The following is a 144,179-nucleotide window of genomic DNA, read 5'->3' as shown; positions in this document are numbered from 1 at the left end:
ACTGAATTTTTATCAAATTTTAGACTTGTTTGCAGTTATGAGTATTTCTTTGGTGAATTTTTATGTCTGTCATCTTGATATCAATTATGCAAAGGAAAGTTGTTTGATGTGTTGCAGGGGGAGGAGGAAGAGGAGAAAGAGGAGGTTAAGTTAATTAGCAGCATAATTAATCGAGCGAATGACTTTGAAGATGATATTCTACCAGAATTTGAAGATCTTCTGTCTGGGGAGATTGAGTTTCCGATACCACCTGATAAGGATGAGAAAGACAAAGTTTATGAAATTGAGATGGCACACAATGCAACTGAACTAGAAAGATTGCGACAGCTAGTGAAGGAATTGGAGGAGAGGGAAGTGAAACTTGAAGGAGAATTGCTTGAGTACTATGGTTTGAAGGAGCAGGAATCAGACATTGTGGAGTTACAAAGGCAACTGAAAATCAAGACTGTGGAAATAGATATGCTTAATATTACAATCAATTCCTTGCAGGCAGAAAGGAAGAAGCTTCAAGAAGAGCTCACACAAGGAGCTTCAGCCAAGAGAGAACTTGAGGTGGCTAGAAACAAGATCAAGGAGCTACAAAGACAGATACAGCTTGAGGCTAACCAAACAAAAGGCCAGTTGTTGTTGCTTAAACAACAAGTTTCTACTCTACTAGTGAAAGAAGAAGAGGCTGCCAGAAAAGATGCTGAAGTTCAAAAGAAATTGAAAGCTGTGAATGACTTAGAGGTTACAGTAGTGGAGCTTAAGAGAAAAAACAAAGAACTTCAACATGAGAAACGAGAGTTAATGGTTAAACTCAATGCTGCTGAATCTAGAGCAGCCGAGCTCTCCAATATGACAGAGGTTAGAATCCTTGACTAGGCTTCTTTTCTTGATCATTGAGTTGAAAAGATTCGTGAAACCAATTTTGAGTAACTTTTTATAAGCGAAACAACATACTTTTGAAGTTTTAAACCACCTAGGAGCATATATTTTGAAATCAATGATTTGGCATCACATTTTTGTCATCCTTGTTTATCAATCAACTGAATATTTAAGTACTCAATGACTAAAAATGATAGTTGAAAGCACTGAAAAACTAAAGTAAATGTCAGATGTAAACTGCCAAACTAAAAATTAATCTATGAAGTACTAATTCAAGTACTCATGTAATGTTTATTGTTTAATGTGCATATAACTTTCTTTTGTGAAGCTACATAAATTAGATGGAATTCTGTTTGACAAAAAGTTGTGAAGTATTTATACTTCTCTCATGGTAGTGATGGATTGATGTTTTACAAGGGAATTTGTACATGCAATGAGTGTGATTCATTTAAAGAAACTTTTTCTTCAACTGCAGAGTGAAATGGTTGCCAAGGCAAAAGAGGAGGTCAGTAACCTGAGGCATGCAAATGAAGACCTGTTAAAGCAAGTTGAAGGACTACAGATGAATAGGTTCAGTGAAGTTGAAGAGCTTGTATACCTTCGTTGGGTTAATGCATGCTTGAGGTATGAGCTAAGGAATAACCAAACACCCCAAGGAAAAGTATCGGCCCGGGATCTCAGCAAGAGTCTTAGCCCGAAATCGCAAGAGAAGGCTAAGCAACTGATGTTAGAATATGCTGGATCAGAACGAGGACAAGGAGACACGGATCTTGAAAGCAACTTCTCTCATCCTTCTTCACCAGGAAGTGAAGATTTTGACAATGCTTCAATTGATAGCTCTACTAGCAAATATAGTAGTCTTAGCAAGAAAACTAGCCTAATCCAAAAGTTTAAGAAATGGGGTAAAAGCAAAGATGATTCTAGTGCTCTTTCATCACCAGCTAGATCCTTTTCAGGAGGTTCTCCAAGGAGGATGAGTGTGAGTGTTAAACAAAGGGGTCCACTAGAATCCTTAATGCTAAGGAATGCTGGAGATAGTGTGTCCATCACCAGCTTTGGTCTGAGGGATCAGGAACCTATTGATTCTCCTGAAACTCCAACTGACATGAGAAGAGTTCCATCCAGTGATTCCTTAAATTCTGTTGCTTCTTCATTCCAATTGATGTCTAAGTCAGTTGATGGAGCTCTGGATGAGAAGTATCCTGTGTACAAAGATCGCCACAAGTTGGCCCTGGCAAGGGAAAAACAACTTAAAGAAAAGGCTGAGAAAGCAAGAGTGCTGAGGTTTGGTGACAATTCAGGTTTGAATATGACCAAGCCTGAAAGAGGAAGTACTATATCTTTGCCACCGAAGCTTACTCAAATAAAGGAGAAACCAGTTGTTTCTGGCACTCCGAATGAGCAATCTGATGATGGAAAGAATGTTGATAATCAAAGTATTAGCAAGATGAAGCTTGCTCACATTGAGAAAAGGCCTACTAGGGTGCCTAGACCTCCTCCTAAGCCATCTGGTGGTGGTGCTGCTGCTGCTGTTACCACAAATGCAAATCCTTCCAACGAAGTACCATCTGCTCCACCACCACCTCCTCCTCCTCCAGGTGCTCCACCGCCACCACCGCCACCAGGTGGACCACCTCCCCCACCTCCTCCCCCTGGAAGCCTATCAAGAGGCGGAATGGATGGTGACAAAGTTCATCGAGCTCCACAGCTAGTTGAATTTTATCAAACATTGATGAAAAGGGAGGCTAAGAAGGATACTTCATCATCACTATTAGTTACTTCAGCAAGTAATGCATCTGATGCTAGGAGCAACATGATTGGTGAAATTGAGAATAGATCATCATTCCTCCTAGCTGTATGTTGAAGCCTCCATCTATTTTTGTTATTTTTTCTCATTTTAAGACTCAAGTCTAGACACATTTTTGAAAAATATTTCTCCTCTGTCTAACAATCAGGTGAAAGCTGATGTAGAAACACAAGGTGATTTTGTCATGTCCTTGGCAGCTGAAGTTCGAGCAGCCTCCTTCTCAGATATTAATGACTTGGTGGCCTTTGTGAACTGGCTAGATGAGGAACTTTCCTTCTTGGTATGCCTTTAGGTGTCATTACATATTAATCAGTGAAGATTTTTGTGAGCAAGCACAGAAGTCAGCACCTTTGTGCTCTCTAAAAAATTCAAACCATTCCTTTTTGGGAAAATATATCTATTTTCCTTTCCTTAAAAAATGCATTCTAATTTTTGTCTTAAATATGTTTGAGATCCTTGATATATATTCAATTTTTGTTTTGAGTCCCTGATAATTTTTTTCATTATTATGAGTCTTGCGAATATTAAAAGTTTTGTTATAGGTTTCTGCCGTTAGTTAAATGATCACCTAATACCATCACAATGACTCTTCTAATATATATCAGGGTTAAGATGGTACCATGTTATCATTTAACTAACGACAAATATTTGGAACAAAACTTTCAATATAGAAAGACACAAAACAACAACAAAATTTATCAGAAATTCAAAACAAAAATTGGATATCAGGGACCTAAAGTTATTTAAGTCCCAATTTTTTTATGATTTTATGGTTCACTTTTAATCTCATTAGAAATCTCATTTTCCATTTCATTTTATTCCTTATGCAAGGTTGATGAACGAGCCGTCCTCAAACACTTTGACTGGCCTGAAGGGAAAGCAGATGCACTAAGGGAGGCAGCTTTTGAATATCAGGATTTGATGAAATTGGAGAACCGAGTCTCCACCTTCGTTGATGATCCAAATCTCCCATGTGAAGCTGCTCTGAAGAAAATGTATTCATTGCTTGAAAAGTATGCATCCTTTTCTTTTTACAGATTTATTTGTCTTGAATACCACTGGGACAGGATTTTTGTTTTCTGTGATGTTCATGCTGGAGGGATTGCAAAATGATACTATGTTGCATGTATATATGTTGCTTCCAGCTCCTCCGGTGCTTTAATGAAATTTTTATTGCTGATAAAAAAAAAATCATTGGTGGATATCTTGTTGAGAGCTTAATAACACAATCCTTACAGATAAAGCTGTTTAAATAATTTTCTTATACATACTTTAAGGCTGTAGATTCATAATTTCAAGACACAAAAATGTTGAACATGGCACATACACGTTTTTGTATGTCATGTTTCTTACAGTTCTCTATAGCTACACACCATATCCTATTTTTATCAACTCATATCTTCATTTTGTTTTATGTTTTTCTTTCCAGAGTGGAGCAAAGCGTATATGCTCTCTTGCGGACAAGAGATATGGCTATTTCACGGTACAAGGAATTTGGTATCCCAGTAAACTGGCTAATGGATTCAGGGGTTGTAGGCAAGGTATGCTTCTAAACTTACACAACTGGTTTGTGTTGTGGTTAACACAAGGGTTGGTTCATCCAAGTGTTGGTTTCTTTCATTAACTGTTGAGCATACAAAATTTTAAATTTCGGGGTAATATTACCAGTATGCTATACCCATTTGAGGAAAAAGGAAAAAAGAAAAAAGAGAAGTTTTGACAAATAGTTAGTACATATATGGTCCATTAGAGATTTACAATTTAGCTATGAAGCCCTCATACTTCAAAAATAGAAACACGGCTCCAATAATGTGCTATTTCCTATTATAAGAAATTCAATTGAACAGTATTCAATACTCTCATCAATTGGTGTACCGTACCCGTGTCATTAATGTGTGCCTTGGAGTAGCTGTTATTATAATGTTGCATGAATGATGTAGCTAACATGGTCATTTTGTTATAACCCCTCCATTTGCAGATCAAGCTTTCGTCTGTACAACTGGCAAAGAAGTATATGAAACGTGTTGCATCTGAACTTGATGAATTATCTGGTCCTGAAAAAGAACCAGCTAGAGAGTTTTTGGTTCTGCAAGGCGTGCGTTTCGCTTTCCGTGTCCATCAGGTAATGCTAGGACACTTGTTTCATATGCTTCTGCATCCCTTTGAGGTCATTAGGCACTGATTTTGCTTAGGTAAACTCAGTGACGGATAGAAAAACCTTACAAAGGGAAGGTTGAATTTTTTTTCCATTATAATTGTTTAAATGTCTAACTTTTAATAAATAATATGTCTGTATATACATGAAAAGTTCTAAAAAAGGGGCTCCAGCCTATATCTACCCCCCTCTAAATCCATCTCCGGGTAAACTTAGCCAGCTGAAGTAGAAAAAAACTTACAGCAAAGAGTGAAGTTTCCAACTCATTTTTAATGGTTGAAAAATATATTACGCCTATAAGGCAATCATAAGATATTTTTAAAATACGTCATTTGTATTGCTTTGATCTAAATCTTGGTTTATACAAATTAATTTCCAAAGATGAATTTATTAACAAATTATTAACTTTAGGAATGAAATTACAAACAGAACATTTAGAATACCAAAGCAACTCAAGTAACATTTTTTCATATATTAAATTGCATACTTCTAATAAAGCTATTTAATATGGATGTTTGTCAAAGGCGTAATGTGAAAATTTGTTTAACACCCGGAATAATATGGTGTGGTACTCTCTTCAGTTTGCAGGAGGCTTTGATGCAGAGAGCATGAAGGCTTTTGAAGACCTAAGGAACCGCATCCAAGCCTCTCAGGCTGGTGAAGATAACAAAACAGAAACATAGGATATCCATCAGAAGTTTTTCTCTTGTTTTTTTTCCTTTGTAGCTGTATATATATATATATATATATATATATATATATATATATCCCCCCCCCCCCTCTCTCTCTCTCATATATATATATATATATATATATATATATATATATATATATATATATATATATATATATATATATATATGTTGCCTTTTCAGCTGTATATTTCATTTTGCTTCAATTTGCATAGCCTATACATATTGGATGCTACACAATGATGATACGAGAATCATATTGTAATTGTAACTTTGAACCCTAACATGATTCCTAACTCTGCCTACTTTCATGTTTTTCCCTATAATAAGAAATTCAATTGAACAGTATTCAATACTCTCATCAAATGCTTAGGTCTAACAGCAACTCAACAAACTCTACATGAGATTAATTTGTTCCGACAGTCGGAGGCCTATAATTACAAGATGTAAAATTCAAAGCAGAGGGAATAAAAAAAAAGAGACTTATTTCCTGCACCAGCATAAAACAGAACAGGCATAAAACAGAATAGCAATAATGTGCTATTCTTGTTCCATTGCATAGTCACTGATGAAAGCAAGTGACACAAAAAATCAGGTGTAAGAAAAATTGCCTCTGCTGTAATGGGGTACCTCCCCATTCTACTTTTTTTACATTGAAAAAAAAATTGCCTCTGCCGAAACATTGATAATTATCAGCAAGCATAAAGGAAGAAAATAAAAAAAGAATAACAGGGTCACAGCAACGTAATAACAAGACTTCTGTCCCCAAATTTGGCTCCGCCAACCTTTCCTTGAATTTCTGGAGGCAAAGGAATGACACGTCTTTGGTCTCCTGCTTCTACCAACAGCTCAGATCCTCCCCTATACTGCATTTGGTTTTTTGAAGACAGACAGACAGAAAAAGCAATCAGCGCTCGATTAAGTTATGCAAATATAAAATGCAGAAACTTGCACTGTGTAGTAAGGGCAGAATTTGTTATAGAAAGAGAAGTACAATATAACACCGTATGACAAGTGTCAAACATAAATATCTGATACAACCAATAGGATTCAAACCATCGAATTCAACCAAAACATGAAAAGAAAAAAAAACGTTATATGATATTTAATGAAATGTGCAAAGTCCAAGAAGTAATTCCATCATCTATTGTGCAAGTTTCATAATTTATATACCAGGAAGTTGACCAAGACTTTTATGAATAACAAGATAGTGAAGACACTCTTCTCATCTACAAGGTCAAAGTTTTAAAAGACAAACTGGGTGCATAATGATGACTTGGGACTTTGCTTTATTCGATTTAAAGCCTATTTGGTTTACAACAATAATCAATTTCCCATACTGTCACACACATTACAATGTAAAATCTGTAGCCAAAATTAATTTGGACATACATCTCAATCACATTTAACAATTCAAAATCAATTTTGCTAAAATCTAAAACAAATGGACACCTAATTTTTTTCTCTTAAATTCTTTCAAAAGGAGTGGCATCAATATCATGGTTAAAAGAAATTCATAAAAACAGAAGGATGTTACATACTTGGTAAAGCTTGATCTCTGATTTGTCAAAACCTGGCATGAAGAGAGTAACCAATTTTCCTTTTTTATCAAATCTAACTGGTGATGGCATATCACCACCTTGACTTGATAGCGAATTAAGAAGATGCCTAGCATCTTCATTTCCGGTATCCAGTAGAACTCTGCTCCAATCTATAGAATTATTCATTGACAATCTTGAAATGGAAGCAGACGGCAAAGGAGAAAATTCTTTCTTTGCTCTTTCCAATGATTCTAAATTTTCTAGCTGAGAGGTGATTCCAAAAGCACCAGAAACCCGAGCACCAGTCTGAATTGTACACCCCCAATATCGTAAGGCAGAATTTATCGAAGTTGGATTGTTCGGATCCATCACAAGAAAGCAACCAAATTTCTTTGGGTTTGAGAAGGCAGAAGATCCTCTCTGGGCACAACACAATCAACAAACAAAATTACAGTTGTGTTAAAGGTATTATTTGATTATGTTAAAATGTTGTATACTCTTACCTCCAGCATTTGATCCAAAGTGTCCCATATTTCTGAACTCATTTTCCCATTGAAATAAGATCTGCTGCTACTTATTAACATGGCCTCATCCACAAGTCTCAGTAGTGAAGGAGCAGCCAATCTCCCAAGTTCAGTTTTCTCAGCCAAGGTGCGGAGATATTTCAAGTACAATCTACAAAATCACGATATCAAACCAAAGGCAATGATAAGGGTATGCATGTGAGTGTAAGTGGTAAGTGCAATTCCAATAACCTTGCTTTACTGCTTGCACCTATGATCCGCAGGGTTTCCTCACTGCTAATACCATCATATATTATTAGGTCAAATTTATCCTGTTGACTCTTTGATGCTGCAATCCGCAAAAATCCTACAAGCCTCTCAAGCGCAAGTACCAAAAAGATAGAGTCCATCCCAGGCAAAATGCCAAGTTCTTCTCCAACAATCTATTATATGACAAAGAAAAGAGGACAGATCCCTATTATAAAAACTATATCAAGGGAATATATGTCCATCATAAATATAGATAAAATAAGATATTGAAAGCATATTACATACCCACCCCTCCAAGTGTGCCCTGAGTCATATTGAGTTGGGCATCTGCTTGCTTCAGAAGTTTTAAAGGTTCAAGAAGCATCTGCACTTGTAGATCAATACAGAAATTCTTTAGACACCAAGTGAAATAACAGAATGTGTTTATAGATAGGAAGGAAAAGGAAAAAGGAATACACACTTTGGTTGTTTCCAACCTAACAGCAGAAAGGTTCTTGCCACATGTGACATGGGAAGTTCCAATCTTACAATTGAGAAGATAGTCAGCAGTCGTGTCTTGGCCATGTATTACCAAACATGTATTCAAACCAGCCATTGCATAATGCTGAAATTAAAGAAAAAAAAGTGAGATTAATTACTTTTTTTTATCAACAAAGGAATCGAACCTGGGTAGCAAGGGGTTTACAATAACTCACGGACACTACTCAACCAACTAAATTAGACACCCTTGAGTTAATCAATCAATGTTCTCAGAACCAGACCAGTCATCAAACCGGTGAAGACACTGGTTCAAGGGTTAATGGTTCAACCGGAATTGAACCAATTTTAATAAAATATATATTTTTTAATATTTTAATATAATATCCTAGTAATATTGAACAAAAATAACATAATGCGCATAAATTGATAATAATAAAAAGTAAACTTCACTTAAAAGTGTCATAAGTAATAATATTTCTTTCTTTTTAACCAAGACGATGTTGTTTTGAAAGTAAAAAAAAAAAAGGTTTTAAGCAAAACCAGTTAAACCATCGGGTCTACCAGTTCTCGATTGGTTCAACGGTTTTTAGCCGGTTTTATGATGCACTGGTTTTCATGAAGCATTGGACCCAACGCGTGACCGGTTCTTGAACCTGCTGAAATGGCCGGTCCGGTTTTCAAAACAGTGAGATTAATTACTTTTCTACTGTTGAACTTGATAATTATAAAAAAAAAAAGCCCTTATTTTGATATGCTTCAAAAGAAACTTATAGCAAAAACGAGCTTATAAAAGTTATTTTTATAGCTTTAAATAAGCTTATTAGTAGACAATGTTCCAAGTTCAAAGCACACCCTATTCATCTTTGTTTTTCTTTTTCGGTTCCTTTTTCTTTTCAATTTTCAGCTCAGAAAGAAACTTTCATAAATAAAATGCACATAAGCACATTCACATAGCAATCAATCCAATTGCAATCTTCAATCTCAAAGATGCCAACTTTTTAGATAAACACTTCTTTCTCTCTTGCTCGGCAATAAACACTTCACTCTTGCACATGTACAAAAGACCTATTTTTTTCTTTTTCTAAGTACATTGAGATAATAGAAAAAAAAAAACATATTTCACAGTTGGAAATGTGACACGAATTTGCATTCGTAATTGTAATTGAAGGTGAAAAAGGTACCTGAGCCGCGAGAATAGCGGCAGTGGTTTTGCCAGAGCCACCTTTGCCGAGAAAAGTGAGCAATTTGGTTGCTGAAGAAGAAGTGGCGCCGCCCTCGGAAGAAGCCGCCGCCGCCACGACCAGACGCGGTTTTGAGGAACGAGAAATGGGGGTTCCGATAAGAAGCGGAAACGAGAAAGATGAAGTCGTGCCCATCGATTACGATTTTCTCAGTTATTTCTCAAGAATAGTGCAGAGGCTAACCACACACATGACACATGTATTTTTATTTATTTTTATCTATAAAAATTAAACAGGATAACAATTCTTACATAACACTCATATATCAAGTAACTCAGCTTATCTTTGGTGACATATGTATCCTTCTCCCAGTCAAGCAAGGACTTTTTTTACAAAATTAGGTAGAAATAAAAATCTATTTAGTAATATGTGTAGTATGGAAATTAATTATATGGTATGAATAATTTTATTTTATTACATTAGTTATATATTTAATTGATGCAAAAAAGTTATTTTTCACACTGTTCATATTAATAACCGGTGTAAAAAGTTATTTTTTACATAAGTTATAAATACCATTCATATAAAAACCCAATTGTTCATAGCACATAAATAGTTTTCATACTACATCTAACTTTTATGTAAATAGTTTTTTATTTTCATCTATTTTGTAAAAATAAATAAATCCCAAGCAAGTGTGAATGCATAGGATATGAGATAGGTCTCGGAGGTTACAGTGATAATAACATGATAAATAACCATTTTGGTGGGGGAGATAAGTTAGTAACAATTTAGTCTTTGAAAGAAAGAATAAAAATTGTAAAAAGTTTGACCTTGTGTTCTATTATTAAGATTTTTGAAATCATTTTATCATTAATTTATAATGTTAAGAATTTAATTGACATTAAGTTATATTTTTTGAGAATTAATAGGTTACGTTAAGTTATGTGACATAACATAATTATTGTATTTTTTTACATATTTAGAAATCAAAATGCTCATTTATCTAATAATAATAATATCAAATTACATTAACATCCTTTTTTTCAAATTAGATATGAATTTTGTAACATTTGACTTTGTAGCACTGAAAGATTGGACTAAATATTTAAAAAAATAGTCCAAAAATGAAATGAATGTTGGGATAATTGATTTATATTTTCTCTTTGTTTAAATGTTTAGAGTACATAACACATAATCCCCTAATGTTTCCATTTATTACACACGAAAACTTCCATTTTGTAACCTACAAAAAAAATTCTATTTATTGCCTTGTACAACTTCAAGTCCCCTCCCCTCCACCCACACCCCATTGGTATTATGTGTATGATATCCTTTGTTATTTTTTGTTTGTTTATTTGTTTATTTTAGTCTATATAACTGTTACTGATAATTGTTATGCATTAGTCATTTGAATATTTAAATCACATAATAATTATCTAATTTTTCTCTTTTTTTATTGTTCTTTCGTGTTAAAACATTAAGAATTTAGCTTCTTCTGAGTTTTTATCCAGTAGATGTTAAAATTAGTTAATTTATAGTGTTTTTTGTTGTATTTTTTTTGTAAAATTATACAACAGGAGGCTTGGAAGAGGGTTGAAGAACTGCGCTCTGAGCGTCAACAATCGCTTAGTGCAAGAAGCCAACTTGGAGGCCAAGCTTAGCGCGTCTTTGGAGGCTCAGCGCGGATCTGGAGCTTAACGCACATTTGGCGGCTTAGCACACGATCACTTATGGCAGCAAAACTTTGCATGTCGCTTAGCGCGCAGTGTAGGCTTAGCGTACAATCAATATCGAAAAACATAACTGTGCTGTGGAGAAAAAAGGGAGAAACCAAAAGAAAGCTTTTTTGGAACCAAATAAGGAGATAGGGCACGAGAGAAGATGGAGAACCCACTCAATTGGGGACCATTTCCTCCATTTTCTTCCACACCTCTTGTTTCCTTTTTGTATTATTAATTTTCTCATGACAATGAGAGGTTAAACCATTCACTGTTGGAAGCTCAACAACCAAACACTCTTGATATAATGATTTTAACTATCTATTTAATGATATTTTGATATTATTGTGTCTTTTCTATGCTTAATATCATGTTTATGGTTTGACCACCCATGCTCATATAGTGTTATCGGATTTATGCATTGGAAAATGTTTATCTCCTAAGAACTTGAAAAGAACATCTAGGTAATTCATGTCTAAGGATAAAATGGTATTATTTAGCCTTATTTATGCATCTTTATTATTAAAGCAAATTATTTGATATAGCTCTTAAGGGATTAGGAGTGAAATTAGGTAATTTATGTTTTTTTACACAAGGGATCATGGTTAGGGTAGATTAGCGGATGAAGGTAATAATCGAAATAATGTTAAATAGTGAAAAATTCTTAATGTTGCATCAAGAGTAATTTCGGTAGGCTGAGTCCCAATAGGTTTCGTAATTCTACTTCAACCAACAACTCACCCCTCGAGTGTTTGTGTTCTATCTCTTTAATGTGCTATGCTTAATTATCTTTATTTATGTTGAATTTTACATTATGTATCATTATTTGACCAATATTTAATTTAATTCATTAATTGTTTAAAATTGGATATATACAAACTCTAAGTACAGTCAAAGTCCCTGTGGACTTGATACTCGATCTTATCATTTTAAAATACTACTTGGACGAATTGATACATTTGCTAAAGAGTTAACAGTTAGGTGATAACTTAATTGATGATGTAATAACAAATTAATAATTAAATCATTTGTTATGTCATCAAGGAGTCCAATGAAATAGTCATGCATATTTTTTTGTTAACTATGCTTGTAATTGCTTATCAATTTACTTGACGTCATCAACAATTCCTAATAGATGAGAAATTAAAAATATAATTTATCCAAAAAATAAAATGCCCTGATGATGTGGCAAGTTACTAGGCTACCATTTTCATTGTTACAACATCTATTACTATTGTTACTTGACAATAAAGACTAAAACTAAATATAAAAAATTAACACAGGGATATTAAGTGTAATTTGCAACCAAAAAAACATAAGGGGAGGAGTGTCCGATATTATACAAGATAATGAATTAGGGAATTTTTTGTAGGGTTACAGAACAGAGGGATATTGGATGTAATAAGAGAAACCTTAGAGGGTAGTGTAATATATAAAGGGTGTTCATGTAACATTAAGGGGTAGTGTTATATATAAAGGATGCTCATGTAACATTCTGGGTGCTAACTAGGACAGAGAGTGGTCATTGGTGCAAAAGTGATAAAACATGAACAAGAAGCGACTCCTAGAAAGCTTCCAACAAGAGGGATACATGAATGAAATGAATACACATTAGAATGAGAAGGATCAAAAGCTATGTAAGTATGAGATTATACAATAGATGATGACTTAAAAGAATAAACTAGTATACCTATACCAATAAGATGCATTTACTTTTCAATTAAATGTGCTTAACTTGAAGCAATTTCAAAATGAGTGACCTTCTAGGAAGTTTTTCAAAAAGTGTGTCTGGAGACAAAGAAAGCTAAAAAGTTGTGTTAGTTTTCATAAAAGCGGTCAATTGTCACAATAGTGTGTCAAACTTTGCATGCATTAAATGAAGACCGAGAATAGAAAGATTTTAAGGGCTTGGAAAATCTAGGAGTGACTTAAAGTTAAAGAACACTTGAGTTTGACAATCTTGAGATGAGATTGTTGTTGGTTGTACTCAAAAGTGACATTGAGAATACTTGAGAAATCATTTTGGTTAGTGAAATTTTTCCAAGGTTGAAGGAGAATTAAACGCACCTTAGATTAAACATATCAATGTAAAGATTTTATATTTTTATTTGTTTTATCCTTGATGTTTTCCTTGCATGAAATCATTTTAGATTTATTTTAAAAAATGTGTTGTGAGAATATACCAAAAATTGACAAGCAAACAATACTTTAAATTCCCATTCTTTACCTAAGTTTTCAGAAATTATTATGAAATTGAAATATGAAATGAAATATGAAAAAAAAATTAAGTGTAAAAGTAAAAAATAGATTAAAGTTTATGGTGTAAGATTAACCTCTGAAGAAAAAATTACTTAAAATAAAATTGAATATTTTGATTGGTAAGTTTTATATAGGAGTTTAAAACAATTAAATGCAATTTACGAATATTTTAAATAAAAAATAAGAATATAAAACTTTTAAATAAATAAACTAATATAATAATCAGATTTACTTAATTTTCAAACTAAAAAGACTTCATTAATTAAAAAATCACACATAAATATAAACTAAAAGGATAAAAAAAATACTTAAGTTACTTTTTAAATCCAATCACATATATAACTATTTAAGGCTTAAGCTCGCCCATCAGCTTTATTTTTATTCCACCAGCAATCCAACATCATAGCATGTTTCTTCACTTTGTTTAAAAATGCTAACTGTCACGGCCATAAGCCTCGATTTCTAATGTAACATACAAGGAATGAAACACTCGACCGTGGTGGCCATCAAAATTTGGACGCCATATTACAATTCTAGCTAAAACAAATTACCAATATATATTAAGGTGAAGAGGAAACAAGCTTTCTTAGTCTGTGTGTAACTGCTTCCATTAACATACATGGTTAACAACCGAAAACATAATATAAAATTACCATAAAAAATATAATTACTTCCATTAACAAATTCATGCATGGTTCACAACCGAAAACATAATACAAAGTTATCACACAAAAGCAACTTTTTATGTACAAAATTCCAATGCCAATTGCCACCAAGGTTGTCAATGACCAGTGCTAACCAATGTCAGAGACATGTTTCAGCTTTCTAACGTCTCATAGTTCCCTTTTGCTTGGTTGAAGACTGTGACCATGATGATGGCTTTACCCTACCAGCTAGAAGGTTGGATGCTGAAGTGGCACAAATTTTTCTTCGTTTTGACTCTAGCTCTTGTTTTCTCTTGTCAGATATCGAATAGCTAGAGACTCCAGAGAAGATAGATTCAGAATTGATCAATGCCCTCTTGTCCTTCCTATTTCTCTCAAACTTAGCTGGAAATTTCACTGATTTTGCCGTGGCAGAATCTTGTTCAGTAGCTGGAAGAAGTCTTATGCCAAGGCCTCTTTTCTTGGAAGCATTTTCTTCTTGAGCAACTCTTTTCTTTTGACCCTGAGAAAATGGAAAAGCATTAACAAATATTTCTTTTCTTTAGAGCTGGATGAAAATATTATGTACAAAAAGAAACAATATACTCAAGGATGAAAATGGAAAAGCCAAAGAAAAACAAAAATAAACAAGGACAAATATCATTAGCAAAGGAGCATACTCTAAGTTGGGCACGGAGAGTCTTATTAAGAGAATAGTCATCTGAATGCCTTGCATCAGACTGCCTCTGGAGACGTACGATCACTGGTTCAGCTTCCTTCTTTTTCTTCAAGTCTTCTTCCTGGTGTTCAAGGCGGTAAAATGGATCTGCAAGCTTACCCTTCTCTAAAATGAAATAAATTAAAAATTGAAGAAGATAGTTAGCCAACAATAACCACAACATTTCAGTTAGCTGCACATGGTCAGACGCAAAAGGAAAACACTAGTATAGCACTAGATATAACAGGAAATAAATTCAATCCATGGAAACAGCTGTTGGCCCCTAGAGTCTGATAGCATGGTTGGCAACTGCATGTAATAATATATTAATAGCTAGGGGAAGAAAACACAAACTGCAAAAAAAAATTCCCTAATACACACCTTCATCAGCAGGCAATTCAAAAGTTTCGGCATCCTCAATATCAAAATCTTCTGTTTTTTTCTGGGCACCACTAATAATGACATACTCGCAATTCTTAGGATCAGTCTGAATGACAATCTCTTGTTTACAGCAGGCAGATTTCATAGTGAAGCTCCATATCTGAAGGACCAATAAACATTTGTTAGAAAATAGTGAACCAAACAAGTTAGGTTGAACACTATTGGAGGATGTACCAAGATAAAGTTATGTATAAGAAAACAAGGTATAAGGCATCCTACTCCCACGTAATAGTGGCAAACTGAACCGATATAGTTATTTGTATGCATTTGCCTAGGCTTCTAAGACTTAAATGAGGTTCCCCCATTAAATACCAAAATAATACAATTAATCCCTTCCACTGAAAAAATAATTTAAATTCAGATGCATTTGCAGTAAACCTCATCATACCTTTGTTGAGTAATAATTCCCGACTTGTTTTTTCTCTGCATTGAACCGGACACCCTTTGCAATCATTGAATTGCATCCTCCACACCATATATTAAAAGGCATCTCAAACCTGAAAGTAGTTTAGTTAAGTAATATGAAATTAAACTTTAAAAGAGAAATAATTTTAGCATGGCATTCTAGGAAAACCAATTTAAATTCAGTTGGAAGAATGAGACATCTCAACTCAAGAGTCAAGAAAATTTTTCCTAGCTTCCATATACATCAGTTTAGGCATCTTAGAGCTGTCATACAAACTTATGATTACATGGGTCTTCCCCATCCCCTTTCTGATCTAAGAGGGATCTCAATTTTTACAACCTTAATTGTTGTATAAATAATCTATTCTGAAACCAAGCACTTATTATAAACATGAAAAAATAAATCTGCAAGAACAGGTTCAAGCATGAAAAAATTTATATAGATTCAGTTCAATCATAAGCGGTCATTAGAATATACTCAGAATTCATAACATCTATCAAAATACTTTCAATTTTGATCTTTATACACCTGATAATCTGTAGTTTGTCATGTACTTGATACACAATAAACATCAATTACTAAACAGGCTCATCATTCACATTCATTAATCATTCCATCTTCCAGACAATAGAATTTCACATAACATGATAACATTGGGATCCCTTATTAGAAAAAGGTAAACAGTTAACATGATTTAATGGTTACTGTAGCTACTGCTGATTACCTTATAATCAGGATACCCTGATCTAATTTTCTCGCCCTCTCTCGCAAGGCATGTTGACCATGAAACTTGTTCAGCGAACCCTGAAAAGGAAGACAAAGTATAAGTCTCTTGATACTAAACAATTTTTGGGCTATAGCAGAGCTTAACGATGCCTTTATGCAAACATACCTGATTCGGTTCCCATTCTGGGGGATAGTAAAAGTTGTCTGCTCTAGCAGCCGCAAGTGAAGACTGCAAAAATACAGTCAGACCAAGCTCAGTATATCAGGAAATTAACAAGTAGACACCAAATAAGCAAATACAACACAGGCACCAAGAATCCCTCTTAAGCCAAAAGAAAGATTTAATACAGAAATCATTAAGCCAGAACCAACCAAACAAACCAATTGCCTTACAAAAACAGAATCCCATAGTTTCTTCTCAAGGAAAACAGTTCTATCAGAATTCAATACATATACATAGCAAAATACACATATTAGACACAAACATGTTCTATCAAATCTTCATACATAGCTTACCATTATGAATATACCTATTCTTTTCCCCTTTTACGAAATTCCACCACAACAAAGAAGGATTTTCAACATACGATTTGAATTTACTGCTAATAACATCGTCCAACAATTCGAAACGACAGGAATAAATACAAACACTAAAACCTAATCAAAACAGAAAACACAGAATTGAATCTGCAAATTAAGAAGCATAGGATAGAAAAAAACCCTAATCGTGATCGTTCAATCATCAAACGTAGAAAGAAAAAATAAAAAAAATTCGTACCATTGTTGTTTATCTTCGTCAAAGATTGAGAAGCTTTTCCCACAGAATCTAAGATTCTTCACTGATTCAGAAATTTTGGATCTAAATGAAATTTGAAGCGAAAAGATACTATTGTTTAGAAAGAGGGTTTCGCGCAATCTTCGGGTCTGCTAATGTCCTTGACCCCATTATATAACATATTTCATAAAATCAAATGGATTTTGAAAAAAATAATAAATTAAGTATTTAATATATTTTTAATATAAATTTATATAAATGTATATTTTTCTATATATAAAAGACATAATTTTTTAAGTTTTACTTTTCAAATGTTATAATGGAAATAATATTTTAAGGTGATATTTCATTTCCAAAAATCCTAAAAATAAAATAAAGTCAAATGGACTTTGCAAAAAAATTAATAAAGGCTTTAATGTATTTTTTAAAATAGAATCATATAAATGTGTAAATATGAAAAATAATTTATATAAAATCCATAATTTTGTTAACTTTTACTTCAAATTTTCTAATGGAAATAATATTTTAAGCTTTTTTCACTTTCCAAAAATCTTAAAATTTAATGTATTTTTAAAATAGAATCATATAAATGTGTAAATATGAAAAATAATTTATATAAAATCCATAATTTTGTTAACTTTTACTTCAAATGTTCTAATGGAAATAATATTTTAAGCTTTTTTCACTTTCCAAAAATCTTAAAATAAAATTTTCATTAAATAATTGATAACAAAATTTATTTATGTATTTTTACTTGAATAAGAAAAATTATTCTAAAAAACAATAAAATTTAAAAAGAAATTTTTTTTTAAGAAAATTAAAGTTCTTATAGTATTATAAATTAAATATTTGGCTTTTATAAATAATTTTATTTATTTTCCTTAAATTTTTTAAGTAGAAACAAAAGTTATAGAATACAAAGAAAGAGAAATAAAAATTATAATAATCAATATTTCAAAATATATGAAGTAGAAAAATAAGATTTCAATCGACGAATGCCTACAAATATAAACAATGTATTACTTTAATAAATAAAAAAATCATAAAATTATTAAACATTTAATTTTTTAATAAAATAATAATTATTTATTTGAATTAGTTAATATTTTATATTTATAATATATATATTAAAAAAATTACCTAAAAATATTAATTAAACTCAATACTTTACTTTTTTTCTAAAGAAAATCCTTTACTTCTAAAAATTAAAAAATGTTTAATATAATCAATAAAAAAATTTACTATCAACAAGTTTTTTAAATATTAATGCATAATTTTATGTATTTATTTAATATAAACCTATCTCTATCTATCTTTCTATTTCTCCCTCTCTCTATATATATAGACACACACACACACACACATATATATATATATATATATATATATATATATATATATAAATTTCCATATTTTTTTACTTTCCAAAAAATCTTAAAGATAAATTCTCACTGAAATTTTATTTATTCCGTTACACTTAAAGAAAATATTACAATCAAAAACTTGTTGAAATTAAAATTCTTATTATATAATAAATTTAATTGTATTGAAGAATTCAATATTTAATTTTTTTAGTCAAAACTATTAAAAATATTAGTTATTCTTAATAAATATTATTTTTTATAGGTTTTTTCCTAATAATTTTTAAAAAATAATTAATTCAATTAGTTAATATTTTATATTTTATAATATACAAAATAAGTCATTAGTGTTATTTAAATAAAATATACAAATTAAAATTAACCATTTTTCGGAGTTAATGTTTTATTGCATATAAAATAAAACAAAAGAGTTTAATTCCTGAAATTGGAGAATATAACAAGTAAAGTCAATATTTGATTTTTATAAGTAAAAAAGAGCAAATTACGTAATTACTCCCTCAACTTTTATCAAATTACACATTATGTCATGCCTTTTTATTTTCCCATAATCACTAATCCATTTAAGTTTGAAAATATTACACTAATATCCTCTTATATGTTTGAAATAATTATATTAACACCCCTCAAATCTTACATTTAATGACATCATGTCAATGAGATAAAATTATTGAGTTTTATATGCTACTTTTGTTCCTTGTTATCTTCTCATTACATTTTCTTGTTGATAAGGTGCTGTATCATTGTTAGATATTTTGAAAGGTTATATTAGTGCTTACATGAACAATGAATTTGTTTTTGTCATTTTTGACCTAGTATCACCTTATCCTGAACATATTTAAGGTATTATTTACTAGGGGTGTGCAGGTGGCCCAACTCGGCCCAAAATTGCACAAATAGAAAAAAGCTTAATTGTAAATTTTATTATTCAATTTTTATTATTTTACAAATTTTAACACTTAAGTTTTTGTTGCAAATTTTACTATCTAAATTTTTTATTTTTCTGTATTTTACCATCGCTAATTAAAGATGAACGATTTTGACATTTGATATTGGTTGTAACTATAATTGTTGTAGAAAAGTGACTTTTTAAATTGATTATAACTATAATTGATATAGAAAATCACTTTTTATGTCAATCATAATTACAAAAATTTAGAAAAATAACTTTTTACATAAGATAATGATAAAATACACAAAAATTAAAAAAATGAATGATAAAATTTGCGAAAAATAAAAAATTAAATGATAAAATTCGTAGAAAAAAAACTTGAATGATAAAATCTGCGAAATTATGAAAATTAAATAGTTAAATTCATAAAAATAAAATTTGAGTAAAATTCACAAAATGATGGAAATTTAGTGGTAAAATTTGTAATTAATCAAAAATAAATAAAAAAACCATTTCGGGTGACATAGAAATAACTAGCCTATTAGTCTGTGCACATAGGAAACCCAATCATACACCCTCCGCGTCTTGACTGTCCTGGTGACATAGAAATGACTAGCTATAGATTGATTAGTGAGTTTGACTTTGAGCACCTATATTACTAGAATCTTATTGCATTAACTAGCATGTTGATCGAATAAATGATCAAAATAGTCTCATGTCAATATATTTAAAAACATGTCTATTAGTCAACCAACCAAAGCCCAAATCATACTCACTCCTACTTCACTTCCTGTCTTGACTATTTAGAGACATAGAAATTAATAGCTATTTTGACTTTGACCACTTATATGGAACTAATCGATCTCCTTGTTTTAACTAGCCTGTCAACCAAGTAAACGGTCAAAATTGTCCCATACCACTTATATATTACATGTCCATTAGTCAATCAACCAAAAACCAAACAATTCACTTCTTGTCCTTTACAACGTTAGGTTTAGTTTCTCTTTCAGTGTGGTATTAGACCCTAAGAAACGTCACAAAAACTTCTCTCACGGTTAATAAGTTCAAAACCCAGAAAAGGCACTGCAATTGATTTTCTATGTTGCCATTTGAAATTAATAGATAATGTGCTGTTACGTGCAGGGACAAGCTAGCTGACTTCGAGGGTTAGTACCTCCAGAGAATAAGGGAGAAGAAGAACAATTCAAGGTAAAGGCAATATTCTTTTTTTTTCCATAATCTGGATTACACCCATCACCATATATATAGAACTTGGCTGACATACTAGAATGTTCTTACAACAGAAATCCTAACAAATTATTAGTGCTAGGAGTGGTGGCAGACAACATATTTGATACACCCACTATCCTCATGCCAGCTGGACACCCCGGCTTCTTCCTTGTGTACATCCTTCTTGCTTCTTCCTCATGTACGCCCTTCTCCCTATCACTCCCAGCCCCATCAAAAACACCTTGTCCTCAAGGTGTTGGGGCTTCAACCATGGCTTCAAAATTTGAACCTGGATCCCAAATTAAAATGGGTGAAGAAATGAGCAGATGGAGGTTAGTGTTGAGCCATTTTGCGGTGTACAAGGTGAGGGGGAAGGAGTGGTCGAGCTCCTTTCCGCGACTGAAGTGCTTCTTGCGGACTCCGGGAATGGTGATTCCGCGGTGGTCGGAGGACATGTGAGGGTTGCTGTTGGCGATGAGGGAAACAATCACAATGTGAAGCGGACCCGGCAAGGTTGTGGGGAGCGGCTGTATGAGTGCGACCAATGGAGGTGACGGCAGAGGTGGTGACGGAGGTGGCGGCGGCGGCGGTGGCGGAGTCGGCGATGGAGGTGGTGGCGGAGACGGAGTCTGCGAACGACATTCCAAAAGCTTCTCTTCCTGAAGGTGTAGTGCTATGTCGTCGGTCCGTGGTCCTTCTAAGTTGATCTTGTGATTATTTGCAGGAGCATCGTGGTGGGGGTGCGGAACTGGTATTGGGTTTGCATTTGAGATCGGAGTGGCAGGGGGAAAACGGTTCAGGAGTTCATCTATCTTTAGATTCATGGAGTGCATGCTCTCGTCGAGACGAGTGAGGACAGCCTCGAGGTGAGTCAAGGATCCTTCGTGCTTGCTTGTGTCAAACATGGAAGGGAATGGGTGCTGCGAACATGGTTGCTGGTGGTTGGCTGTGTGGAAAGAATGACTAGGAAAGGGATGGTGGTAGTGGAAGGTGGAAGCTCCGTACGGAAAGTGGCAGCCATGGACGACCGCCATGGAAGCTTCGTATGGTGGTTGTTGAAATGAAGGAGGGGTCCTCTCAGAATCGAACAAACTCAGCAACCGTTGGCGGGTACTTTCAAAATCAATCCCAAGGAATTGAGTTGGATGTGCAAAGGGAGGAGGGGTGTGCAGCAACAAAGGTGTGTGGAAATGGCTATGGCAGCCATGGAAGGTGGCCATGGGCTCTCAACGAGAGCACCAAATTGTTACGTGCAGGGACAAGCTAGCTGACTTCGAGGGTCAGTACCTCCAGAGAATAAGGGAGAAGAAGAACAATTCAAGGTAAAGGCAATATTCTTTTTTTTCCATAATCTGGATTACACCCATCACCATATATATAGAACTTGGCTGACATACTAGAATGTTCTTACTACAGAAATCCTAACAAATTATTAGTGCTAGGAGTGGTGGCAGACAACATATTTGATACACCCACTATCCTCATGCCAGCTGGACACCCCTGCTTCTTTCTCTTGTACATCCTTTTTGCTTCTTCCTCATGTACGCCCTTCTCCCTATCATGTGCCTTTGTCTCGTTGTTCAAACACGTCATCGCCTTACACAAGTTTCAACCCTCACCCCATCGCCTGAGAAAATAGAATGTTTGGTTCCCCTCTTAATCCAACACAGCCAGAGAAGCCAACACATTCCCGCCAAGTATGATCTTGGTAAAGTTCTTTTGATATCTACATCTTGAAGCAAGCATATTAACGTTGTTTTGTGTGCAATCATTGCACAGTGGGAACAGTTGAAGGGACGAGATGAATTTCTTCCTTGTCTCTTTTGTGTGTTATGAATCTTCATCAACCATGCATGATTTCCTTGATTAATCCTACAAAGAGATGCAAACAGAAAGTGAGCTTATATGTCTGCAGAGAGGCAGTCTGTGATACCAGACATTATGAAATGACTATGCTCACAATACGACTCTTCGAGCCCAACTTAGACTCGCAATAATGACAATCAACACAAGTTGTAATTGATGCAAAGAGTAACTTTGATGCTCCTCAAACTTAACTATCACTTTCCCACGTTCAAAGAGATCTAGTTCCCCATTTAGCTACAAAATTTATCTATCTTTTTCCCATTTGTGGCAGAAGATAGGAACTTTATCCCTCTCCATAACATAGAAGATAAACCCTAGCTCTAGAGGGTAACTGTTATAGTACTCATCCATTCTCGTGTGCAGTTTCAGAAAAATCTCATGCTGCATGTAAGTTGTATTCATTAGCAACATATAAATTGTCAAACCAGGAATACTATCAAAATTTGAACTCTCAGAAATATCTATAAAACCATTTGTGATTTCTCTCAACATGGTTAATCGCATATAAATATTTCAACAACCGTGATTTCATTGATTAATCTACAGATCAGTAAAAACAAAGAGTTGCTGATGAAGATAATGCTTCCAGGAAAAGAGGCCTTTGGCATATGACTACTTCCAGCTATTGAACAAGATTTTGGCACGGCAAAAACAGTGAAGTTTTCTGTTAGATTTTATCTTAAAACCAATTGGCATTATTGGGCTTGGTGCGTGAACTACAAATGGTGGGTGCTCGTCGCACCAGAAGCGAAGGCGAGATCCTAGGATCAGAGTCTGCTTTGATACTATTTTAGAGTGTATAATGTGAGAGGCCTAACTCAACCCCAAAAGTTAGCTCAAGGGGTGAGGGTTGCCCCTCACTTATAAAGTCTAATATGACTTTATTATTAACTGATATGGGACTTGGATCATTTTCAACATACCCCCTTACGTTAAGCACTTCTTGGGCTTGATGCGTGAACAACAAATGGTGGGTGCTTGTCACCACAAGCGAAAACTTAATGGCAATTGATTTTAAGATGAAATCTAACATGGTATCAAAGCAGGTTCTAATCTTGGGACCTCGCCTTCGCTTCCGCTGCGACGAGCATCTACCATCTGTGGTTCACGCACCAAGTCCAATAAGTGCTGGGCGTGAAGGGGGTGTATTGGGAAATACTCAAGTCCCAAATCGGCTGCCTCAATCCTTCGAGTGTAGCTTATATATCTGTTGGACAACTTTAGTTAATGTCAATTGATTTTAAGATGAAATTTAATATTTTCAACTAAGTTTGAAAAGAATAGGAAGGACAAGAAGGCATTGATCAATGTTGAATTTTTCTTGATCTCTGGAGTGTCTACCTAGATATTCGAGGTCTAACCAGAGAAGACAAAAGCTAGACTCAACGAAAAAAAAAATTGTGCAACATCAAAGACAATAGAAAGCTGAAAACATGTCACTTGTGGAACTTTGTACATAAAAGATGCTTTTGTGTTAATTTTATACAATGTTTTGGGTCGTAAAGAGGGAAAGATTCACATAGGAAGCTATGTGGCATTAGGAATTGAGGCTCCTGTCCGTGACAGTTAGCATTGTTAATCAAATTAAAGAAACATGCTATGATGTTACTACACGAGTATAAACAAAAGGAAACTTGTTGACCTTACCTTAAACCTTTAATAGTTAGATATGTGACTGGGTAAAAAATAAAATAAAATCAGTTTTTATTGTTTTAGTTCAAATTAATTATGTGTGATTTTAATTATTTAAGTCTTTATTTTAAAAATTAAGTAAATTTGATTCTTATATCAGATTATTTATTTATAATTTTTAAATTCTTATTTTTTCTTTTAATAAATATATTCATAAGTTGTAGAAACTAAATTTTTCTAAACTCTTTTATATAAAAATTACCAATCAAACTGGTAACTTTTATTTGAATTAATTTTTTTTCTGCAAACGTTAATTCCACACTCTAAACTGTCTTTAATTTTTACCTATTTTTAAAATAAATTTTCTACTTTTAAACTATTTTTTTCATATTTCAAATTCATCCTAAATTCTTAAAACTTTGGTAGGGAATGAGAATTTAAATAGTTGTTTGTTTGTCTATTTTCTGTTAAATTTTCAAATAAAAAATGAAAATACTAGTAAAAATAAATTTAATTCTATAAATATTTTCTTTGAAAACATTTTGAAAATAGAAATAAAAAAAATTTCAGTATTCTATTGTAAACAAACCGAATTAAAAATTCTGACATAGTGGTGATAAATTAATAAGTTTATTCTTTTTTCTTTTCCCGTTTTAGATCTTGTAACAACCCCTTTTTCTTTTAATTGAATTCTATTTGGGAATAACAATTAGTAGGCCTTTTCAAAAAATAGTTTTTTGATAAAGTTTTTTAAATTAAAGTTTTTAAATAATTAATAGTCTTAATTAATTTATAATTAACTTAATACCTCAATTAATCAGAATTATTTGTTAATAATATATTAAGAGGACCAAAATCACTAATTTATAAGATTAGGGGACCAAATATTACAATTAAAATTTAGGAGCACCAAAATCATAGATTTAAAAAATTAGGGTACCAAAATTATAATTTAACCAAATAATAATAATTAGTAGGCCTGTTATTGTATATGCTATTTTGGAATAACAATTAGTAGGCCTGTTAAATTAAAAAACTGTAAACTGTGAACTTAGCCATAACTGAATTACATTAAATCATTAATAATTTAACCATTTATAAGTAACACACTAGACTGAACTGTTTACAATAAAAGCAATTCACTAATTGATAAAGAAACTATTTGCTTCTCTTATGAGCTAAAAAATTAATGATAAGAGGTAAAGGATTTCAATTAACAGATAATTAGCATTGGATTCTGTTCTTGTAACTTGATTAGGAGGCCCAACCCAGAAGCATTTAGGTGAGAAAATGTAATTTGCCACCTTTGGTCAGTTTATGGGGTTCTTATGTACGTGCCCCCCCTCTCGCATTACCTAACGGTAATTCAGACTTTTAACTGATATATTAATTGCCAATAGAGAATCTGACATTGGAGCATAAGGAAATTTTAGTTTATGTTATACTGAACCTGTTCATAATCAACCTTAACCCTTTCTTGTGAGGACTCAAGTTTTATTTAACCTTAACCTGAATCTGATAGGAACAAGGAGTTTTATTCTTCTTTAAGTGAGGATTCAAGTTTTAAATTTAAATATATTATTGTAAATAAAAAATCATGTCTGCTACGTATTTGTGCAGGGTTGCGATAGTTCTGTGTTACTAGCATCTGCAATAGTTGTTTAATTCTGAGCCGACCAATTCAATTATAAAGCCTATACTACATAGGATACATATCATGTTCGGTCCGTGCCCAAGCCTTTTAGTTTTTTGTTCATTTAATTTATTGGTAAAAAGTTTTGGGTGCCTTTCCTTTAAATTATGGTGGATTCGTTTAAAATTTCCAGTTCCAGCTTCTTGATTTGGTTGAATATCATTCTATTCAATTGACTCGTACATTGAGTTGGTGAAAAGAAGAAAGAAAAATAATTTTCTAATAGATTTATATTATTGTAACAAAAATTGTTATTTTGACACTGCTTATCTTCGAGTAAGAAGAGAGAAATTAAGTAATAACAGTGATATAAGTAATGTGATGAGAAGTAAAGAGAAAATAACGAATCATGGTGCGTATAAAATTTGAGGTGAAAGCATGTTTATCGTAAAAGTATATTGTATTATATATTAAACACTTATGTCTTGCTATATACATGTACACGTGCTGATGTCTTGGATACAATTAATTTGACACTCATCCTTAATTAATAGTGAATAACATATATACAACAATATTCTCTCCCTTGCCCCCTCCTTGAGTATGTGCCAATTGTGCTGATTCATAATCAAAGACTTGAGTAATATTTTCCTTGCTACTACTACTAATAGCCACAACCCCGATTCTGAGGAATATATTGGGAATTGACTCCACACCCTTTTATCCTCTCTTGGTAGTGTAAAACCTTGTTGCCCTTGACTCAAGTTTTAGTAGTGATTCAATTTGTTCACAATGTTCCTCAATTCCAACCAGTCCTTTGCGCTGATTTCGGTAGGACCATTATTATCCTGAACAAAGAAATAAATGATGTGTTATAAATCTAAAAATTCAAAAGAAAGGAAAACAGAATATAGTAATGATTATACATAATCTATGATCAATATGGTAGTTTAGTTGAGATAAAAAAAAACTATAATTGAAAAATAAAAATCCAATGACTTAGAAAAGATAATTAATGCCTCTGTTTTTTCTATGTTACATATCTTACTACATAAGTATGCTACAGTTGAAGAAATATATACATTTTGGTTTCAGTGTGGTGTTGACACTTGGGCTCACAATTATTCATTGAAATTTATAAATATGTCTAACATGAGATCAAACCATTCAAAGTTCATGCTCTTTCTCACCAAGGGAAGAATAAATAATACACAATGTTTACCGATTTTCAAGTGTGATTTTGAGGTGATTTGTGATTCTTGGAAATTTCTTCTACCTAGATTGGTGGCCTGCTTTCTATCAAAGCCTGGAAATAAACCTGAAATGTGTGTTATGACCAATGTATGCTTGCTTTCTATCAAACTCAAAGAAGGTTGAAGTCCAAGACACATAGTTCAACTTCTATTATTAACAGAGTTGCTGCTAGAACATTAACTTAGCTTAGCTTTAAACAACTTAGACTCCAAGAAAGCATTGACACCAAATGGAAAATAACTTCAATCTGAAACTATATGGTGATAACAACATATATAGACAGTCATGCATATGGAAGCAAACAATAAATCAAGGCATTTGCATATTTTCTAATTTGAGTACTTTCTAACCATTTAAAGAATGCTTAACAAATCAAAATCTATAGTTAACAATTTAAAATATTTGAGATGGCGACAATCCTAGTTTGAGTGGGAAAAAAGAAACTTTGGAGAATTTTTTACAGGTCATAAATTTATTAACACCAAAGAAAGATGTGAAAGATCAGTGGTGCTGGAAAGGAATCAAATCAGCTGAATATTCTGTCAAGGAAGTGTATGAAATGCTACATTTCCAGAACGCATAATTCGAATCGGATATCTTTAATTAAGTGGATTTGGAAAGTTCTGGTACCATCAAAGGTTGCTGCTTGACAGAGTTCAAATAAAATAGAATCTCTTTAAAAGGAATATTGTTTGTGTGTAACAGAGAATCAAATTTAGATCAAAATGGAGATAAGAGAAGAATACAGAGATTCTCGTGATCACAACAGAGAATAACTGGGTAACAGTTACTAGTATAATGGAGATAAATATAGTAGATCAAAATGTTTGAATTTCTTTCTGCAATTTCAATCAAGCAACGCTTCTTTGGACTTCACATGGAACCCTCTTACAGGAAATGCAGACAAGCTAGAGGCTTATATATTTCTTTTGTCTTAAATGAATTTAGATAGTATGGGATGAAGATGGAGAAGATAAGTTCGAAAGGGAGAAGCTTCTACCAGATTTGGAGCAAAAAGATTGCCTTGAAGCTTACAAAATATAAGTTCACAAAGCAAATATATCTAGAGAACTAATTATGTTACATTTTTTATGGTCTTAAATAATTTTGATGATATGGGATGAAGTTGGAGAAGATAAGTTCAAAAATAAGGCCACCTCTGAGCTTGTAGGGTTGTTAGCAAAGGATCTCCATGGTGAAATACAACAATTAATCACTGCGGGAGTTGAGGTTTTATATGACTTGATATGTTGGGAAGAGAGAGAATACATTGAAGACTCTAATGATGTCAATCCTAAGGTATATATCCAAAAGGTCTCTCTAGCTTGCAGATTAAAGACACTTTCTAGAGTTGATGTCTTTCTCTTTTTTGAATCAACACTAAGAGTGTGTGTATCCATTAGGTGTTAGGTAGAAATCGGAGGCAATGAGACAGATTTTGTTTTTGACTTCTCCACCCTCAATGTAGCCTTATTGTGTATCTTTTTCAAATTTATAAGTTTGACATTTGTTACCTTTTGACAACCTCTAACTCTCTTTTCAGTAATTTTCAACAAGTGTGTCCTCACTCTAGTATAAGACCCATTAAAGGTAACATCATAAATATTACATTTTATTTCATAATTTCCACCATCACTTACACTTTTTATCTTTGTAGCATAGATCCATAAAGGTTTGGTATCATCATCTTGTTCTTTAGCTTGACTAGGACTAGAAGCACTCATTTCTACAACAATTTTAAAAAAATAAAAATCAATGTAAACAATTTCTAAGTGAAAAACAAACAAAAAGCAATATACCAAAAGAAACTAGAAAGGGCACCGCATACGAAAAACAAACAAAAAGCAATAACACTTTTAATTTTTATCTCCATTCTACATAGAAGAAAAAAAGAGAAACAGGGAGCAACTGAGCAAATTAGAAAAGAGAAACAAGGGCTTACCTGCGCGGGGAAATGGAGGCGATGACGTGCAGCAAGGGAGGCGTTTGGTTCGCTTGCGGGAAACGACAAGGAGAAGATGAAGAAGAAGGTGCATGAGAATGAGAACGGTTCATATTTGGTAAGCATTTTTTTAATTTTTTAATAAATAATAAAAATAGTTGAGGTGTCCGCGTCCACTTGTTGGGTCACGTCCAATCGCGCATGTCCGGCTGTCCAACCGTGTCCAGTGACGGTGGAAGCACCTGACACCGCGTCACATCGGAGTCGGATCCGCATTCGTGTCCAGTGCGAGTCCGACGTGGGACACGTACGCCGCTGAAGTGCCGCGTCCGTGCTTCTTAGGTTAGTACTATTATTATAGTTGTTGTGGCTAGACTATGGTATTGTATATATATGTTTATCTATATTTTGATAAACTATGATGTAAATATTACTATGTATGATTTTTGTCTGTGCTTATTTCAAATTTCATGTGTCCTCTGTTGCAATTGTTTTTGTTATTAGGACAGAATACTTGGCTACCCAACATAGTCTAAAAGCTCAAACATGGAAAACAACAAGCAAACTTGGGAGATTTTAGAATACTAATAAAAAAATCAACTAATTATAGACAACTTAGTCACATGGAAGTAGTACTACCCTTAATTGCATGTCTAGATAATGAACTAATGTTAATTAAAGGAATGAAGATAGTGAAAATACAACACCAAGAAACCAACCTAGCAGCTTTAGTGGCTTAATTGCTTGGAATTTACTTTTGAGTTTTCTTACTATTCATAGAAATTGGTACTAGTCTTTTTGTCTTTGTTCAATGATAAAACTTGCATCCTTTGAGGCCAATCTGAATTTAATCTTCGTGCAAAATCTTCCACTTCCTTACCAGAAAAGAAACAAAGTCAATAAATGCAAGATAAAAGATAATACAATAAAATAAAATAGTCAATAATTAGTTGAGAAAGCTAGCGTCTTTCATAGGTTATCAAGTCAATAATAATCGACCGTTCTTTTAATAATCATGTCAACAATTTGGATTTAATTTAAAAAATGTCACCACATTAATTGTGATGACGATTTTTGTTGAACCCATGTTGATGGAATGCTGTTGAAAGACTTTTTTTTTAGTAGTGAGTAGTGATTTTGATCACCTATATGGCAAGAATTTCATTGCTTTAAATGTTTTGACTTGATAAATGGTCAAAATGGTCTCATGCCAATAATATATTTAAGAACATGCCTATTAGTCGATTTATCAAAAATCAAATCATATGCACTCATAATTTGCTTCTTGTCCTGACTTCCTAGATAATATATATGGAAATAACTAGTTTGACTTAGACCACTTATATGGCAAGAATCTTGTTACTTTAACCATCATGTTAACTAGGTAAATGTCTAAAATAGTCTAATAACAACAATATATTCAAGAACATGAATATTAATTTTGTTTTTTTGTGTGTGTGTGGAAAACATGCTTATTAGTCAATCAATTGGAAATCAAATCATACACATTCCTAATTAGATTCTCATCTTGACCGCGCCTTGGTGAAATAGAAATAACTAGTTTGATTAGCAAATTTGATTTTGACCACCTTTATTACTAGAATCTTGATGCATTATCTAGGGTGTTGAACCAATAAATGGTAAAAAAAAGTCTCATGTGAATAATATATTTAAGAAGTTGCTTATTGGTCAACCAACCAAAAATCAAATCATATACACTTAATTCGCTTCTTATCTTTGGCTACTTAATTAGAAAGAATCTTATTACTTTAACTGACGTGTTAACCAAGTAAATGGTCAAAATAATCTCTTAGCACTTATATATTACATGTACATTACTCAATCAATCAAAAACCAAACAATTCACTCTTTTAATTCTCTCTTGGTGATACTCAACCCTAAGAAACATAGCATATATAAAGTACTTCTTAAGTTCAAAACCGTAAAAGGCACTAGTACACTTGATTTTATATGTTGCCATTTGAACTTAATGGATAATGTGCCTTTGGCTCTTTGTTCAAACTTCAAACCCATCACTTTTCTTCTCTTTTTATTTCAAGTTAGTCTGAATTGACTCACTTGACACAAGTTTCAACCCTCACTCCATCGCCGTATATACGTAGAAAATAGAATGGTTCCCCTCTCAATCCAACCCAGCCAGAGAAGCCAACACATTCCCAATAAGTTTGATCTTGGTATAAGTTCTTTAATTTGATCTCCTATCAAGCTTGTTGTACTGTCTCCTCCATCTAAATCTTGAAGCAAACATATTAACATTGTTTTGTGTGCAATCATTGCTCAGTGAGTTGAAGGGACGAGATGGATTTCTTCCTTGTCTCTTTTGTGTGTTATGAATCTTTCAACAACCGTGATTTCCTTGATTAATCCTACAAACAGATGCGAACCGAAAGTGAGCTACAGCCTGCTTTGTCTTCGATAGATTCCACTCTGAGTCCAAAAATATAACTCTAGAAGCTGCTGTCAAACTAATATCTTCAGCACAAGCTGTAATTGAAGCAAGAAGTACCTTTGATGCTCCTCAAACTTATCCATCACTTTCCTACGTTCAAAGAGGTCTAGTTCCCCATTAAACAACAAAATTTCTCTATCTTTTTCCCATTTGTGGCAGAAGATAGGTACTTCATCCCTCTCCATAACACAAAAGATAAGCCCTAGCTCCAGAGGGTAACCATTGCACTCATCCGTTCTCATGTGCAGGTTCATCCAAATCTCACGTTGCATGTCAATTTTATTCATTATCAACATATAAATTTGCAAACCAAGAACACTATCAAAATTTGAACTCTCAGAAATATTTATAAAGTCATTTGTGATTTTTCTCGACATGGTTAGTCGCATAAATATTTCAACAATTATTATTTCCTTGATTAATATACAGAGTAAAAAAAAAAAAAAGAGAGTTGCAGAAGAATAAAGTGCTTCCTGGAAAAGGGGCCTTGGCGCGCACAAGACTACTTTCAGCTACTGAACAAGATTCTGCCACGACAAAAACAGTGAAGTTTTCAACTAGTTTTGAAAAGAATAGGAAGGACAAGAAGGCATTGATCAATGTTGAATCTTTCTTGATCTCTGGAGTGTCTACATAGCTATTCGATGTCAAACAAGAGAAGACAAAAGCTAGATTCAAAACGAAGAAAAATTTGTGCAACATCAAAGGCAATAGAAAGCTGAAAACATGTCACTTGTGGAACTTTGCACACAAAAGATGCTTTTATGTTAATTTTGTACGATGTTTTGGGTCGTAAAGAGGGAAGGATTCACTTAGTAAGCTATGTGACATTAGGAATTGAGGCTTGTGTCCGTGACAGTTAGCATTGTTAATCAAATTGAAGAAACATGCTATGATGTTGCTACAGGTTAGGAGTATAAATAAAGGAAAAGTTGTTGACCTTACCTTAAGCCTTAAATAGTTAGATATGTGATTGGATAAAAATTAAAATAAAATCATTTTTTACTTTTTTAGTTCAAATTATGTGTGATTTTAATTATTTAAGTATTTATTTTAAAAATTTAGCAAAATTGATTCTTGTATCAGTTTATTTATTTAAAAGTTTTAAATTCTTATTTTTTCTTAAAAAATATATATATTCATGAGTTTCAGAAACTAAACTTTTCTAAACTCTTTTATATAAAACTTACCAATCAAACTGGTATTCTGTTTTTGGAGTAATTTTTCTTCTTCAAACGTTAATTCCACACTCTAAACTGTCTTTAATTTTTACCTATTTTTTAATAAATTTTGCTACTTGTAAACTATTTTTTTCATATTTCTGATTCATCCTAAAATCTTAAAACTTTGGTAGAGAATGAGAATTTAAATAGTTGTTTGTTTATCTATTCTCTGTTAAATTATCAAATAAAAATGAAAATACTAGTAAAAATAAATTTAATTTTAAAAACATTTTCTTTGAAAATATTTTAAAAATAGAATTAAAAAAATATTTTCAGTATTCTATTGTGCAAAAAAACCTAATTAAAAATTCTTTGACCTAATGGTAATAAATTAATATGTTTCTTTTTTCTTTTCCTGATTTAGATCTTGTAACAACCACTTTTTTCTTTTAATTGAATTTCATGCAGTGAGATAAATTAAGAACAATGAAGCTTCATATATATCAAGACGTGTGTCAAGTTCATGATCTCCATGTAATATTGCATGTTGATGTGGATAATTCCGATGATAGTCTTGTAGATGTTGGTAGTGGGGGTGATGAGGTTGACATACATTTACTTAATCAACTTGACAGCAATAATGAAAATGATTTAAATGACATTAAGAGTGAGATTGAATACTTTAGTCAACCTAAGACCGATAATGAGAATGATAAATTTTCATAATAAGAGTAATTTCAGTGATACAAAGTCTACTATAGGTAATAATTTCATTCTATTATGTCATTTTTAATGTGTAATATTATACTATGATTTAAATTTTTTTTCTTGCATGTAAATGACAAATGCTATAAGTAGAGGTTGAGGTAGAGGTAAAGGTCGAGGCAAAGGTGAAATTGTTACAAATTCCACACCACCAGTTCCATCTTAGCATCGTGATGTGGATAGTTCTTTTTCTGTTACAAAATCACAGGGGGTGGTGTTGGTGACATTCTCATTTGATGTCTTTTTATTAGATGTTGAAACATGTTTTTATTTTTAGATTTAGATTTTTCTATTAGATGAGACATGTTTCGTCTTTTTTGATTTAGGACGTTTTACCGCATGTTAACATATGCCTCATTCTTTTTTTGGATTTAGAACTTTCTATTACATATGAAGACATTATGTTATTTTGATTAAAGAGAATGATTGATGCCAATTCATCTAATTTTAGTTTATATATCTTCTTATAATTGTGATATTAATGTGTGTAATTCGTGGGTATGGTGGTTGTAATTTTGGAATACATGTATACATTAATGGAACTCTGAAAATATAAAAAAGAATCTTTGCACAACTAAATTAGATACGTAAAATAGTCATTTAAATTGATATTATCAACAACGGTTGACACAAGTGACATTCATTTGTGTCCCTTAATCACATGATTCAGGGTTAGAATTCCGATTTATCCTTGAGTATGATAAATTGTATTGAAAAGAGAAATACTCACTTTGTATGCGCTCAAGGTACCCGACGAAAATTTGTTATTATTTTTTGTGGTAACAACTTCATACCAACTCCATAATTATAAAAATATATATAATATTAGCAGCTGAATTTAGTGACAGCAAAGTCAATTGCTAAAAATATTGACCGATATCTTTTGTAGCAAAAGCAAAATCAAAATAGCCACCGAATTAGCTTCCCAACTTGCCACCAAATCAGCCATTGACAATTATATTTAAAATTTAGCGACTGAAACAATCAGTCACTTTAGCGACTGAAACAAAACGACACTAATTTATTGGCTTAGCATAAAATTAGCATCTGGTGGGTTATTTTTCTTTATAAATGGTCACTGAATAAAATAATTCTACAACTCCTAAAATCAATGACAAATGACTTTGCAACTAAGGTTTCTGCTACCTTTGTCGTGCGGTCGCTAAACTAGTGACAAAATTAATTAGCAATTGATTTCGTAATTTTAGCACCAATCTATTCAATCCCTAAATCTATTCCTCTAGTTTTAGTAATTGATTCCGTAATTGTAGTGGGACATTTAGTCCTCCAATTTTATAAAATCTATAATTTTGGTTCTTTTATTAATTCATTAAGTGTTGATTGGTAAAAAAATTTAAACTAATGTGACTAAAATTTAGTGATGTGACACGAATTTATTTGTTTAATCTATTTCATAGTCAATATTAATCTCTTAACAATCAACGCTTTTAGTATGACGGAATGATCAAAATTGCAGATTTTACAAAATTGGATACTAAATGTCTCTATTTCAACATAGGAGGATCAAAATTGTGGATTTTGAAAAATAGGAGAATCGAAATTGCATTTAAACTTAAATTTTTTTTTCATTTGTTATTAGTATTTTTCAAAAGGAATAATACCAAATATTATTTTTATCATGGGGCAAACAAAAAATTCGTTAATTTAACAAGGACTAAAAAAAGTGCCAAGAACAAAAGAACCAAAATTTTGTTTTTATCAAGGAGAAAAAATTTATTACAGAGTAAATACAAAATTTAGGTGTTTATTATGGATCACAAATAAATTTTAGCCTAAAAAATAGATAATTAAAATAATATATCAAAAGACTTTTAACACTCTTACAATTAAATGGACAAAGCTTTAACCTCATTAAGTGGTAAATTCTTAAGTTCAATATGACTCAAATAACCTTTTGAACTATTAAAGCCATGTTAGGTTTAAGACTTGACCAATTAAAAAGGTTAAAACCTAACCCATTCCGGTGTAAGACTTTAAAAAGTTTTTTATATTATTTTAATTATTTATTATTTTTAAAGTGAGATTGACTCACACATCACTTACCATGTAGAACATGTTACTTTGATTAATAAGTCTCTCATGTGACCTTAATTTCAAAGGTGTTAGTCCTATTCTTTTTAACCGTCATGTGGCATGAGATTAATACCTTTTTGAAATTAATGTCACATGAGACTTTGATCACCTACAACAAGAATTTTACTTCTTTAACTAACATTTTGATTTGATAAATGATCAAATCTGTCTCATACATACCAATAATATATTTAAGAACGTGCCTATTGGTTAATCAACTCTAAAAATACATAAACATCAAACTATCTTATGTGACTAGTCAGTTTGTTTCTAATCGTCATGTGACCTAGAATTAGGTAGTTCTATTTAGATTAAATGACATACACACATCTAATTTGCTTCTTGTCTTGAATGCATGAATGGCATAGAATACCTAATTTGACTAGAGATTTTGACTTTGACTAACCACATGGCACACATTTCACTTCTTTTAACTAACGTTTTGACTTGATAAATGATCAAAATAGTCACATGCTAATACTATATTAAAGAACATGCCTATTAGTCAATCAACCCAAACCCAAATCATACACACTCATACTTTGCTTCTTGTGTTGACTGCCTTAGGGACATATATAGAAATAGCTAGTTTGACTAGTGAGTTTGACTTTGGCAATCTATATGGTAAGAATCTTGTTGCTTTAACTAGCTTGTTGACTAGTTAAATGACTAAAATAGATAAATACTAGTAATATATTTAAAAACAAGCCTATTAGTTAGTCAATTGGAAACAATCATACAGCCTAATTCGCTTCTCTTCTTGACCACCTAGGTGACATAGAAATAACTAGCTATAGATTGATTTGCGAGTTTGACTTTGACCACCTATATTGCCAAAATATTGTTGCATTAACTAGCATTTTGACCCAATAAATGGTCAAAATAGTCTCATGCCAATAATATATTTAAGAACATCTATTAGTCAATCAACCAAAACCCAAATCATACACACTCCTAATTCACTTCTATTCTTGACTACTTAGATACTAAAATATGCTGAAATTAGTGACTTGGTAGTGTTACAATATTTATTTTCGAATACTTAACAATATGTCAAATTAAATGAAGTAAAATATAAAAATTTAAACACATATCATTGTCTTGATAAACAAATGCAAAGATGCATGCCTCCACCATGAAATCCTAGTTAAATTCGCATAAGCTTAATCAAATAACATTAGACAAAAAAATATTTAAGCGCTAGAATCTTAACCACCTTGGGCCATGTGAACCTTAGTATCCAATGACAAATTAAAAATATCAAGTTCTATCGAAAACAAAACATTTTTGAGAAAACAATACATAATAGATTAGTTTTCTATAGAAAACAAAACATTGAATGAAAAATATTTATCCTTTCCCCGGTGCTTGTGCCACCGGCTTTCACTTTTTGCATCTCCACGGTCTTCTTATTTGTTTTAAAATGATAGCTGCTAACAATCACAAGCGCACATATTAGCTAGCATATTTTTATAGTTATTTCAGTGTTATTGATTTTTTTTTCATTAAACACAGATAGAATAACACATGTGAATGGAAGTATTTATTTAGTACTCTCATGTGTATTTTTGTCGTCTAATTTATTTTATTACACTTGTCGGAATGTGAAGTTATTGATTAATTAATGCGTTTACTTTAATAAGCTTTATAATATGGTACCATGCAAGCTAAGCATTTGAACTACTTTGATCTACAATTACATGCTTGTGTCTCACATGCTCGCATGCCTACGGTGTAGTTAATAATTACTATTAAAAAACTTATTCATTAAAAATCTGAGCATGAGTTAATGCCTATAGTTAGATTTAGTTGATAAAATTGAACATGACAAAATCTTGGAAACCTTTTTTTTTCGTTTTTAATTAGTATGGAAAGAATTTCATGAAAGATGGTAGAGAAATGTCAAATTTCTCTTCTTGAGCATTCAATTCTATTTAAATATTAAGATTACATTAAAAGGATGCATGCATAATTAAAGAGGGGAAAAAAGATGGTGATAAAGTCATTTTCATTAGGGATAAAAATGTGTATATGTCTACGATAATACACACCCCCAAAATCAGAAGGACATTATTAATGGCTATGACAATCACTATGACAAATGGTGTTAAAATATATGATCTGTAATAAGATCGACTCATGAACGTGTTCGTTTCTTCCCGTAACTCAATTTTGAATGAAGACAAAATTACATGTCTTAGATAATATAGTATTAATCTTGTGTGAGACGGTATTATTAAAAAAAAAAAAAAACAAAGCAAGAGACAACATTGTCATAGTCAATCAAGTTGCACTACTACACATGCAGCATCTGTGCCAAAAGGAAAGCGAAGATGACAGAAAACCAACATCGTAAGAAGAATGAAAGTCAAAACAGCTGGAAATACGACGTGGACAATAACTATTGGATGAAATAATGGCACAAAGACAATGATCATGTATCCAAAAATGCTCAAAGACCACACAAAATTCATTATTCAATACTCATGGAAGGGCTTTTTTTCTTCTTCTTAAATGCGTTTTTGGTCGTTTAAATTTGGAATTTGACTTTTTAATTCTTTAAATTAAAATTATTTTTCTTAATCTTTTATATTTGTGAAATGTTTTTTAGTCTCTCATATCTAATTTTTGATAGTTTACGCACTAAAAGGGGATTAAATAATGTAATGAATAAAATTTGATCTTTCAAAAATTATAAAAGACTTTTCTTGAAATAAATATCAATGGATGAAGGATTTCATTCAAAGAATTCGAAATAGCTTTGTGCTTGAAAAAATCAGCTGGTAAAACTTGGATATAATAATGTAGAAGTGACTTAAAGAAAAGAACAAGTTTTATACAAGCAGTAATGAACATAAAGATTTTATACTGGTTCATCCTAACTCTTGAGTTACATCTAGTTCTCCTTCAAACCTTGAAGGGTTCCACTAATCAAATCCTTGATTACAACTAATTATTCTCCATGTCACTTCTGGTTACAACGAATACTCTCTAGGTCACTCTTAACACTACACTTAATCTCCCTCTGAAATTAAGACCTAAGTATTTTTTGTCACTAAGTCACTCATGATTTCACAAACAATATATGTTTGATAGAAAAAGTAATCTAGTCACTTAATGAGTGTTTACACAATAGGCTTAAATACTATGAAACTTGCTAACTTAACAATGCTAATATTCACTCAATTTGCTCAAGTTTTCTTTGTCCAGTGGACTAACAGCATTACAAAACTTGTTCGTTTTGTCTTAGAATATTCTCTTGTTTTTTTGACTTTTTAACACGAATATCTTCAAGCTTTATATAGACTTCAAAACTTTGATCCGTTGAGAGATCCTAGTTAGTCGTTGTCTAATGGCATAGGTGTTTGACACAAGGTTGCTACTGTGCAGAGAGAGAGAGAGTGGGGAATACAAACACTTTGTACAACATATCTTTAGAGAAGTATAATTTGCGAGTGTCACCTAGTACTCAGAGCTAACTTTTAGCGTACAGGCGTTAGCAACATAAAACAAAAGGAATTAAAAATGTCTAAGATAAGACATTTTAAATCTTCTCTTTTGTGACGAAAGAAACGTTAACAACATAAACAAAAGAATTAAGAATGTCAAGACAAGACATTTTAAATCTTCTCTTTTATACGCTAAAGCACGAGTTTTTCACTGAGTTTCTAGATGTTACTTTCTTGTGATTATTTTTAGTTCTCGAGGATTGAGTAACTATTTCGTTGCTTTTGCATTGCGAGCGAAGTGCGAAAACACTTGTCTTCACAGGGATGGACACAAAAATATTATCGTCCAGTGACTAATACTTTGTTTATCGTTCAGTGTTCTTCTATTCATGTTTTTATGTCTATATCTCATAGAGATAAAATAATCTGAAACTTAAGCATGAAAGATTAGAACATAAAATTTATATTTTGTTAACATTAAAACTTGAGGGATATAATTGTTTGGTACATCTCATAGAGATAAAATAATCTGAAACTTAAGCATGAAGGATTAATACATAAAATTTATATTTTATTAACATTAAAACTTAAGGATATGATTGTTTGGTACAGTCTAATGTGACTTGGATGCAGTCATACTCAACGGCTTGTATCCATAATTTTTGACAATTTTTTTTATTATATGAGAAACTAAAAAAAAAATTGTGAATTTGACGGACAAAAAAATATAAGTTTGAATTTTGGAGACTAAAAATGATGAATTTTTAAATTTAAGAGACTAGAAACATATTTAAGTATTTTGTTAAGAGTAAGCATCATTCACATAAGGTGTTTATGTGTTAGCTTTGAAGGATTAACCGACTTATCATGTGTTGAATTTCTAAATTGTATGTATCATAACTTTTTCGCATCAAGCCCATCAAAAAGACGGACAGGAGATACATGGTAAGTATGATTCTAAGGAAAAGTAACATAAAATTTAATGTCTCGTGTGAGACTCACCTAATTTATCAATGACTAATAAACAAATAATTAATAGTTACAAATTAAATTATAAATTGGTCATGAACTTATTTATATTAATTTTTAAAGATAATTATTATTTTAAGAGAATAATGATTCAATAACGGGTACAATATCTCTCTAATATTAATGCACTCTTAACCCTACTAATACAGAAGATAGAAAGAGTATAAGGAAGAATCAAAATCCTTAGAAAATAAAAACCTAGTTATAATGTCATGATTATCAATGTACTCCAAACAAGAAATAATATTATGTTTTTCTTTTAAAAATTTAATATAATTATATATTCAAGATTTAAATTTAAAATTACTAGTTAAGTTAAATTAATTCAGAGAGATTAATTCACGTCACATACTTGATAATTTTTAATTTCATTATTTTAATATCAAATATACTTAATATTATATATATTTTTATGTTTATCTTTTATTTTATATACATATTTTATGTATCTAAAGAAAAATATACATGTTTTAAAAAAAAATCTAAAATAAAAAAATAACTAAAAATTAAGTAACTTTTTTTTATCATGTTAAAGATATTCACCAACTTGATAGTTGATACGTTGATTATTCCTTTTTGACAGAAAATTTATTTAATTATATTTAATGAAATCTTTTCTTCCAACTATATATTTTTTCATATACAAAGTTAATTTTTTTAAGCAAATACGAAGTTTAAATTTAAAACCCCATTTACGTAATTTGAATCCAACTTTAGTTTACTAGAACTAAAACTAACTTGATAAAAAAATTATGCCACTTTATTATTACTTATTAAAAGTTAAAATTGAAACAAAAAAAGATACGTATGAAAGTACATCCTCCGCAATACATCCCGAAAAAACGCGTAGATCATCATCAAACCATCTTCTGATCTGTCTGTCTCTTTCATCCATCATCTCCCTTCTTCACCTTCAACACTCTCATTTCTTCCTTCTCCACCCCCTTCAACAATGTCTTCACACCCCTCTCTCTTTTCCCTCTCCTTCTTCCTCCTTCTCTCCCTCCCACAACATTCCTTCTCCTCAACAGAGGAGTATCTCAAATTACCCTTACTCCCTCGCACCCCCCTCCCCTCCCCCTCCCACCTCCTCGCCGCCGACCTCCGCCGCCTCTCCGCCAACTCCCCCCTCACCTCCGGCGCCCCCACCGGCTCCGGCCAGTACTTCGCCTCCCTCCGCCTCGGCTCCCCTCCCCAGCGCCTCCTCCTCGTCGCCGACACCGGCAGCGACCTAATCTGGGTCAAATGCTCCGGCTGCCGCCGCAACTGCTCTTCCACCGCCTTCCTCCCCCGCCACTCCGCCTCCTTCTCCCCCCCATCATTGCTACTAGACGCTGTGCCGACTCGTCCCCCCCCCACCAAGTTCCAAAAATGAACGCTGCAACAATCACACCAAACTCCACACCCCATGCCACTACCAATACTCCTACGCCGACGGGTCCACCTCCACGGGCTTCTTCTCCAAAGAAACAATATCACTCAACACAACTAACTCTACTCGACAAACAAGACTCAATAAACTTTCCTTCGGTTGCGCCTTCCGTACCTCCGGCCCAAGCGTCACGGGCCACAGCTTCAACGGCGCGCAGGGCGTAATGGGCTTGGGCCGCGGCCCGATCTCCTTCACCTCTCAACTCGCCCGCAAACTCAGCAACACAAAGACCAAAAACACCTTCTCTTACTGTCTTCTCGACTACACCCTCTCCCCTCCCCCTACTAGCTACCTCACCATTGGCCCCACCCCTAACGACGTCGTTTCGCGAAACTCATTCACTTACACTCCGTTACTCACTAACCCTTTCTCTCCTTCCTTTTACTACATTTCTATTCAGAGTGTTTCTGTTGACGGCGTTAGGTTACCGATAAGTGAATCTGTTTTCCGGATTGACGCCAACGGTAATGGCGGCACCGTCGTGGATTCCGGCACCACGCTCAGCTTTCTCGCCGAGCCGGCTTACGGGAAGATCCTCGCGGCGTTCCGGCGGCGCGTGAGGCTTCCGGCGGTGGAGAGCGCTGCCGCGCTGGGGTTCGACCTTTGTGTTAATGTTTCCGGCGTGGCGAGGCCGAAGCTGCCGCGGCTGAGATTCCGGCTCGCCGGGAAAGCGGTTCTGTCGCCGCCGGTGGGTAATTATTTTATTGAACCGGCGGAGGGAGTTAAGTGTCTTGCGGTTCAGCCGGTTCGACCGGATTCGGGGTTTTCGGTGATTGGGAATCTGATGCAGCAGGGGTACTTGTTTGAGTTCGATTTGGACCGGTCGCGGATCGGGTTCACGCGTCACGGATGCGCGGTTCGTTGATAAAAATCGAACCGAAATAAATCGAACCGCTTTTTGTTTTTTAAAAGACACGGATTTGTTATTATTGCCGCTTGTATTTTTTGGGGGACATTTGGATTATTATTGTGGGAAATTTCGGTGGAAGAACGTTGTGATGATCCTGTACTTTTTATTATTTGAAATTTCTTTTTGGTTTATTTATTATTTACTACTATCTTATAATATTTTGTGCTGTGTGGCTTATTTGAAGGGAAAAGAAAAATGAAATAATGCTCGAGTTGTGATGTAAATAATTGAAGGTGTTTCGAGTATGCTTCGTTCTTAGTAATGATCACATGAACGTTGTACGATCAGGAAGAACATGAATTGCTTGTACGTAAGGGACCAAGACAACGTCTGAACTCTGCATTGAATTGATTTTAGAGATTACCATTTCATTAATGGAAAAAAATTGTTAGGATTACTATTTAAATGTGTTTTTGGCCAGTTTGGTGATTTAAATTTATTACTTCAAAAATGATAGTAGTAGTAATTATAATTTTTTCATAAATTTATAACCATGTTGTCACTAGTTTGAAATCGGATGATGGTTGTAGGTTTTGATTTTTCGATTTGTAAGAAATTAGTTAATGAACAATTAGGAGATATGTCACAATTGGCAGATAAAGTAAGACGAATCAAACAATTAAAATTTAAGAAAGAGCATAATCGTAAATTTGATAAATTTGTTAGAAGAAATGGTATAGTTTATATCAAAACATCTAATTTCACAAATTGATTAGATTCTAATCAATATTTTGAGTTTGGTTATTTTAGTTATTTTTCTTGTTATTAAAAGAAATTAATTGAGTTTGGTTTGGTCTTAAGAATAATTTTGTATCCGTGTATCTTCTCAATCATATGTTGGGCAATAATTTTATAGTCTCTTTGCGCTATCGTGTTTAAGATTAAGGGATTGGATATTATTCATAGCAAATGCCAACATACATAAGGTTTTCATCAAGCCTTTTCACACTATTGTGCTTGACATAAATGAGCTATGTATTCTCCCAGTCATATGTTGACCATGCTTATTAATCATTGACTGACCCCTTGTCCAGATGTAAATCGACCTTGTTAGGGTAACAAAGGTCAACACTTTTGGCTTTATCTCAAAGTCACGTCTACATTATTGGTGTAACTAGCTAAGTTGTGTAAATCCAAAGATCTCGAATAACAACAAGGTGGGATATAAGAAATCACTCCCGAAAATATGGAGGGTGCACTCCATGCATGAATGAATATATATTCCAAAAAACTAATAGACAAACAAGTAGATTACATACATACACTTGAATGTTTTGGCTAGATCTTCTAAACACATTCATGTCATTAATATATTATAATTAGGTTTGATGGGCATTAGTAAGTGTTATGATGAAGAAGGCTGAGGGGACAATGTTATTGATCATCTCGATGAAAGTGGACAAGTTAGTATTTTGCTGCAACCTTTCTTTTATGAAATAAAAAATCTTATATATGAATGATTTATTTTTTTTACCTTTTAAAAACAAGATTAAGGAAGATGGATGCTGCTACATTTTATTACGAGGTGAACAGTGAACACATATAGTGGAATTTAAAACTTAAAAGAGTTTAAGATTTATAAGGATGGCTTGCGCTAATTAAGCTATACACATACATATATAATAAGACAAAGTGATGGCCAATAATAACCAGCTATATAAAGATTCATTACATTAAATCAGCATGCATGTAATTAAATTTATGTATAAACGTGACACGAGTTTAGGACTAAAAATTTAGTAGCACAATGATAAAAATATATTTTTCCCAAATGAATTAGAAAATAGAAAATAAAAATGGCTAATAATCATTTGATTCACGAGATCGACAGTGGCCACTTGCTATAATTAGATGGGTACTAGTTAATAAATGCAAATGAGAAGCTCGTAGCAACTGATTTCTTTCTTCTCTTCACATGCAGTGAAATTAATCTCAGTAGTGTGCTAGCCAGAATCTCGATCATTTATCGGTTGCTCAACGTGCGTTCACATAAATGCACACCATGCAAGTGGTTGTGAACGGTCTTCAGTATTTATAATGGCACACCAATGGTTTCATACCAAAATCATGGAAACAATTTTTCTTTCTATTCTTTTCATTTTTATTTATTTAGTAAAAAGAACTCAATTAACTATATTAAAAAAAGTAGTAGAATGTCAAGTTCAATTCTCTTCATCAACTGGTGCAAATATTTATATACCGTTAATCAATATTCGGTGCTCTAATTAAGGATACTAATTAAAGAATTAAAAAATAAAAATATTTTATTGAAAATAATATGAGCACATTTTAAAATCATAGAAGAGTGGATTTTTTCACATTCCTAGAAAACTTTTTCTCATTTTATTTTTTATCAGTATCTTAGGACACTAGTTAACATTTATCAATAATAATAATAAATATGATTTTTAAAGTAATTATCACTCAAGTTAATAAATTTATTATTTGTAAAAATTTGTAATACTTTTATCGAAATTAATTACTAATAAAATTAATAAATATTTCATGTATATTGTGGTAAAAAAATAAATTCCTATTAAAAGTATGCAAGGAGAAAGATTTTGCCATCTAAGTCATTATTCATATAGTAAACAGTTAGGATCTTAGAAAGATGAAAGAAAAGGGAATTAATTGAAGTTGGGCATGCCAAATTGGCAGTATAAAGGGACCAGTTAAAGTAAAACAACCCACTAGGCCTTCATTACCTTACACAGTCATGTGAAGTATGCGACCAAAAGCATAGGCATTACTAAATAACTAGGAAACCTCATAATCTTGAGGTCCACGATTGACCCAAACCAGATAGGATATGACCAACCCTTGATTGCATTAATCCACACAACATGTGGGACACAAAAAGGGGCCTCCAAAACATGCTGATCAGTGAAGGGGTCATTGCAGATTCAAGGACATAAATGGTGACCTATTTAATAAAAGTTAAAGCGCACAATATGGGAAAGGAAAGTGTATGTATGTGATTGCAGATGATCCAGCTGGCGAGATGGGAGCAAAGCTTCTTCTTTACTTACTACTCTCACATGTGACCTATTTCATGTCCCCACATTCTCTTCTGTCTTTAACCCCCACTCCCAAGTCCCAGTACTGCTGACTGCATGATATCATATAGATCCAACAATACGATACTGATTCAATCCCAACAAAAATAATTGCATGAGATTTTTTAATTTTTATTTGAAAATATTATATTATTTGCATATATATTTTTTAAAATTTAATTAGAATATACTTTTTATTTTATCTTAGATCAAATAGATCACATGTGTCTCAAATCTACTAAGTCAAATACTAATTTCATTTTTAATGTGTGATTGTGGTTGGTCTAATAAAATTTTACATATCACATGAATTTTATACATGTTATCCTACTAAATAAATCATGTTCACTCGTGTAAATACAATAACATCTTCTTGCATCAACCTTTTGGTTTTAATTAGAATATACTCCATGGTAGAAAACTTTTATACACATTTAATTTGAATGTATTTATACTGAATAGCAGAATATATCGTATTTTTTAACATTTAATCCAGAATATACTGAACAGTATTATTTTTCTTTGCTATAAAAAATAACTGTCACTTAATCATGCATAAATTATCATATACAACAAGATTTTTAATTTTTATAATAATTATTTTAAAAGTTATATCTAAAGAATTTTAATTATTTGATTGTGTAAAATATTTACATTAATAATGTATAAAAATTAAATTGTATTTTTTTTTATTTATCAAATTATCTACCTTGCTGTACATTTTTTTCCTATTTCTCTCATCTTTTATATAAAATGTTATATTAAAATAGTACACGTACAACTACCATTTTTCTTTGAAAATATTAAATGGCATCAATTAATTTAGTAAGAATATATGAATGCCATAATTTTTTCTCACTTTTAAGTTTTAACATCTTTTCTTTCTTTTTAAATTTCTTATATTTTCTTTTTGATTTACTAGAAACACATATACGTGTAACACATCTTCATTTAAGAGAGATTTGCAATAGGCCTTATATATGAGTTAGAAGAAAGAATTAAACAATGGAAAGCCAAGGAGTGCGTTGTGAGACATCAAAGTTAGGTGCTCGATCGATCAGTATTCATATTGTACAAAATTGAGCAAACTTGATAGTAGTATCAGTTCAATATTGTATGACAACGTAGTCAGTTCAATTGTAATAGCAGTATCAATCAGTGGACGCTCTCATACTGAGTTTAGAGCACACACAGAAAGCCGATTCAAGAGAATTTGGGCCTCCTGGTATTATTGTAGCAAGGCTGTTACTTCCTGGTATTTTTGGCCTCCTGGTATTATAGAAAGCCGGAATGTTTTTATTACCTTCTGGATTGGATTGGACATTCTGAAAGCTAAAAAAGGGATACTTTTCCGGAATGTAATTTTATATTTTGGATTGACTATTCTGAAAGCTATAACAGAGGTGCAGGAAGCAATAGCTTATAGCAGTTGAGAGCACATAGCAATTGTCCCAATGGACTTAGGCTTAATCATGGGATTTGCTAGGGGCACCCAGCAGCATTGCTGGTGCACCCAGCAAATTTCCAAAATGGCAAAAATGCCCTTCAGCCTTTTTGTCAAACTTCTTCCGTTGACACTTGCGGAAGAAGAACTGCGGAAGAACCTTCTTCCGTGGAACTACACGGAAGAACTTCTTCCGCAAGAGTCAACGGAAGAAGGTTCTTCCGTGGGTTACCACAGAAGAAGGTTCTTTCGTGGATTAATTTGTTAAATGATTTTGTTAATTTTAAGATTATATGATATTAGTTAAATGATTTTTTCCTCTCACAAGTTGACCAATGGCCATTTCTTCTACGCACCGCATGATATGTGTTGGTCACTTTTTTCCTCAAATTATTTACAATAAAATTCATTTTGGACTCGTCGTTCTTCACAGTTACACACACTCTAGTCACACACTTCTTCCTCTCTCCATTTCTCTAACTCTGACCATGCAATTGGCGTTGGTCTCATTGCATTCTCTGTGAAAATGACAAACAAGGCCAAAGGAAAAGGCAAGGAGGTTGCCGGAAAAGGTTCTACTGGCAAGTGCAAGGGTGCCTTCGACGATGACAAGACCGATGGCGGCTGAAAGAGAAACAAGCGAGGTGTCGTTCAGTTATTTCTAACGACGAATTAAATGCCGCGCCAAGAAGGATGGACATGCCAGATAAGGGCCAGAGTAGCAGGTCACGTGTCGTCTCTCAAGAGGAAATGTTGGTCCGAAACTAACTTTTTTGAGTTTTGGGCCTTCCGTTGCAGACCCTGTTCGATTGAACCGGTGTCTCTTGTTATTTTTTTTTTTGGATTCGTTGACGTGCAAACATGAGACAGGCCACCTTTGGAGAGTCTCACGGCTTTCCCAGATAATTTAAAAAAAAACCCGAACAAGGGTACTTAGGCAAGTTTACATGGCCCGAAACTAACTTTTTTGAGTTTTGGGCCTTCCATTGCAGGCCCTGTTCGAATGAACCGGTGTCTCCTGTTATTTTTTTTGGATTCGTTGACGTGCAAACATGAGACAGGCTACCTTTGGAGAGTCTCACGGCTTTCCCAGATAATTTTAAAAAAACCCCGAACAGGGGTACTTAGGCAATTTTACATGGCCCGAAACCAACTTTTTTCTCAGACGACAATGACTGACGTGACCCAACAGTGAACGACGTGACAGGAGGTTGCTTTAGTTTTACGCTTCACAATGTAAAATAGTCACGGGTCTGATGAAAGGGAAGCCATGTGCCTGGCTGGGCCATTTATATAAATGATAGATGTGGATGTCCATGGTACTCAACAGCAACTAGTATTCAAAGTTTGTCAAATTAATTTTCGATAAACAATGACATTCTTAGGGGAGACTTTGTCCCAGACGATCGTGAACTCGAGGTTGACATTCATTTTTCCAAATGGAACCGTCATTCACAACGAGTGTGAGGTTTATTTTCAAAGTTCTAGTCCAGACCAAACATGTCTTCTACCCTATGGCCATCAAAAGCGATTAAAGGAGAAAAATGAGGTTAGAAGACTAACCTATAGGGCGTAACACGAATGCTTCAAAGCTTCAAATGCCGGCAATGGAGGACGACGCACGCGGAGAGGAAGACCTGGACGCGGGGAGAAGACTACTGGACGCATTGAGCTCTTGTCGCGGAAGAAGAAGAACTCGAAGGTGAAGAACCTTTGGGTCGCGAAAGAAGAAGAAGAAATCGAAGGAGGAAGAAGAAGCTTTGGCTCGCGGAAGAAATTTTGAAACATAAAGCTTTTTCATTAAAAAAATTTAATTTATTAATTTTATTATAAGGGCCAATTGTGTAACTTCACATAATTGTTGGGTGCACCTAGCAACAGCCCTTAATCATGGAGACCAAAGAAATAAAGTACAACGATTTGAAGGGTGTTGCTAGGTGCACCCAACATTATTGTTGGTGCACCCAACACAAGGGGAAAAGACTGAAATATCCTTGATCCGTAAATTTTTAAGTTGATCCGTAAAAGGCATACGGATCAACTTGATCCGTATGTCTTTTATGGATCAAGTTGATCCGTGTGCGCTTAATATTAACATACGGATCAAGTTAATCCGTAAGATTTACGGACCACCCTCACGCACATGCATCACAAATGCGAAGAAAACGCATGAGTAGTTTTGACATTTTTAAAAAATGTTGGGTGCATCAGCAATAATGCTGGGTGCACCTAGCAACACTCCTATTTGAAATAGCTAGTGATAATAACATGTTAGGACAGTAGATGTGAGAGTGGATGTCAAAGGAAAGAGTAAGGCATGAACTAGATAACCTAGGATAGTAGAGTCAACTTATAGTTCTTAGAGCGCTTATTCAGAAATTATGTCTGGTTCTTTTAAGTTTTACATTTTACAGGTTAAACATTGACGTCTTCTTGAGAGTAGCTTGGGACTTGGAGTTTGAAGTTGTTGCTGGAGGAAGAGTTTGTAGTTTTGTATCTCCATTGTATGAGAGTATATGTAGTTTATGTTTTATACTACACGTAAGTGCTAAGAGATTTGTATCAAATTAGTTCATGTAATATATGTTTAAGTTTTAATTTTTGCTTGTAGTCATCTAATGTTTTTACATTCAAAGTTTCCATCTCCTAGAAATATAGGTACAAGTTAAGGTAGCATCCCTAGGATGTTATATGCATTTGTTGACATTATTATAATATCTCAAATTTTCATGATTTTTTTTTATTTTACATTAATGTTCGTTTCTTAAAATTTATATCACATTTTAACTTTTTTTTTTCAATCTTATATAATCTCTAACATGTGAAGTTTAATTCGGTTGATCTAAGTTAATATTTTCCATATTCTCATATTTTTTAAGAAAAAAACCAAAATTTCCTTAAATTTTTTCATTATATTATCTTAATTTTATAACAATATTTTTCTTCCTAAGAATAATTTTTTTATTGGACAGTCTTTAATTTAAAAAAATTTCTTTACAAAAACTTTTGATCTATCAAGATGCTTTTAATTGAATAGTATATATAATAAAATACAAATAATAAAAAATATAGCAAAATAAAATACAATCCTCTTATTTGAAGTTTTGACCTAGTAGTAATCATAGTATAAAGTAGGCGAATGAACGTAACATTTATTAGTCCTCTATATATCCATTAAACTTTTGGTAGATTTATTGATAAAATGTATCACGTGATGGACAAAATTGTTAGACCCCTTGCTCTGGTAATCATATATAGTTGCTAAATGTTTACTCTGTCTGGAAATAGGAGACCATCAAAAAGTTGTTCATAGCTTTTGGGTCAGGCAAACATTTCAATCAATGGACGTACCTACTTTTGTGTACCACTCAACCATATATGCTAGTTCTTTCCTTAACTCATTGATGCAGAAAATGTTATCGGTTGTTCATGTTGTACCCTAAACATATTCTGATTATTACTTTCTGTCCTACCATGTGCAATTTATCTATAGATAATGAAGCTGTTCTTCAACTCTTTCTTACAATTTTGACTTATCTTCTTAGGAGCATGGATGGAGGTTTGAAATGAAGTACGTTGTTGTTGCCTCGATTCTCTCTATTCGCCAAAAGAAAAAAGACCATGCAAAAAGAAAACAGAAAACAAAATTTTATAGTTAAATCACTTTTTTTGTGTAGAGTGATATTAAGTGCCACTGAAACTAGAGATAGTCTCACTAGTCACTACTGCAACATTCTTTGATGCATATAAGATAAAACTTTAACAAATGTAATCTAGTGAAGGAAAATTACATTAAATTAACCAAGTATAAACAAAATATAGACTTTAAAAGATGCTATTTGCATTGTTTTTCAGACTTTAACAATTGTGCACAAGAACATTAATCACAGTCTGAAACTGAATCCCTTGACAGAAATTAATGAGGTTTGGCTATTGTGTTAATACTACATGTTTAAGTTTTGGAAGCAAAACCTCTACCCTCCCTTCTCCCACACCCGCTTCACCTTCTTGAAAGACTAGCACCAAACAAATTTTTTTATTTAGGATCAGATATTCTTGTTCTGGAAACTCGTTGGAATTGGAGACTAATTTGAGGATTTGAGAGACATTTTAGTTTTCATTTATTCAATCACAACGTACTATTTATGGTAAGTTTGTTGACTTGTAAAATAATTATCTTAAAATAATTCAAATAGTGACTTGTGAATAAATGATAGTGTAAAATTGTTTTATACTATTAGTGCATAGGCAAGCATTAAACTCATAAATATAGGATGGAAAAGACACAAGAAAAAAGCAATAACCTGGAAGAACAATGTATATTCCCTCTTTTTTATCCATCAAGTTCCACCCTTCTTGGATTTTGATCATTTTACATGGTGTTATTCTTGTCTTGCTTTCGTTCAGCTTATCATCTTGTTCAACAACCTGGGAATCTTTTGCAAGTATGTCCCTGCCACTGGACTCGTTGTGAGTTGCCACACCACTACTCAAGGTAATGCTATCTACACCAGATGATGAAGTTTTTACAGTAGTTTCCTCTGACACAGGCTCCTCTTGAATGCTTTCTTTTCCTATTTCCTCCATATTCTGTGCATAACAGATGGAAAACAAACAAAACAAAACGTTTAAGTGGTTTTAAAGTTATAGCTTTGAAAGGGAAGATGTTTTATAATGTATATCATGTGCTGGTATGACAATAATTTGGACAATTTTAGTGGTTAACATTGCTTCTCCAAGTGCATGTTGGTCTGGAAAACCAACTTTATTGTTTGATACTTCATCCACAAACTTTTATTTGAAATATTGAACAAGCATGACAAAAGTTAGTCTTACTATTAGGAAATTTGTTTTCAAGCTTAGTATAATTAACTAATTATTAAACTTGTATGCAAAAGTATATCATGTAGAGGAGTTTTCATACAGGTTAGAGATGGGCTTCTCACCTCTAAAAGACAGGTTGGTATTGCTAGTTTCACTGATGTTGGAACTTTTCCAACAATGGATATCTCTATCTCATCAATACTATTTACAATGCCGAAAGCTATGTTGATTAGTAAGCTAACTTTCACTGTGGCTATTTTAATTCGTTCCTTCTTCACCGTATTTAGTTTACTAATAAGTAGTTATTTAAAAGATTAAAAGAAAAAACATGTACCTCTGTCATGTTTGGGGAAGAAATATGTGACATTTTTTTCTCCGATGATTGTAATTGTGATGTCCTTTCACTTTCTCTATTTAGTTGATGGAACTCATCTGGTTCAGACACTGGTGCTCCCCTTACAATTTGCTTATGTTGGTGGATCATTTCAGCTATGCTTCGCAGTACAGATTGATTTTTATCATTTACTTGTGAAGAAGATGGTTTACTTTTGGATGTTGAAGGATCTTCTGTGTTCATTTGAAATGGAGAAGTGTTTTCTGGCGTGGGATCCTGCTCCTTCTGCTGCTGAAAATAAGAAATCAGAAACAAGTTAGACTATTCTCAAAGGACAATTGCATACAACAAACATGCATGTGCATATGATTTATGTTGAGAAGTAACTAATGACCCTGGTTGCGAGCTATTTGATTCTATATGAATTGACAGTTTTTTTTTTTTGATAAATTTTCAACTATCAAGCCTTACAATAGAACAGAGGCATCCTAACAACGTTGACACCCCTCTGACTACCATTCATCAACTACAAGCTACTTATTATTATAATAAAAAAAGAGAAAAGAACATCAAACAAGAGTCATAGGGAGGACTAGGCCAAACCCATGAAGACAATCAATAAAACCAGAAAGAATGCAATCCACAATGATTGCAAGCAAAAGAATTCCTAACAAATGTAGGAAGAGAATCCCACCAAGTAATATCTAGTCTATGATCAATCCCACAATTAGCTAGTCAATCTGCACAAGAGTTCTCCTCCTTGTAGATATGAGAACACATAAAATGCAATCTCTGACTGAGCCTCAAGCGCCGCTTCCAAAAATTTCTGATATCCCAAGGAACAATATTCTCATTCTTGAAAGGATCCGGAACCAACTTAGAATCACATTCTAACCAAAATTTGGTTCAACTCACTAAGTGCACATATTCTATGGCTATCATAGCTGCCCAAATCTTAGCATGGAGAGCTATTTTTACACCAATATAAACTGAAAAACATCTCCGGAATGCACCAAAGGAATCCCTAAAGATTCCACCACAAGCTACACCGCCAAGTGATCCCCTAGCTGCGCCATCATCATTATTGCATTCTATAAAACCAAGTGACGGGGGAATCAATACACTTGCTCAGGCTTTGGAGGCTTCACCGGTACCATAAAATGCTGGAGGATCCCAAAATCACTAATAGAACTTAGAACAAGAGGTGTCACCTTTGCGAAGAATTCTAGACAAGGATGCATTGGAAACGTCCAAACTGATTGCCTGATATATGCTATGAAAATGCAAACTATTCATGCACCGCCAAATGATCCAGAAAGTGTGAACCACTACAGAAAACATCATTCCATAGCTTGGCTACCCAAGCCTTATCCAGAGACAAATGAATTGACATAGTAACCATCATTGCATTTTCTGATTCAGTTTCTTCTTTGACAACTCACGTAATATTCTGTAGAAATTCAAAAGATATGCAATTTGGTAGCATACTTTCATTCTTGTTATAAAAATGAAATGACAATAAGCATGTCATCCTCAATCCATTTCAAAGGGAAAAGACGATGGTCCTTGTTTTTAGAATTAGAGGACAGAGCCAATGACAATTTTCTCTGATTGATAACCCTCTTGAATAATTTTTTCCTTAGGTTTCTGTAGTATATTTTAACCATTTGATCTCTTGTTAAATTATTTAGCAGAATGTGCATATTTTAGTTGGTATAACATAATTTACCTGAGGAATTCCAAAGGTACTTTCAGTTTTTCCAAGTGGCTTTTGTTTGTTTGAAAAATATGATCCACTAGTTGATTGTCCGTCCACCAACTCCTATATGAAGTGATGAATTAAATGTTAAAGAGTCTTTAAGTCTTTCACTTCTTCCAATGTTTAGAATAGCTTATTGTATACTCACCTGTGAATGTGTTCACGTTACGTTGACAAATATCCAAGGGACTTGGGATGGCCTTTTATTCTACTCTAAATTTGTTGAAATTGCGTATCTTGTACCTTTGAACTAGGAACATTCCCAATAAATTCCTTCTCTCATTTTTCATGAATCTGAACAATGCCTATATATATATATATATATATATATATATATATATAAAAGAGTAGCTCAACAAGTTATTTTTTAATAAATATAATGAAATTATAAATAACAAGGGTTGTTTTTCAATTAATTAACTTAGTCGTAGCAATGGAGACATGATGTGATGAAGCAATGGATATATACATAGCTGTCAAAGTTTAGTGAAGTAATTGATGAGTTATTTGATTTGATGCCATTATCATTGTTGTTGTATTTAGCTAGGTTGGTTCTGACCTGTGATGAAAGCAACTCTCCGGTACCGCTTATTGTAGAAGCTCGAATTGATGATATGATTGGATTAATTAAGCCATATAATTCCCACCATGGAAAGTTTTCGAAATCTGTAACAAAACAGTATAAGTTAAGGACTTCATTTTACAAAGAAATGCAGTGACAAAAAAGGAATGTAACCTCAACTTTCTATGGAGGATCATTATATTATTGTCACAATTAAAATTAAAAAATAATTTACAAAGTTTCTTAATAGGAAAAGTATTTTATCATTCATGATTTTTTTTAATCGTAACTCTATGACAATATTTATTGTAATTAATTAGATTACTAAAGCTTAAAAATTTAAAGATCTTGCATGATGCAACATATTTTCAAAAAATTGTATGTGATTTTATGCTTGACGAAAATAAAATAAATTTAATGTGTTTGCTTGGAAAATCCTAGTGAGTATTTTTATCCAAGTGTTTGGTTTAAAATTTAATTACAATGAAATAGTTATATATATATATATATATATATATATATATATATATATATATATATATATATATATATTTGATTTTAATTAAATAAGTTATAAATATTTTCTTTTGGTGAAACGAGGAAATGCAAATTGTTTGTCAAATGAGGGAAGAGATTTGCCTCAAACAATGATAATAGCATATGCATGACCATATGTGTGATAAGGGGACTTATTTCAAATGCAATTATATTCTATGAATAATTAACAGGTTATTCCAACAATTCGGATTTAACAACTATATTTTAACACACTTAGCGAAATCAGCATGCACAATTTGTATTTGAAAACTCCATACCATATGATAATCATGCAATCCATGTACAGTATTTACCTTTGAATTCATTACAAACAATATCACAGAACTCCTGATCATGAATATCAACTGTTGAAGTCAAATAGAGTTTTGGACAATTGTGGACAAAGGGGTGCTTTACAGTCAGTAATTCAATCCTTTGACCAAGATTTAAAAGGCAAGTAAACAGTAAGAGTTTCAGTTTTGGAAGCTCAATTTTGACCTTTCCTATCTCATCACCTTTTCCTTGTTCATATTCTATAAGCTCTTCTAATTCAGCGGCTCCTTTTATGATCAAAACCTCCAGGTTGGGAAGATCATTAGATGCAGATACAGAGAAGAAACATTTCAACTTATGGTGTTCTTCAACAATCAATGCTTCTAGTTTAAGAATTTTAGTTCACATAATAGAAATATTTTAAGAATTTTAATTACCAATATATACTCTAAAGTCCACTACTCAGTATTTTAGTTCAATAAGTTTCACAATTTTGGACATAACGGAAAAATCAATTAATTGTTTTAGGTTCTTTATATTGAAACGTTCAAATTTCGAAAGGCTCTCTAACTTCACATTTCCAATGTTACGAAGCTTGCCCAATGGTTTGGAAATCCATCCAATAAACCAACCCTTTCCTCTAGCCCTCTTACTTGAAAAAGCTTATATTTGAAACCCTTATATGATGTTGTGATAATTTTAACAACCCTTGCTCATTTACACTACTTACCGACACCCAAGTCATCTTCTTTATGTTGGTAAACTTGAAGAAATAAAAAAAAACTTACATCTACATGATTAAGATTTTCCATAAAGCGAAAAGTCTTATGGTGGGCATCCACATGAGTAAGACTGTCCTTGAAGCCAAGAGCCTTTTGGTTAGAAACTATATGAGAAGACCATCCATGAAGCCAGGAACCTCATGGTCAGCATCACCATGAGTAAGACCATTTGTGAAGCCAAGAGCCTCATGGTTGCATCACCATGAGTAAGACTATCCATGAAGCCAAAATCCTCATGGCCAGCATCACCATGAGTAAGACTGTTTGTGAAGCCAAGAGCCTCATGGTCAGCATCAACATGAGTAAGATCATCCATGAAGCCAAGAGCCTCATGATCGACATTAGTACGTATTATAAGACCAACCATGACGCCAAGAGCCTTAGGGTGAACATTTATATGCTATCATCGTCCATATTTTTAACATCTAAATTTTTTCATATTACATCAAGTTCAATTTGGCAATAGACCTACAACAAAAGACATCTTATCCAAATTCAATTATTTTGTCATGTTATACTTAACGCTTAAAGGATCTTTACGCTATCAAATATAGTTCTTACGTATTTATGACTAGTCAAAAGAACAACCTTGTATGTTACTTATAACTTAGTCGATTATTGTATAGTTCTTTAACGATTACAACTTGCCTGTGATATAGATAAGATAGATATGATAGATCCTTGCGAGACAATCAGATCGTTCAATTAGGGAAGACCCCATATAAACCCCAATGGCTTACTTAGAAAGACCTTATATACTTTACACTTGAATGCTCTTGGACTAGGTCTCCTTATTCTAAGGCATGATCTAGCTATAAAAATAATAATCTTATTCTACTAAATGCTATTAAATAAAATACATTATTAAGAGTTTTTTTTTTTTTCAAAAGCACATCAAGAGCAAGAGACATCATATTAGAAAAAACTAAAATATCAATTACATTTTGAGAGAAAAAAAGTTATTCACTATAAAACAATTTTATATTATCATTTAATCACAACTCATTATATATAGTAAGTTTCTTAACTTTGATAATAATTATCTTAAAAATTATATAAGAGTAATTTATAATTAAATAACACTAAAATTATTTTATATGTTCAATGGATAATTATTAAACTCTTACATTTTCTAATTTTTATATCAAAATTTTAAACGTGAAATAAAATATGATAATATATATATATATATATATATATATATATATATATATATATATATGTGAAATAATAGTAATTAAATCCTCTTCCAGTATCCTTCGATCTCTTTGTATAAAAAGTATTAAATGTTTTATATTTTTTATTTACTGCTATTTTCTTAGTAAGAAAGTAGAAAGATATCAAAAGAATTTGTAAAAAGAGACAACATTACTTACTTATTAGAAAGTGCGAAGAATTGAAGTAGGTGATGCTGGTCTGTTACCAGTGGTCATGATGTGGGGACGCAGCACATGACGATAACTGAATCGTCACCATCCCATTCGTAGTGATGATCATGATTATATGCCATGCACTGATGAATGCACACACACACTTCTACTCTCTCAAATCTGAATACATCAGAGAGAGTGAAGAGAACAAAACAAACAAACAAAAATAATTACACAAACAAGAAGAAAACTTCAAAACAAAACAAGACATATCCCCTTGCAGTTGTTGCAGCATATATATATGCTTGAATTTAATGCAGATGGCATTTTCTCAACTCACAGAGAACAATCAATGCCTCATTTCCATGTTGGGATTTAATATAAGGTTTCTCTTTTCACGAAAAAGATCCTTCTGATCCTTTCCCTAACCAACTCTATTTCTCTCTCTCTTCGGATTCAGCACAAGCAAACAAGTACATGTACAAAAACCACATTATACCATTACCTCATTGCCTCATGATGAACAAAATACATTATAGTAATAGTAGTAAATAATGACAATTTTCTTTTTTTAACACACCAAAAACCAAACCCAAACCTATTTTTTTAAAATAAAAAAAAACTAATGTAAAGCAAATTAAAGATAATTAAGACAGACAATCATGATAATATATATATATATATATATATATATATATATATATATATATATATATATATATATGCGCGCGCTTTAATTAGAGAAAATATACTGTTATTAATTCATAAAGAGCTTTGTTCAAGGATATTGATTTTATTATTAGTAGTAGTCGTCCTTTGGCGCTTAACATTCCCAGAAGCTGATTCATCCCCACCACCACTCTTCTCCATCACTGCCTTAAGTGCTTCTTGTATTGAGCTAATACAATATTGTTGTTGCATGCTTTGTTCTCCATTGTTGGTGTTCGAATTTTCTTCTTCATCACCGGTTATGACTAACACGTTCTTCACACGTCCACCGAGTGAAGTGATTTCGGCCCTAAGGGTTCTTAGTCTCAATGCTTTTAGCGTCTTGATTAGGTCAGGTAAGAGATCTGACCTATCTTCGCAGCACAGTGAGGCTTTGATCACGAACTTTCCGTCTTCGTCGATTGCGTCCACCGTTAACTCGTCTGATTCGGTGGGCACTGTACTCATTTCTACTATGAGTGAGGTTTGGCGCTTCAGCTCCTTCACTTGCTGAATCACTTCTGCTAATAATGAAGCTTTATCTGTCTATAAAAACAAGTTCAAAGTTGTCAAATTAAGTACATTAAATTTTTAAGAAAAGTAACAATAAATATATCTTAAATTTATAATTTTTTTAAAATTATTATTATTATTATTAATATTTTTCTTTCTTCTAATAATTTGTTGATATATAACATTTTTCTTTTAACAAAATATATTTTTTAGTGTAAAAATAATTAATATAAGATACATTTTAGATTGAGTTATATAAAAAAGAATAAATATATTTTATTTTAAATTTGAATCTTATAGATAGGAATAAGAAGGAAGAGAGTATAAAAAATCAAATTAATCATACAAGCAACGACATACTTATATTTCCTGGCTAAATTATGAAATATCGAATTCGACTCTAGCTAACACACTAATGCATTAAGTCTAGTTCTTTATTTGACTACGTATGATTTCATGAGTTCCAAATTAATTGTTGTAAAAATTATAGTACTATTAAGAAGTGTCCTGTTTATATACAAGGAAAAAAAAGCTTCAGACACACTCATTAACATATTTTAATCAAATACATTCTTAACATATGATACGTAATTAAAATTCTTACTAGCTGTATTTTAAGAGTACTGAGTAATTAATGTATCTAAAAAAACAAGAGTACCGAGTAATGAATGAATGAAATATATAAAAGATTAAAACATATGTATAATATCTTAAGAAATACTAAAAATGTATTTTCTAATATTTTCTTTCAATATATTTTTTATTATTGGTTAAAATTTATTTAAAACTATAAAATTATAAATAAAATTTATTAAATAAAAAATTAAATCTATATAATTTTATAATTTTCATCAATTTTAACTAGCTGTAGTGTTAGAAAGATTGGATGCTATATAGCATTTCTCTAATTTCTTAGATATTAGTATATTATTTTTTAATTAAAATTGACATTTCTTCTCAATAATCCATATAATAAAAATTTACATTAAAAATCAAAACACAATCAAGGTCGAACTATTAAAATTACCTAAGGAATTACTTATATTTCATTTTGATAAATGATTTTTTTAAAATCATAGTTAAAATGTATAGAAAAAATATGATTATGATAAAGTACATTGGTAACATTTTTTATATATTTTTTAATTATATAATCAATATTTTAAAGACACTTATTAATTATTACTTATTAGCATTACCATTATCTCATGATTAATAACAAAGGTTGGAAATTGTGCATTGTGTGAAAAGAGATTGACGGGGTTGTGGGGAAGTTTGAGGTATATATAGGGCAGGGCTATAGCTTGATAATTATGGAATAATGTAAGTAGTGGGGGGTATTTTGAACGGTGGAAGTGGCATGCAGCATGTGTAGATAGATAGAGAGATGAAATGAGATGAGATAGGTATATAGAATAGTGCGTGGGTGCATGTGTGTGACTGACTGAAAAGGGTGCTAGTTTGTCTCTCGGGCTTTATTTTCTTTCTTTTTCATTATCGAGTTGAGTTTGACTGATCAATATTATCCGGCAAGAAATTTCCACGTTTAGCTTTTCAACTGCTCCTTGGTTCCTCTTTATCGCATCGACAAGCGACGTTAACGCTAATACTACCTTTCTTTCATCTTTAATCACTTTTTCTACTAATTAATAACCTCCTGGGAACTACCACACATATATACATAGACAGTCAAACAAAACAGAAAAAGTATACATATAAAACTACACAATTGCAATGCTTAAATTAGGAAATGCTAGCAATTAACACATTTTTTTCTAACATGTCTTTTGTTATTGATTAAAACTAAAATTTATTAAAAAAAAAATTGGTATAAATCATGTTTGCCTTGTTTTTAATAAATCATGTTTCATAATTTCGCCTTTTTTCAATATTATATAGTATTAGAGTATCTTGGAACATTTTGCTATATATCTTCTCCTTTAAACAACAAAAACTGTCAAAGCCAGCAGAAAGGAATTGCATGCACCCATTTTCTAAACAAGATTTTGCTTAGTTTACGTTATACCAGACCAAAGTAATTAATGTGTGGAATCTTGGCAACACTTACAAGCATTCTCTTAATTCAAAAATCCCAACCAAGAAAACACAAAATAAAAGTGTGTACCCCGTTGAGCAATGAGTATGCTCCTATTATACCAATGTACAGTACACTCACACGACACATGTGGTGTGTGCAAGCTAGGCGTGATCTTATACGAGGTTTTGTCAATTTTTATTGTCTTTTTTTCTCGGTTAGACATGCATGACATGCTTAATTAATCACAAAATCATAATAATATTTGAAATCTCGGGTTTGGATAGAAATAAGTGCATGTTTATACAGAAACAAACTAAGCATGCACTAATTAACAGTCTTATGGATACAATCCAGAAGGATCTTACACTTAATCAATCTATATTTTCATGTATAATAGTAGGTTTATTGATTTTTTTAATAATTATCTTAAAAACTATGTTAAAAGTAATTTCTGATATTGACTGAGAGTATATCTTTTTTTACATGAAAAGTGTATATAAAATAATTAAAACTCATTATTAATATAAACTTACTTTGGTAGTGTTAGGAAGCAAACTGCGAAGCTTGGCAAGATGGTTGTTGATTCTCTCTCTGCGTCTTCTTTCAGCTTCACTGTGACTCTTGGAAGCAGCAAGAGCCTTAGCCTCCATGATTTCTTGAGCAGTCATCCTTCCCAGCTCGGCTTGGAGTCCAAAGGGTGCTGCTGAACCGGGTTGAACCATGGGTCCAAGGGTGTCAGATATGATCCTCAAATGGTGGTGATCATGATGAGAAGAGGGACCCTCGTATGCAAAATGAAGAGAAGGGACAACCCTTCTGCTGCTGAAGAAGCTTGCATAGGGTGAAGGTGTTGTTGTGGGAGGAGGGACAAGAAATGATGATGCTTGCTCATGATGATGAACCGGGTTTGTGTTGTTGTAGTGAACCGGGTTGGGATTGAAGGAGGGAACTGGAGGAATGGACCATGGTTGTTGTTGTAAGATTGAAGAGACTACTTCAGGTGGGAACATTAGCCCTTTTGAACCACCACCACCACCAAAGATGTCACTGTTTTGTTGCATCTGTTGTTGAAGAAGAAGGTGTTCTTGGTAGCTTTGAATGTTGTTGTTGATGATTGGTGGAGAGGAACACTGGCCTTGATCTTCTAATTCCTTTTTCATCTCCCTCTATATTCTGTGTGATGTTTTGTGAGAACTGTGGCTGTGTAAAATTAATAAAAATTCCAAAGCTTTATATGTGATGGAGTGAAAAGAGAAGGAAATTTTTTTGAGGGTTCAAATGTCAGAAAGGTGAGGGTATTTTCTGTTTTGTCTGATATTGACTCTATAAGGAAAAAGGAGCTAGAGTTGAGAAAGGGAAAAGGGTATCGAGAAGAATACTTCATATGTTCAATTTGTGTACATTTGCACAAGGAATAAAAATGAAACCTGCATTGAAAAGGAGAAAAAAGAGGAAACTGATTAAAATATAAAAAAGACACAAACCTTATTGATTCCTTTTGATCCAAGGGATGAGTACTGATGATTGTGGTCTCTTCTAGTTCAGTCTTGTAATTCTATTTCATGTGTTGAAGGATCAATTAGTTACTTTCTCTTGTGGGGGTGGGGTGGTGAAAGAAAAAGGCCAAAGGGTATTTTGTTTTGAACTTTAATTCTCTTTCTCTCTCTCAAATCTCTTTCACTTGGTAGGTGTTTATATTTCTGCCACGAGTGTGTGGCAATGACCCCTTGCATTCAATAGAGCCTTCCTTTTCCTTTATGCTTTGTTGGTGTCTTTTTGGACTTATTTTTGGTGTTTGTTTGCTCTCTCTTCTTCTCTCTCTCTCTCTGCACTCTTGCAGCCTTCACCCTCTAAAATATATAGAGCCTGTTTGAGTACTGGTAGTCCCCTTTCCTTTCTTCTTACGGCATTAACTTTATCTATATCATTCCATGTAGCTTTCAGGGGTGTCTGTGGAGTGGCATCTTTTTAAACACAACATAAAATATTAGCAGTATAATGCTATAATGCTTTATGAGAGGTATCTTATAGAGTTAAAAAATTAGAAGAAAAAAAAAATTATTGAAAAAATTATAAGAAAATATAAAAAATAATAGAAATTATAATTTTATATATTTCAATAAAAAAAATTTATCTTTTTAGTTATTTAACTAATGTCTTAAGCATAATTGTTAACATATGTTATGTTTTGTAATCATATATACTAAAATCCATAGTATTTTTTAACTATTGTATTAGTATTTTTGTCAAAATAATGATAAATTGTTATCAAAAACATTGAATGCTGATAAAGTAAATATTTCTTTACCCGATTTATTTCATATCATGAGTGAAATAAAATTCTGATCATGAACCACTTACTCATGCGGACCGTTGGTAGTAAAATCTATATTATAATCTCACAAAGTAACACTAATTTTTGGTTGCTTCTGATTGGTTCAAATATACTAGCTGTGAGGGAAAGAGAGAGAGATGTGGATGGGAAACACAAACATGAACAGAGTGAGCACAACACAGATTGTCGACCGACCAAGGACCAAAAAGGCTGAATAGTTATCATCATGATAAAAAAGCTTAGCTTAACCTTTTCTTTCTTTTTCCATTTTTTTAAAAATTTCCAGTTACTAGTTCAGTTTTATATATAGTTAATGTTTTAGTTTTTGCATGTATTTTTTATGTTAGTTTCATTAAGAGAAATGTTAATTAATATCCTTAGGATATTAGTTAAAAAAACTGAAAAAAATTAAAATATGTAAATCTATGTTGTGCATAATTTTTTATTATATTATTTTATTTTCACGATAATGATTTTCTTTTTTAATTTCTTAATCGGAATACTAGTTAAAAGAAACTTTCACTAATTCATTTTCCTTCTTTTGGGGGTCATTTTTAGGCTTTGCACTTTCCCTATTGGCGTTTCCTTTTAGTATTTCATTCTTCGGTCAAGCCCCCACGTTCTTCCATACTCTTTGCTAGTAGTATGTGACTATGTCCACGCCACACTTTCTGCTTCCCCAAGACCATGTAATCATTGTGTCTTGGAACACACACTCCACCCTCTTCTTCCCTCTCTTCTCTCTCCTTCCTTCTCCTAAACAAAGTGTCTTGGTTTCAGTTGAAACTATAGGTGTGTAGTTGTATACTACTACTATATGTTTATGCATATTTATATTCTTGGTTCTCATTACCCTATCCTTTTGAGGGGTATATAGGAAACTTTTGCATATACACGATCTATATTTTTCTAGTAGTGGAGTGCAGGTGGTCCACGAGTAAAGGACAACACAGGAACAACAAATAAAGTAGTAGTATATAGCTAATGCTTGAAATATTTGGTTTTTTACCTTTTGATGTGGAAATTTGCAATATGAGAGACAAAGAGAGTAGTGGATCAGCATTACCGCCTTCATTTTACGTTGGCATGGAGTAACCTGTGTCATAGTTGTTAAACTTTAGAATAAACTTATATATTCTTACAAGTTTACGAGTCTACTTGATTTATGCGAGTTAAAATAAAAATAAATTTATTTTTTAACAAACTCGAAATAAACTGAATAATTTTATAATAGACTCATATAAATTTGTAATAGTCTACAAATTCCCTCACATCTGTCTTCAACAATATTAATAACTCAAACTAAAGATTAATCTAAATTGAGTTTAGCATCGGTGTTTTGGCTTACCATTATATAATTATAGCAAGTCATCATTTTGCACATAAAGTAAGATGAAATTATTCGTATTAGTTTGACTCACGTTCTTGACCCTTCAATTTTCTCAATTTGATAATCATCAACTTGCAAACCATTTACCGAAATGTATCTTCTATAGTAATTTTTTCATTCCCAATAAAACGAACAAAGAAATCGTTATTTTAAATATATCGAAAATGGACACATACTTTTCTACATTTGTAGTTATGTGCAAAAACCAAAAAGTAAATGTCGGATATATCAAATCTTGTCTCGAAAAAAAAAAGATATATATCAAATCTGATGCAAAATGCATATTCTCTTAGAATAAACATTAAATACATGGCTTTAATTTCTTGGCAACTTCCTGTCTCCGTATTTTAATTTATCCGTGTTTACCGCAATGACGTTGATGACTCAGAGTTGTGAGCTATATAGTAAGGACAACAAATTAATATGGATTTATTATAATTATATAATGACAATTTTATTTTATTTATTAGAAAGAGCCAAAAGATAATCTTAAATTCTGATGAAAAGAATATTTAAAAGAAAATGTCACTTTGGGATGGTTGGTAAGATATTGTCCACTAAAATGTTAGAATTTGAAAAGGCCGCACAACACAATGAAATAATAGATGCTTCCAATTACTTTTGACAAGTTTGACAAGTGGCACAGTTTTTGAAGCTCCTCTCTATCTACTATCTAGCAGAACTTTTTTTCTGGTTATTATTGAAAATTAATCGAAAAATTATCTGAAAATAAAAAAAATTAATTAAAAGTTTAAAGTTAATAATTAAAAGTTGAAAAACTAATTTATTGAATCATAAGTGATTGAATTGAAAAGTATAAAATAACTAAAAAATCAATAAAATTATTTATTTAATAATGTAAGAAAAAAATTTAATAAATATATTAAGAATAAAAAAAATAAAAAATAATATTTAAAAAATACTAATTTAAGTAATATTTCAAAAATACTAAAATTATTAAAAATTATTTATTAAACAATCAAATAAATTTTTTAACTAATAAAAAATTAAAAATTAATTATAAAATGTGTTAATATAATCTTTTGTTTATGTCTCTGGAGCTTCACACCTCCTCATCTCCTCATACTCAATTACTCACTCAGTACTCACTGTTGCCTTATGTTTTACCAGTAGCTGTTGTTTGCTGCTCCCTGGTTGGTCCAAAAGAGGTTCACATAGTATGGTTTTGGTTTCCTATCTTTTTACATGGTAAAAAAAGGAAAGCAGAGTAATTTATTAGCCCTGGCTTAGAAGGCAAGTCTTATAGCTCTTCACCTGCAAAGTCTGCAAGCTAATTACACAGTTCCCATAAGTCATCAAAAGTAAAAGTAAAACGTAAATCATTAAAGCCTAGACACGTACGTTTCCCTATTCAACATTATAGAGATGGAAAAGAGAATTTATTTCATTGGATAAATATTTATTTTCCGTCTTCAATGTACAACAAATTTATTTCTAAAAATAAATATTCAAATTTTTATTCTCAAAACTAAAAAAAATATGACAAATTCATTCGTCCGTTAGCTTACATAACACATTTTAAGATGAATTTGTGAACATTTTACACATTGAGGGACGAAAATAATTATTTATCCAAAATATAATTTAATCTTCATTTTTTCTCTTTTTTAATCATTACAAACATAACATTATAATAAACACTTAAAAAATAGAAAAACAAACATGAGTTATAACAAACATAATAATAAATATAATATTGATTAATAAGTATAATTCATTCGTCAGTTAACTTTTAATGAAAGAGCTTGCATGACACATTTCAAGATAAATTTGTGAGCATTCTACACATTTAGGAACAAAAATGATTATTTATCCAAAATATAATTTAATCTTCATTTTTTCTCTTTTTTAATCGTTATAAGCATAACATTATAATAAACACTTAAAAAATAAAAAAATAAACATGAGTTAGAACAAACATAATAATAAACATAATATTGATTAATAAGTATAATTTATTTGTGACTTTTGAAATTTCTATTATGACAATATTTGATAGTGACAAAATGAGTCTTATTTTTTTGTAAGAATTAACTTAATGGTTATGCATATTTGTTTGAGTCTCATATTTTGGATAAAATATTGTTACATTAAAATTTTTGGAGTAATAAATAAATTATACTCATTAATCAATATTATGATTATTATTATGTTTTGTTCTAACTTATGTTTATTTTCTAATTTTTTAAGTGCATATTATAATGTTATGCTTGCAACAATTTAAAAAAAAAAAGAAAATGAACATTAAATTATATTTTGGATAAATAGTCATCTTTGTTCCTGAATATGTAGAGTGCTGACAAATTTTTCCTTGAATATGCCACATAAACTCTTTCATCAACGGTAATAGATAGAAATTAATGGATAAATAGATTTGTTACACTTTTTTTTTTTACTTTTGAAAACTAAAATTTTAATTTTCATCTTTTAAGAATAAATTTATTAGCGCTCTACACATTCAGAGATAAAAATAATTATTTATCCTATCTCATCTTACTCTTATTTTGAAGAATAGGCAAGGGTATATTCTAATTGATCAATCTAGTTTATGTGTATTTGGGTTACATATGACAAACAACATAAAGGAGCTTATTTTTATGTTAACAGCTTTGTACAACCACTTGAAAGTACTTTTTTATGTTTCTTTTTAATTGTCGTTTTTCTTTAAAAGTATTTTTATTTATTTGTATTTATAAAATTTAAGATAATACTAATTATTTTTATCAATTATCTTTTTACTTCTCACTTAATTTTTAATTAATTTACACATTTATATAACTAATATACATTTATTGTAGAGTAGAAATAAAAATAGTACAATAAAATTAGGAAACTTCAACATTATTTTATGAAAAATAATAAAATTATTATATTTCTTGATTTGCATCTTTCGTTGTTGTTTATCTCTGTTTTTAGAGTTAAGCAACCATGCTTAACTTGTTTTAGCATTGGAGCAATTGAATTAATGTTACTTATTTTAGTAGAGTTGTTTATTTAAGCAATGCAACTTAACAATTTCTTAACAATAAAAATTTATTTGTTCATTAAATAATTCTAATTAGATCCATTTATGTAACTCATCATGTTGAAAAAAGAATAGTAAATATTTTAAGTGTATTGTGAAATGTCTAGTACCCACCAAAAACTCACTTTAAGCAATTCAACTTTATCTGCATTCAAAAGATTTTTTCTAATAGAGTTTCGATCAAAAGGTTTTTCTAATAGAGTTTTGATTTGAAAATGGCTAAAAAAGTAGGCTACTAATATTAGGACTAATGTGGCTGAAATTAAAAAAAAAATTAGTATACAATTTTTTATTATAAATTAATTGAAGTGAAAGATTTTTTTATAAAAATACTCGTAAAATTTTTGTGTGTCAAATGTCAAAGGTTAAAATGACAATATATATATATAGAGAGAATCATATGAGAATAAAAATAATTAATTTTAATCGTTAGATTAAAATAAAAGATAAAAATTAAAATATTTTAAATTAAATTTAAATTTTTTATTTAAACATAAAATATTTAAAAGATTTGCTAAAGAGGAAATCAATATATTTTAAAGATTTAATGTCATTTATCGACTTTTTAAATTTATGTCAAGGTAATCATTATAACCATCATCACCATGATCATCGTTATGTTCACCGTCGTCACCATTAACATAATCTCCGCCCTTACCAGTGATGGTAGTGGTGACAACGATGAAAATCATGTTGGTGGCGATAACAATGATCATGAAGGCAATTACAATGGTGATGGTGGTGGAAGTAACGATGACAACCATCATGACGATGGTGACAATTAAAGGTGTTTGTGATGGTAGTCATGGTAGTTGTGGCGGAAACAATCATGACAATGACAGTGATAGGATTGAGATATTTTATGATGACATAAATTAAATATTTAAAATATTTGATTTCTTGTTTGATAAATCTTGTAGAAATTTCATCGTAAAATAATATATAATATTATAAAATTTGAAAAAGCACATAGTGAAATTCGTAGCCAACCTCACCCCTTCACTTCCATGCACCTCCAAATTAAAAAATAAGTAATTACTTCTTTGAAGTGGTAATAAAAAAAACTAAAATTATAAATAATTTTATTAATTCAGTTTTTTTTATAAAAGTTACGATTTCAAAAAGTGGTAAAATAAAAAAAATTACACTAAAATCGTAAATAATTTTATAACTTCCGTTACAAAAATAAAAAATAAAAATTAAAACGGATGTTACGACTTCAATCTTAAAAAACTTAAAATCTTGGTATCACTTATCATAAATAATTCAAAAACAATCCATTTAAAAAAAAATGAAAAAAAATACCCATTTGGGTAAAAAAAAAAAAAAAAAGCCTTCGGAAGCAACATCTACATTCACTAGTGACTTAGACAAGAAACGCTAAGAAAAAAAAAATGAGCAAATCTATTTTGTAACACTCCCAAAAATAAGTTATTTTCCCCTAAACACAAAAACACAAGCCTCATCCGCCCCCTTCTTTCTCTTCGTCCAGAACCCGTCTCCCCTTCCAGGAGAAGGTCAGCCCCCAACCTCCCTCCGTCTAACAACTTCACGGCGGCCCAACCCTCCTCCGCCGAACCCCTCCACGGCGGCCCAACCTCAGTATAACCCCTTTTCTCCTATTGTATTTTAAATATCAGAATTACTTTAAGCCTTTGGGTCCTGGAAACTGCGGCGCCATCATCAAACGAACGACACAGCGTTTGCCTTGTTCGTTGGCGCAGCAGGGCAAGCTTACCCTGCGCATTGTTATGCTCTCAAAGTGGATCCCTCCAATTTCGTTGGGAGCAAAATCTTTACTGAGAAGGAAATGCAACCTAAACCCAAACCCGAACATCCCGAGAGTGCAATGGTTCTCAGTTTCATCGTCGAAAGCAGCTCCGATGATAGAGATGGCTGCAAGAGATGGGGAACTGAGGGTCTTCCTTGTTGCCGGTGAGGTTTCTGGAGATTCCATCGCTTCTCGCCTCATGGCTTCGCTTAAGATTCTCTCTCCTTTACCTATTCGCTTCGCTGGTGTTGGAGGGTAAGTTAACTTTCTTTTTTTTCAAGTTTTCTTAAAAAGAAAAAAAAAAAGAATTAAATATATTTTTTATTTCTGGAATTTAACATTTTTTTATTTGTTTATCTGTATTTTTTTAGTCATGATAATTAGCTTTAGATAATATTGTTTAAAATTATGTTTTTTTTTATATTTTAAAGACAAAAAATAAAATAAATATATTTTACAAAGGTTAAAATTAAAAATAAATTTGTAAGAACAAAAACAACTTTAAATTGTTTTAGGCTGAGTGAAGAGAAAAGGAGAGAGAAAAATGTAGAGAAAAGGAGAGAGAAAAATGTAGAGAAAGGGATATGATATTATTGAATCTGAAAGTTAGTTATAGAGTTAGTTACAAGAAAGTATTTATTCAAACTAAGTACAAAACAGAATTAACAAATAGGAGGGAAAATCTGTTAATAGACTAACAGCCTGATATGAGTGAGGGGCTGTTAGCAAAAACTAACGGCCCTTGCAAACTGTTTTCACAAGTTATTCTAACATATGCTCTAATAAATTGCATTCTAGGAAACAAAAATATATTTAAGAAAAAAAAAAAGACACACACAAACAAGCTAAAATACACTTATAGTCTCATCTTATCCTGTTTGTTTCAGTTTCGTATCTTAAGTTTATGTTTTAAAGGTTTCTACTTTGATTTTGTTATACCAAGTTAGTCCTTTGGTCAGTTTATAACACTAACTAAGTTGGTCAACTTAGAGATGTTAGGTCATATGAATAGGTGGCAAAAAAGGCTACATGGCCCAATGTGGGCAGACCCGAAGCGGGTTACAGGCTATAATGTGCCAGATTCAATTCGGGCCTAAATAATGAAACCTAAGCCCTGATTTTGTGAGCTTTTAATGGATTTTTACGGGCTTAACCTGCATTGGGCCATGACGAGTTGGGCTAAAAAGCCTACATTTAATTTGGGCTAAAAAATTGAAGCCCAAGCTCTATGTTTCATTGGGCGGATTCGGGCCGGCCTGGTTAGCCTGACCCATTTTACCTCCTCTTATTGAGTACTTGTCATTTCAGTCAAAATTAATACTAATAGTGCAAAATAACTAATCGAATGACTATTTTAGTCTAATAGAGACATTGTAGTGAAGTAATGAACTAATATATTGTGATATAGTTGATAAATGATTTTGTCCCTTAAGCTTATGGTCAAAAGATTGATCACTAGAATTGTGTGTATAGATAACACCCGAGAGAGGTCAACTTTCTTAATTGGATCTCAGTAATTCGAAGAATTAGTCATTAACATTCAACCAGGAATATCCTGGCTTCACAAAAGAAAAAGATGAGATATCAAAATTGTTTTTTTGCCAAAAATATATCTCTAAGGAAAGTTTAATTCCTAGATATAAGTTTGATACTTTATCTATTTCAGGGTTAAGATGACAAGTGAAGGATTGCAGTCTTTGTTTCCCATTGAGGATATTTCTGTAATGGGACTTTGGGAGCTATTGCCACATTTGTATAGAATCAGAGTGAGTGCTTGGATTTGTGTTATGTAATCATGTTCCGCTTCGTGTATAATAATTAATTTGATTTCTAAACCGAGAACAGTAGCTATGATTTTTCAAGTTGTTTTCCACTGAATGTGCCTTCAGAATTTATTCGATATGTTAAAACTGAAATCTTGAATATAGAATATGGTACTACTGTTACCTGAAAAGAATGGTTACATGCACGGATAGAAAATAGGACACTGCACAGCTATAATGCATTAATACTAGTGTAACATAAAATAATTTAAAATCAACATCATAAGAGAGAATAGGGTTATTTAAACCAAATACAATACATTGTGGATATAGTGAAAAATTACTGTGATATTTCCATTTATATAGCTATACAAGTTTAGAAATCAAGAGAAAAAGTGTTAAATGCAGATAGGAGCATTCAAAGTGTCTGTGAAATGTGTTTCTAAAAAGATATATTTTCGACATGGATACTACTACACTACATATAGCTATAATGGAAAATGTCTTTTGTTCCTTGATTCATTGCTAATTTTATTTCTGAAGGGATATCTGTTGATTTTTACCATATTTTGAATTACATTTGAAGCTTATGTACCTGAAATTTTATCAGTTACACATGTGAATTCCATGTTTTAATTTTCAGGTGAAACTGAATGAAACTGTCAAAGCTGCTGCTCTATTTGAACCTCATGTTGTATTAACTATTGATTCTAAGGGCTTTTCATTTCGGTTCTTGAAACAGCTTAGAGGTACTACTACTAATCTCCTTGCTGGAATAAATTCTGCCTGTGTGGTTTGAGAGTTATGCTGTATGCAAATGGGGGAATGCCTTTTGCAGCTAGATATAGACAAAAGAAGTTGCATTCGCCAGCACACTTTCACTATGTAGCTCCATCATTCTGGGCATGGAAAGGAGGTGAAACAAGACTCAGAGGACTAGCGGAATTTGTGGATCATTTATTGTGCATACTTCCAAATGAGGACAAAATCTGTAGATTAAATGGATTGTGTGCAACATTTGTTGGGCATCCAGTCCTGGAAGATGTTCTGGAATTGAATTTGGTATGAGCTTGGAATATCTGATAACGTTCTTGTTAGCATTATTGTAAACCTTGTACGTGCTTATTAGTCATTTTATGGATTGTTTTCTTTTATTCTTTTATCTTATACAATAGTAAGCCAATTTTTGTTGTCCTCTTGGAGTTTTAGTCCTTCCATATTTAAACATGATCCTTTCCAATCATTAAAAAACTTATAAAAGTAGTTCTCAGTCTCTCTTTTATATCTTTATCTGTAACAAAAACTTTTCCTTCTTTGTTGTTATTATATTTTACTTGGTCCAAATTTCATGATCTCCTTTTCCTAAATTTGGCAAGCTATATTTTCAGAGAAACAATTCCTCGATTCATGAATGGAAGGCTGAAGGAAATGGTGAAGACTTCCGAATTAAGCATGCAGTGCCAGCAGGTACACTTCTAATCAATGAAGTTCCTGAACTTCACATACCTATCTGTACGAAAAGTTTACTAATTTATTGTTTCTGGCACTGAATGTATGAGCTCATGCTTACCATTTCCTCAGTTTAATGATTTTGCTCTTTCTTTCGGTCTGGATATTTGGTTTAGCATAATGTCCCAAAATCTAGACTTTGAAGCAGAAGTTAGAGTTTAAAAATAAAAACTGACATGAAAACTGTTTTTTTACATAGTTTGTACTATTTTGTTAACATTGAAGTTATAATTTTCTTTTTGTCACTTTAATTTTAACTTTAAAAGGAGCCACTATCATTAGCTTGCTTCCTGGAAGCAGAATGCAAGAAGTCAGTCGGATGCTTCCGATCTTTTCAAACACAGTGGAACTGATGAAAGACATGGTTCCACAGTTGATGACAATCATTCATGTTGCACCTAATGAGCATGTGGAAAATTTCATAGCTGATGCTGTTCACAGATGGCCTGTGCCAGTTGTATTGATACCAGGTGGAACAACACAACTGAGATATGATGCTTTTAGTGTAAGCCCCTTTCTTCCTCAAGTCTTCCATTTACAAAATAAATACTGTTTTACTCATTTTTGCCAAAACATGTAGCAGTAGTAGAAAATTGGTTAAATACTTCTGATATAGACATCCTGTTATGACAATTGTTCTTATTATGGTCCATTGTAGAATGTTTGTTTATAGACTCTTGGTTACTCAATATATAGTGTGACCAGTTATTATAGAATTATACTTGAATCTAAACTTGCAATGACATTATAACTGTTGGTTTTCCAAAATGGTTTTGCCAGTGGTTCTGTCTGTCCAAATATTTTACTAGATTGTGAGTTTGGCCATTTCCTTCTGCTTCCTAGTCCCCTATATACTGCATGAAGGCTACACTTTGTGCCTTGTTAATTTAAATTAACTGCTTTGTAGGCAAGTAGAGCTGCGTTATGCACATCTGGGACAGTTGCTGTGGAGCTGCAGCTTGCACGATTACCCTGTGTTGTGGCATATCGTGCCCATATTTTGACAGAATGGTATATTTGGTACAAAGCGAAGATACAGTATATATCACTTACCAATATTCTTTTGGACAAAGCCATTATTCCTGAAGCACTCTTTCAATCTTGCAAACCACTTAACTTAGCCTTGTTGCTCAAGTAAGGCTGAAATTCAAATTATTTCGTCTGTATTACTAATTTGAGAAAGCTGAGAATTTATCAGTTATAGCCAGTATTTTTGTTGGAATGTTTGACACCTGTTTTTGGCTCTATACTACAGAGATTTATTACATGATGATGGTTGTCGAGAAGAACAAATAATTGCAGCCCAAAAGATTCTCAAGCTTCTATGGCCTTCAGAGAGAATAAAGCTCAACCTTCTACAACAAAATTTGAAAACTTGTGCTGATTACACTCCAAGTGCAGTTGCAGCATTGACTATATTAAACCATGGGAAGCCAATGACTAGTATCTAAGGACATATCTTTCTGCAAGGGCTCTGGGATTGGATTTTTTCACTGCAAAGTTTGAAGGTTTGAAGCTGGAGGATATTTTCATTTCATATGTAACTGAGAAAAAAATAGCTTTCAAAAGTGTAGAATCAAGTTATTGATAAACATGGAGATGGAAAAGCATTGCTCCATGTTTTGTTTCAGCTAACTCAAAAATTCCCGACCTTGCATTTTTTCTTCTATTGCAGCTTGTTTGTCTGCATTGATTTACTGGTGTATAATATTCTTTATGAATGATGATGATTATGATCATGATCTGCAGCAGCATGGTTTGATGGCCTCTGATGAAAATACCACCATTTGCTATTCTTGTTTTGGTTTGTTTGCGTCCAGTTCTTGCAATGGCAATAGCAGCAACTCAAGCAAGTCAACTATTCAGGAAATGCAACTAATAGACAAGTACATAATTTTTATTAATGTGAACAATAGTGTTTGTGAATTTGAATCAGCACAGAGGTAATAGCCAAATACAAGATAGAAAAGGAAAAACAATTAGGAAGGAAAATAGAAGAAAGATACTCAAGGAAGAAAGACACTTTTCACATTCTGAATACCCTCCTTCATCAATTATCATTCAACGCTTACTTGATACATAGTCAATAGCTCACTGCACGAATTCTCTCATTTCTTGATTTCAATTCTATCATCTATCCTAAATGTTATAATTCCTTTTTTCATGTCAGCAGTGCTGAAGTGTTCACTTTTATTCCTTGTGTCCATCTCAGCCGCTGACTTGAATTCTTCACGTGTTTCAACACCTGAAATTCAGGAAGAAATGTTATATTTGTAGTTTAGAAATATGTGTGTATGTATATGTCAAGATGAAGGAAATTATAACTGTTTGGGCAAGTAATAGCTGAAGCAGGGTGACATCAGCAATTACCCATGTAGAAATCTCAGTCTTATTTTGTTATTAATTAAATTTTAAAAGAAAAGGTTCATCAATATGTGCAATTAAGCATCCAGAATTTTGGAAAACAAAAAATGGCAGAGAATGAAATTGTGACTACATAAGCAATTAATCAGGTACACGAATAGAAGCCAGCAGCATATGCAATTAAGCATCTAAATATCTCAGTTATATTATATTGTTAAGTTTGAAAAGGAAAACTAATGTGTGAAACAATTCAAAAAATACAATAAAAAAAAACAAAAGAGTATAAAAAGAAGGTTAAACGATTATTTTGATCTTTTATCTTATTTATTTTATTTAAAAGGTTCAAAATGATCCTTAATCTTTTAAAAAGTTTACTTTGGTATATTATCTAATTAAAAAGTTTAAAATAGTCCTTTAATTATTTAAATATATTTAATTTTTATCTTTCAAAAACATTAAAATAGATGACGATTTAAATATATTTAAATAGTTGAAGGATTATTTTGAACTTTTTAAATAAGATAAATGACCAAAATAATTTGTTTTAAAAAATGATCATTTTGAATAAAATAAATAAGATAAAAAACTAAAGTAAAATTTTTAAAAGATAAATAATTATTTTGAAAAAAAAAAAGATAAAAGATTAAAATAATAATTTAACTTAAACAGAATTGCTATTAAAATTTGGCGGAAGAAGCCGCATGACATATCTACATTTGATCTATAATAATATGCAAAGAATTAAGGCATTTTCCATGTGTCTTACCAACAATAAAGGTTTTTCTAGTTTTACTTAACTCTCTAGTGACGTCCACCATATTCATTCTTTCCTTTGGTGATTCTACTGAACAAGATATTCCAATGTTAAAGAGTGAAACTAAGCACTTTTCAACATTTGGAGTAAGATTCTGACCGTTTTCTTCTTCAAATTTTGCTTCTCCATGATTTGGTACAAGTGATGGGTCCAAAATCTGTAAAATATTATCAGGAAATGAATTTTCCACAAAGTTATGCAAATTTTGACCATCTTCAAAGATTTCATCCGTGAGTTTTCTTCCAGTAAGCATTTCCAACACAAGAATCCCAAAGCTATACATGTCGCCATTTATAGACACATCAGAACCCATTTCATACTCTAAAATATATAGTAAAATTGTCAATAATTTGTAATTATAAATATCAAGTTTTCATCAAATGAGAGGGGAATTCAAAGAAACATTGATTTGAGAGTTTAGAACATACCTGGAGGAGAATAGCCAACTGTTCCCAACTGTTCCCTTTATTCCAATTGTACTTGTTTGCTTTGAAGGAGTACCATTAATAGTTGAGAGAAGTCTTGCTATGCCAAAATCATTCACATGAGCAACCATGTCATCGTCAAGAAGGACATTGCTCGGCTTTAGATCACAATGAATGATTGGTTGCTCACATTCATGATGAAGATAATGTAAAGCAGAAGCAACATCAATGATGATATTTAATCTTTGATCAAGATTCAATGTTCTTGGATGTTCTGTAGTTAGTGTCCAAGGATGCAACCATTGTTCTAAGCTTCCATTTTTCATGTACTAAAAAATTAGAGCTTTAAATTCTTGACCGTTGTAATCTGTACTGGAACATGTTAAAATTTGAACCAAATTTCGAAAGACACCTTCGGTTGGCACCTCACCATCCAACATGTTAAAAGACACATTAAGATATTCTAAGGAAGAAATGTTCTGCAAAACATTAGGAATTGATCCAAACAGGTGGTTTTGGGACAGGTCTAAACGTTGAAGACCTTGGAGTGATGCCAAAGAGGATGGAATGATTCCTTGCAAATAGAGGTAACATTAAACATTCTCCTATAGTTCCAGGAATGTCACCAGACTGATGATTCTCAGAAACATCTAGTAAATCAATATGCTTTAGCTTACCCACTTCTTTTGGAATACTACCACTCAATGAGTTTTGTGACACTGCCAACGCATCAGTCAGAGATGAAAGATTAAATATCTCTAAGGGTATGGCTCCTCTAAGGTTGTTATGTGAAAGGTTTAAGTATTGCAACTTTTGGCAGGTTCCTATACTTGGAAGAATATTTCCTTCTAACATATTTTCTCCCAAACCCAGATAAAACAATCGACTGAAGTGTCCTATGGAGGTTGGTATAACTCCTGAAAGCTTGTTTCCACTCAATTCTAATGCTTGCATCTTCTGAAGTTTCCCAAAAGCACTAGGAATAATCCCTTCAAAATGGTTATAGAGTATGCTCAAGACAAATAAGTTAACTAGATTTCCTATTTCGGAAGGAATTTTTCCGAACATCTGATTATTCCCAAGATATAGTTGACTAAGTTGGGTTGATAAATTGCCCAAAGAATTTGGCAAATGACCTCCAAAATTGTTGACAGCTATAGAATATTTCCTTCTAACATATTTTACTGCTCTCTTTAGCTCATCAAAGTATTTCAAAGTTTTTTATTGATACATTTTGCACACAAGGTTTTCACTGAAAAATAAGTTCTATACGTCATTAGACGATAGTCCACCTATACTTAAGAAAACTTATCTCAGTCATTAGACGAAAGTTTTTAATAAACTTGCTTATTAAATAAACATCTTCCATTCAAAAAGATTTTATATTTTGACTAACACACTATTCAATCCCCTTTCTAGTTTGATTCATTGTATTTCACCTATCACTTTGCAGGCCTTGTTGTTGCCTAGCAGGACCTGCCCTCCATGGCTTTCCTCATATGAGCTGAACCAATCCATGTTAGGACACATTGAAATGTGCATCCTGAATCAAGAACCCATTCTGGTTTGATTGACACCTCTGAAACACGCATAACCTCATCACTTTCATACCCTTCTGAGACAACAGCAGCATCACCATTGTGACTCCTCTGATCTCCATGTCTCTTTTTCTTTTTATATTCATGGCACTCCTTCTTGAGATGTTCCTCACTCCCACAGCTGAAGCATTTCCTCTTCTTGCCCTCCTTTGACTTGGATCTTCATCCCTTCTTGTTCTTAAAATCTTTATTTTATGACCTGCTCTGGTGTATAAACCTTCAACATCTTGATCACCTCTTCCCTGAAACTTCCTCTTTAATTCCTTTGAGAATAAAGTAGTCTAAACTTTCTCCAATGACAGTGAGTCCCTGCCATATGAGTGTGTCCGAGAGGCTATCAAATTCACTTGGCAATGACTTGAGTAACAACAATGCATGATCTTCATCACCAAGCTTGATTTCAATTTTTTTCCAGATTAAGAAGATCTTATTGAAATCATTCAAGTGATCTTCCAATGCCTTTCCTGATGGCATTTTCAAGGTATACAACTTTTGCTTCAAGAACAACCTGTTGACCAAAGATTTGGTCATATACAGGTTTTCCAACTTTAACCAAATAGTAGCAGCAGTCTTTTCCTTTGAGATTTCTCTCATAACCTTATCACCCATAGATAGGATCAGTGCACTATGCGCTTTGTTGAGCAAATCCTTCTTCTCCTTCTCTGACAGATTTGTGGGAATTTCTTCTCCCCTTCAAGAGCCTACCCCAGTCCTTGTTGAACCAGCAAGGCCTTCATTCTCCATAAACTGAATCATTCTTGCCTATGAACTTCTTAATGTCAAACTTTGTAGAACCCATTCTTTGATTCACAAAGAACACCCCAAGGATGAAAACCAACCTAGGCTCATGATACCAATTTGTTATGATAAACACATACTGCGAGTTTTCTATAATCAAACCTGAGTGCATAGAACTTAGAGTGTTTAGGAAGCAATAGAGAATAAAGAAGAAAGAATGAGAATCATTAGCATTTAATTATTAGCCTAAGGAAGAAGTACAAGCTTTATAAGAGCTTTACATTCAAATACTAACTGCTAACTAACTTTTGGATATTCTGTCATAAAGAATATAACAAAATTAACCACCTAACAACTAACTCCATAATCCATAGCAAGCTCAAGCCACACTTAACGGGTTTTCTTTAGAAGAAAAATAACATAGGTTTTAAAGGTTGAATATGTTGATGTATATCATGATCTCGAAAGCTTGAAGTGTAAGGACTTGACAAGGATTAGAACTCATCAATTTTTCTCGAACCAAACAACTATACATTGATATTGTAACTACGGTTTATGCAAACCATAAATAGTCCAATAAGTGTGATACACTTTTCTTTTAGGTGTGGACGAATTATTACTTGCCTTGTAAGTAATTGATAGAAAAATAAAGCTAAAGACTTTAAACACATATTGACCAAGTTTATGATTTTTTTTTTTTTTTATTACGACCAAGTCTATGAATGAAACAACGCGTATAATTTATTAAAAAATGTATAATTCAACAAAAATAGAAACATAAATACACCAAATTAATAAATAATAAATTAAATTACAATATTTTCCTGATAAACTTTTAACACAATCGCCATTATCACAACAAGTGTTTACATTTTCAAATATCAAAGAAATCTCTAATTTCATTACAATAATCTTGCATTATAATAATATTTTTTCAATGAGATCACGAACTTAATTTCATATTTTACATTTTTCTTATTTAATTAATAGATAGATAAATCTTTTTAGTATAAAAATTATGAGTATAATAGTAGAAGCATAAAATGTATCATGACTATTCATCGATCTCTATTTTGGACCAAAAGTTGAAAGTAAAATTTACGAGTATAATAGTAGAAGCATAACATAAGAAACAATAAACAAGTAGTAGATTAATAAGTTTACATGATTAATAGACTATTACCAATGCTGATAAATCTCATAATTTCTATAAATTAAAGTACAGATTACATTTGAAGGAAACCTAAAAGTGGCTGATATTATTTACTCTTGTATTTCATCAATAACTTCCAACTTGAAATTCTGACGACTTGTTGGAACATCATCATTTGTTCTAGAAGATCCAGAGATGTCAAAAGGAGTAGGGGGTGCAATTAATTCATCTCCAACCCCTTCAAGCATTTGTACCACCGTTTTCATCGATGGACGGTTCACTGGATTCCACTGAATGCACCAAAGTCCTACAATGGCGAGTTTCTTTGCAATTTCAACATCTCCCTCATCCTCAACACTAATTTGCACGTCTCTACCTTCAAGCAAATTATGGATCCATTCAGGGTACAAAACTTGAAAACTTTCCTCAGCATCTATATTCTTTCTTCCTCCAACCATTTCTAGCAGTAACATTCCATAACTGTAGATGTCAGACTTGTAAGACACGTTACCAAAGTTCCTTGAGAAAACTTCAGGGGCAATGTAGCCCAAAGTTCCCCTGGCTGCAGTCATTGACACTGTGCTTTGATTTTTGGGACACAATTTGGAAAGTCCAAAGTCAGTGATTTTTGGGACCAAGTTGTCATCCAGCAAAACATTGTGAGGATTGATGTCAAAGTGAAGTATTCTATGATCACAACCAAGATGGAGATACTCAATTCCTCTGGCAACACCAAGAGCAATTTGTTGCAACTTCTCCCAGCCAAGAAAAGCATCCTTCTTGTCTGGTGGAGCCAAGAATCTCTGTAGTGACCCGTTTGGGAAGAAATCATAAACGAGTGCGCGATGGAACCCATCCGCACAAAATCCAAGCAAGCGAACAACGTTAACGTGATGAATTTTCCCTATGGTTCCCACTTCATTTATGAAATCCTTCCCATCTCCCACTGTGTCGTTGAGTATCTTCACAGCAACCAGAATTTCTCGAGAGAGCATTCCTTTGAACACTACTCCGTGAGCTCCTTCCCCTAAGCTTTCACTAAACCCATTTGTGATTCTCTTAATGTCAGCATAAGTGAATCTCGTGGGCTTCATTGCCCTATAATCCTCCAAGAATTTCTCTATTCTAGCTTGATCTTCTCCTTTCTTCTCATAATAGTGATACACACAAACAATGCAAGTGACCGTAAGTACCAAAAGCATCAAACCAACTATTCCTCCTGTTGGTGAAAAATCATGTTAGACAAAATGAATAACATAGAAGAACAAGGATTAAATTATGGTTGCAATTGTTGTTGTTGAGATCACCAGCATTATGCAACCCACAATTGTCATTGTAATTAATAGTACTATATTATAATTATTTTATAAACCACAATTATCTTTCACAAACCAACTATGGTTGTGATCATACAATATTTTAGGCTTAAATATATTTTTGTTTTGTTTCTCATCTAGAACCACAATCTAAGTATTGTATTATTATCACAAGTTCACAACCACAGATGTAGAGGAAAGATGGGGCAAAATTAAAGGACACTCCATACCTGCAGCAATGAGTACAATAGTTGATGTGGGAGTCGTGTTTGTTGAGCAAACGAAACATTCAGTTTCAACTTTGGTACTATTCTTCCATTTACATTTCTGGTTTTGTGTTTCACAGTGTTTGCAGTCAGGTTTCGACCATTCTATAGTCACGGTCGGGTCATAAAGCGAATATTGATCCATCCAGTTGGCAGACAAAACATCTTTCACCTTGGTGCAGGATAGTATTTCAGGGAATCTAATAACGTCCAGGTAAGAAGAAAGTAACAAAATAGGACACGACGACGACATTGAATCGCAACGGAAGAAGGAAAAGTTACGCCTAGTCTTGAAAGCATAATCATATGAGGGGAATTGGAATGGAGAAATTGATGCGCTGCTGAGTTGCAATAGCTGAGAGGGAAGGCAATTTGCAGGGTCGTAGATTTGAATCTGCTGAGATTTGTAATCAATTTTTCTGACTGCCAATTTTGTTGGAACATTAGGCAGCTCAAGTATCAACGTCTTCTTGTTTTCCGTACATAGCAGATCGAACCCAGGGGGATATTCGGCGGTGTGATTTAGCTTGCTGTTTCTGAGATAAAATGGAAATTGAATACTAACCCCTCCACATTTATCCGTGCATTGGTTCCCGCTGATCACAAGCTTCAGTGGCAGAAACACCAACGCCAGTAATAGCAGAGACAAGTTCTGAAAATTGAGCATGGTGGTGATGGTATATCTTGCAAGCAGGCCAGAAAATGTTTTTTGCTTACTTGGTCTTCTTTCTTTTTTCCGTGGTTAACAAGATATTTAGAATGTATTTTTGTTTTTTTCTTTCTTGTAGTATTGATACTAAATTGTTTCATCTAAAAAAATTGTTGAAAATTATGAGTGCACATAAAGTAATTATTTCTCTTACAACAACACCATTTATCTTACACCAATAATTAATCAAGATTTGAAATACTGACTTGGTCAAAGAGAGATAAATTACTATCACTTAGTTGGTAGAATGAGTTATTTTTATTATGTACTATATCTACTTGTTTTCCATTATTAAGAGTAACCTTTAAGTTGATTTTCTTACTTGAGAACATCACAGGAAGCTTCGTTGAAGATTGGATAAGAGCAGCTCTAAGTTGCTTCTCTTACTTGAGAACATCATTGAAATGGATAGATTCGAAAAGTAATCTAATATGACATAATAAAAGTCATACAAAATGAGCTGAGAGATAAGAAAAGATAAATAAATAAAACAAATACACGGTTGGAGATGGTCCAAGCGATGGAAAATCTTGAAAGGTCACGCTGACATCCTTTATTATTAGTTCAAGTTCAACACGGAAAGACATTCATCTGCTTAAATTTCAACGAGAGGTAACTCTCATGTCATTTATGATTCCAACCAATAACCAAGAAATATTTAAGTATCATCTCATTACTTTGACGATAAAGGTAACAATATGTGTGTCTTACTTCCTTCCTTCCTCTTTTCAGAATCAATGGTTACCTCTCTGGCTATCATAATTCTTGTGCTGCTATTCCAACAAACTTGCCTTGCCAAGCAGCACCACCACCACCCACCCTGTTATTCTTCATGTGGCGAAATTCACAACATAACGTATCCATTTCGACTAAAAGGCGACCCAATCGGCTGCGGCGATCAAGATTACGAATTAGATTGCGTTGAAAACGTGACAGTAATGACTCTATTTTCAGGGAAATTCCACGTGCAGGAAATAAATTACAAGAGGTACGAGATCCGGTTGACCGATGCTGGTGTGGTGGAGGACATTGCTTGCTCAATTCCTCGTTATTTCTTTAATCTCTACAATTTCACTTACATCGGTGGTCTTAACTATTCTGCATATGGTCCGTTAAGTTTCTCGGGGTATCCTCAGTATGCGGTGTTTCTAAACTGCACTACCCCAGTCACCGATGATCCTCGATACGTAGCTGTGAAGGTCAACGGTAATTGTGATTCGAGTTCCGTAGGCCATATCTATGCCATTCTGGTCACAGACGATGATGATCGCTTTGGGTTTACACTGACGGACATCAAGGTTGGGTGCCGATTGAAGGTTGCTACATTTGCAAACTGGAAATATAATAACAGGGAGGTTAACGTTTCTTATTCTGATATCAACAAGTGGCTGCACCACGGAATTTGGATGTCTTGGTTCTTTCCAGTTATTTGTAGGGACCGATGCGGAAAGGGTGTGAGTTGCTACATCGATCAAACCACGCGAGAAACTCGATGTGCAGATAGCTACTGCCAAATCTTTGGCATTCAAACATACAAGTGCGGTGAGAACATACTGCCAAATCTTTATTTTTTATACTTCTATAATATAATACAGAGTTGTGAGATTAATTCTAATCGTTTCATTTTCTAATTTTAAGAATATGTTATTATATGTATATCAATAGAAGCAGTTATATGTAATTACAGTTTGTTTAGATAAACATTTTTGTAAGTATTTTTAAAAAAATACGAAGAAAAAATACATAAATTAATTTGTAAAAGTTCTTTGTATAGTTTATGTAAATTTTATTTTAACATGTGTATAAATTAATTTTAGTTTATAACAAGCTGAGTTTCTTTTTTTTTTTCTTATTTTCTTCTTGTGATACTCCTTCTCATTTTCTAGAAGTATTTCTAGACAAATTTGTTATTGAAACTGATTATTATACAAATAATTTTACTCATTATAATATAAGCTAATATTTTGCTTTCGTTGTCTAGGAATTCGTAATCAGATTCTTGAATATATGCGGCAAATTCTTGGCTACACAGTAGGTAAGCACGCTCTCTCACATCTTTGTCATTTCTCTCGTACTATCTTCTCCACCTCAAGTATTACTGGTGCCTATTGGCTACTTAGAAGGTTATTTTTATCTTGACTAATTAGTAAGTTCGACTCAGAATTCCAGCATTAGTAATTTTTTTTATAGAAGATTGTGACTTTATTGATTGATGGACAAGTGAACTTATTAAGTATGGTTTTACATTTAACCTTATAACAAACGTTGATATATATTGTTCCATTCTAGTTTAAGGGAGTCTCAAGGTGCATTTTTTTAATATTGCCTTGTTAGCAAAGTGGAGGTGGAGAATGATTTTTTGTGCGGGGAGTTTGTTGTGTAGAGTACTCTACGATCTAGATATGAAAACTCTGAGAGGGGTCATGTGGGTAGGACAACTAGCAAAGAATTTTGGTGGAGGGATCTTTCGAAGTTGTGTGAGGAAATTAGGGGAAGGGGACAAGATAGATATGTGGAATCATAAGTGGGTGGGGGATTTTTCCTTGGCTCATAAGTAGTCTAAAACCACATATGTGCTGGTGAAGGAATTGGGAAGTTGGTGGAATGTAAGATGGTAATGGAACTTTCAATGGATAAGGCAGTTGTGGAAGAGTTTATGGAAGAAATTAATGCTGTAAAACTTTAAATAGAATGTGTTGGATTCTTGGACTTAAGAAAGCTGCAAATGTCCGGCTTTGTAGTAGGATCGGGCATTTGTCCATTATCAAGCGGTTACCTTTTATTTTAACTTTTTAGTGTGTTAATAGGAAGTAACCATGGGTGCATGAGACGTTTCATGTTTCGGGTCTTTCAGCCATGGTGGCTTTGTAAGTTGTATCGAGTACTTCTGTTACCATTTTTATTGATTAATATATATAGTCCTTTTTTGCCGATCCTAAGAAATGGGAGTCTCGATGTTCTTTTCACAAACTTTCTAGGTGCGTTGGTTCCTACTTCCTAGTTGGGAAAGCGGGGAAGAAGTTATTTAATAAAGACTCCAATGCTTAAGCCATAATAGGCCAGATTTATAGCCGTATAGTTGGCTAGGGATTTAGGCATACTTATGCTATATGTTTGACACGGAGAATGAAAATAATATATATATATATATATATATATATATATATATATATATATATATATATATATATATATATATATATATATATATATATATATATATACATACATATACTCTATGTGTGACACAGAGAGAGAAAAAAATATATATATATATATATATATATATATATATATATATATATATATATATATATATATATATATATATATATATATATATATATATATTTGAATTAAAATATTGTGTAGAAGGTGTGTGAGACTTACACTATTTCTTGTTTATTTCTCTTTCTCTCATTTATTTCTCTCCTACCAAATATAGCATTAAAGTGTAGAATTGTATTGCCTTTTAGGTCTCTGTTGAAAATATAACTTGAGATAAAACGATTATCTTCTTTATGATAAGCCTTCTATCTTTTGGTAGAATAATAGGAGTCTTTTGAATTATTCCTTAATTGATAAGGAAAGCTATCATTGATGTTGTTAGGGGACTTCTTTAGCCTTTTGGGCTATTTGTGTGTTTATGCTTTGGTCAAGGTTGATTAGAACTTGTTTGGAATGGCCAAGTCAAGCTTACAATAGTAACCCCTAAGTCAAATAGTTGATGTTACCATGAGGTGTTGATTTACTGATGTGTTTTTAATTTGTCAATGGACTTGGATTGAATTAGATCCAAAATAGATATAAACTTTAAAATATTTGACTATTTATAAATATTTAATAATACACTAATTTTTTGTAAGATGTGTATCAAAAACAAGTTTTGATCAAGTGTTATTTTGTTTTCATGTTACTATATCATTATTATTTTTTATTCACGTAGTCTTTTATTTTTGCAGGTTATCTTAAAAGCGTTATAATGGGTAATACAACTTATCTATTAATTTGTCAACTGATTTCATATTTGAATAAACTTATCGATTAGACCAAAACATGCTTTATTTCCTCACACATTCAACAATATTTATCTTTACAGGATATGTAAATAGAATAAGATATCGTGAGCAACTAACAAGCTGGGATAGTGAAGCAGAATTCTTTGAACAAAATGCTATAGCAATATTCCTGGCAACCAGATTGCTATTTGGAATCACACTTTTACTAATGCTATATATCTATATGTGGCGACGTAGACATTATTCAATGTATGAAAACATTGAAATTTTTTTGCTAGATAGCAATCTAAATCCTATTAGGTATGAATACAGAGAAATAAAAAAAATGACCAAAGATTTCAAAGTGAAATTGGGTGAAGGAGGTTTCGGCTCTGTATACAAAGGAAAACTTCGAAGCGGGCTAGATGTGGCAATAAAGATGTTGACCAAATCCAAAACTAGAGGACAAGATTTTATCAGTGAAGTGGCTACAATTGGAAGAATACATCACGTGAATGTGGTGCGTCTTATTGGATATTGTGCTGAAGGAGAAAAGCATGCTCTAGTTTATGAATTCATGCCTAATGGTTCATTGGATAAATACATTTTCTCTAAAGAAGAAAGTGTCTCCTTAAGTTATGACAAAACATATGAAATATGTCTTGGCATAGCTCGTGGGATTGCTTATTTGCATCAAGATTGTGATGTGCAAATTCTACATTTTGATATCAAGCCTCATAATATTCTTCTAGATGATAACTTCATTCCAAAGGTTTCGGATTTTGGACTTGCAAAGCTATATCCTATCAAAGATAAGTCAATTATTTTAACTGGACTAAGAGGAACTTTTGGTTACATGGCTCCAGAATTATTCTACAAAAATATTGGTGGAGTGTCATATAAGGCAGACGTCTATAGCTTTGGAATGCTTTTGATGGAAATGGGAAGTAGAAGGAGGAACTCAAATCCTCACACAGAGCACTCAAGCCAACATTTCTTCCCCTTTTGGATCTATGATCATTTTATGGAAGAAAAGGATATTCACATGGAAGAGGTCTCGGAAGAGGATAAGATTCTAGTGAAAAAGATGTTCATAGTTTCCCTTTGGTGTATACAATTAAAACCAAATGATCGTCCTTCAATGAAGAAGGTTGTAGAGATGCTTGAAGGAAAGGTTGAAAATATTGATATGCCTCCAAAGCCTGTTTTTTATCCCCATGAAACAACAATCGACTCTGATCAAGCATCATGGAGTGATTCAACTAGTTCTTGCAAGAACATTGACAAAACCAAGTCCAATTTTTCACTGGAGAACAACTCTTGACAAACTATGGTTATGAATAAATTCAATCTCCAAAATTAAGAGAAAATATGTTATGTGTTAGAATAATTCTACAGCATCAATTAATTATAAATCAGCATATATATAATAAATTTATTGATTTTTATAATAATTGTTTTAAAAAATTATATTAAAATTGTTTTGTGATTGAATATCAGTCTAAAACTATTTTATAATGTTAGATGATTATTAAACTCTAAAATTAAATTGTGTCACATTGAATGCCCTTTATTAATTAATGTTATGCGTTAATTAAATATTATTCCTGATTATACTATAAAAATTTATATCATCTCAATATATATAAAATCTGTCCAGCTACATTACACGTGTTGCTTTGTTATGCCATGAAAGTCTTTTTTATTTATTTTTACTGCACATGTTCTCTCTTACTTTTTACTGTGTAACTACCTGTGAAAAGCACAGTGAGACCAGTTCTAGTATGTAATATTCATATAATGACTTTTTATATCATTGATAATTTTTAATCAAACTAAGCATTAGACGTGTCAAAATCTAGACAACAAAATGTTTACATGAAAAAAAAATGTATGTCATCTTTCAAAATCAAACAAAATATTCAATTAGTTGACTTTAAAAATTATTAAAACTAATTATGGCTAAAAACTATTTTTAACTGAATTAGTTCTAAATATATTTTCTATATAACTAAATTTTAAAATAAATTTAAAATTAGTATTAGTTCAAAAAACCAATTTTAAATTTTCATTTTGGAGCAACTTATAACTACTTTTAAACTATAACCAATTTTGTCAATAAACAAGCTAACCGGTTTTTTTTTTTTAAAATATAAGTGGTTCAATTTTAAAATCCAATCCATATAATTGATTTTATGGGCTTATGGTTTCCTGTAATGGTGGTTATATAATATTTATGACACAAAGATCTCGTAAATAATTTATAACCATTTGATACGAATGTGCTGAGTATTTTATGCACATGGTTGTAGGTACTTCTGGTACCATTTACATTATTAATCTATACTCTTTTTCGCCGAAAAATTATTTTTAAAATGGATTTTTTTAAAAGGAAAAAAATATATTAAGAACACTTAGTTTTTTACAAGGGTCAAAACCAAGTCCAAAAAGCAATCTATACAGATAAAGATAAAAAGAAAAAAAGATCTTTTACACTTTTAGATAGATATATATATATATATATATATATATATATATATATATATATATATATATATATATATATATATATATATATATATATATATGTATGTATATATGTATGTATATATATATATATATATATATATATATATATATATATATAATGACAATCGGATTTGCATCTGTTCTTGCTACTGTATTTGAAATTGATAATGGTAAAGGTTGGTCTTATCAATAGTGTAATAATTGTTTGAAGAAAGTTCAAATTGTACGTTGGTGTAATAATTCTTATCATCTGTTAAATTCATTTAAAATGAGTTTTTTTTTATTATTATAGTTTTTGTGCATTTATGTCTTCTACATACTTCTACAAATTGAATCTGAAGGTAATTGATAACACAAATTCTACATGTTTTGTTTTGTATTGTTTAATCGTATTGTTGCTCACTTCTTACGAAAATCTGCTTCTGATGTAACAGAGAGAATAAAAAGGTATTTGTCTGTAAACTATGTGCAAATCTTTAGTTTAATAAAATTTGATGTGGTCATAATATTCTAAATTATTGACTATATCATGGTTAATTTTAATAGGACAAGGAAATTATTGGTCGTTCAGTTGAATCCAATGAAATATCATGGCTAATTCTAATGTAATAAGAACTATTAATTTCATTTTTTTTATACATTTTCCTATTTCTAATTCATTTTATAAAAATGAAAGGCCGAAACAACTATATCTGTGCATATTTGATAGCAACCGTGAATTTTAGGTAAAATACAGATTATTAACTCGTTTTCTTGTCGCTTACCATTTTCCTTTTTAAAACTTATGATTAGCGAATTAATCCACCATTGAGAAATTGAGACCGGTGGGGAATCCAAAAAAAAAAAAAAAAGTCTATAATGTTTTTATGGACAAAAATATTATAATCTTTTAGAAAAATTAAAAATAATCAAAATTAAAATGATAAAATGAGTAAAATTAGTATTAATATATTTTTTTTCTTGAATTAAACTAGCATTAATTTATTTTGAAAACTTGGTTGACCACAATGAGGTAGTCTCTTCTGCTAGACAGTTCCCCATCGGTAAAAAAGAAACTCCTTTGATACTTTTGGTTTTGGACTCAACTCCTTTGATACTTCCAGAAAGTTTGCATATAGAAATTTCTTGGGCAGAAAAGGGCACAAAAAATGAAAATGGGAGTTCATTTAGCCAGAAAGGGGACTGCATATAGCAATTTCTTGGAAGAAACACACAAACATGGCACCAGTGATTCAAAACCCAAACACACACGGAGAGAACGAGCAGGTATATGAAAAAGTCAGTCAACGAGTACACACACTGCTTTAATGATTAATTTTTTTTTTACTGATAAATTTAATGATCATTGTCCTTTCCTTTCTCTCACTCTGTTTTGCGCTAATTATTTAATTTAATTCAATGTTTTAAGATAATTCACATTCACACAGAGCAGTAGTATTAAATAACTTTTCAAATTTTGAAAATAATTATATAAAATCCGAATGAAAACAAAGAGACTTTAATAAAGCGTGAAGTCAGTGAACTATTAAAATTAAACCACTTCTTTTAATATCATTTATTTCCTTTTGAATTACACGGTTGGATTTGAAGTTTCAGAGTCTAGAAAAGCAGAAATTGAAGGTTTTGAATAGAAATCAGCAACGACTTTCCCTATGGCTGGGTATGTACTCTTCTCTTGCTCTCAACGTTTGATTACTGAACTCTATGTTTCACTTGGATTTTCCTTCTGGAACATCATAGTACAAACTGTTTTTGCAACAATATTGTTGTGTCTGTTGAAGGAACCCCATTTTCTTTATTAAAAATCTAAATTGGGTTACCTAGTTTCTTGTGAAAAATGATGTCTTTTGTGTGTTCTGGATGGGTTGGTTCATCTCTGCTATGTTCTTTGTTCTATGATTGAAAGAGAAGTGGAAGTTAGTAAATGGGGTTAGGTAGTATTAGCGAAAAATGTTAGCTTTTTTTTTTTTTGATGGAGTTTCTGGTTTGGTGGATTTGTCTCTGCGATGTTCATTGTTCTACAATTGAAAGAAAATTGGAAGGTCCTAGATGGGGTTATGTGAAGAAAGATTTTTTATTTTTTTTAATATTTTGGTTGAATCTGTGTTGGGTTCATTGCTACCTACCATGTTGATAGTTCTTATGATTAAAAAGCAAATGAAAGATTATGAAAGCAATTAAAAGTTGGAGCTTTCTATTTTGGTTAACCTTTTGATGGTACATTGAATGTAGAATGCACTGTTAATAGTGAATTAGTGGTTTTAACTTTTAAGATCGACCTTATTATTTGGTTTAACTTCATCGATTTGGAAGTTGGAATACTGAGATTATCAACTAGTATTTGTTTGTTTTATCTATGATTAAAGGAAATGCCAGTCCACTGCATAATGTTTGTTGAGTTCTGATATTGATAAAATGCCTAAATCTATACACTGGACTTATGCTGTCACAGCCCAGTAATAAACCTGTTGTCTTGATGATGCTCTTGTTTATGCAGAACATCATGGTTGGTGGACAAAAGTAGAATTGCAACCAAAATAAAATGTGCATCAGGAGCTTGTGATCATGGAAAGGTTATATGGAAAAGCAATCCTACCAAGGCTTGCCCAAATTGTCAACATGCTATTGACAACGGTGATGTAAGTGTAGTCTCTTTTTCAAAATATGGCTGTTCATTTTCCTGAATTGACTTCATTAGTACTATTTCTATTGGTAGAAATTGCATGCATTTTAGTTTAGGTGGAGTCCATTTGTCATAGTTCATTTTCGACTTCCTTGTCTCTATTGTAGTACCTTTTATTTACTTTAGTGTGGATAAGTATTACATCATATTTATAGTAATGGTGATTCAGTAAGATCAGCTGTTTATTAAATAATTTATATAACAAAAATGGAGTGGTTATGCACTTTTTCCTATGTTGAGACTACTATAAACTGTAACTAAGTGAGACTGGGGTTACCGGTTTAACTCAAATAATATAAAATTTAAATGGATAAGAATGTTAGTTTTAACAAATTGGAATTCGGAAAGGAAACAACCACTTTCTTTTTTCTTGTTAATTTCATTAGGAGTAAGTAACATTAATATGCTAGTTTGTAATTGCAACTCAGTTTCCCTTACCTTCAGTTTCAAACTATTATTGCACAAGTCTACTACTTTTGGGTATAAGATATGCTTACCTGCTGCTATTTTCTAATTGTTTCCAATTGTTCTGAACTGGTGATTAAGGTTACCAAATTACAATTAAAATCGTGAATTATCAAACTAATTTTTTAATTGGGAATGATAAATCATATTGAATTATAAGATTCATATACACAATAAAAAATAGCTTGAAATATACCATGTAAATGATCTATAGTGATTACGGATGGAAGTGGGCTGGGCTGCCCGTTAGGGAGCTCAGCCTGTTTAAAGCCTTACTTGGCCCAACTCATTTAGCAAAAAGGTCAAGCTCAAGCTTTTTAAAAAGCCTATTTAGTTAAATAGGTCAGGTCATAGGCCTTAAGAAAAGTCTATTAAGCCTAACAGGTCAGTCCGTTTAGCAATAATATTTATAATAAAAATATTATTATTAATATGATATATAATATTATACTTTTTTTAAAAAAATTACAAAATTACTTTAGTAGTTTAATGATTTGATTCATTTTAATTAATGTTTGAAATAGGTTAATTTGTATAAGCATAGATGGGTAGTAGGAATATTGATTAATGTTTGTAGACAAATGTTAGCATGTCACTTGTAATGTTTGTAGACAAATGTCACATGTAATGTTTGTAGACAAATTTTGCTCATATTTTGTGGTTTAAAATTGTCTTATTGTTTTTAATGAAAATCTTTGGTTTTGTTTAAAAAATAATAATTTTTACACTTCTTAACATGAAACAAACCTTTAAATGGACTAACGGGCCTGACGAGCTTTTACAAAGGCCGGGCCCAAGCCTAAAAATAGGCTCATGACAGGTAATAGGCCCTGGCTTGGTCTATAAAAATATGAAACAGGCCAAAGCTTAGGTAGGGCCTGGGCCAGCCCAACCCATTTCTACTCCTAATAGTGGTCAATGTACTGATTTTCAACTGGAAAATGTCATAATGATCATAACTCTCATGAAACAAAATCACAAGTTATGATTAATGATCCAGTGTATGAAGCCACTATCTTAGAAGACCGAAATAGAGCAATTGGTTAGCCAAATACTGGGCATAGAACAAGTGAGTGATGGTTTGAAACCTGTTTCAGAAGATTGAAAAGAGCATTTGAATAATTTAAAGTGTGCATTTAGTGGTGATTATTCAGTTCCTTTTCATTTAACAATTTAATCTTATCAAAGTTTTCGTTTTCTTTGATAAGAAATGGTGAAAGAAAAGTAAAATATAAAAACATATTGTTCGATTGTATGATCTGTATTGGTGATACAAAGTCGCACTAATTCATCCATAGATTGTAAGATTTAAAGTCATCTTTGATTTATCACATGATTCAAATTTATGGCTATCTAAATTGTATTGAATTGTGTAATTCAAATTGTTTTTGTAAGATTCTTATGACTTCGGATGTGATATGCCTTTGAAATCTTCAAGCCTTTTATGCATAAGTAATGTGGGGAAAAGAGACTATCAGAACTTAGTCATGTATAGTCGAATGTGGTAATATGATCCATTTTATAATGGATTTAGTTGGATTGGAATTTTCCTTACTGACAAACTAAATGTCCAAACATCTATTTGTTACTAGAGTATTTTCTTTTTGCTCTTTTCAGCTGTGCTACATGCCATATATTTGAATTGTTAGAAATATATCCTACAAATTTATAAGTATAGAGTTATGGTTAAAAATAAAAAACATAATGAAGGTATGATTAAAACTTTCATCCTTTAAATCCTAAAGTCTAGCATTTGAACTTTTTTTCTGATGATAGGTAGCACAAGAGTGGCCTGGCTTGCCAAAAGGTGTCAAATTTGATCCATCTGATCAGGAGATCATTTGGCACTTGCTTGCAAAAGTTGGGGTAGGAGATTCAAAATCTCATCCCTTCATTGATGAATTTATTACTACTCTTGAAGTGGATGATGGAATTTGTTATACTCATCCTCAAAATTTACCTGGTTGGTAGCAGTAGTTTTATTCAAATTTGATTTTTTTTTTATTACTTTCCAATCAATATGACAAACTATGATGAAAATTTTAGGTGTTAGGCAAGATGGAAGTGCTTCCCACTTCTTCCATAGAGCAATCAAGGCTTACAACACGGGCACCCGAAAGCGCCGAAAAATACTAGGGCAAGATTTTGGTGATGTCCGCTGGCACAAGACTGGAAGGACTAAACCAGTTGTCTTGAGTGGGGTTCAAAAAGGCTGTAAAAAGATTATGGTTCTGTATGTGAGCAATGTAAGAGGAGGAAAAGCTGAGAAAACTAATTGGGTTATGCATCAATATCACCTAGGAACAGAAGAGGATGAAAAGGATGGGGAGTACATTATCTCTAAAGTGTTTTACCAGCAGCAGCAAGTCAAATTGGGTGATAAAAATGACCAAGATGTTCCTGAAGCCTCTGAAATCACTGGACCCCACCCAGGTCTGTCTGTGGGAGAAGAAGGGACTATTGAGAAAGTGGATCCAGTCACTCCGAAATTGGTGACTCCTGAGCCTCCTTGTAATGGAAGGTGGTGTGCAGATCTAGACCTAGGACAAGAAACACATAATGTTCCTCAGGTAAAACCTTGAAACATATTTCTTGTTATCAAATGTGTTTGCCTATTAATACTATGCCCTGAACACTCATTTCTGTTTTGCTTTTGTTATTGGAAGAGGATATGTATAAGATGATGAATGTATTGCTTTAAAATGTAGCTAGCATATTGGTAACCGTAGAAATTATTATTTACATATTTGAAGTCTAATTCCTGTTTTCCACATGAAAGTGTAGTTGATTCCACATAGTGAAAAAGGAATCACCGCTTGTTCTGTATTGTTGTTTTACATCTTATTCAATTGAAGTTTTTTGTAGGAAGTGTTGAACATTGAACAGTGATTTTGTAACCAAATGTTCCCTTTGGTTTCTTCAATCAAACATTTTAAGCATTTAATCTGAATTTGACATGTCATTTTGACGAATTGGATATAAATGTAAAATGACTGGAGGATCAAATGCCTATTAAATATAAATAGCTTTTTGTAGTATTTTATCTGTGGAACATGTAATTTTTTTATGTAGGCTAATGCGACTAAAAGATGCCATATGTTCTGATATTTTTGGGAAGTATATCTTTATATGAGTGGGTTCTCTCAGCAAGTATATGTTGGCTGGTTCCACTGCTGAAATAATTTTACAATTTTACACATTTTTCTTTTTTATTAATTCCAGAATGTAACTTAGCCGTTTAACTAAACTTCCAATACTTGATGTGTTATGCAGTTATGGTATTACTTTTTCTAGGTGCAACTTGTGATGATATAGTTTACCGAAATTTGAAAATACCACTTAGTGAAGTTGATTATTCCTATTCTGTTTGTGTTCTGCTTTGATTATACCAAAGCCTCCTCGGATGGATTGTTTAGATGAAATTCAAGCTGATTGCCAAGTACTTGCAAATGAATCATCCATGGTAGAAACTCAACACAATGAAGGGATGGATGATAAAGAAAATAATGCGGAGGATGGCCAAAAATGGTGGGACAGTGAGTCACAGAATCTGTTGGATTCACAACAACTGGTCGAGGCACTGTCGCTGTGTGACGATCTACTCCAAAGCCAGTCTCCCAGTAGAGATGGAAAACATGAAGATCACAAGAACCAACCCGGTCTTTCTGTTTATGCTCAGTTAGGACCAGAACATCTGAAGAAGGATATTGAAGAGTGTCAAAATCTTGCCCTTAATCCTGCAAATATAGAGAACGATACACCTTCAGAGTTTCAACTAAGTCAGCTGGTATTTCTGTGTTCTCAACAATTGTTAAAATGAATTCATTTTAATGTCATTCTAATGTGTTTTCTTGTTTTTGTAGGAATTTGGTTCACAGGACAGCTTTATTTCCTGGGGCTACAGCAAGGCAGTGAACTAATATGGTTCTTCACCTCAGCTGGGGAAACTGATGCTTTTTGTAACTACATTTTGTTGTTGAGCTTACCTTCAAAATTTTGGGCTAAACCTTTTCCCTTTTTAGTTAAAGGGGTAAACTCAACTGTAACTCCTTTGCTTGACTAATTGAGCTGTAATGTTAAAGCAATGAACTTTATTGCTTGATACTTTGATCAAGTAGTGCTGTAATTACACCTTGTTTTGGCTTGTTGAAGTTATTGTATCTTCCTGGTTCTTTTAATCTTGGATGTGGACCTGACTTGCCCACGTATAAACACACAACTCTCATGTTCTAGGATATAATGATTAAAGAGATTGATGCAGGTTGACCATCAAATATAAAAGTACACTTATAATATAAGTACTTATATATAACTAGGTCTCTGAACTTTTGAGATTTTTTAATTTTTAAGTCTCTAAACTAAAGAAATGTAATTAGGCTTATGATCTTCTACAGATTTTAATTGGGTCCTTGCAGTAAGTCAAACCATCACAGATTTTTTTTTTTTTTTTTTTTACGATTTTAAGTTGTTATAAAATAGCTCCAGGCACTTAATTACAAAATTATAGAGTATCGAGAACTTAATTACAAAATGTTTTAGTTTAGGGACCTAGTTAAAAAATTTCGAATAACTTAGGAAACTACAAATGTATTAAACCTTATTTTTATGATCAGAGACAAAAGAAAAATGGTTAAATTGGTTTCATACGAGCTATAAGCTGTTTTTATAAGTTTCCTTAGAGAGTTTATTTATACAAGTTAACAACAGTTTATGGACATAATATTTTTTTTCATTAATTCTTCCAAACACTTGAACCGTAAAACCAAGTTCTTTCAAACACACTCTGAACCATAAGTTTGTATACCTAGTTTCTGACATAAATGAGCATCAAACTTACAACTTTTGGCTGACTAATAAATGTATTAATTATTTTGGTGAGCTGAATGGGGACAAGTTAATTAAAGCACAATGCTTGCCTCTAACATTATACTATTAGAGTCTGGTCTCTACACTGTCCTGCTTTTGCTACTGTTTGGGATGCTATAGTAGCTGTATTTTATAATGTACATATAATGCTGTATGACTAGTCATATGCTTGCCTTACACTTGTTTTGTCTCAACTCATGCACTTGTGTATCAAAAACAGTCCCATGTCCTTTCTTTCTTTATAATTTTTTGGAGCTTTGGATTATTTTAGCTTTTAACAAATATTGCATTTTACTTTAAAATACAAATAAAAAAAAAGTAAGGACTTGATTATGTTAAACAAGATTTCTGATTGGAGTCTTATAGATGCAAAGAAACATGAATGATAGGGGAGACTCCAATCAAGATAATTAATCAGATTTTTCGACCAAAATTATTTATCACAAAAACCGATGAATACTTCACACCAATATTATCACGACAAAAAAAAAAATAGTAATAGGTTTATCCAGAGGGAAAACTTGGACCATTTGGAATGATAATCCAAATCCAAATGAATTACAACTCCCTCAAATTCCTCAACATGGCAACAAAAATCTTGTAATTCGGGAAGGGTTTTTGTTCATGAAGTGTCCAAACTCCAAAGATTCCCTGATGGACCAAAGCTTAATGCTGGCTTTGCTGTTCACTAGTCGGCACAGACAAATAGGGACATGAACAACCTCAGCTAATCTGGCTCTGACAGTGACGAGGCTCACTCTTGCAACTAGATAGCATTATCCATTGTATCTTGTCCAAAGTTGAAAACAAAGTAGTTCAGACATGGAAGAGTAGTCAAAGGAATCATGATATATTAAGCTTCTGTTGCTTAACCTTTTTCTTCCCTATTACTCTACAGTTCCCTATATTATGTTTTATTTGGTCAGTGGGAACAGCTTTAAAATTGTTTTAGTCACAAAGAGATTGATAACTTGGTGTGAGAGGGAGATTGCATGTATATATAATAAAGTGTAGATAAGTAGGTCTAGGGCAATCCCAGAATCTTGCATTTCTATTAGAATTTGACGCGGGATCAAGGGCTATAGGAAATGTGTTTTCAACATTAAAAAGGGATATAAAAAAATTGTCTCCTTTGAATTTTCATCATAGCTAGGGAGTAATTTGTAACCATTTTTTTAGAAGACTAACATAACTTTGAAAGATACACTACTCTTTAGGATATTCTGGCTTCTTTATAATCACAATGAGAAAAGGAATAAAAAACTTTAAGTCGTCTATTTGCTGTGAAATCTCAAATATGATTGTATCGGAATATGTACAGCAATATATGCGTTAATAGTATTCACTTGGTAGCAATACTCTTCTGTTGATCGATGTTCATCGAGTAAATCTAAGTTTTGAATATTCATGACTCCAAATAAATTACTTGCATTTTAATAATTTCTCTAAAATATTTTTTTGTTAGTTTATAAAATTAAGCACTTCTGTAATATTTTTTTAAGAAAACCCTTTTATAAACTCCCATCAATACCATACATTAATAATGCTATAAATTAGAAATATAGCTAGGAAAATTTAGTGAAATGTGAATATATTGTTATTTTTTCTTGAAATCTAGATTTAGATGAATTTTATCTCTAATTTTTCTTATTACATTAAAAAATTTGAATGTCGTGTTCTCGACCTGCAATGGAAAGTTCTGAGAGGTTGTTATCGTATATGAATACTTCTTTTTTGGTGAACATAATATTGATATGATATTTAAGGTCGGGTGGATTATTAGGTAGTGAAGAAGATTGCAAAAAAACGCATGTATTAAAGTGAAGAAGTTCTGTACATAAATTTTTCCGTCTTTTTTTGCATGTAAATCCCGCTAAAAAATTAGCATAAATCATGTAAAATATTGATATTATTATTAAACCAATTTGTATCGATTACTACTAATTGATAATAAAAATGCATAACAATCAATGAATATATTATCTAAAATCTACGTATTAATCAAACATCCCTTAATTGCATCGTTTATGTCATAATTAAGGATTGTTTTAATTATCCCAATAATAAATACATAGAAAATTTATAAAGTTGAGACCTTGATCGTTCTTAATAGATTTTTAATATAGTAAATTATTAAGTATTAATTGCTTATACATTTAAATATTTATTAAAGTTATATTGCACCTTTAATTCTTAATATTTGTGGTTTGCAGATCCTAAGGGTAAAAGAAATGTAGAAATACAATTCGTGTTTGACATATCTTTTCTTATTACTAAAGCGAAGAAGTTCGATAGATAAATTCCCCCCCCTTTTTGCATGTTTATCCGGTTTAAAAAATCACGTAAATCACATAAAATACAAATATTGTTATTAGAGCGATCTGTATTAATTACTACCTATTTGATATTAAAAACTCATGTCAATCAATCTTCTCTTATATTATTAAAGTGAAAAGTTTTGTACATAATTTTTTCTGCCTATTTTACATGCAAATCCCGCTAAAAAAAATCACATAAATCATGTAAAATATTAATATTATTATTAAATCAATTTGTATTAATTATTGTCTAATTGATATTAAAAATGCATACCAATCAATGAATATATTATCTGGAATCTATGTAGTAATCAAGCATCTCTTAATTGCATCGTCAATGTCATAATTAAGGTTTGTTGTTGTTTGAAGGAATTGAGGTTTGTTTAAAAACTTGATTAATGTCATAAAGGATTGTTTTAATTTTCCCAATAACAAATACATAGCAAATTTATAATGTTGGGAGCTTGATCATTCTTAACAGATTTTTAATATCGCAAAGTAGTAACTATTAATTACTTATACATTCAAATGCTTATTTAAAATTATATTGCACCATTCATTATTAATATTTGTAGTTTGTAGATTCTAAGGGTAAAAGGAATGTACAAATATAATTTGGGAAATAAAAAATGTATAAATCCATAAATTCAATTCTTAGACTTTGATTTGTTGATCCCAGGGTAACTAAATTTGCAGTCTTGTTGTAAAATTTTGACAGCAATAAAAAATTCATTTAGGGAATTAAAAATATCATCGAACATCATAATTTTTAAAAAAATCTCATAGTAAATATTGCACTTAGAATAAGTTAAGAGTGATTTATAAATTTAATTAAAATAATCAATAATTTTAAAGAATGATCCGTACATCGCACACGAATAACCCGATTAATTATCATAATAACTGATAGTGTTCCAATATTTTACGGTAAATAAGTAAATTTATATTCACTAAATCGAAAAAATAATTTTTAAAATGATAATTATCAATTTATTGATTAATCAATACTTCTCTGATCGAAATTTCACTGTTTGGTCATTATTAATTGAATAAATAGTTAATTAGTCCTTAAATTTAAATTTCATTTTCATTTTAGTTTTTTTTTTACAAAGTCAATTTAGTTCTTAAAATTAAGAAAAATTCAACTAAATTTTTGAAATTTTTTAGGATTTCATTTCAATCCCTGAAATTAATTTCTTTTTCTTATTTTGGTCCTTAAATCTGTAGAACTTAAGTGATAATAATAACATAAATTTATATAAAAAAAATGGATAAGGTTTAATTTCAGCAAGACGTATTTGACCTCAAATACATCTTGGAAGCCTGTATTTAAATTATTGCATATGTTTTCTTTCAAAAGAGTTTAATAATATAAAAATGAGTTAAATATATCTCTGTCTTTTTAAAAAAAAGATTTTGCATTTGGTTCTTTTCTTTTTTAACTTTTAGTCCCTTAAAAATATTATTTTACGTGTTTCGTCTATACCATTAGGTTGACTCAGTAAAGTAATCCTAAAATTATTTTTGAAATTTTCTTTTGATCTCTTTTTTTTTTTATCATAACCATTGATATGTTTTTCATTTGATGGGAACGTCTCAAGTTAATGGTATCAATAAAACGGCATAGGGGAAATACAATTTTTTTTAGAAACCAAAATTGAAGAAAAAAATTATTAAGAATTAGAAATAAAATTCAAAAACTTTTTAGAAATAAAAAATATTTAAGTCTAATAAAAAATTAATTATCATTCATTAAAAATCATTATTACGATAATTTTTAAAATTATTATTATAAAAGTCAACAACCTTAAAATTATTATTATAAAAGTGAACAACCTTATTATACAAGATGATTTGTTATTGAATATGTAAAATTTTATAATCAATACAAATCTTATATTTTTATGTAAAAAAAAAAAAATCCTATTTTCTCTTTTTAAAACTAAAATCATAAAGTTGCTAACAAAAAGCTTTCAAGTGTTAATGACAAAAGAGTGTGCTATCTTGACACACATGCACGTACTCAAATATATGTATTAGTTATTATTAGTAAAGTGATAATAATACTTTGTATATTTTAGTGAAGATGAATATATATTTCATATTTCAAATCTTGGCCATGTGTTATCTCTCCAATTCAAATGTTGCAAGACGACTAAAAAGTATATTAATATGAGCAGAAGGGGATGAATGAAGAACAAGCATGGAGTACGATCATGAAATGGATGGAGAAACGGGGACCAAAGGTGGGTGTGTGTTGTGATTGAAATTTGAAAGAGAACAAACTTACGAGGTGGGGTTTATGAAAGTGGAGGTGCGCACGTGGGCATGATAAAGCTGCCATTTTAACCAGGTACTTCTGTTCGGTTTCCCCTCTTATGTCGACTGAAAAATATTTAATAAAACATAAGTGAAGATGATCCAGGATGGACCACCTTAACAGGTGGTTAACTATTAACTATAATTTTAAATTGTTAAATTAATTTTACTATTGTAGTTCTATTTCTCCAAACCTTTCCAGCAACCGTTGACCATTATATAATGTTGTTGGAGGTGATTTTTGGGGACGTAATTTATTTAATTTAATTATGTTGTTTCTCCGTTACTGTTGGCTCTTTTTTTCTTCCCTTTGAATTTGCAAACCTGGGAGGAAATGATGAAACAACACACTCAAAAAAAAAATTTTAAGAGGGACAAGAAATAACTTATAATATGTACGCTGTCTAGGATAAGCATCTTAATAATACCGACATGAGAACATCGGGCGACTATCCATAAGCATGTACACCATCAAGCTTAATGCTTGAAGGGTTGTATACCGTCCGAGATAAGTATCCCGTGATACCGACTTTAGTGAAAGGGATGGCTATCTCTTGTGTGAACATACGCCATAAAGAATCCAACATGGCCAACTAGTCATGACTATCGCCATTACCAACTAGGTGAAGTGATACTTGATTCTCGTTATGGTTGAGAAGGCAAACTGATGGAAAGTATCTTAGAGATGTGGTGACAAGTAAGGGAATCATTGCGATTTGACATGTCAGGAACACACAACAATGCATTCTTACTACGTACGAGGGGGACAAGACTAAGGATGCACAGAGCCGTGACAAAAAAGGATTAATGAAATAACAACACGTGAACAACGTCAGAGAGCATCGTGTACAAATAGAGTTGAACTCTATTGTTCATCTCAAGTTCATGGTTAGGAAGAACTAAGGGAGCCATTGGTGTGGGCTTTGAGCTAGAGTCCTCTGCCCTCTCTCTGTGCTGTTCTTCGACATGAACATAGTATTTTCACAAAAGTAAAATATTGTAATACATAATGTCATGACAAAAGAAATCCAAAATATTTAAGCTTTTACAAATTATTGTCCTTGAGGCATTTTCATACTTTGAAAATGTTCTATGATTGTTTCATTGTCAATACCATAAAAAATTATTTTTCTCTATGTATGTAACCAAACAATCATTCAAGTATTCATCTCCCATATACTTGTGTATTCTATTCTTCACAATTCATTCTAGAGAAAACATCTTTCACCTGTTTTAGTTGTCACAAGAAAAATCAAAGCTAACTACACTAATAAGTATACCATTTGATACATAATATACTTTTTAGTTTTCACCAACATTTGATCATCAAATCAAACATCTCTGGTAATTGTTTCAAGTTAACTTTCAAGCCCATAAGTTCTACAAAAGAAAATTTTGATAGATAAACTTAGACAAACAAATCAATTTTCCTTATCAAATGCAAAAAATAAATCTCTTGCATTTAAACTTACTACACAAAGAAGTAACTCAATGTTCACCTCGATAAATCTATTGTTTAGCTTTTAAAGTTATCTATCAATCACTTGATAAAATAACTTAACTTTGAAAGTGATGGAGATTTAAAACTTTTTTAACTTTACGCTTTGATCTTCCTTCTGAAATGAATGCATCATCCATATTTGGAATGTTAGTATCTTGCTTCTCACAAAATAATGAAACTTCATTTAATAAAGTGTGCCTACCATCACCTCTTATGCTTTGTAATCTCTTCTTGTACACTCTAACCAATGTTATAGAATTTACAATATCTTGATCACTTCTTTGAAGTGCTTAAGACAACTCATTAGTGATCCCCAAGATATTCTTCATCAAGTGCAAGTTAAAAATAAATTCAAAAGAATGCATAGATTTTAATAAATGACATGTTTTAGCACATTGCTCTAAGCTTATGCCATATTTCTCAACAAATTCAAGGACATAAACCACTGAAGTAAAAAAGAAATTTAGCTAAGTAGTGTACCATAATGTGAGCCCCATCTTTTATCTGTTAGGGTTTCATGGTCTATTAACAAACCATATTTTGAGTGATAGTTTGTAAAAAAATTTGTGTCATTTTCATGTATTTTAGTGACAAAACTCACATGTGGACTTTAATTTTGTATTGTAGAAGCATAAGCCACTGAATTGAGTGATTGAGTTGGGCACTGCACATTTACTTGAAAAATTGAAGACTATGTCACTTGATAACAACCGTAATAAATTTATCATAGTCATGATAAGCAGCACAACCATGACAAAAATATAATTGTTTCTTAAAATTATTTTTTAAATAAGCACTTGGTTTAAAGTGATGCTAAAAAAATGTAATAAGAACTACTTTAACTTGGATGTTGAAGACACTATTTTGTAATAGTATCTTCAACATCCACCAACGCAATATTTGGAATCTTACTATTTTTAGAATTATATTATATATTTTTACTTATATATTATTTCTTATATTTTGATGCACCGATTAAGAAAAATGATAGAAAATCAATTAAGATGGTTTGAATACATATAAAAAAAAAAAAGATCAAAAGAGATATCAATTGGAAGAATAGATTATATGATATCTGATGGGCACCGGTAAGGTCGGCTTGTTCTTTCTGCTGGTAATGTGCTCCTAACCTTAACGGGTGATGCTACTTTGAAGAAAGAATGCGACAAAAAAATGTCAAGAAAGATTTTATGTTAAATAATATTTTTAAAGTTTTAGTTTTTAATCTTGCTAGAATGTGTCATATAATTTATGAAGCTGGCCTCATCTAATAGAGAAGAAACTTTCTTGTTGTTGTTGCATTTTTTAAATTTTGTTTTCATTTTTATATTTTTAAAATTTTATTTTCAATCTCAATATATAATTTCAAAACCATAATGATTCTTCTTTATTGTTATGCATAAATTTTGATTTTCATTCCTACAACTACTACAAGAAACCAATCTTCTGTACTTTTTTGAAACTATAAGATTCAAAATTAAATTTTCAAAGCATAAAACCAAAACCAAAACCAAAATTGAGAAAATTTACAAAGACTAAAATTGCATTTAATTATTATTATGTTTTTACTGTTATAAAGACAGCTCAATCCTTGATGACCTCATGCACATTATAGATTTTTTTTTTTTAAGCGGTCATGATCCTCTCGCATGAGGAGGCAGTATGGTGTACAACAATGCACACGTGAAAGTGTGGTATCAGAGAGGCCCACAACACACACAGATTTGAACACAGAAGCATTGCATTTTGTTTCTTCCGTGAGCCAAAGTGTGGTGGTGTCTGCTGTTTCCAAATTTGTTTTTTTTTTTAAACCTTGGATTCATTAAAGAAAAATAGATTTTAATTAATTTAAAATTCGATTAAAAGATAAGTAAAGTTTAATAAAAAATTATTTTTTATCAAAGATCAAATTTAAATAATATCCGAACGATTCAATCTTAATTTTGATTACTCGTGTTGAATTATTTAATTTTTTATTTCCTTAATAATCAGTAGTAATGCGGAAAATAAGTGTTGAGCCATTTCATTTTATTTTTTTTTTCAAATAAAAGGTTGATTTGATGTTGTTAGGTTGAAGACAACATGCTCAACTCACATTCGTATTATTACCAAGATTTCAAGACAACAATATCTGAATATCCATTAGTCTACCTTAAGAGTGGATACCAGCTGAAGGTTTTTTTGGCTTGATCGAGTACATTCAATGTTTCCCACCGTATCTAACCCTCATTTTTTTTCCTTCTTCTTAACAAGTGCACAAATTAAATGTGACAAAAGATTAGTGATTCTTTTAATACTTGGCTATTTAAGAGCTCTATCTATCTTATTATTACTTTGCTTAAATTATTTGGTTGCAACCAATTAATTGTCTTTATATAATCCCCTTACATGAGTTGACTTACTTTATGGATTTTTCATTCATGATGGAGCATGACATCGGTTTGGTATAATATAATTTGTTTCCATTCATAACTGCCCTTTAATCCCATTTTAAATACTTTGTATATAATAACTGCTAAACTAATTTGTTAATTATTTTCTAAATTATTTTAAAAATTAAATAGGTCTCTATATTTTAAAAGTTTGTTTAGCTATTCATTTGATTCCCTGCACAGTTTTTATTTTTTAATGCTCACTTTTAAAAATTATTGATTTTAATTCCTATGCATACATTTTTTAGTGTCCTGACACATACATTTTTAAATTCATTTCGATCCTTACAGTTTTGCATGGCAAAAACTATGTTGGGTAAGTCTTTGAGTAGCTTATAAGTTTTTTTTTATTAACTTATAAGTTGTTTTGACCAAAATAAATTTGTTTGGTAAATGAATTTATTTTTCATAGGTTATTTTAAGTAGTTTATTTTGATCAACTACTTCAAGTGTCTTCTGGAAAATAACTAGTTTATAAGTTATTAGTTTTTTTTCTTCTCAATTTTATCCCAAATTATGTTTTATCCTTTTATTTAATTTAAAAATTCACTTATTTTTTTTGTTCGTGATGAAAAGGACTCTCATGTCTAATTTTATGTTATTACGTGCAAATGACACAAATAACTATCAACTCGTCAATGATCATTCATGCATCTTGATGTTAGAAATTCTTTAAATCATATAAAATCTTACCATTATTTCATAGTCATGTAAATGAGAAATGTACACATGGAAGTTCTTATTGTACAAATAAAAAATAAATATTTAAAAAAATTATAAACAAAAACACTTTTTTTATTTTTTTGTTTTAAAATAATATAATTAATAAAGTATTTAAATGTTAAAAAATGATTTTAAACAATACAATTCTAATAAATTTAATTTAATTCAATTTTAAATTTTCAAAAAAATGAAAAAAAAATAATTTTACCATTTTTTTATAATACTAAATTATAAAAATTGTTATCCTACTTTTTAACCTAATAAGTTATTAGAAATAAAATTTAAATATTAAAAATATTGATATATCATTTATATTTTACCAAACACTTTCAATTAAATCAATTAGTTTCTACTAATTTTCAGCTTCTAACCACTAGCAAGCTGATCAGCATAGTCAAACACTAAAATAGATTAAAAAGTGTATTATAAATACTTAAACAAGTACCTTTTAGGTGTAACAACTAATAAGTATAGAAATCAAATGAATGATTAAACGTTAAAGATTATAACTAAGCCAATTAATAAAATTATTTTTAAAGGAGTTTTTAAATTAGACTGCCAATAAGGTAAGAACAAAGAACAAAGAACAAAGAGTAAGAAAAGATGATGAAAGGTACCATAATGACTACTCCAAGTTAATTAGTGCAAAGAACAAAGAGTAAGTAAGATGGATTTTGGACATAAGATTTGTTGATATAGCTATCATTATTATCCATGGTATTCCGATTTACATATATAGCCCAGCCATGAAGGCCAGCAACCCCATAGTACAAAACTTGTTATACTGACTCCCATGATATCTCGCCGTTTCTATTTACACTCCACCATTATGAATCTGAATAAGAGGGAGAAAGAAAGAAAAAAGGAAGAGATAAAAGAAACAAGACAAAAAAAAATATAGAAAGAAGAACTTTTCTTCCATTGCCATGCTTGTGTTGGACTTCTTCAAGTGTTGAAAAAACTAGTCATGCCAACAAAGGAGCATGACAACACATCTTCTTATAATGTATAGCCTTGCCCTTTGCTCTCTGAGGACTCCTCCAATTCCTCTATTGGATGATATCCTTCTCTTGGAGCCTGTCATGGAAGCACTATCCATCTTCATTTCTTCAATAAACTCTTTTTAGAATTGGAAATGAGGGTGTTCTCTCTTGAGCTTAATAAATAAACTTGTGTAACTTTGTGTGTGAGACTTGGTTTAGAATTGGGGAGAGGAGAGGGTACTTAAAGAGACTTCAGAGCGTGGTCCTAACACACCTTGGTCTAGTAAAGGGCCAGCGATGGGGCATGAAAAGGTGTGCAGTGCCTCCAAACCCACCAGACAGACACTAATTGGACCCCACCCTTACCACTTTGGAATCCATACCCAAATAAGGGGAAATTGATAAAAACAAATAAACAAGAAATTGAAGCCAAGCTTTCTCTCTTTCTTGCATATTGCCATGTCTCACTCTATACTAATCCTACGTGTATAGGCAAGGCACTACCCACCAGCATAATGGGTCTGTCATTACAAAAATAACGTATTACAAGTTACAACAACAACCTACCTAACATATGAATCAATTAGTGTGTGATTCTTTCAGAAGTGTGTGATTCTTTCAGCTTAACAGTAATCTGGAATTCAAGTCTTAAATATGTAATTATATTAAATATTTTGAGGGATAGTTGTATCGTTCATAATAATTCTGCCTACCTCAAACAGGATTTGTGTTCAGTGGAAGATAACTGTGATACACGGTCAAGTCCAAAAAAAACAAAAAACAACCTGCCCTCAATTTGTGCATGGTAGATGATTTGTCTGATAGTTCATGAGGACATCATGAGCATTATCTTTTTTATTTTTTATTTTATAATGCTTCTTGTTTTGTTTTCTTCTGCTTATCTTTGGTTGGATCCACATAATCAGGGAATTGACTGGTGGATAGGGGGTTGGTTTAGTTGAATCCTACATAACAATTCATAACAGAAATAACCATTAGAGAGTGCTTGGTCTTTAACCTTCATAATGGACACTCATGTGGAAAATTGGAAATGGCATGTATAAGTAGGGTGGGGGCTACAACTATCAGTCTATCAGCATCAAAGTTTGCATTTCCTTAGTTAAATAAAATTATGTTTATCCAATGCAATGGTACAAAGTCCAGAAATTATGCACATATTAGGTGATCACTCAAGAAACAAGAAACCGAATTTGATGAGCCTAACCCCATAATAAGGAACACTTGAATTTCCTTAACTTGTGCAAAGGAGGGGCAATAAGATCATCCAAATTACAGTGTTTGGCAGATGATTTGATGCTTGCAAAATCCAAATTTAACCATTTTGAGTTTGATAGCTGAGTTGAGTTATTGCAGTTACAAAATGTTAAAACTCGACTCCATCATTGATCACTTGAATAATTCCACTAATTTGATGCACTGCAGGTGCTACTTTGATCTAAATTTACAGAACCTCTTGACTGATGGGATTATATACTGATGCTTAGATACTTCAAAATTGGTAACGTATTCATATTCTACTTATACTAAGGGATCATTATCATAACTTCAACATAACATTTTGATTTAAATTTGACTATGATTTTGCTTTTCCATAAATTTTTCAAAGAGATTAAAGATTAGAAACAATGCCATGACAATGACAAATTAATATAAATATCAGCTACATTAAGAAAAATAATGAAATCAAGAAAATAAATTAACAAAATATAAGCAATCTATATAGATGTAGATATATATTACGTAATATATTGTTTTATCCATATCTTAATTTTAAAAATAATTATCGTATTTACATATTTTATTATATTATACCCAACAGTCATACTTGTAACCATGCAACATAGTGATATGCAAATTATGTGGATTAATATTTCAATTAGCACTATTTAAATTCTTTGGTCAATTGGCCTTTCCTTCTTTGGAAATACTAGTGGTTGATCATGGGATGAATTTTGAATTTAATTAAAGAATTGAGCTTGGAGATTTTGTTAATATTACTTTAAAATCAGTAGGAAAAAGCTGCAAAATTGATTTCAAACCAGCTAAATATGCGACATGATTCTGACAGTTTTGGAGGAGACAGCAAGAATATGGAAGAAACAATGAAATTTTTGCACGAGTTTAGGATGAGACTTTGAATAATAAGATCCTTTACACATGATGATAGCCCAAAGTTTTCTTTTTTCTGTCACGCTGCCTCTTCTCCTTAACAGAAAATTCAAAATACCATAAGAAGAAAGAAAAAAATATCCAAAATTAACAATGGTTTAATATCCCTTGCCCCAAAACAAAAGGAAAATAAAATAATTAAGCCAAAGTGGCTTTGCATAAGCCACAAAGCATTTTGCTAATGTAATGGATCAAAAGGGTAAAAAGTTATTTTTCTCCTCTGCAAACATCACATAGGGGGCCATGAAAAAAAAAAAGTAGCTTAGCCTGAGGACGTAAGTTTCAAGCCTTTGACTAAGATTCCATAACATGGGGGTATTAGAATAAGAAGGCACACAAATTTTTATACTTAGGTAAAGGCAAAGAAGAACATCTACTTGCTCTGCCTCGTGCTCTCCCCAAGCCACTTTGGATGCCAACCTGTTTTCAATGGCTTGCTCATGCAGTTTTAAGCACTTAATATCGAATTAGGCGCTGTGTCAGTGATTTTTTTGTTGCTTTTTTCATCTTCTTCCTGTTTATGAAATAGAGATTAGGAAGGGGAAAACAAAGGGAATTGGATGCTAATTTATTGAATAAATATAACATACAAAATTTTTAAACACCAAGTATTTTATGATAAGATAAGAGTGTGTTGGGCAAGATATTTAAATTAATTTTTAACTTTTTTAGTAGTTAAAAAATTTGTTTGACTGTTTGATAAAAGAATTTTTTTTGATAATTTTTAATATTTTTTGAAATGTTATTAAAGTAGTATTTTTTAAAACGTTAGTTTCTAGTTTTTTATATTTATTTTTTTTTTGTCCTTGAATATTTATTAAATTTTTTTTTAATCTTTTTTATTTAAGATAAAATTTTATTATTTTTATCCTTTTATATTTTTTAACTATTTCAACCGATAATTTATCAAATACAAATGATTCAATAAGTTTTTTCAGCTTTCAACTAATTTTTTCAAATATAGCCTAATATATTTCCTTTTTGAAAAGTTAAATAGAGCTTAATTATATTTTTATGTATAAATAATACATTTACTGACAGCATAAAAAACTATCACTAGCATAATTTTTATGATAATTAGTTTTTATTATACATTCAACTAATTAGAAATTGTGATGCACGATAATTTTATTAATTTTATAATAATTAAGTATTTTAAAATTAATCTCTAACATATAATTTATGATTGAATGATAAAGTAAAAGCTAATTATACTATTAATGCATTAATTTTAAACTCTACTTTTTATCATTTATTATGTTTGCTTGTTAAAGCGAAAAAAAAAATCAGATGGATAACAGCTCATTAAGTGAAGGTAAAACAAAACAAAACAGAGTTTTAGGAGAAATCATGAAAAATAGAAAAAACAACTTTTGACAAAATCACAATAATATTGTTTGATTTATGTAACCAAAACCACTTAATATATATATATATATATATATATATATTCAATAATATACATGTGGCATGGTTATAACTTTTTTTATTAAGCATGTGATTAGGAGATGAATTTTTATATTTATGTGTACAGAAAAATATCTATTTAGAGAAATTAATTTCTTAAATAAATTTTAATACCTAGAAAGGCTTGTGGACAGAGATATCCTATTTTTTTCTGAACGACAGAGATATCTTATATTCACCCAAAAATATATCCAATAATATTTTTAAATATTTAATAGTAGGATGTTACAATAATATCTTTTACAAAATTAGACTTGTCTTTCACCAATATCTTCACATCCAAATTATTATGACCGTTTGTAAGCGCCCCGTCTCCAAAGTATGTTTAGATATATTTCAAATAACAAGTTTACAATTTTCAGCACAAGTGGCATGAAAGCAATATATTCAAAATTATTAAATAGCACTGCTAGTAAAACTTAACCATTTGTTTGGAGAGAGGGAGAGGAAACAATATTTTTCATATATGGTTCAAGAGAGGAGAAAGAATAATAAGGTGAAGCCCACAAGAAAAAAATCAGTTTTTCCACTTTGTTTTTAGTTTTTACTCTATGTTTCACTTTCCTATTTCTTTTCCTGTATTTTCTTTCTTTCTTATATCATCTCTCATCTAAAAAGAGTGTAAGGGAATCATTCAACTAAAATGCCATTATATGGAATTATGATCATTAAAATAACCTAATTACTAAATAGCCTTATTACTAAAAATGACTCACGTAAAATTATAACAATTTTAAATCCTGCTCGTGTAATGCATTTAAGCTATAAGACATTTATTTGTTAATTTAAAATCGTGAGATGTTATAAATCTAAGTACTTTATTAAATTCTTACGAAAAAAAATTAAAATCGTGAGACTAATTGAAACAGTGGAAACTTAACTAGTACTACATTTGTAGGTAAGACAAAGGGTGGTAAAATTAATGTCTGAGATGCACTTTGATCAAAGTGGTCCAACCCATGGTATATCTTGAAATCTACCTCTCAGGTTTTTGTCATATCTTGAAACTTAAAAAAAGGTTCGGTTGTACTAAACAAGTCAGAGTTGCACGTGAAGTTCTCGTGATTCACAACACCATTGCCTGCATTATAATCAACATTTTAGTATCAATCTAATTGTTAACTAAACTTCCATTGTTTAAGCCACGTCTCATTTCCATTACCGTTGTATGTTTTTGCTTGTTTATTAAGGAACAACCTCTCCATATGTCCCTTCACCTTCAACCCACATGGCCATGTAAAGCTTGATTTGAAATTATTCAAATAGCCACCATTTTCTTTATTATATATAATAAAGGCATTTGTGTCTTCACTCAGTTGCTTATGATTTTGGGGGTATTTGGTTCATGACTTTGTGTCAAGGCTTTTATGGTTGTAGATTTTAATTCTTGTTCTCCTAAATTAAAATTTCAAATTTGAGCACCAAAGATGGAATGCCTGTATATTGTCCATGCTTTAAATTCAAAGTACTATTGTGTGAATGGCATGTTAAATAAGCTCTTGAAAAAATAAATTTGAGCACCAAAGATGGGGATGTCTGTATATTGTTCATGCTTTAAATTTCTATATTTGTATTTACCCGTTATATGTTCCGTCCCCGTTTTGATTTGATGCATCATAGAGCACTTTCATAAGCAAAACGAGGGTATAGTGTGGCAGTTACAAAGATTTTACCATAATTACAATAATAATATAGGCATTAGACTTCTTTTCTTTTTCTTTTTTTTTTTTACTAAGGTTCAGCTGTTATGGCTATCCATGCATAATGAATTGACTAAAAGCTGTTGAGAGGTGGCATAACCTTACCAAAGAAATTCAGAAAGAGTTTAGGATGTAATTACTTATAGTATTCCTCATGGCTTACTTAGGAAGAGCTTTAGGGGTGTGTGAACCTGTGAATTTAAGGGTTTGAATTACATGTTGAAAAATTAGTAAAAAGTATGTAACTTGAAACCTGTAGAGTTATTTTATTACTCTTCATTTAATCAAATACAGAACTTATCCTCTGTAAAACTTTTGAAACTCAAAATACCCAACATTAAAACATTCAACACTTGACAATTACCATTATACAGGGGGGGGAAATGAATAGGTTCTAACCATGAAAAAGAAAAATGAATCAGCCCCATTACTTTAGTCACTCGTGAAAGTACATCCAATATCAAATTCTCCATTGAAAACTTGAACACACTTTCCTTCTCAATCAAACAATAAAGCAAGCAATGGAGTAGTTTAACAGTGAGAAGTTACAATCTCTTTTCCTGCTCTCAAGTCTATGGGCAACAATGAGGTTTGATTTATTGATTTATCCTGTGGATGCACAACTGGCTAGAAGGAACTTTAAGGAAAGTGCCATAACATTTTTTTTTATCACGATTTCTGTTCATCCAACAAAACCTTTTGAAAATACATTATATAAATGTGGTTGCACGAGCAGTCAAAAGATTTCAGGTATGCATCCATCAGATTCCAGTTAGTTTATGGTGGTAAATACTAACAGTATAAAATTCCAGTTAGTTAGTTTTTTTTTTAAAAAAAAAAGTTATATTGAACATTGTTATATCTGAATATGATATTTTACTTTGATATACACACTATAGACAAAAAAATTTGAAAAAGAAAAATGGGTAATTAGCATCTACAATTTTCATTCCTCTCTAGGGATCCATCTGCTCCACCAAAAGCTTTTCCGGCGTCTTGTGAGCTCATCCATACTCTCATTTAAGGTTCTTATAGTTCTTATAATTTTCCTCTGAAGTTTAAGGGCTGAAGCTAGAGCATTTCTTGGTGCACTAGCCTTCTTTTTAGGTTCAATTTCCTACATCATGAGAAAAGAGTGATATAAGATCATAATTGATATTTGGATAACCTTAATTATTAGGGTTAAATATGTTTTTAGTTGTAAAAATAGAAATGTTTGCTTTCAATTCCTAAAACAATCATCTCTTTTTGGTCCATCATTTATGACAATGTATCAGGTGTGATCCTTGCCTTCCAAAAAAAAAAAGAATCATCTCCTTTTAGTCCCTTTGTTTTTGGAAATAGGGATGACAATCACACACGACACAAGAATGAGAGATCAAAATGAGACGACTTTTTTAGAGACTAAAAACAAATACGGCCATATTTATAAGGACAAAATATATTTAACCCTAACACATAACACAACAATGTCAAGTTATGAGAGACAAAGACAAACAATTGTAGTAGGACTGGCCATTATTTGTGTAGGTTCATTAATTTTGTTTTTGTGCCTTTCTCTCTTGTTATTACTTGTTAGGCTTAAATTTTTTATTTCTGTAATTTAGCTTTTTTTTCATTTTCATCCCTGGAAAAAAATGTTTTAATCTTTGTAAAATGTGTTTGTTTTGTTTTTCATCCTTAAAGTATTATCTAAAGCACTTCAAGGATGAAAAACAAAACAAACACATCTTGTAAGGACTAAAAAAAAATTACTGGGATGGAAATGAAAAAAGTGTTAATTTACAAGGACCAAAATTTATTATTTAAGCATACTTAATAACATGAGAAGATCCAAATCCTGATGAATATAACAGAAAGTGATTGCAAAATTAAGACACATACTCTCAGTTCCTGAAGCTGAGCTTCGGTGAATCCACCATCCTTCTGTGTCCCTGATTTTGCCATTAGCTGAATAATCCACCTAGCAGCTTCTGAATAATCCTGCTGAGTTGCACGTAAGAGCTGCAGTCTCAGTGTTTGCATGAAAGACAATGCCAACAAGCCTTCTCTGACAAAGTAGGGATGAGCTAATGCTGCTTTTGCACTCAGTCTTTGTCTTGCTTTGTACCTTACCATTGATTTCAGAAGTTCCCATCCTATTCCACCATCCAAATCCAACAACTCAAAGCCCTTCCTAAGTTCAGATCGAGCCTCAGCGGTTTTTCTCCACGCGACCAAGTCATAGTCACACCTCTTTAGTTGACGGTTGAATTGTATGAGGCTATTATCAGAACGTAAACTGGGGAATGCCTATAAGAGAATCGTATAAACTGTAAGCATTTTAAAATACCAGCTTGATCATATAGTTGGTTGCATCACTCTTTGCCACTTTTTAAATGTTTCACCTGATTAAAACAAACTCAGGTCCAGAATTATGAAAAACTATTCTACAAGGACCTTAAGTGATCAACACAACCAAAATACAACAAAGTGTAAATGCATAGCCAAACTCATTTTAACTCTAAAAATACTAATATGCGGTCTTCATTATCATCAAAGTGATTTATATTGCTAATATACGTAATATTCATATGAAATTTATTGCTGATAGACTGATTAGTTCCAATAATAGAAGCAGAAACAAGTTTTCAGTTTCACACTATTACTCTATTAGATACTTACCATTTGAAGAAAGATTAAACCAGCACTATAGATATCGAATCTGTCTGGTAAATTCAACTGTTTGAAACATGAAAACCATCATAAGTAATAAAAGCCAACATCAGTACATGATAAAGGAAGTTATATGCGTGATAATTGACCATGGATGGGTAACAAGAAATATTTAACCTGCCATAAGACTGGGGAAAGTGCAGTTGCAACCGGAACTGAGGGTGCTGATGGAGTTTGTGTGCTCATGATGTACTGTTCTGGTGCAGCATATCTGAAATGGAAGGATTGCACACATCATGAATTGCCTACAGTAGATATCATGTGTCTAATAACATGGACTCAATGAATATAATTTTTTTTTTTTTTTAATCTTAACCTTCTGGTTCATCAGAGGAAAGGGACCCTAACTAATCTAGAGTTTGACCAGGAGGTAAGTAAACTCTGGCCAACAATTGTTCCCTCCAAGGATCGAATTCGGGTAGTACCCGAACGATTCAACCTTAACTTCAACACATTAATCACTTATGCCCAATCACATACATGAATATAGTTTACATACAATACTTATATCTTCTATCATCCAAAAACCAAATGATGACTACTAGAAAAACAGCTCTAATTTCTTCTTTCAGAAACTACAAGGAAATTAATGATTGTTTGGGTTATCAATTTGAATATATAAAACACGTAATCTTCATTCTCTCATTCAACTACTGATCTTTTGCAGCATTTAGAGCTGGATGTTCAAACTTATATCTAAATTTTGCAGTGATATTAGTCATCAAATGAAAGTTAAAGCTTCCTACAATCAAATGAAAGGTAAATCTGTCTACAATAGACCTACAATGGATCCAATCCCTCCCTAGACCCTCCCTGGTGGGAGCTTTATAGCATTAGCAATAATATTTTGTTTTTGCCTATCCAAAAATAAAAAATTAAAACCAAGTATGTTGACGGAAACTATAATTTGGCTACTTGAGTTTTTAATGTCAAAGAAGATACCTTGGATCCAAAAGAAACTCCTTCGGAATGTAGTTGATGCCAACTCGCAGGTCTGTAGCAGCTCCAAGATCAATAATTTTGAATGTACGTGATTCTGAACCACATGGTTTAAAAAAATGTGAGCTAATTTGTACTGTGGACCCTTTTTGCATTGCACAAAGTTATGCAATCTTTAGATTTTTTACCTTCAGAGAAAATAACGTTTTGTGGCTTAATATCCCTATGCACAATACCAGTTGAGTGAAGACCATCCAGTGCAAACAAGATCTGCCTCATGATTGTTTGAATGATTCTATTTTCTCTTTCCAATCCTTTGGGCAAGTCTTGGACCTCACCCAAAATTAATGTTTCAACCTGAATTTTGTGGCACCGTCATTTATCTGATATGCAGACTTTAAGAAATCATGATTTTCTATGGGAGCATAAATTCAAATAGAATATAAGAACAAAATGCTTCAGTTCAGAAACATAGTGGAGTACAGTTAAAGAACATGAAACATTTTCTCACAAATTAACATTTGAAAATGGATGTACAATGAACCCCCACCCCCTAACTTTCTCACACAAGGAAAGAGGATATAGAATTTGTTTGGATAAAACTCTCATAAAAAACTTGCATAAAAACAAAATAAAATGAATTAACAAGATAAAATGAATCAAACTTCTCGCATAAATTAAAATCAATTTTGACAGTAAAGTTTTAAAATTGAAAAACTCCCAAGTCTAGATTCTAGGAGCTAATACAAATAGGTGCATACTTTGTTTCTTAAATGTAGCACAACTGATATCAACTTCATTAGAAAATTTACAGCCAAAATAGTATAAATTGGCAATTTATCAAGTACAACCAAGCCTATTAAATAGAGTACCAACATTATATGGAAAGTCTCTACTCTGCATCAAGTCAGCTAGGGTGGCATCCCCTTCAAACCGCCATATAAGCCAGTATTCAGCGGCTTTCTTTGAAGAGCTCTGCAAACATTATATGAGAACTTCTGTATTTGTCATGACTGATACTAATTGTTAAATGATGTGATGAGAATGTCTTTGATTTCCCCATACAAGTACAACAATGATACCCGAAATTCGTTAGGTAGTATTAGTTTTAATAGAGCAACACCTCAAGAAAACCATAAACAAAATCTGCACAGCTGCTTGCACAAGCTCTTCGTACACGCTCGTTCATCCAAATTTCTACAGCACCATATTCAGTTGCTTTCTTCAAGACTAAGTCACCTTCCTTCCAGTGAGAACCAAAAAGAACCATAAGTCATAATTATACAGGTCAAGCTGTCTAAGACAGTGAAATCTCACAAGCACATAAGCCATATCAACTTGTGGGTTCCTCATTTTGTTTCCTCAAACCATGAGACTCAAAGCAATCAAAAGTGAAAATAACACTAACACAGACAAACACCAGACATGACATGGACAAGGGCACCCCAATATGATTAATGTTCGTATTCTAGAACACCGCATGACAAAAGAAATTAAATATCAACAGGACAAAAGATTTAAATTGACAATCAAGATCTGTATGTTCACCTCCATATGATTATGAGTTTCACAAAAAAAATAAATACCAAGAGACATTAGCTTTTGATACTTTGTATTATATTATGTCTCAATCTGACTGTTGTGGATGATAAAAAAAAAATTGAATGTCTTATTAAATTACCAGTGTCCTTTAAATGTCTAGCCTATACTGGTGTCAGCTCAACAATTTGAGCCAACAAAAACAATTTTTTTAATAAGACACTTGTTGATATGTGTCATATGAGTGTGTGAGTGTCAGAAACATGTCACAACACCATGACACCTCAAGTGGGGAGAACTGTCTTTGCTTCATTATTGAAAATTAATGCTTATCTTGAAATTAACTTGTGTGCATGTGAAGTAGTTCATAAAAAATGCAAACAAGAATCAGCAAGTCCAAAAGAACAAGTGGAAATTTTCAAATATTTCTTCAGGAGCTTCCAAATACAATATAAAATAATACCTTTGAAGAGGGTTTGTTGGCCAGTGACACTCTATAAACAACTCCAAATGACCCCTCCCCCAACTTCTTCCCCAGAACAAAATCATCCTGCCATCATAAACCAACCTCAGTAACAACTACTAAAATCATTAAATCAACAACTCTATAAACAATATTGTATAAAAATTGTCGAGCAGCATGACTTGTTGTAAACCCCCTGATACCACCTGTGTTCGATTACTACGAATCGAAAAAATAATATCATATAAAAATTTAAAAACTTCAACTTGAATTCACATGCCTTCTTGTAAGTGGGTCTGAAGAGCCTCTCAACAAAAGCAAGAACAAACATGTCAAAGAAACCAGGTGCCACACCAGGTGTGGCCCAAAGATAAGAAAGAGTCCCCAAAGCCAGAATCACCCCAGGGACAGTGAGTGTCAAGCCATTGGACTTAGGAAGAGTGCTCCGATAGATCACATCACCACACTGCATCACACTGCAAGGAAGTCCAACCCCAACACCCACAAAGAGATTATGAACTGTGTCAAGCCATTCACCACCCCCTAGTGCAAAAACTTGAACCACTCTTGGTGGGTTTGAGACACCGAATAGTCTTCTTTCACTGCATTGAGGCTCCCCCCAAAAGGGACTAATTCTAAGCCTCTGTCCAAGAAACAAGGACTTAGACTTTGGTCTGTGGGGTTGTTGAAGCTTTGTCACTCCTACTCCAATTCCTATAGTTGCCATGCCAGTTCAAAGTTGGCTTTGGTCTCTGTGGGAGAAAAATCTTGAGAACTTCACCTGCTATATCTGCTTCAATTTTAGACCACAATTTTTTTCTTATGTTTTAACTTAATTTACGACCGTAATATAAGATATGATTTTGTGTTTATATATATATATATATATATATATATATATATATATATATATATATATGTTGGCGGTTATGTCAGGTATTTATTGTGGATGTGGTGAGTTTGGAAGCTTGGAAATTGGATTGAGGATGATATACGCCACAAGGAACACGTAGATACTGCTGTGGTTTGGGTTGGACCTACACGATTTGCTTATCTTATATACTTGCTTAGACGTTTCATAGTCTCTTCAATCAGTTCAATGGCCTTTCTTGTTTAGTTTCACTTCTTTTTAGTTGTTTTGTTAGCATTTTCTTCTTATATAAAAAAAAGTTTAATTATTGTTTTAGTTTTTAAATTTAAAGGATATGTTTTTTTAATCTTTCAAATTTTAAAAAAAAAAATAGTCTCTGAATTTTAACATTAATTTTATTGGTCTTTTAACATAATAAATTTGATACTTTTATGATAATTTTTAACATTTTATGATTGTTTTTTAACCCTATGTGACAGATTTAAAATATAAATTCAAGTTGTTAAAAACTAAAAATTAATTTATGATAACTACATGTTATCATAAAGTATTAATTTATTATATCAAAAATTTAAAAAAAATTAATCAAAATTTAAGAAAAAAACAATTATAAATTTTATAGATTAAAAAAAAACTCCAAATTCAATATCTAAAACAGTAATTAATCCATAAAAAAATATAGAAATATCTACTACATTTGTTATTCCAGTTATTATGATTTAAGCCCATCTAAATGGTTCATGTTGAGCATTTGTATATCTAATAGAGTTATACAACTATATAATTAGTTTTTAGTGTACCGTTACATTATTATTATTCAATTGAAAATCATTGTTAGTATGATTTTTTAGGTAATTATTGTAAAAATTAATAAAATATTTTTTCAATGACCGTTAAAATTCTTCAAACAATCAGTAGATATAGACTATTTACTCACCAATTATATATATATATATATATATATATATATATATATATATATATATATATATATATATATATATAATCGCATTATTATTATTCAAAAGAAAATTTCACAGGACAAAAGTTGTCTTTTTAAAAAATAATCTAAAAATAAACTTGCTAATATATTTAATAAAGAGTTTTACCTAAAAAAGTATTAAGATAAATTATCATAATTAAAAAGATAAATAAAAAATTGTTAATCTTAGTTTTTCTTCTTCCTTCTTGATCATTACCATTAAAAAACACAACTTCTGATCCATCAATGAATAAATTAGTAACTTCAATAATTTCATTCTCATCAAGTGATCCAAACTTATATTCGACAATTAGTTTTTTGATGATACTATGAGAAATTTCTTGAAAGAAGACGAAGATTACTATGAATAAATACAAGATCCTATGTTCGAAATGTTATTATTTTAATTTGATTTGATCTAAATTCTAATCTATTATTATAATTTAAAATATAATATTTTATCTTTAAGATTTTTAAAAAAATTTAGGAAGCATAAATAACGTGAACAGGAAATAATAAAAAATATAATCTATTATTATAATTTAAAATCTAATATTTTATCTTTTAAGATTTAAAAAAATATGATTTTGAAAAGAAAAATAACAAAAATTATGTTGAATCATGTCGAAGGTTAAAAAAAAAAACAAGTTGGACACGGGAAATATGTGTCCAACACATGCGGTGCATGTCCGTATCATCAGACCACTATTTGGAGCTTGCTTTACACGATTTTACCCTATGCACACTTTAATCTTAGAAGATAAACGGTGGTTAAGATTTATTCATTTTTTTGGGCTAGATACAAGGACTTGCCCCAACATCCATAATGGGCGTACTTATACCAATGTGCTAGGTACCCAATTAGTTGGGTTGGGCTGTATACTACCTGACCTTGACCCAATAATGAAGTGTGAATGGGCATCTAATCTAATCAATGTCTTGCTCTGCTTACACAGTAGCTTACCTTTCAATATTCTCTCCAGTCCTATCACTATGCTATATATACTATTGCGAAGGATTTTTAGGCAAACCAGGTACTCTTATTCTCTATTGGGTGTGGCTATTCCCACACAAATTTTCTGCAAGTTTACCTCCAAGTTTACAATATATATACACATATATATATATATATATATATATATATATATATATATACAAAATTACCCTTGACGCAAACTTGTTTCCATTGTATTAGAGAGGTGTGACTTCACAATATACAATTGAAATATGTTTTTGTTGTGTTAACTTTTTCATAAAAATTTAACAATGAAAATATATTTCTATTGTGTTATTCTTTTACACAAAAAATAATATTGTTGATTATTTTAGACAAAATACACAACTTACCTACCTATCTAGAAATTAACACAATGGAAACATGCTTCTTCTATTTAGCTTTTTAGAAAAAATATACAATGAAAATTTATTTCTTTTGTGTATTTAATTTTATATATATATATATATATATATAGTCCGGAATAAGATCAAACGGACAAGTGAGAACTAAGAAAGATGGAATATGGACGATCAACATATGTTAATATGAACAATTTAAATAAGCATATGAAAACTTAGAACATCAAAAACATTATTAAAAAGAAAACAGAAACAGCGATAATACGCACTGAATCTGTTAGGGGGAAAGAAAAGAAGAGACTGAAGGGGCGGTAGTCAGCACATGATCAATAAGAAGGGAGAAGAGAGATTGATGTGTCATTATTTTCTCCTATTTCTTAACCCTTTTTGTCACCATTTTAATTACTGATTAGCCTTAATTGTCAAATTAATTATGCAGTTTTATCATTTGGGCCAACTAGACTAATTTTGTGTTTTTAATTTAATTTCATGAGAATTATAAGTAATTGGGTTTGGACTTGAAGAGAGCAGACAATTTTATTCTACCAAATCTTATCTTATCCAGATTTTATCTCATCTAGATATTATTTCATCTAGATCTTATCTTATCTTATCTTATCTAGATTTTATTTCATTTAGATTTTATTTTATCAAATCTTATCTTATCTTGTCCAGATTTTATTTTATTTATAGGCTTGGACTTAAAATAGATTTGTAAGCTTTGGGGTTGAGAACCTATATAACAGCACCAAGGTTTTAGTTTAAGGAGTTTTTTCATTTGGAGTTTTTTTCGTTTGGAGGGAATAATTTGAGGTTTTGCAATTCTAGTTTTTACTGTTCATGCGTACTATTCACGTAGCAATAAAATTCGTTTTCCGCTTCAATATGCAATTTCGTTTTGCGCTTCAATCTGCAATTTCATTTTTTACTGATTAATGGAAGACTAAGTATCCAGCGTTGTTTTCTCTTGAGGATCAAGCACAACTCTCTTTTAGGTTTTATTATTATTATTGAATTCTGATCAGTTTTTCCTCTTCACCAATTACTTTGTATTTGTTGTTATTAATCCATGCATGCTTAGTACTTGATTAATTGTCTCTGCGCTTAATTTACGTTCATGTTTAATGATCTGTTTCTTTCATGATTAATTGGTGTATGTATTGCTTAATCACATAATGGCAGTCTTATGTTAATTTTCGCTTAGTAATTTAATTTAAGGTTGGATTAAGTGGTTGAACAAGATAAATTCTCGTAACCTAGGATAAGAGACTTCTTGTGAATCAAGGGGAAACAACATGTTTTAATTCTGTTATTTTCTAATTAAAATTTGATCGTTGTTTAAATTACAAAAACAAACAACCCCCTCCCCCCCCAATTTGTTACTGTTTTATTACTATCTGTTATGAACGTTTGGTTGTTCATTGCTCGTTGGGAGACGACCTAGGATCACTTCCTAGATACTGCATTTTTAATGTTTATTTGATTCGGGTACGACTTCGATCAGAGATGAAAGAAGGAACTTGAAAATTTATTTGAAAAAGAAAAGCTTACAAAAAGAGTTCTCAGAGCCTTTCTCTCTACAAGCTACACAAGACTATCTATCTGAAAGGGTACCTCACAATGGAATTGAGGACTCCTTTTATAGACATAATATTTGAATTGTAGCTATAGTACATGTTACATGACTAGAACTATTTCTACAGAAAAAGTAAAATTGAATTATATGTCATCTAAAGAAATACCAAAATAATCATCCTCATTTTGGTAAAATACCTCATCATTTTTTGAAGATTTGGTGTTTTCTTTCTTTGAGGAAGAACTCTCTTCTTCTTCCTTTTGAAGTGATTACGAAATTTCCTTCAAGTATTTGGTTAGGTGTTCTTTAGAATTGGATCCAGCCAGGAAGGTAGCTAATTGGGACTTCTGGTTGAGAAACAAGGAAGTTTCAGGATTAGCTACTTTCAAGAACTCCGGATGGGCTTTGAACCAAATTTTTACCTGATCTGGTTCGGCTTTGGATGCATCGAATTGATTCCACCACTTGACAAATGCATGTTGTTGAAGTGATGGGAATTGTTTGTTGTTTTCAGTCTTGTTATATCTATATTGCCATGAAAATATCCAAACAAAGCAAAACTTGAAAAATATTTTAAATCTGCGGGAATTCGTGATTCCTAAGAATTAAACATTTTGTTAAATTGTGCAAATCCTTGTTGAACCTGCTTTAGGAAAATTTCGGGAATTGGACCAAAAAAATACCACCACTAAAGGAACCAATTTGGAAAATTGTAGACTGTGTTGGTCTTGAAGTAAATCAGCCAGGAATGCTTATATTTATTGTTTTGGTGCCAAAACACTTTATTCCAAGCATCCATATAATCCCAGTAAGTATAACCTCTTGGATCAAAAGCAACCAATAATTTTTTTACTTCATTTAAATTTGGTCCAAATTGTCTTGGTTGCAAAACTTTTAAGATTTGGATTGTTGAATGGGTGTTCAATAGCGGATCATTCGGGTCTTTGAAGTGTTTGATAAACATTGAGTTTTAGTCTATTAAAATAAATTCATGGAAAGTTCTAGTTTTTTTATAGCTACTAGTTTAAAATGGAATCCAAAAGGAAATGCCTTGGCTGTGGCCTTAAAGGGATTTTTGTCCCAATACTCCGGCTCCATCTGCAAAACAGTTGAAAATTTATTTTTATAAATATAACTGTTAGTTGGCTTTGAGGTTGGTGTTGCCCTTTGGGATATTGTGGTCAATAATTCTTTTTCTTTTGGAAGGTTACAAACAACTTTAGATTCTTTGGTTTTTTGAATAAGGACTTGTAAATCAATTTCAAAATCATCATCTGATTCAGAGGCCATGTCTGCCCATGTTTTCTTTGGGAGCTTTGTGAGGCCAATTTCTTGGAGGGCCAATAGTGTTTCTATTAGGAAGGCATAGTCGACCTTGGTATGTTTTAATGTTTGATTTTTAGGAAATTCCTAAGTGGATGACTTAGGTTTAATTGAAACTAGTTGGATAGATGACCCTTCTTGTTTTGGTTTCTGAGTTAATAACCCAACTTGGGTTGGTGACCCAGATTTTGAGGGTGAATTCTTTTTGGAGGATGGCTCTGGTAGAGTCAATTTGAAATCTTTACTTGTACTTCTTCCTCCTCATAAAGAGGTGCTAGATGCCCTAGGTGGCATGGCAATTTCTCTGTAAGAATTCACGGGTAAGATAGTCAAGTAGAGAGTTTGAAGTGTCCTTGATATACTTTATCTCGAAATCAAAAACACTTAAAATTGTTTGCCATCTCGCAAAAATTTGTTTTGAGGCAAGCTTTTTGACGTCTTTTTGTAAAATATCTTTGGCTGACTTACAGTCAACCCTAATTAAAAGCTTTTGATTTAATAAATCAGATTGGAATTTGGAAATGCACAAAACAATAGCTAAGACTTTTTTCTTCACAGTTGAATATTTCAATTGTGCAGAATTTCAATGTTCTCATGTGTATGCAATGACATTTTATTGGGTATTAACTCTTTGTTTGAGGATACCACCCATATCTTGATCATCCATATTCCATCTTTCTTACTTCTCACTTGTCTGTTTGATCTTATTCTGCTGATCTCTAGTGTTGATGGGGAAGTAGAAATATTTTTCGTTAGGGGATATGTATACTGATTTCATGGATCTGGAAGTATGCACAATAAATGTTTTGTACAGTAACTTTAATCTAAACAATATGTGTTTGAAGAGTATTCTTGGAAGTACAACAGTTTGATATTTTAGTTGAATAATATTGTAGCAGTAAGTCCCATGGTTGAAAAAGGGCAGTAAGGGGATGTATTGTTTAAATAAAATATTAAGAGATAATATACTAGTGGCTATGGGAGTAAAGTTCAAACCGTATTAAAAAAAAGTTATTTTTTATTATTATTTTTCCGAATCCAGGAAATTTTGTAACATATCCCTTATGTAAATCTTTCTATGGAACCACATGAAGGCAAATATACTAGAGGATGAAAATTATTATGTCTTGTCTTTTACGATCATTTTCCTGTATTTCTTTTCATTCAAACTCGTCATTCTCATCCTCAAACTTTGACCCAAGAAACTTAACTTTGCTCATTGAGCAAGACAATCAGGCTCACGAGGTCACCCCTGAACAAAATCTCTTCAATGAAGAAGTTCAATTCGAGGAGATAAACCAAAACATGGATGACTGGAGCATTCCAGAAATCCCCCAGGATATATTATATGTCCCTGAGACAATTAAAGACAAACACAATTTTGATTATATAATTAAGGCTGTAGAAAATAATATTCCTCTAGGACAGGACATAGGGCAATAATTTCATTTATTATCAAAAAATTCAATCTTTGAACATAGTAGAAAATATAAATACCTACACATAGGATGTGTCCAAGTAGCAATCAAACCACTAATTGACATGAGAATAGACGCAACAGTCTTAATGTGTCTTGGAGATATTAGACACAACAAATTTAAAGACTCTTTAATAGGAACAGTAGAAACAAGCCTAGGACAAGGACCAATCTATTTCAACTGTTACCCAAACAAAATGGTGAGTCTGATGGATAGTGTGAATGTATGAATACATAATTTTGATGATGCCAAAGAATAATCAAACAAGGTTGCTTCAAAGGATAAACATTGTTTTAAGATTAATACAAAGTTTTTTCAACAAACAAAGTTTTGCTTCAAGATTAACTCAAGATCAAGTCTTGCCTCAAAACAAAGTGTTTCCAAGACATCCAAGTCTCTAGTAATTGATTACTAGGCAGTGTAATCGATTACCAGAAGGCAATTTTGAAAAATAGTTGTTAAAAAAGATTTTTAATTTGAATTTTGAACCTATAATCGATTACCAGATGTTTGTAATCGATTACCAGCAACGGAACACTTGAAATTCAAATTCAAAAGTCATGATGTGTAATTGATTACCAGAAATCTGTAATCGATTACTAATGAAAAAATTCAGAAAAAGCTTTTTGAAAAGATACATCTCTTCAAACCATTTTGAAAAGGCACGAAGGGCCTATATATATGTGTGCCTAATTTCAAAAAGCAAGAGAGAGATATTTCAAGAGAACTTCATTGTCAAATGCCCTCTCAACAACTCTTGAGCAAACACTTGCAAATCTATTGAGAGGTCATCCATGAACTTCAAATTGTATTATCCACTCTAAATGAGAGAAATCTTTTTGTTCTTCTCACAAAGTCAAATTGTAATCAATAGATTGTTTGTCTCTTGAATTATAAGTTTCCTGAACATAAGGGAAATGGATTCCTTGGGTGTTCAGAAGTTGTAAAAAGGATTTTTACAAAGATAGTGAAAAATTTCAAGTGGGTTGATTGAGGACTGGATGTAGGCACGGGAAGCGGTCAAACCAGTATAAATTGAGTTTGCATTTCTCTCTTCCCTTATCTCATTTATATTATTACAATCAATTTTGTCTTTCATGTTTAAAGAACATTATTAAATTGATTGTTGTTTCTTCTTCTGCATTCTGAGTTTATCATTTAGAAGGGGGTTAAAAGTTTGTTAATGGGAATTGTAAGACTTAATTTACCCCCATGCCTTAAGTTATTAAGGCCACTTGTTCAACAGATAGAAATATTCTTGACTTCATATTCCTAAATATCCACTTTCATGGCCTTGACATGAAAGATGGATCAATTCTAGCAGCTTTAATTTATAGGATCCAGTATAAAGTCATGAACACTTATGCATCAAGAGTCCTTCTCAAACCCCAAAAAGGAGAGACAACTTTGTTTATCACCGATATGACAAAGACTAATGTTTCTCTTCCCATAACCATAAAATGGGATGAGGTAACTCTTCCTGAAAAATGGGTCATGGACAAGGCTATACCTTTAGTCCCTAGACCTGTCCCTACCATAGAGCAAATTAAATAAGATAATTCTAGTAAGGTTGAAATAACCTTCAGTAGGAGAAACTCTTTCTCGTCCAGAATAGAGGCCTCAGGACAATCTGAGTATGCATCAGCAAGAAGGTCTTTTTCAATAAGGACCCGGTCAATTCTAGTAGGGTTATCTAGATCTGAGTCACATAACCAGTTTTCTAGTATAAACCTCCAAGGATTAGATACGACTTCTAGTATACCTAGAACCACGTACAATCAAGAACAAGAGGATGACCAAAAATCAATACAATCTCCAACATATTCCTTTATGCATGAACCTTTTGATGTTATCTGACGAATTTAGCATTGATAAGGAAACCCTTAGAAAAGACTTTTATTCTCCAGAGAATGAACCTCAAAGGAAATGGTTTTTTCAAAATTTTAAGGGGTTAAAAAGAAAGCAAATCCAAGACAAACTTTATGAATTTGTTGAAAGAGTCAAAATTAATATTCCTCTTTGATTGGTTTCATGCTTATACCATTAAAGAAAATTTAGATTACCCTTGGAAACAGGACATAATAGGTGATCCAACAACCAATGTTATTTCTAACTGCAAATCAAAGATGGTGATTTAATCCAATCGAAATTACCTCCTACAACACAGTATCAATTGCCAAATGTCAAAGATAGTAATGATAAACCTGTCATGGCCACACCCTTTAAAATGAAAGATGTCAACGAAGACATTACCCCAAAAGACATCAGAAGCCTAATGGAACAGGCTAACTACACAAACTATTAGGAGAATCCATTAGTGGAGAAAAAAATATCTCCTAAGCCTAAAAACCATGAAGGATCAACATCACATGTTCCAAAAGAAAAACCCTTATTTAAACCTTTTAAGATTAGTGAAAAGGCAAAACAAAAATTCAGAGAACTTAGAAAAAAAAAAACAAATCCCTTACAGAGGAAATAAGTGATAACAATAGTGAATTATTAAGCAAGATTAATAGTTTACTTAAAATCATCCCTGAAACATCCCAACCGTCGGAGGAATCATTTAAGATGAGAACTAGAAACACCTCCAAACTAATTAATGTCACTAATGATGATAGCGACCAAAACTCAGAACAAGTAACTGAGGAAGGTTCAATATCTGGAAAAGATATCAATCCAATTAACACCAAACATTGGAAAACACCTTCCAAACTTTATTACCAAAGGCCAACCGCCCCTGATCTTTTACTAGAAGAAAGAAGCGAAAGTAATTTTAAAAGCTTTAGTGCAAACAACATCTATGAATGGAATATAGATGCCCAAATAGAATATAATATCATGAATACACTCCAAAACATGACCATGGTAGCCATGACATACCAAACATCCTATGAGTGTTCAGAAGAAACAATTATAGATATTCTAGTTGTAGGATTTTTCGACCAATTAAAAGGATAGTGGGATAATTATCTCACTAATGATGAAAAATAAAAAATATGCAGCGCTATTAAAATGGATCTCAATGGAAAAGTCATTACAAATGATGATAATGAGGAGATCCCTGACGCTATTAATACCTTTATATTTACAATACCCACCACTTTGAAAAGATAGGATAGCAGAATTATTATCCAACCCATATATATATATATATATATATATATATATATATACTAGTCACTTTTTTTAAAAAATAAACCTTTTAATTAAAATTAAATTAATTATGATATAAATTTTACTTTAACATTAATCAAATAAAGGTGATACAGATAAGCTTAGGTTATATTTAGATTGGTGGTAGATATCAAAACAGAAAGAGGATTGGAATGGAATGAAATAAAAATGTGATTCCATTGTTTGGGTAATTTATGATGGAATCAAACAAGAGTTTTCATTTTATTGTTTGGATAAAAGACATAGTGAAACAAAACTTAAATACAATTTCGGTCTATTTATTTTGCTCAATCCAAAATTTTGATCTCTCCATTTTAAAATAAAGACATTTGCTTCATACCCCTTCTATTTTATAAAATTCACAATTTTGGTCAATCCTCAATTTCTCCTACATTTTTATTTTGTTTATTTTGGTTCAATTAAACCTTTAAATCTAACATATTCATTTAAGGTACCATCAAGAAATCATATAATTAATAAAATTGTAAGAAATAAAAGATATAAGTGTAGCCAAAATTGAGAACTAGACCAAAATTGTAAAATTTCTAAAATAGAGACATTATTTTGAAATAAAGGGATTAAGTTTGTGAATTAGGAAAAATAGAGAGACCAAAACTGTATTTAAGCCTTATAATTTTTTACATCTTCTTTTATCCTTACTTTAAAAACATTGATAAAAAAACTCAATCACTTAGAAAACGTTTCTTCAAAGAAATGTTTCTTTAAAGACTTGTTGTTTCTAGGGGATGTGGTGCTCATTTTGTGGTTGCGTTTTCCTCATTGCCAACTTGGCAATGCCGAAAAATGCGAGGTATAATTGGCCAGTGAGAGCTTGTCATTATACCATGGTAAAGGTGTACTCCAAACTAAAATGTTGTAAGACTACTAAGTTCTTGGAGCTCCAATGGCAGCTGATAAGTGTGTTATGTATGTTGAGAAGGTAAGATGTGATGCCTTAAGATGGGTGTGAGATCTGGCAAATAACCACAACGCAGTAGTTGTTAGTCTTGTGTATTTTGACTTGTGTTAGGGCTTTTTGTGTTTTGGTTGATGAAGCAAAAAGACACACTCATACGTTTTTATTTTAGGGTCATACGACGAGCATAGAGCCAACACCCCGTCTCGAGGATGAGTGAACTTGGAGGCGATGATGCCCAACGTGACCACAGGTGTTGATCACTTCCTTGGGTATCCCAATTATGTGCAGACCTTGTTGGCTTATGCTTGGGTGTAGTTTCCACACCAGGGTGGGTGTTAGAGATGCTTCGAGTTTAGGACCTTTACTTCTATACGTACTTGTTTTGGGTAGGCCCAGGCTTCTGACTTTTACTTGTACTTTCAATCATTAGTTTTCATTATATGCATTTTGGCTCACTCATGCACTTGGATGTATTTGCCTCTTTCAAAACACAATACATTTGTGTATTTATGCACTTTTTACATATATTTCAACAGTTTATTTCATTTTTTTTCCTTTCGTCTAAAAATGGTGTATGATTATATTTGAAAACAACTTTTTGCACTTGTTAAAGTATATTGAAAGGCATTTTTTTATCAAGAAATTTAACTTATGTCATGACTTTCATGTAATAAACAAATAAAAAAAGAAAAAAAATTACTCATATTTTTTCAAAGTAAAATACTTCATTAACTACATTGATGGACACAATTATCTAATCAAAGTTTAAAACAAAGAAAAGATACATGATTATTCATAATAGATTTTAAGTTGTCACATCTAGCATTTTTCAGACTCTGCATCAGTTTTTCTCCTTTAAAACTTGATTCTTTCCACAACACACTATTGTAAAATATAAATCCTCTTATTATGAAAAAAAAATCAACAACATTCGCCAGACTATGCATAAGTTTTTCCCCTGATTGAGCATTTGTAGTTTAATATTTTTTTTATTCTTTTTAGCATGATTTACATCTCTTTGACCTTTATTTTTTCACCTTAAGTCACTTTTGGTCTTAGGCAAATGATTGAACTTAATTGAAAATTGTAACTAATTTTTAGATTTTGTGTTTATTTGACCTATCTGTCTTTGTGCAGGACCTAGAGGATACTGCAGAACTCCAAATGAAGAGTATGAGTAGTCCCTGGAAATCTAAGAAAAATATATTTAATTTTGTTACAAATAAGCTTTGGCCAATTCTACCATTTCGAGGATCAAATTGAGCTTGGAAGTTAGAATCTCTACACTTGATTAATTGGGTTGCAAGTTTGAGCTTGTTTTGTGTAATTAGTTTAATTAGATGGATTAGATGAGTCTAATCAAGGCTCATCACTCCCTTCTGAGTAGTCACTCTATATATAGTTAGTTAATTAGTTACTTCATTTTGTAAAAAACAAAATTGGTTACTTGTTGTGCAAGCTTCCTCTTTTCTATCTTTTTCTCTCAATTGTTCTTCATTGTTCATCTTTTCACTTTTGTTGTTCCATTTTCTTGCACAAAATTTTGTGGCTTTTCCATTGGTGATGATCATGGAGGGCTAAACAATTAATCAATCCAAGAATTCACTCCAAGTAAGGCTGAATTTGAGTTCTGGTTTAGTATCTCTAATCTTTGTGAATATTCATCTTTCTCTTCAATCCTATTATTGATTTTCATGATTATGATTATGCTTAGCATTGAAAATGAATTAGGTTATGGGTTCATTTCCTAATTTCAAAATTTAATCAGAGATTGTTTGGATGATTTTCCAATCAAATTTGCGATCTCAAACAATTTAGGGAGATTGATTCGATTGAACTTTCTCGAATGCATTTGAGTGAACTTTCACACTGAACATCATTCATAATAACTGTGATAATTCGATTTGCATTAGTTTGGTGAATTGGATTGATGCTTTTAAACGTGACTTGTATTTTGTTCTTGTTCTGGTTTGTTTCTTCATCTTTGTTTTTGTGTGTTTTCACATTCCATTATATTCGCTTACAAACTGTTTGATAAAATTCTCCTCTTTCTGTTTATAAGTGAATGAACGTAAAAAACAAATTGAATCATATTTTTAAATTCGACCTAGGTTAATCCTGTGCTACAAAATTTTTTGATTTTATTTATTTTTTAACTATTCAACAATGGTTATCACCCCTTTAAAAGTTTGTTCTCTCTGCAATAGACTATGCAATATTGTTAAGAAGAAATCCTCATATTGGGAAAAAAATTCCAACAACAATGTAGTAATCACATTTTAGTTTAATAGATGCAATAAACACAAACACACAAAGCCCACTTAAAATACCTAAACAAAAAACAATTGCAACAAAACAAAATATACAAATATAAAAAGAGGGAGAGAAAGAAAAATCGAACTTTTATTTAATGTCATAACATTCATCCAAAAGAACACAAATCAAATTGTATCGCAGACATTCACCTTAAATGACTCCAGGTTCAAAACTCAGTTAGATTACTTCAAGTGTTGTACACATGTGAAAGTCTTATAGCTCCTAGTTGGATTCTACGATAGCCATCTCCATTCATAGGTTATTTTTTCTTCATTTCTTCACCGATCTTTTTTTTTAATATATGAATTATGTGACTTGAAGGCCTTACAAGCTCTTATTAAAGTAGTCTCACATTACTATTAAATTGTTAGTTCTCAAAACTTTACTTTTCTAAATCTATGAGGACTTTAACAAGTACAATCTACATGAATTCTTTAGACATTTGTTGATAGAGTTCTTTAACCAATAGCTTGTCAATCTTTTCAAGAACATGTGACTTTTCAATTAACCGAGAGAGTTTTGAGAATTCGTTGCAAAACTATTTGAGACAAAAGTAATTTTATCAAATTAAGACCCTTACTCTTGTATTTATTTTATTTTTATCCGTTAGATTTACGTTAAAATACACACCATAACATTTCCAACGCAAACTAAACATACATTGACAAATCTAAGTTTGAAATGGAACTTCAAATTAAGGCAATATGAGTCCCAACTTCACCTTTTAAGACTTGATGATTGTCTTGATACTTACCTTGGTGCTTGTTTTGTTTACCATTAACATGTACAATACTTGCACCATAGGCAATGTCATTAATAAAATGTCATAAAAAAAATATTTAATTTTTGTCGTATATTATTATATAATAACATTAATAGAGTTTGAATTTAAAAACCTCATACAAATTTCTTAAAATCTCCAACCACTAGATTGATTGACCTTAACAAATTTTCCTAATATTTCTACAAAATTAAATAGCTTTTCAAAATAAAATAATTCACAGAACTTTTCAAAATATTTAAGTACCACTAAGCATGTAAAGAAATAACAAGTCCTTTAATAAAAAAATTACATGGACAGATTCAGTTTAAACCAAGTGAAAAGGTATCTTGCTTAGGACAATTTATGAAGAACCAAGACAAAGCCTCACTGGTTACCCGCAATTTAAGATCCATTTTGTGCAATTTATTTTTAAAAATACATTTCAGAAAATATAAAAGAGTATCTTAGTTTCTACAAATTTTATGTAAAATAAAAAATGCTTTTATTTTATTATAATCTAAAATTTGTTTTTTTAATCTTAATATCATTATAATTTCAAAATAACTTCTCAAAAGTCAAAGCAATTAAAATATAACCTTTTTAAAGTTCAATCCTTAAAGAAATACACTGAAATTTTTCAAAAATAAACTTTCACAATTATTTTTCCTTTTTCTAAATAAAAAAATATTTTTCCTAAAAACGAAAATAAACACATTCTCAAGTCTTAACCCTGCTTGTGACAACAGTGTTTTTAATCTTAAAATATCTTGAAACATTGCTGTATTGTACTCTTTATTTTCTATTTGGTCTGACCGAAACAAAATGATAATTGCACCGTCAACCATGCCAGATACCACCCACCACACTACACTCTTTTAGTTCCTTTTTATTTGTACAAAAAATAAACAAACACTAGAACTTAGGGGAAGAATCATCCATCCAAGTGTAAGAATACAGAAGAGTGCACAATGCGCATACCCTACCACAAGAGTGTGCATGCTGTACTATACTATCTGCCTACGAATACTGTACATAATAACCATCAACCCAATCATCATCCAAACTCATAATACGTCACCGTATCGTATCATAACACCCCAAACACATAGCCACGTCACCCTTTATCCAGGAATACACATCTCACTCACACTCGCGTGTCCTTTTACGTCATTTCACATCACGAGGAGCAAGCGGCAGCAATCGAGTGACGCACTCCCCACGGCAAAAAACCATGCACCCGCACCAAAACCCTGGCTGCGATTCTACGAATCGGAGAACAGTGACGGCGAGTGGCGAAAGAGATCGTACGGAGCCCAAAGACTATCCAACGGACACGGCTTCTTGGAATCGATTCGCAGCCACGGCTTCCCCTTGCCGCTCCAGTGAAGTAAACTCACCGGACCGGGATGCAGATCTCGGCAGAGACCTTCGAGGTTATCGCCGCCCAGGCCGTGCTGGTTCCACCGGTGCTCTACGCGCTCCACGTCACCGGCGAAAACAAGCAGAAACGGTGGCAACGAACCTAGTTCATAGATCCGGTTCCGCTTCTGGATCCGCATCCACGTCTCAAGCTTCTCCGTGTATCTTCCCTCGCGCCATTTCCACAGATCGATCACCATTACGCCAGTGTTGAAGTAGCACGCGTCGCGTCTCTTAAATGACGCCGCGTAGCTAGGGTTTGACCAGAAGCGGTGCGTGAAGTAGTTGGTGAAGTTCGCGTGGCAGTACTCCGGCGCGCCAAGCACGCGCGCGTGGAGATCGATGCTCCAGAGCTTCGCCACGTCATCAACGACGATGAGGTCGGAGTCGAAGTAAATGATTCGCCGCACGGTCGCCGGAAGAAGATCTGCGAGGTACATGCGCGCGTAGTTTAGCGGTTGATCCAGCGCGCGCCGGATCGAGTACGAGATCTTGCCGCGGACGAGGTTCGCATCGAAGTGGTAGAGGTGGAAGGAGAGGTACGGGAACGTCGCGGTGATGATGCGACGGAGCTCCGTCCGGCGGTGCGTGGTGGCGATGAAGTGGAACACGACGTTCTCCGGACACGACGCGTGCTGCAGCACGGAGAACACTCCGGCGACGGAGCCTCGGAGGTAGGTCGCGTCAAGCGTCATCGCGATGTGGATCACGGAGTCGCTTCGCGGGCGGTTGCGGCATTCTCTTCCGTTGCGGAATGCCGGCGCCTCGCGGAACGTTGGAAGCTCGCCGGTCGCCGGAAAATGCGCGTCCACGGCGGCGAAAAACAGCACCACCAACACTAGTGAGAGTGAGAGTGAGAGTGTCGGTGGCATGGTGACGAAAGGGGAGAATCGAAAAAACCAGACAGCGAAGAGTGTTGGAGAGTATTTTTGTGAAGGTTTAGGGGTATTTTGGTAATTTGAAAGTTTAGTTGGGTTGTGGGCCCGGATCGAACAACATGGTAGGAAGCCAGGCTGGAAAGACGCGTTTTTTATAGCTTCGACATGTAGGCGTTGTTGTTATTATTACTACGTCGTTTTCATGGTCACCGTTGGATCTATATCGCGATCAGAAATAAACGGTTGTGATTTGATGGAGGAAGGTAAGTAAGGGAAGAGGCGTGCGGTGGGTTTGTCTGCATCTGATAATCGCGATTTGCGTCGGAATCTGTCGTTGTTGACGGAAGTGGGAGGTGGGAATATTAAATGTAATTATGTAATAAATAAATCAATTAAATTAGTTACTGTAATTATTATTTAGCATGTAATCACGCGCGTGGTACAATTATTTTTTTTTAAATATAAATTTTGTTTTTCTAAATTATTATTCAGGTTCAATTTCATTATTTAATTTTTTTTAGTTCAATTTAATTGTTTAAATTGATTCAATTCCATCTTTACACTTAAATTGTTTAAAACCGACACTAAATAATTTTAAATTATCATAAAATATATTTTTTTAAAAAAATAAATTGATTTTAAAAATTAAATTGAACAAAAATACTAGAAAAATAAAAACTCAAATTAAATATAAATTAAAAATTAAAGGACTAAAATATTAATTCATTCTTAATTTTTTAATTTCTGATAAATTTTATTTCTAATAAATTAATTTAACATATTTTATTTCAACTTTTAAGACATTTGTAGATTTTACTCCTATCAAATTATACTTTTATTCTCATTATTTTTTTATAAACTTTGCACTCAATTTTTTTATTTTTGGAAAATTCTATTCCTAATTTTGTTTTTTTTGGTAATTTTATTTTGTGTTTATTAATGAATAAATGATTTACAAGTTTCATAAGAATTATATATAAAATGTATTCAATTAAAAAATTAAAGATAAAATTTCCAAAAAATTATAATTAAGCTTAAAAAATATGTTGGATCGAAGAATTATGTTAACTTGACCGAGGTTACGTTGACACGTAGGATATTACTGGTATGACGTGGATGATCATATTAGGAGTGTGCATTTTTTTTAATAAGTTTGAAACGGTGTTAAGATGTTGCTATATTTACGGTTTTGCCCGAGATAGCACCATTGAGTAGAATGGAATATTTGATTGAGTTGAGTGTGATTCATTCAAAGGTGAGAGCAGGTATGGAATGGTTCTCTCGCCCCCCTTGTGTCATCTTTATTGTATTATCATTTTTTATGAATTAAAAACTTAATTTTGGTCATTTATACGAATGTTTTAATTTGACCTTCAAATTTCATCGTGCTTTATGTATATTCTATTTTTTTTACTCTTTTATTCTCTTTAAGCTCCGATTGAAATTTTCCTAGTACGAACCCAATAAGAATTAAGAAGTATGAAGTGAGAGACTTTGATGAAGTATGTAATTGTATTAAACTCAAAAAAAGAAATATCCGTATAATTTATTAATTATTATTACAATTTAATGATCATATTGTAAATTATGATAAAGATCATTGATGTTTATGATTTGTTTTTTACTTCAACATGCTTATATAAACGACACAAGTGATAACGATTAAGTATCATCCAATAAAAAAGTTTACAAATCATTAGTAATTAAAAAGAAAAATTTCTCTCTTCATTCATCATTTTATCTACACATCTCTTTCTTCCTCCACCATAAAATCATCTCGCTCGACTTTGTGGCCTTTCATCAACAAGAATTATTTCCTCCCTTCCAGAAATCTTCTTCATTATGAACCTTTGCTACCAAATAAAAGTTCTATATCCTAGGTTCAACAAAACTTGCAATGCACAAGTTTGAAATCGTGAAATTCCCTTTCTCCATATTCTCAACGTGCTTTTCCCATTCAATTCAGAACATAACAATAGTTCAATTCAGTAGCCCTAAATAGTTCGATTCAAATTTTAGAATATAATATATTGAATCAAAGAAGTAATTTGATTGGTTTGGATGCAGTATTTTCTAATTAGGTTCAGTTTAAAAAAAAATGTTTTCAAATTTTCTGTACTGAACCTAACCATAAATTGTTGTTCGATCGTTAAAGCTACTATTTGTATAACATCATGTGCAAAAGTTGCTCATTGTATATTGCATGATAAAATATATATGCCAAAGTCGCTCATTAAAATCATATGCCAAAATAACCACAAATTGTACATGTAGTGCTTTGTTGAGGGAATCAAAAATGAAAATTTTACAGATCCAATGGAATTTATTTAATCAATATTCTATTTAACCAATGAATTGCCATGGTGGATTGTGCGGCTACAGGTGACAATAGAGGAAGAAAGAGATGAGGCTACTAGGATGAGGGTTGTAGTGCAGAAAAGAGGGGATGAATGAAGAGATAAAATTTAGTTTGTAACTTAATTTTTAGTTTTTAATGATGGTAAATATGATGTGTTAGGATTGTGTTCATATAAGTCTCTCTCTTTATCTCTCTATATATATTTATAAAAGTTTTTTATTTACTTAACAATGTAAAAATCTTTGAATATTGATAGTGTATCGATGATGTTGAAAAAAAAATCATATTAGAGGTATTGGATTAGGATTTTAAAATATTATTTTAACAAAAAAAAATTGTGGATTTTAATTTAAAAGATTTTATAAGAATATAATGACTCTTAAAAATTTTTAAAAGACTTTTATGATTAGAATTTTGTAATTTGAATTTTAATGAATTCATAAAATTTAAAAAGACATTATAAATTTTTAAGATTTTAAAGGATTTGGTAAATTTTTAAAAAATATTCAAAATTATTGATAAAGGTCCATGAATTTTTCTCACCTAACACTTTAAATAAGATCATCTATAAAAAGAACCATAAACTTGTTACATAACGAATTAATTTTCCCTAACATATTTACAAACACAATAGGCTCATTTCTGTTCAATTATCAATTTTGTTAATGGTATAAAAATTATATACTGCAACGTTCATTAGCATAGTTACTTGTAGTCATTTTCAGAATAATGATCACACCAAACAAAAATCATGTTCAACAATTGTTTCAAACCTCATTTATAGATGTAGTAAAAAAAGCTCATGTACCAAAAAATAAACCATTTATATATTTATCTACTTATACATGAGTCAACTTCTCACCTCCATTAAAAATAAAAATGTAACCAAGATGTTCCAAATTTAAAGAATTGTGAAGATCTCTCATATCACATGTTCCAAGACATATTGTTCATGGATCAAAAGAATAAAAAATTATAAATGTTTATCGCTTTCAACAAAAAAACAAGGGATTATATATGATGAGGAAAAATGTCAATGAGCATTAAAAGAAAGAAAAATTCATGAAATCTCAAGGGTTTGAGTGAGATTGTTTGATATGTATTTTCTACCAAAAAATTCATTAAAATTCATCCTAAAAAAGAATTCATCGAAATTTGTATATTTTTGAACAATGAAAGACTTTTTTTAAACTATAAAAAAATCTTAATTGAATACCTATAGAATAATTTATTGAATTCATTAGAAAATTCTAATAGTCTTGAATATCACAAAATTTATTTCTATTATTTAAAAATCATAAATGAATACCTCAAGATTATTTAAAAAAAAGTATTTTAAAATCATTTTTTCTTTTTGTGTGGAAATGCTGCTAGATTTTCCTCTCTAATAATTCATAAAAAAGCACACGTTATTATGGGAATTAAGGTAATTATATTTTGATCAAATCAATTAATTATCATAAGTAATTTTAATGCAAAATTATCTACAAACTAATATTTTACAATATACTAATAAAAATAAAATATTTTTTTTATATTGTATGACATATATTATTAGTCTTTGGTTCAGTTGGTCAAAAACACTAGTTTCTAATTCAAGACAAAATAAAATATTTAAATGACTTTATTTTAATGTAGATTTGATTTTGACTATGAAGAGTTGAAGAATTTTAAATTTAAATTCAAGAAAAGACTAAATTCATTCATTTTTTAAAATTAAAGGAATAAATTCAACAACTTGAAAATATATGTGAGATGCAAAAATTAAGTTTAACTAGAAACTAAAATCACATTTCCCCCGAAGATAATCTTTGTCTTAATGAAAATTTCGCAATCTCAAACCTAAAAGGGAAAAATTTATTAAAAATGACTGCTCATAATTCTTGATATTATTCTAATACGTTATTACAACCCTTAAAAGGAAAAAAGATATTATTTTATTTAGAGAAGAGAATATGAAATTTCTTATTTAAAGCAATGTTCAACCACCAAAATGAATGAATTCTCACCTTATGAAATTAGATTACTAGAAGAACAATTTGTTTTTAGATAATTAGAAGTCCAAATTAGATTTTTTTAATCATGCATGGGCGCCCATATTAATGTCAATACATATTTTAAGCCTGGTTGTACTTTTCTAATATTTCTAAATACACCCATTTAGCCATTTAATCTTCCAAAGCTCCAATTAATTATAACCAAGTTTTTTTTTTCAAGGTACTTTTCTAATATTATGTTGCTATCTATGACTAAATTTGTATAAATTGAATTCTAAACGATTAGGCTAGTATAACCTCTTTAACTCTCTTCACGCAAGCTCTTGTAATTGGAACACCACAAAACACCAGTAAATCACTTATATTTAGCTCTGATTTGGATCCTTGATCTCCATCACTCACCACCGAACAAACCAACGCAGCACCCATGAAGAAATAGACATTCTGGATATGTGGTTCTTCCATGAAGTTTTGTTCCAATATTGGGTAGAACTAATTGTATAATCCACTAAAATATAATTATATTGAACTCGAATATTAGATATTTAAAGTTGGTTTAAATTCAACTGAGTTTTGTTTTCCAAATTAACTAGCCCGTCTTTAAACTCAAACTTTATGAAAGTACATTTCAAGTTGAATTTAATAAATTTAAGAAAGGAAAGTCTTTCTTTTTTGGGTCAACTTTGTGCCTTGCATATCAACAGAATATTAGACTCTTCTATTTTATATTTTAAAACAGAATATTAGACTTTTTTTTAGAATATTAGACTTTGAGTTTCATCCGTTCGACGACATGGCCTTTGCTTTTAGTTTATTCTTAAGTAGGCTTCAAGTTTTTGTGAGCTAAGACCCAATCTCATTCAACGATCATAATTCACAATATACTCCTATTATTTATTAGGGTCCATGAGAGGGAATGGTGCTCATATTTTCCTAGAATTTTAAAAAATAAAAATAATTTAGAGCAGTGAGTTATCCTTAGACTTATGATCAATTTTATTAGCTTTTATGCTACTAGGTAATCCTTGTTTGAGTCTATTATAAGTGCAAAGGATATATTTAATGAACCAAGCTGTATTCGACTTTTATAGTAAGTAAATCTTTTTTGAGTCAGCCATAATTACACATTGTGAATATAAATAATCTTTATCCAATAAGTTGAGTAACACATTAATTAACGGTATAATTTAAGTGGAACACATGAGACATCCTGAATCATGGCTACAATTGCGGCAATCAGTGTTTACGTTTCAAGAGGATTTGACAAACTCCAACCATTGCCAATCACAACTCATCAAAACAATTTTAGAGATACCTCCTTTCTTCATTTGCATTTGAGCATGGGGCACTTTTCCATTGACCGTTTATAACTTGTGTTCTACACTCTTTCTATTGGTGGAATGGAAAAAAAAAATCACTCTTCATTAGATTTTATTTTTATACACCGTTATTTAAAAATAATTTTATATATTTCAGTTAGGATATTATTCATGAATTTAATTCAAATGCACTGAGAATGTAAAAAAAAAAAAAAACTACATTACCATCTAACAACTTATCATGTATATTAGAATTGGCAAAACTAATTATTTCTCAGGAGATTAAGCGCATATAATTTGAATATTTTTTTAATATAATTTATTTTATATTTAAGATTAGGATTCAAATCTTAAACCACTTGATTAGAAGACATAAATTATTATCAATTATGTCAACTATTGTTGCTAAAGGTCAAAGTCTCACGTTACTTATGAGTTGAGACCAAAAATTATTTATAAAATTATCAAATTTTATATTAATTACTTAATGTAAGATTATTTAATTAATTTTTTAAAGAAAGATTATTTAATTGATCAACAATATGAAAATCTTTCTATTAATAACTCATGAAAAATAAACTAAATGATTCATCTTTTCACTAGAAATATACACCAATATATATACATAATGCACCTGTAAAAGCTTTATAAATTGATACCTTTGATTGAAGTAATCGTGCAAATAAATAAAAAAAGTTATTCGTATGCATTAATAATTTAGGTTACATTCATTAGCAGGTTGTCCCCATATTTTTATCAAATTTTTAATTAGGTCTCTATTTTTTTTTCTTTAAATTTGTCCTCTAAACTTTTTTTTTCCGATCATTTGGTCGAATTGACAAAAAATTAATTATAAATACCTAATTAAAGGTGCAAACAATAGACTAGTACTTGTATTGTAATGACAATTGAATTAATTGAGAGAGTTTATTTTACAAATTTAACCTTCTGCAGAGTCAAATAATTCTAAAAGAGTTGTGAATCAGTACTAGGGTTATTGAATTGACCTGCATAAGTTAAAACATTATAGAAATCTCTTATAATTAACTCAAATATGCTTATAACATACTTTAGAAATATCAATCTATTGTCTGTACCTTTAGTTAGGTGTATGAGTTTAACTTTTTTATAACAACAATTGGACAAGAGGAGCCGATTAAAAAAAAAGTTCAAAAACCCAATTCAAAGAAAATTTGAAAACCTAATGAAAATTTGGAAAAATATAGAAACATAATTAAACCAATAATTTATATGTGAAATAAGTCGAATAACTAAATATTTATATTAGAATGTAATTAGAATATAATGATAATATTTTTATATTTTCATCCAATTATAAATTATTTTTTATATAATAAGATTTTTTATTTTGTAATAATTACCTTAAAATTATATTATATAAAATGATTTTTAATTAACTGATAACATAAAAAGTTTTAGCACTGAAAATATACGAAAAGAAAATGTCTCCTAACAATTATCACAACTCTTTTATATAGCTTTTCGCTTCTTTACAAATTACAATTATCACAAAAGTATACAATAATTTGCTTATCTTATATTTCATTCCATGCAAATGGAAAAATATGATTTTTCCGAACACTTTTAACTAAGGGCACATTTGTTAAAAAAATCATGCCTTAATGACTTCTGACAATTATATTTCAGAAATTATTATTCTCAGAAATGACTAAAATTTTCCGTAAAAAAAAGGAATGGCTAAAATTTATTTAATTGATCATAAATATTTTTGAAAGGATTTATGTAAGTTTTATAGGAATCAGTAACATGAAATTATTATCCAAAATTTTAATTATTTATCACATTAAATAATCTGATACAATAGTAACATAGTATTTTTATTATAATAAAAAAGTTTAACTATTTTTTTATTTATTTTTTCACCTCACCTCTCGTGTGAGCATGGATGCGTGAAAAAACATAACTTAAAAAAAAATACTAAAAACATTCTAAAAAAATATTATTTCCTAATAATGTTATTTTTAGAAAAGTAAGCCAAATATAGGAAATAAAGTTTCTCAATTTCATATTCTTGAGAAACTAAAAAATTTTCTTGTAATAAACTCATTATGCGTGTGTTTGGATGTGAGAAAGTAATACTTCGGTAAAAAAAAAGACATTTAAATAAACAAGATTTAAAATGCCAATGTGTATTTTTGTCAAAAAAGAATGTCAATGTGTAATGTAAAAATTCTTAAGGGGTTTCCTAGACTATCGATTATAGGAAACAACAGGATCTTGAAACGTATAATTCTCACAACATCATAAACATAAATAATGTTTTGTGTACTTTCTCGTAGAGACTGTACTTTCTTCATAGACTTCTGTCATTTCTGAAGAAGAATAGATTCACTCTTTCGCTTCTTTTCTGCCTCTCTCCGTTTGTGATGACTATGAGTGAGAGAGAATACTTTTCTGGTCAGGAAGGAAACCTTATTTCACCTTAGTGGGTATTTAGTCCCTTTTATAACCACTACTTCCATCAAGTAGCAGTTAACCCTAGAAACTTCTCCTATTAAGCCCAATTACAATTTAGTCCTTAATCATTAATTATTTATTTATGAGTCCCTACATAAGTTACATGTGTCTCACATGAGACATAAATTCTAACATTAAAATCCCAAACTACTGTTGTCAATTAAATGCAATAAGATGTTTTTCAAATATTGTTTTTCATAAATTTGAACAAAAACTTCTTATTTGAGACTTGAGAGTATTCGCACGCACATTCTCACAATTGTGAACCGGTTTGGTAACACTCTAAGCCACGACTATGAGCATCTACAGTCTATTCACTCGATTGGTCCAATATTTTACTCAATTTTTATGGAGCATTTCATAAATTAGTATAAGAAATATGAAGTTCTGTTGATTAGCACTCATACTGATATATATGACAACACATTTTCTTTAATATATTGATGCTTTTTTAGTACTCAACATCCGTGAAGAGAATCTTCACGTGAACATCAATTTGGAAGGTAGCTATACACATCCAATTCTTGACTTATCTATGCACGATTAAATCATCGTAGTTAAAGCTCGTCAAATCTAGTAGGTATTCTCTTTAAAAAGTAAAAACGAATAAATATATTGCAAGCACCAACATTTCAGAAATAACGTGGAAAAAAATTACGTTTGAGATGTGCAAAATAAGCATATATATGCGTAAAAGGAATTGTTGACCATGATATTTCATCCCCACACGCTGCTTTCCTGGTGTTTCTCATAACAAGATCGGATAAAAAAGTGGGACAGAGAGATTGTAGTTTTTCTTGCAAAACAAATTAAATAATATATACATACATATATATATATATATATATTTATTATGATAAATGTTAATGATTACTTAGCTAGTTTTTTATTAGTAGAAGAACTGGTCACCTTTTCCTCTTTTCATTCTTTCTTATTTCCCATCAACATTATATCGCCTAATAAATAGAGTACATTGTTTCAACTTGTCAAGTATATTTTAAGTTTAAATATGATTTATGTTCTTATCTTTTTTTTTTATTTCTTGTCTTAATTTGTAATTTCTCGTAGTTATTTATATGTAAAAAAAGTCATATATCACTTAAGATTTGAGGTTAAAATAATTTTTAAACATTCTCATATTTTAACTCATTAAAATATCTTTTAAGGATAAAAATGTGATAAGTTATCAAGTATCAAAACAACCAATACCTTGAATATGGTACCTGATGGACTTGATATCAAAACCGTGGTCCTAGAAAGAAGAACTTGTCACTCCTGCACCTTAGTATCAACTAAGAGACTTATTCCACTATTCCAAAAAGTCTCATTGCTTAAAAGTCAAGGTCTATAGTTTATAAATATATTTCTTTTTTAATTTATTCAGTCACCTTTTAAGA

The 144,179-nt window shown here is 31.6% G+C and overlaps 12 protein-coding genes and 1 pseudogene across 13 annotated transcripts in view; 5 read left to right on the top strand and 8 right to left on the bottom strand.

Moving 5' to 3' along the window:
* The window catches only part of LOC100813394 (protein CHUP1, chloroplastic), a 6,366-nt gene extending 818 nt beyond the window's left edge, over positions 1–5,548 (top strand). The window contains exons 3-9 of one of the 2 annotated variants that reach the window (XM_014766216.3): positions 100–846; positions 1,343–2,722; positions 2,823–2,954; positions 3,506–3,687; positions 4,104–4,215; positions 4,653–4,796; positions 5,411–5,548. In XM_014766216.3, coding sequence (XP_014621702.1) covers positions 100–846; positions 1,343–2,722; positions 2,823–2,954; positions 3,506–3,687; positions 4,104–4,215; positions 4,653–4,796; positions 5,411–5,512 — 2,799 coding nt within the window. In that variant the 3' untranslated portion in view covers positions 5,513–5,548. The remainder of the gene's footprint in view (positions 1–99; positions 847–1,342; positions 2,723–2,822; positions 2,955–3,505; positions 3,688–4,103; positions 4,216–4,652; positions 4,797–5,410) is intronic. The other variant, XM_006574821.4, reaches the window with a different exon arrangement.
* A 359-nt stretch (positions 5,549–5,907) lies between these two features.
* On the bottom strand, positions 5,908–9,804 carry LOC100804828 (uncharacterized protein At1g26090, chloroplastic). The gene is made up of 7 exons (XM_003518641.4): positions 9,497–9,804; positions 8,296–8,439; positions 8,125–8,199; positions 7,818–8,008; positions 7,566–7,737; positions 7,063–7,482; positions 5,908–6,387 (listed from the first exon to the last, which is right to left on the bottom strand). The coding sequence occupies exons 1-7, from the start codon at positions 9,689–9,691 to the stop codon at positions 6,256–6,258; spliced, it is 1,329 nt and encodes a 442-aa protein (XP_003518689.1). The 5' UTR covers positions 9,692–9,804; the 3' UTR covers positions 5,908–6,255.
* A 4,321-nt stretch (positions 9,805–14,125) lies between these two features.
* Positions 14,126–17,343, bottom strand: LOC100804298 (coiled-coil domain-containing protein 130). The gene is made up of 7 exons (XM_003518640.4): positions 17,190–17,343; positions 16,578–16,640; positions 16,410–16,489; positions 15,668–15,776; positions 15,220–15,379; positions 14,801–14,964; positions 14,126–14,643 (listed from the first exon to the last, which is right to left on the bottom strand). Exons 1-7 carry the CDS (start codon positions 17,190–17,192, stop codon positions 14,302–14,304), a joined length of 921 nt encoding a protein of 306 aa, XP_003518688.1. The 5' UTR covers positions 17,193–17,343; the 3' UTR covers positions 14,126–14,301.
* A 23,404-nt stretch (positions 17,344–40,747) lies between these two features.
* On the top strand, positions 40,748–42,503 carry LOC100812865 (aspartyl protease family protein 2). The gene is given in 2 exon segments (XM_014766232.3): positions 40,748–41,302; positions 41,304–42,503. Coding segments are annotated over 2 exon segments (1,344 nt in total). The 5' UTR covers positions 40,748–40,936; the 3' UTR covers positions 42,282–42,503.
* A 15,501-nt stretch (positions 42,504–58,004) lies between these two features.
* LOC100812321 (transcription factor bHLH30) lies at positions 58,005–62,348 on the bottom strand. Its single transcript, XM_003520001.5, has 3 exons — positions 62,011–62,348; positions 61,060–61,726; positions 58,005–58,521 (listed from the first exon to the last, which is right to left on the bottom strand). The coding sequence occupies exons 2-3, from the start codon at positions 61,684–61,686 to the stop codon at positions 58,030–58,032; spliced, it is 1,119 nt and encodes a 372-aa protein (XP_003520049.1). The 5' UTR covers positions 61,687–61,726; positions 62,011–62,348; the 3' UTR covers positions 58,005–58,029.
* A 6,337-nt stretch (positions 62,349–68,685) lies between these two features.
* LOC100803768 (probable lipid-A-disaccharide synthase, mitochondrial) lies at positions 68,686–74,082 on the top strand. The gene is made up of 8 exons (XM_003518639.5): positions 68,686–69,323; positions 70,735–70,834; positions 71,475–71,580; positions 71,670–71,893; positions 72,220–72,298; positions 72,607–72,845; positions 73,248–73,474; positions 73,596–74,082. The coding sequence occupies exons 1-8, from the start codon at positions 69,049–69,051 to the stop codon at positions 73,789–73,791; spliced, it is 1,446 nt and encodes a 481-aa protein (XP_003518687.1). The 5' UTR covers positions 68,686–69,048; the 3' UTR covers positions 73,792–74,082.
* Positions 74,083–75,414: 1,332 nt separating this feature from the next.
* On the bottom strand, positions 75,415–77,149 carry LOC102661774 (putative receptor-like protein kinase At3g47110; annotated as a pseudogene).
* A 2,214-nt stretch (positions 77,150–79,363) lies between these two features.
* LOC100811260 (rust resistance kinase Lr10) lies at positions 79,364–81,984 on the bottom strand. The gene is made up of 2 exons (XM_003519999.5): positions 80,979–81,984; positions 79,364–80,651 (listed from the first exon to the last, which is right to left on the bottom strand). Exons 1-2 carry the CDS (start codon positions 81,679–81,681, stop codon positions 79,543–79,545), a joined length of 1,812 nt encoding a protein of 603 aa, XP_003520047.1. The 5' UTR covers positions 81,682–81,984; the 3' UTR covers positions 79,364–79,542.
* Positions 81,985–82,421: 437 nt separating this feature from the next.
* SIK1 (stress-induced receptor-like kinase) lies at positions 82,422–87,045 on the top strand. The gene is given in 4 exon segments (NM_001251717.1): positions 82,422–83,265; positions 83,705–83,758; positions 85,686–85,709; positions 85,823–87,045. Coding segments are annotated over 4 exon segments (2,145 nt in total).
* Positions 87,046–89,523: 2,478 nt separating this feature from the next.
* On the top strand, positions 89,524–95,576 carry LOC100803236 (SUPPRESSOR OF GAMMA RESPONSE 1). The gene is made up of 6 exons (XM_003518638.5): positions 89,524–89,910; positions 90,748–90,889; positions 93,175–93,361; positions 93,445–93,968; positions 94,793–95,185; positions 95,262–95,576. The coding sequence occupies exons 1-6, from the start codon at positions 89,903–89,905 to the stop codon at positions 95,316–95,318; spliced, it is 1,311 nt and encodes a 436-aa protein (XP_003518686.1). The 5' UTR covers positions 89,524–89,902; the 3' UTR covers positions 95,319–95,576.
* A 10,653-nt stretch (positions 95,577–106,229) lies between these two features.
* On the bottom strand, positions 106,230–106,771 carry LOC100802712 (uncharacterized). The gene has a single exon (XM_006574820.4). It carries the CDS (start codon positions 106,660–106,662, stop codon positions 106,519–106,521), a length of 144 nt encoding a protein of 47 aa, XP_006574883.1. The 5' UTR covers positions 106,663–106,771; the 3' UTR covers positions 106,230–106,518.
* Positions 106,772–112,756: 5,985 nt separating this feature from the next.
* On the bottom strand, positions 112,757–118,424 carry LOC100810714 (serine/threonine-protein kinase STN7, chloroplastic). The gene is made up of 10 exons (XM_003519998.5): positions 117,834–118,424; positions 117,554–117,640; positions 116,675–116,794; positions 116,428–116,526; positions 115,740–115,908; positions 115,555–115,648; positions 114,730–114,823; positions 114,562–114,618; positions 113,782–114,189; positions 112,757–113,014 (listed from the first exon to the last, which is right to left on the bottom strand). The coding sequence occupies exons 1-10, from the start codon at positions 118,278–118,280 to the stop codon at positions 112,844–112,846; spliced, it is 1,746 nt and encodes a 581-aa protein (XP_003520046.1). The 5' UTR covers positions 118,281–118,424; the 3' UTR covers positions 112,757–112,843.
* A 14,662-nt stretch (positions 118,425–133,086) lies between these two features.
* LOC100802180 (probable galacturonosyltransferase-like 3) lies at positions 133,087–135,086 on the bottom strand. The gene has a single exon (XM_003518636.5). The coding sequence runs from the start codon at positions 134,600–134,602 to the stop codon at positions 133,574–133,576; it is 1,029 nt and encodes a 342-aa protein (XP_003518684.1). The 5' UTR covers positions 134,603–135,086; the 3' UTR covers positions 133,087–133,573.
* Positions 135,087–144,179: the final 9,093 nt, after the last annotated feature.

Source organism: Glycine max, chromosome 2, assembly GCF_000004515.6.
Source record: "Glycine max cultivar Williams 82 chromosome 2, Glycine_max_v4.0, whole genome shotgun sequence".
Lineage (NCBI taxonomy): Eukaryota > Viridiplantae > Streptophyta > Magnoliopsida > Fabales > Fabaceae > Glycine > Glycine max.
This window is presented reverse-complemented; position numbering and strand designations above follow the sequence as displayed.

Excerpts from the sequence above, each read along its gene's own strand:
- LOC100804828 (XM_003518641.4), bottom strand. The coding sequence starts at position 9,691 with ATGGGCACGACTTCATCTTTCTCGTTTCCGCTTCTTATCGGAACCCCC. Across the intron at positions 8,440-9,496 it reads CCGCTATTCTCGCGGCTCAG|CATTATGCAATGGCTGGTTT; the intron begins GTACCTTTTTCA and ends CTTTAATTTCAG. Across the intron at positions 7,738-7,817 it reads GGTGCAAGCAGTAAAGCAAG|ATTGTACTTGAAATATCTCC; the intron begins GTTATTGGAATT and ends GTGATTTTGTAG.
- LOC100804298 (XM_003518640.4), bottom strand. Across the intron at positions 16,490-16,577 it reads CAGAATGGGAACCGAATCAG|GGTTCGCTGAACAAGTTTCA; the intron begins GTATGTTTGCAT and ends CTTCCTTTTCAG. Across the intron at positions 15,777-16,409 it reads CAGGGTATCCTGATTATAAG|GTTTGAGATGCCTTTTAATA; the intron begins GTAATCAGCAGT and ends AACTACTTTCAG.
- LOC100812321 (XM_003520001.5), bottom strand. The coding sequence starts at position 61,686 with ATGAAAAAGGAATTAGAAGATCAAGGCCAGTGTTCCTCTCCACCAATC. Across the intron at positions 58,522-61,059 it reads TGCTTCCTAACACTACCAAA|ACAGATAAAGCTTCATTATT; the intron begins GTAAGTTTATAT and ends TTGTTTTTATAG.
- LOC100803768 (XM_003518639.5), top strand. The coding sequence starts at position 69,049 with ATGCTCTCAAAGTGGATCCCTCCAATTTCGTTGGGAGCAAAATCTTTA. Across the intron at positions 72,299-72,606 it reads TAAGCATGCAGTGCCAGCAG|GAGCCACTATCATTAGCTTG; the intron begins GTACACTTCTAA and ends TAACTTTAAAAG. Across the intron at positions 73,475-73,595 it reads AACTTAGCCTTGTTGCTCAA|AGATTTATTACATGATGATG; the intron begins GTAAGGCTGAAA and ends TCTATACTACAG.
- LOC100811260 (XM_003519999.5), bottom strand. The coding sequence starts at position 81,681 with ATGCTCAATTTTCAGAACTTGTCTCTGCTATTACTGGCGTTGGTGTTT. Across the intron at positions 80,652-80,978 it reads TATTGTACTCATTGCTGCAG|GAGGAATAGTTGGTTTGATG; the intron begins GTATGGAGTGTC and ends TTTCACCAACAG.
- LOC100803236 (XM_003518638.5), top strand. Across the intron at positions 93,362-93,444 it reads TCATCCTCAAAATTTACCTG|GTGTTAGGCAAGATGGAAGT; the intron begins GTTGGTAGCAGT and ends TGAAAATTTTAG. Across the intron at positions 95,186-95,261 it reads AGTTTCAACTAAGTCAGCTG|GAATTTGGTTCACAGGACAG; the intron begins GTATTTCTGTGT and ends TTGTTTTTGTAG.
- LOC100802712 (XM_006574820.4), bottom strand. The coding sequence starts at position 106,662 with ATGAAGATGGATAGTGCTTCCATGACAGGCTCCAAGAGAAGGATATCA.
- LOC100810714 (XM_003519998.5), bottom strand. The coding sequence starts at position 118,280 with ATGGCAACTATAGGAATTGGAGTAGGAGTGACAAAGCTTCAACAACCC. Across the intron at positions 115,909-116,427 it reads GTAGAGACTTTCCATATAAT|GTTGAAACATTAATTTTGGG; the intron begins GTTGGTACTCTA and ends CACAAAATTCAG. Across the intron at positions 115,649-115,739 it reads AAACGTTATTTTCTCTGAAG|AATCACGTACATTCAAAATT; the intron begins GTAAAAAATCTA and ends CATGTGGTTCAG.
- LOC100802180 (XM_003518636.5), bottom strand. The coding sequence starts at position 134,602 with ATGCCACCGACACTCTCACTCTCACTCTCACTAGTGTTGGTGGTGCTG.